The sequence below is a fragment of the Boleophthalmus pectinirostris genome, unplaced genomic scaffold, assembly GCF_026225935.1.
Source record: "Boleophthalmus pectinirostris isolate CB_2022bp ecotype Guang Dong unplaced genomic scaffold, ASM2622593v1 HiC_scaffold_2, whole genome shotgun sequence".
Taxonomy (NCBI): Eukaryota; Metazoa; Chordata; class Actinopteri; order Gobiiformes; family Gobiidae; genus Boleophthalmus; species Boleophthalmus pectinirostris.
The window spans coordinates 2770015-2891910 of NW_026571152.1; the positions used below are offsets into that span (position 1 = coordinate 2770015).

Sequence of the window (121896 nt, forward strand, 5' to 3'; positions counted from 1 at the left end):
TGGTACAAAATGCAAACTTCTTCCCCAAAATATAAAATATATTGTATAAAGTCCTACTGCTGTCTTGAGTTGACTGTTTTAACTGGATTTGTCAGACAGTTTATAGACAGATATAGATGTCTGTCCTGGTTAAGTGGACAGGACATGTACACTTCTTTCAATCAGTGTTTTGACTGTGTGGTCTTTGGTCAGTGTGAAGAGGTGAACCTTTTCACAAAAACTCTCTCACACTGTGAGGTTTTCCCTCGATTATCACACTATAGCTCTGTGTAACGCTGTGACTAATTCTGACTAACTGTGACTAACTGTGATGATGTTCTGCTCATCTATTTTTAACTGAAGGAACTCCCTCAAAGCCGGACACACAATGCACCTCATTCAAACACTGTAAGTAGTTTGAGTATCAGATGCCTTAAATACAAGCATTATAATTAATATTTTGTTAACTAAGCCAAAAAAATTTCCGAAGTACAATGGCTGTTACTTTAAAACAATAACACTAAAAGTACAAGTAGTGATCTGAGATCATAAGTTGAGGTGTGTGTGTGTGTGTGTGTGTGTGTGTGTGTGTGTGTGTGTGTGTGTGTGTGTGTGTGCGTGCGTGCGTGTGTGTGTGTGTGTGTGTGCAGTGTTGGGGAGTAACAGATTACATGTACCAGCTTTACATAATCAGAGTACAAATTATGAGTAACTGTATTCAGTTACAGTTACTGTTTCAGTGAGTGGTAATTGGATTACAGTTACTTTGTTGAAATAAATGGATTACATAGAGGCATTTTCCTGTTTTCACATTTGGGCAATATCCCTTTTTGTTTGTCACTTTGTATTTAAAGAAGAGAGGGACGAGCATGTGGTGAGTGTGGTACACGGGGCGAACGCCGTCCACCCACTTCTTCCAACGTGAGATAAATAAATACGTAAGATAAATATGGTCCCGGTCAAGCAGAAGTAAACAGCAAGGCCAAAAATTCAAGTTAATTCATCTGATATAAAAATGTATTGAACAGATACATATGTACTCTAGTTTATGAAACTGTTGACCTTTTTTCTGTACCATTTTTGGTTCTAAAGTTCCATATGTTTTAAACAGACCATGTATGAAACATGGAACAAAAATTATTTCCCAAATTTCAAAGACCTGAAAATCATGTAAATAAATGGATGTATTTCATCATATCTTGTGTTATTCCATCTTTGAACTGTTGATGAAGGGACATGATTTATCAAAAAAAAAGTATTTAAAATGATAAAAATTTGCTTGGAAGGACTGACATATTTTATAGAAATAGTTTCCTTTCATTTTGAAGTAATATTAAAGTATTCAGAAGAAAAAAACGACAAATTATGCAAAAATTCTACTTCTACTTTCTTGCACAATTTTCCCTCCGTTACTTTTCCCTCTGTTACCATGACCTTTTTTAATAAAAAATCTCATGATTCAAAAAGTAAGAGGTTTTTCAACCTAATCTTGTACCATATGGTAGAAAACTATATGAAGCAAATATTCAAACCAGTTTGTTAAGGATATGGAAGTGAGAACCAAGAGTTATCACTGTTTGGATTTATTGACCAAAAAGTGCTGCATATTTCATTCCCTCCGTTACCGACATGAGTTTTTTTAATTTTTTGTCAACAACTTGAAAGAATATCACAGGTTTAACTTGACCCTGTTGGAGTGTAACTCTTTCCTACATTCTGATACTTTACTTATTTCAATAGTCCCTCTAGTTTCTGAATAAGACACATTTGAATGTCAAAAATCTGGCCCTGTTTCTGTGAATGTATATATACTGGGTCAAGGGACAGACTCGTGTAAGCTTATAGGCGATCAGGGACAGTGATTTGACCCAGAGCTCTGTATTAGAATTGTATTGGATAGGGAATACATTTTTGTGATTTCAACTGATCGATATAGTCTTCACTCCCTGGAAATAGAAAAGTTTAATGCCATATTGTGACAAAGACAAAGACAAAGATTCGTGTTTACAATCTTTTTCTCTTCCAACCTACTTCTCTGCACTGTTATTTTTCCTTCCTTCCTTTCCATAACCTTGCGCACTTTGGGAGCAGATGTTTGTGGTATAACAAGGTGTGAAGAGTCAGTCTGCAACCCCATCTCAAAAGCGACTCAACCCTTTGACCTTTGACCTGTTTCGACCTGTGTGCACCAAGTTCTCTGGTACACCTGCAAAGTTTAGAGACTATGGAGCGGTCTGGTGTCTGGGATGATCAGATGAATTCATTTAAAGTAAAGTTCACATTGGCTTTGTCTCTCTCTGCAATAAAAGTGATCAAATCTAGCCTATTATAATCTCTCAGAGCAGCGGTCCACAACCTTTTGTGCATCACGAACCAGTTTAACGTCAGACAATATTTTCACGGAGCGGCCTTTAAGGTGTGGCTGATAAATACAAATAAAATGATACAACCAATACAAAAAACGGGGTATTTTGGAAATATAATAACAAATGTTTCCAAAGACGTCAGTTTTTTACTCATTTTGCAACTTGTGGGAGTCAAGAGTGAGTCATGGATGGATGGAACGGAGAGAATTCGGTCATTTTTTAGTTTTTTTTGTTTTTAGTTTTATTTATTTAAAAGGGACAATGCGTATTCATATTTCAAAATAAAATATTGTTCACACTCAGATAATAAATGAAATGGGGGTTGTGGATCTCTGCATTAGATGATGTTGTTTAATTTAATGAAGATCCATAAAGACTTGAAGCAAAGTTCTCCACAGTGCAGTCCTTAACAAACAGATGCACACTCAAAGCATTTGACCTCAAGAAACTACTCACTAGGGCTGTGCAAAAATATCAAAATATCAATATATCGTATTGTTTAATGCGATGATACAGTATCGATATCTTGGGCTGCTGTATTGATATATCACCAAGAGTATTTTTGGTGTATTTTATAGGCGCGTTTCAGCTGACGTCATTGTTATTAAAAGCCCGTGTTGCATGCTGGGAAATATTTTGGTCGGAGGCAAGAAACACGGTAGCGTCAAACACAGTGCGTAACCTCGCGTATTTCTCCCTGATAATGCTGCTGCATTATCGGATGCACAAATAGAAGCACAGAAGAAGGAAAATGTCTTTTTCGTATTCCGAGTGAAAAGAACCGCTAACGGTGAATTAAACGACTTTCAAACATCCGCAGAGCAAACGTAGAAGATCCTAACAAACCGTGGACTCCAACAAGTTCAACAACACCTCGAGACTCTTGGAGGTTTTCATCTTTTCTGCTGTGAATGGCCCAGGAGTTTCCACCAAGTCATTGTGGATATCGCCCAAGTGAATATTTGTCCAGGTAGTTGGAGATTCCGACCAGAAATGTGGTTTGGTCCACCTTTTGTCGGGGTTGAAAAGGGTGATTTGTCGTCCGTCGATGCTTATGACCAATTTCTGGTCAAATGGTCTTGGGTCCTCTGCCGTTAGAGTGGATAAATAACCGGGATCAATACCCTTTACGTGCTTTCTCGCTCCGTCCGTCATGTTGAATTAGTGTTTCTTGCCGCCGACCAAAATAATTCCCAGCATGCAACGCCCGCTTTTGTCAACAATGAAACTCGCCTATAACACATTTTGCGTTTTCATTTTGCTGACGTACTGTATGTTTGACGATTGAAACAACAATTACAGTTTTCACAGTTTTTATTCTTTACTACTTTAGCGCTGAACTTATATTTATATGTATAGTTTTGTGAGTGGCCGTTGCAGAGGGGGGTGCATGTTTTGATTTTTGGAAGCAGGCGTAGGGGTGTTGGGGGCGGGGTGTTACACAGAGCAGATGGCGTGTTTTGGGCCTGTGTTTTTGGGGATGTCCTGGGGGAATAGTGGAGGCCTGGAGCATTCCTTTAGACACACACTCTGATCAGTGAGTTATGGAGCTCTGGACCATCTGCACCCACAGGACCACAGCTGACCACGGACAGACCCTCACCAGAGCATTGTTCAAATCAAAGCTCCAACCGTGGGGGCTCAGCTGATGTCTCAAGCATGACTACACGTCCAGGAACGGATCGAATCTGTTTATCTCCAGTGTTGGGAGGGTTCCTTTTAAAATGTATTCCCCTACAGATTACAGATTACAGATTACATACCCCAGAATGTAGTTTGTAATGGAATCCATTAAGTTACTAAAGGTGAGTAACGTAATCTGAATACTTTGGATTACTTGGTTTGCTGTAGAGCTAAAAGAAAATAAAAAGCCCAGACTTTACTAAACCAAATTAAAAAATATTATTGATAGAAGAGGAAGAGACACGTCCACGCAGCATGATTTAGTCCTGTTAAATCCTGTTAGATCCTGTTTTAGTCCTGGTTTAGTCCTGATTTAGATCTAGTTTAGATCTAGTTTAGTCCTGATTTTAGACCTGGTTTAGATCTAGTTTAGATCTAGTTTAGTCCTGGTTTAGACCTGGTTTAGACCTGGTTTTAGACCTGTTTTAGACCTGTTTTAGATCTAGTTTAGACCTGGTTTAGACCTGGTTTAGATCTAGTTTAGACCTGGTTTAGACCTGGTTTAGAACTAGTTCAGACCAGGTTTAGTTTCCTGCAATGAGTGGAATTAAAGGGGGGGATTTAGCCCAAAATGTGAAAACAGGAAAATCCCGCCATGTAATCCATTTATTTCAACAAAGTAACTGTAATCCAATTACCACTCACTGAAACAGTAACTGTAACTGAATACAGTTACTCATAATTTGTACTCTGATTACGTAACTCCAGTACATGTAATCTGTTACTCCCCAACACTGTTTATCTACATCTCTTTCACACATCACACCACATTCCAAATGATTACGCGTTGTGTTTAAGTGTCATAAAGGTCAAATGTTTTGTTTTCCAGTGAAATTCATGGATGGTTTTGTGCGTCAGGCTTTTTGGGTCAGTGAAATCAACCTCAAACTCTAACCCCAGACTAAGTCCAATTAAAGGAAAAGCTACTCAAGAAGGACGTTCCACATTATTACCATTTTCAAGCAATATGGGAAAGAAAAAGGATCTCTCTAGTGCTGAAAAGTGTGAAATAGTTGAAGCTTGGACAAGGTATGAAAACCTTAGATACTTCAAGAAAACCTAAGCATGATAGTACGAGTACAAGTAAATGGATACAAGTAGCTTTTGCTGGGGTGTGTCTTATCATTTTGGTCTTAAACTGTTTGTATTAACCCACTCTCCATGATCCTGGTGTTTTTATTTCACTATCTTATACTTAAATAAATTCCTACTCCTAATAGACCTTTTTCACAATGGCCAGAAGTGCTGCGATGTCGGGTAAACTTAACTCCCAGTTCATGGTTTTCTGTGGCTAAATACCTGTGGAAATGTCCCGTGTATTTTCCACCAGCTTCATAAATCTGTCCCATCACCAAATCTTTAACTAACAAGGTAAATATTCTAACATGAAGGATTTATTCACAACTAATAAGAGAAAAAAGACGAAAACTTAAAGTGGGGCGCCAGTGGGAATAACTGTCGTTGTGTCCTTAGGCAAGACACTTTACCCACATTGCTTAGTATGAAGGTGGTGTGTGCGTGAGTGATGGTGGTGGTTGGAGGGACCAAAATAAAGACTTACTTACTTAGTTAAAGAAGAATAATGACCCCGCATTAGTGACACACTGAACAAAACTAAAATTATGATCATGAATGTGAATATAACAGAATTAACTTGTTCACTTAGACTGAATTTAGAATCAAAATTAAAACTCGATTTCATGATGTCAATATTAGCATTATAGAGAGATTTGTGCAGTTGACTAGATATGTTCACAGATTACATGTCTCACATTTAAAGTGTACAAATCTCTCTGTTTACCCTAATATCTACATCATATCACCCATATGGAAAAAAAAATGGAAAAAAAAAATAAGAATTTACCAATGTCTTTGTAGTAAATCTTTATATAAGGTTTATATGTGTCATGTGTGGTTTACTCCTGAAAGTGTCCCCCCTTTTACATTTTTGTTATACAATCAGAGTCTGAAGGGGGATTTGAACCCAGGTCGACCATGTGAAAGTCCAGTGACTCACCAATTGAACTAACTGACCACTGATCTCAGAGGGAACAACAGATATTGAGGACAATTACAAGTACCTTGGTATTTGTAACTGATATGACGTCTTGTCAGTTGAGGCATGTGAAAAAAACAGAAGTGTATAGCTGCTTTTTGGAATATTACAAGTCAATATAGAACTTTGTAATAATTAGGATTTTGCAGTAAAAATATTTTTACAGCCTGATGTTTGTTCACTGTGAGATCAGTGGAAGAGTGTGTGTCTTATGTTTTTTAAGGTTTTAATGCGATATTTGCATTACTGTGTTTACCCCCATGCTGCCCAACACACACACACACACACACACACACACACACACACACACACACACACACACACACACACACACACACACACACACACACACACACACACACACACACACACACACACACACACACACACACACACACACACACACACACAGACACCCACGCACCCCTACACACAAACACACACACAGAGACACACACACACACGCACACACGCACACACACACACACACACACGACACACACACACACACACACACACACACTCAAACACACACTGTGATCATTTTCTTTCTCACTCTCACACACAACACAGTAATCAAGTTTAAGGAAACAAACATCATTTCACTTGTTTTTCTATGAAATAAATGACCTTTGTCCAACACTTGTGAGGAGATTGTGTGTGGGATTAGTGTCATATTCAGCTCTTGCAGGTTACAAAGTTTTATATGTTTCATGCTGCACATATTTACCAAAGATCTTGTAAGTGTTTTCACTGTCAAATACAAATCTTTTAGGATTCACATGAAACATGTTAAAATGGTGTATGATTTATCTCTACCTTTTCCATATGGGCATCATCATTTGGTTTTGACTAAACAGTTTTGTTCAGGAGTTCACTAATGTGTTGTTGTTGTTGTTGTTGTTGTTGTTTTCCTTTAAGCTTTTGTCTTTCTTACCTTGATAGTTGTGGATCAATTGTTTAGGTTAGAATGTTTAACCGTTGTGGATCTTCGTGGTTGAAGATTTAGTGATGGGGCAAATTTATGAAGCTGCTGGAAAATACACAAGACATTTACACACACATTTTCCCACAGAAAAGCATTAACCTGTGACATTTACCCTACACTGCGGCACTTCCAGCCATTGTGAAAAAGGTCTATATGGACCTGGCTCCAAATTTGCTCCTGTAACTGCTGTCCTCATGACGTCACACTCACTTAGTCCACGTATTTTTATAAATATCGTGTCTGCAAAGACAAAGCTTTGTCCAAATCAAATCTGTCTGTTTATAGTTTATGTAATATTTATTTTCTATTTTATTTCTATTTTATTTTGACTTGTACATTTACATTTATATAATTATGTTGTATTTGACATCTGTCTCTTGCTCTTTTTATTGTGATGTGTGAGCTCCTGTGTCCAGATGATTTCCCTTGTGGATTAATAAAATTCGTCTAAGTCTAATTTCCTTATTTGCTTCTTGTTACATACACAAATATTCCAGTTTGAAGTGATCTAAAAAGGAACAGAAGCATTAAATAGTATATTCTGTAGTAATATAGTCAAATGTTTCTCCTCCTGCCTCCCTCATCCCTCCGTTTCCCTCTCCTCCTCCTCCTCTTCTCACTTTCTCTTGGAGCTTGTACATCTGTTGTGCTTCTACACTTCTGGCGCGGTGACTATGGCAGGACGCCACGTTACTTTTGCCAGGTTTTCCCTCGGTCTCATCATTCACGCCTTTGTTTTCATTCACGTTTTTCTTTACTGCACTCTGCCAACCCTGACGTGCGCTTGACCCGCTCCGTATCTGCTGTTAATGTGCAGATGTAGCTTTGTGTTCAGTCCTGGCTAAAGTTCGTCTGATGGTTTTGCATTAAACTTGTAGCTTCTCTCTCTCTGTCTCTTCTTAAACCCTGGAATAAATGAATGAATGAAAGGAAGATGCTACTGTGGCCGTAGCAGACTGCAGCTGCGAGCTCTGCCCTGCGCTGAGACGATCTGCTCAGGACATTTCATTGGAGCTGTAAGTGTGTTTGGGAAAGACAGTCGTCCTCGAGCAGTAACCAGACTCCTGTGTTTTTGTGCACTGCGGATATTACATTGCGGTTATCACTTTTCAGACATTTGTCACGAGGATGAATAGACAGTTGTAGGTCAAGAATTTAACTTTTTTTTTTTTTACATTTTGTATTCGTTGAGGCTCCTGGGGCCTCTGAGTGAGGTACTGTAGCTCAAGGATACTTTTACACATAGTCGGGTTTGTTGAGAAACAAATATTTCCCTCCCTCTGTTTTTCAAAATAACATTGTGCACACAGCATTGTTTTTTTTTTAAAAAAGTCATCATCCTGTACAAATCCTGTAGCATTTATTTCAGTTTCAGTTTTCATTACAGTTGTAAGTATTACTCACAAATACCTTAAAAAAACGTGCATTAGTAAGCGGCCTCGCCTTGCTGACCTCTGAGCCTCATTTGTCATCAGTCTGATCCACCAGCTGTGTGCAAATGAAACACATGAAAAGTGTTTGCACCAGAAGAAACGCCACTGCTGCTCTAAAGACTCCATCATCATCAAAGCAAATGAAACATTGGTGGCCCTTTTGGTTCGTTTTCAGAGGCGAATTTGCTGTTTGTGTGTAAAAGATGGGTACAAACAAAGGGAAATGTCTCCAGATCTTGAGCTAGATTTATTTAAGTAATTTATCCTCCACGTACATCTCTCAGTTTATCACTGACTCACAGGAGCTATAGTAACACCATCATCTTCTCTTGGCACATCATTGGCACTATTATCCAGACTGTGGCGTGTTTCTGTCTAACTGGTGCCTACTGGTCTTCGTAGTCTCACCACACTTGCTTTATAAACCTCCTCCTTTGGAAGCACAGTGAAGGGGCCCTGCGTGTCTGTAATACTGACGGTAAATAAACTTCTCCTGCTTAAGACGTCCAGTTGGTCTACAGGCTTTCACTTCCACTCTTTCTTGGACAACCTGAAGACTTTTACAACCGTCTTGGTGAGAACCATCGTACTTGGAGGATATGATTTGGTTTGGTTGAGGTTTGGTTGATCCTTGATCATTGCATCATGAGTAGGAGGGTGTAAAAAAAACCCAGTCATCCAAGAAGAATCCCTGGTAAAAGGAGAAATTCAATTTGTCAACTGGACAAAAGTTATTTTGGTGGAAAATATTTGGCAGATATAAGGAAGTGTCCCTCGGCATTTTGAGCAGAACTGAAGAAGCAGCTTGGATGAGCTGCAACACGTATTTGACCAAAAATAACTTTTGTCCAGTTGACAAATTGAATTTCTCCTTTTAGCAGGGATTCTACTTGGATGACTGTTTTTTTTTACACCCTCCTATTCATGATGCAATGATCAAGGACCAACCAAACCTCAAATGAGAGGTGATTATTTAGATGTCTTATTTTTCACAGTCTGTACAGTCATAACAGTGGCAGAGTGGTTAGCCTCTCTTCATGTACTCTGCATGTCCTCTGTGTGTGTCTGTGTGTCTCCAGGTTTCAGCCCTGCAACCGTCTCTTTGTCCCTGTGAGTTTCAGAGCCTGCAGTCGAGTCTGTAAACACTGTTCCACTTTTCTCCTCATTACATTTCATTTGACATGTTTCAGGCTTTTCCTGAGAAAAGAAATGTGACACGGCACAAGATGATATCTACAGTGTCATTGTTCTTGTCCAGTTTATTCAAGTAACATCATATTTGCTTTCAATAAAATTAAAGATTATTTGTACCTTATACAAAACACTTTGTATAAGTCAAACTTGAATAATCTTTAGTCTGTATATAAATTGCTTTGAAATGTCTTCCTTGTTGCGTCTCTTATTGCTCCATAGAACTACAGTGGAAATAATGTCATCGACTTTTAGCCCTAGTTCATGATCATCCATGGGGTTGGAGTCTATGTTTTGTTTTGTTTTGTTTTGTAGTGCTGCAAAATGACTGAAAAAACTACGTGTGTCTAAGTGTTAAATTCACGGTGTTGGTGTTGTTGTGAGTAAAGTGAAGAAAATACAGAGATGTTTCAACATAGTCAAGAGTTATTTCTACTCTGACAGTGTTGTAGAGTAAAATAAGTTGTTGATCCACGGTGTTGAAGTAAACATTTACAAAGTGTGTGTTTTAAATGTTACACTACATCAGTGTTAGGTTTTTGTAACGTTTCCAGTGAGAGATCTACAGACAGCAGCTGTTTCACCTGCAGCTGGACGGCGCTGGGAGTGGGGCACATGGAAGAGAACTGAGGTATAACTTATCAAATGTCTTGGTAGTGTGATTGTGTGATGTGCATTTTAATATTTGAATATAAGTTATTAAACTATTAATACATTTGTGGGACCCAGAAATATATGGGTCCCCAAACTTTTTCTGGGGACCCATATTTTAAAAGTCACAAAACTTCTAGACATTATTTGTAAATCACAAAATAAAAGGTGGATTTGAATATTATTGAACATTAATTTTATTGTTGACTGAGTGATCGTGTCTCTGAACTATTAGTATTACTCAAGTTTTAAACAATGAAAAACAGTCACTGAAGCAACAATAAAAGGATCCAGAAGTCGCTTGTTTAGACATTAAATGTAGAACATTTCTGTTTCTTTTCAACATTCAACTGAACCAGCAATACTGGAGAAAAATAGTCAATACAATAATTACAAAAAGATTAGAAATGATACAAAACATGTCTTAACATTTCAACCTACATGCAGATCGTGACAAGTTGACCCAAAAAAATAAAATAAAATAAAAAATCTCTTGTGTCCCACCTGAGGGGCACAACACACTTTTCTGGGAAACAATGACCTAGACTACTGACACTATTTAAGGAAGAAAGAGTATATAGTATATAGTATTGAAGAGTATAACATGAAGAACTACACTATTTCTTCTTCATAAAGTGTTAAAACATATCAATACAGTGTTAGTAGTGTTAATAGAGAGCAAATGTGGGCTTGTTTTTTATCACTGTGAAGCACTTTGCGTTACATTTTTGAATGAAAAGCACTTTATAAAATATAGTTTGATTGATTGATTAGTTTTTCACTGTACACTAGTGTCAAAAAAATAAATCAAACCTTAGTCAGTGTCAAATTCAACTCTGAGGAGTGTGGTTACGTCACTTTACCAGTGTTGAGCCTTCTACACTTTGGAAAGTGTAGTTTTAACTCATTCTAGTGTGGACCCCATATGACATTAGCCTGATTCACCAGCCAGTTTTACTTTTTGGAAACCGTCTGACCTCGCAGCATTAGGATTCTTTCACTCGACGGTCGCGGGTACTTTTTTTATTTAACCAATCGCTGCTGCTTGGTCGTGACATATGTAATGCCTCACTAATGGGGATAACTGGTATATTAAGCTTTTCCCAAATCCCGTAGGAAGAAGGACAATAACGTCTTTCCCCTTGATGAAATTCACCAAACATTCTCTTTGTTCCAACTTTAAATCCTCGATCTTGGGAATCGTTGTCAACACAGAATATATGACTCTTCTCTGTTTGGCTGGTGCCCGAACTCACACTTTTTTGCGAAACATCTAGAGTATTCTGGTTCCTGATCTAGTCACTGGAGACAAATGAAACTGAGTGGAGGCATTAGGTAGCTCCAGCCTGGTAAATGTGTTAAAATGAACAATATATGAGTTGGATTGACACTCATGAATTTGCTGTGTACTACGACGAGATGAGACCTGAACAGTGATGTACTTGATTTAGATAACGATCCTCAAAAAGCCAGAGTTTTCTTCATCATTTTATACATTTGATCTTATAGGCGAGTTTCAGCTGACGTCATTGTTATTAAAAGCCCGAGTTGCATGCTGGGAAATATTTTGGTCAGAGGCAAGAAACAGGATAGCAGTCAAACACAGTGCGTAACCTCGCGTATTTCTCCCCGATAATGGTAAATTCCTGCTGCATTGCTGCGGAAGAAGGAAAATGTCTTTTTCGTATTCTGAGTGAAAAGAACCGCTAACGGTGAATTAAACGACTTTCAAACATCCGCAGAGCAAACGTAGAAGATCCTAACAAACCGTGGACTCCAACAAGTTCAACAACACATCGAGACTCTAGGAGGTTTTCATCTTTTCTTTTTTTATTTTTTTTTATTTGCAAACTACATAGATTACAACAAATAGGAACCAAACAAGATACAAGATACAAGACAGATATTACAACTGAACATTACATACAAATAGGGACAAAGATGACAGGGGTTGGTGACAGTGTGAACCTTATGTGTGTGTCTGTGTGTGTGTGTGTGTGTGTATTTGCGTGCGTGTGTGTATGTGCGTGTGTATGTGCGTGTGTGTGTGTGTGTGTATGTGTGTGTGTATGTGTGTGTGTATGTGTGTGTGTGTGTGCGTGTGTGTATGTGTGTGCATATGCGCGTGAGTGCGCGCACGTGTGTGTGTGTGCATATGCATGCGTGTGTGTGTGTGTGTGTGTGTGCCTATGCGCATGTGTGTGCGTGGGTGTAGGTGTGTGTGTGCCGGGGGGGATAGACCGGCTATGCGAATGATTTACTGTTGACCTGTATTATTGCTATTTAATTTGAGTATTGAAAATTTGTTAAGTGTGTGTTGGCGTTTCATCTTTTCTGCTGTGAATGGCCCAGGAGTTTCCACCAAGTCATTGTGGATATCACCAAAGTGAATATTTGTCCAGGTAGTTGGCGATTCTGACCATAAATTTGGTTTGGTCGAGGCTCTGTAGGGGTTGAAAAGGGTGATTTGTCGTCCGTCGATGCTTATGACCAATTTCTGGTCAAATGGTCTTGGGTCCTCTGCCGTTAGAGTGGATAAATAACCGGGATCAATACCCTTTACGTGCTTTCTCGCTCCGTCTGTCATGTTGAATTAGTGTTTCTTGCTGCCGACCAAAATAATTCCCAGCATGCAACGCGCGCTTTTGTCAACAATGAAACTCACCTATTACTGGTGTTTTATTGTGAGTGGATCTTGTCAAATCTAACCTTCATTGTCCCTCCAAACTAACCACCATGACTTCATATGGACTGCAAAAGCCTATTCAATTTACATTAACAGTTACAGTTTCCAGTGTGGGCTGCAGCAGGCGTCTATAGACTGGACCCGTGCCACGCTGTGAACCACAAAAACCTGCCCGGACCTCCTTTTTAAACCCCCTCCCTCCCTCCATCTCCCTCCCTCCCGCGTCGGCCTCACCTGCCTCAGCTTTGCCCCCAAAAACACACTCCTCTATACATCCACATGCGCCCGTCCTGCTGGGTAATTGCGCCCGCCGCCTTTGCCCATGTCCCGCGTGAAGGCTAAAAGATGTTGCTAATCCGCCCCATAGAATCGGCCGGGTCAGACAGCTCAATGCAAGCCAATGGGAGCGCTGCCACAAATTAGGCACACACCCACAAAGGCCCAGCGGCATTCTGGGTATTGTTCAGCGCGGCGGACAGGAGTCTAAAGCCGCAGACTAAATGCGAATGGGCGGATAGAAAAGAAAGGTGGAGATTAATAGTGGCTTTTTGACCTGGGAGTAGAGTTATAAATCTATATAAGGTACAATGTGCTGCACCCACAGAGGGGGCGCCGAAACTTTAAATCAAGGCTGGGTCACTGGACACATTACTTTAGTTAACAAAAGTCAGGCTTAAGTAGCTGAAGAATATGCATAGGTTTAAGTTTCCACACAATTAGTGATCGCATGTGTAAAATTGCTTTTGTGTTTTAATGTAAATGGTTTAACAGACAGTCTGGTGTGTTAAAGGCAATTTGTGAGTCCGGACAAGCGTTTTATTAAGAAAATGTACGGCCGCACGATGACATACAGTTACAACGCTGCAGTTTACTCATGTTTGAAGAGAAAATGTAGGATTTCAAAGAGTGAAGCTGTGTCTTAAAGATAAATGTTTGTACAAAATATTAAATTGTCTTTGGGTCTGGTCAAGTGGTAACGGAGGGAAACGGGCAGATTTTTGACATTCAAATGTCTCTTATTCAGAAACTAGAGGAACTATTGAAATAAGTAAAGTATCAGAATGTAGGAAAGAGTTACACTCCAACAGGGTCAAGTTAAACCTGTGATATTCTTTCAAGTTGTTGACAAAAAAAATTTAAAAACTCATGTCGGTAACGGAGGGAATGAAATATGCAGCACTTTTTGGGCAATAAATCCAAACAGTGATAACTCTTGGTTCTCACTTCCATATCCTTAACAAACTGGTTTGAATATTTGCTTCATATATATATATATATATATACATATATATATATATATATATATATATATATATATATATATATATATATATATATATATATATATATATATATATATATATATATATATTTTTTAATATATATATATATTATATATATATATTTCTACCATATGGTACAAGATTAGGTTGAAAAACCTCTTACTTTTTGAGTCATGAGATTTTTTATGAAGAAAGGTCATGGTAACGGAGGGAAAAGTAGAAGGTGCATGATTTTACATAATTTGTCAACTTTTTTCTTCAGAATAATATTATTTCAAAATGAAAGGAAACTATTTCTATAAAATATGTCAGTCCTTCCAAGCAAATTTTTATCATTTTAAATAGTTTTTTTTTTTTTTTTTAAATCCTGTACCTTCATCAACAGTTCAAAGATGGAATAACACAAGATATGATGAAATACATCCATTTATTGACATGATTTGCAGGTCTTTGAAATTTGGGAAATAATTTTTGTTCCATGTTTCATACATGGTCTGTTTAAAACATATGGAACTTTAGAACCAAAAATGGTCCAGAAAATTTAGTCATGTTCAGATGACTTGAATTAAGAAAGTTTGAGTACATTTCACTTGTAAATTTAACGAGTAAAATGATCTGCCAATGGAATAAGACTTTTTGTACTTTAAATATGAAAATACATCTTGTTACACTTAAAAAAAGAAAAAAAAAACTTTTTTTGCACTTAAAATAATCTAATAATCTAATGTTGCTTGAATTAAGAAAAACACTTTTACTTGAATCGACTCAAAGTCAAATCTTCTTAATTTCAGTCATTTTAACTTATTTAGATGTAGTTTTTTCCAGTGTAAAGTGAATATTTTTTATTTAAATTGTGTAATAACTATGTTTCTCAAGCCAATTATCCAAAATGATATGTTTATTCAATACTTCCTTATGTGAAATGACATTTTTCAGCAGGAAAATGACATGCTTCAGTTTGAACAAAATCATATGGACTTACTTCAGCTTCAGGATGTGAATGTTGTGATGTATTGTGGCTTTTTTAAAATTAAGAATGGGAGATTTTCAGTTTACAAAAACGGTGCCTGTAAATCTTGGGTGAGGCTGAGGGTTTTGCACATAAACGTTCACGTGTTTCTATTTGGTCTGAATCATAAAATAAAACATATTCAGTGTGTAGAACAATCAAATCAAACAATAAGTAAGTGACTGCTGAAGATTATTGTGCCTCGTCTTATCTCCAACCCCAGCACATTAACGAACATTCATCTCAAAATGAATATGACGTTAAAACAACATTTTACTACATCATAATAAAAAAATCTACAATCATTATAATTATAACAAAAATCTCTTTACTGTCGTTAGTCTTTCAAATATTGTTCCATGACTATTCTCTTAAAAGTTATTTTGAATAATTGAGTGCTGCCATTAGGCCAGTTAATAAGCAGCAATAATGTGTCCTACCACAATTATGCAGATGACACTCAGATCTACGTCTCTGTGGCAGCAGGAGACTATGGACCAGTGGAGTCACTTGGTCACTGCATCCAACAGATCAGTGTGTGGATGCAAAACAACTTTCTCCAGCTAAACTCTGACAAGACTGAAGTCATAGTGTTTGGTCCACAGAAACAAAGGGACAGTGTCAGTAGTCACCTCCAGTCTCTCTCTCTCTAAAACCTTCAAATCAGGCAAGAAATCTCGGGGTAATAATGGACTCAGACTTGAACTTTAACAGCCACATCAAATCAATAACATCTGCAGCCTTTTACCATCTAAAAACAGAGCAAAAATCAAAGGTTTACTGTCTAAATCAGACTTGGAGAAACTTATCCATGCGTTTGTCTCCAGTAGGTTAGACTACAGGTGTCAAACATATGGCCCGGGGGCCAGATCCGGCCCTCCAAGACCTTTAATCTGGCCCTCGGCTGATTTTCTACTAAAATATTTTAATTATATTTTCTATTAAAATATTGATCATTTTGTGTGGTGTTTATCACAGCAGCGTCTCCAGTGTCTCTGTACGTGGCCCCTCCCACCAGAGCAGCACAAATGAAGACTTGTCTCTTTCCAAACGCTCTTAAAGGACGATCGTTTTGACTGTTGACCGTGACACCCTCATCAGAAATCAATGAAAAATGTCCAACATGAGAAAAGTGGAGCCGAGTGCAGGATTTTACAAGAAAAAATTTTACATACAAGTTCATGTTCAAACATTGTGTTGAAATTGTATTTTTCTTAAAGTTTCAGGTTGTTCATAATATTATAATATTTTGTAAAAGAAAGAGTTCATCAATTAAAAATTATTTCTGTAATAGATTTGTGTTTCTCTGCACAAATATTTGAACTTATTGTTATTTTTGGGGTTTATATGTCATGAGTTTTCTGATCCGGCCCCTTTGGGATCAAAATAGGTTGGATACGACCCCTGGACCAAAATGACTTTGACACCCCTGGGTTAGATACTGTAATGTTCTGCTCACTGGTCTCTCCAAACGAGCTGTGAGACGCTGCAGAACATCCAGAACATCCAGAACATCCAGAACGCTGCAGCTCGGGTCCTGACTCCAACTAGGAAGTACGAGCACATGCGTCCTGTGCTCAGGTCTCTGCACTGGCTCCTGTGGCTCAGAGACTTTAAAGCAGCTCTGCTTGTACAAGTGTCTCCATGGCCGAGCACCAAAGTCCATCTGTGACATGTTAGTGTCATATGAACCATCTCGCACTCTGAGGAGCTCAGGGACCGGCCTCCTGCTGGTGCCCAGAGTCACGACTAAACAAGGGGAGTCAGAGTTTCAGGTTCATGCAGCTAAAACCTGGAACAGTCTGAACATGTGAGACAGACTCTTCTGTGACGCTGTTTAAATCCACACTCAAAACATTTCTGTTTAACTGTGCATATGACTGAAACTCTCTTTTTTAATTTTAAACTTCATGATTATTTATGTTTTGATTTGTTTTTATTATGATTTTAATGTATTTCTTATTCTGTAAAGCACTTTGAATTACTTTGTGTACGAATTGTGCTATACAAATAAACTTGCCTTGAATTGAAAAAGAGAAGTCACTGGTTTTAGTTCATTGCAGTTCCATAATTGAACTCGTTTGCTTGATGAACAGTGTCCCTCCGAGTCCCTTTTTGAGCAAATTTTTCACTTGTGCGACTGTTTTTGGGATCGGGCTGAGTTTTGGCTTAATCGTGTGTAGTGTTTCCTGTAGTAAACATGGGGTAAAGAGAACCGAAGAATGCCTCGCGACCAGCTCCCGATCGGTAACTGTATGTCTCAAGAAAATCAAACCTGAGGGTGAGGGTTTCGCTCTGTTGATGTATTTCCACGAGCTGTAAACTTTTAAACCCTGTGATTTGGTCGTGCAATTTGAGCTGGGGCTGAGTGAAACGATCAAAAGTGTACGTCCAGGATTAATGTGGCTTGTTAAACATACATGTAGGCTGCGTTCAGACTGCAGCCTTAAGTGACCCAAATCCGATTTTTTGGCTTCTATGTGACCTGTATCTGATCTTTTAATGACAGTCTGAACGACACAGATCTGATTTTTTTCAAATGCAACCCAGAACACTTGGATATGTGCTCCTGAAACCGATACATATCTGATCTTTTGACATGTGACTTCAGTGTGAACGGACAAAGTGCATTCATCCACCTACACGTTATCAACAAGACACAAACGTCACTATTCTGCACTGAAGTAGGGGAAAATTGTTAATGTCACTTAAGCGAAGCACATCACCACTCACCACTCTTGGCTACGTCTCCACATCCACACATTCCTTTCAACGGACTGTCCCACAAAACACAATGGCCAAAAACCTTAAATCAATCTCCTCCTTAAAACAAGTAAGTTGTTCATGTTGTGGCTCCGGTACGAGAGGAACTTTAAAATCTCCAGGTGCTCGATGCTGGTACTCTAAGAGTTTGGAGCTTGGTTTGTGTATTGTCCTGAGATTTGAGCTGTTTCTCAGTCCTCTGTGTTAAATTTTGTTCAGTCTTTTTGACATTTAAACTACCACATTTGATTCTCTGATTATTTAATCCAAATTGTTTAAAACCAAAAGAAATTCAGACAGGATATGGTTATACATCTTTGCAAAGAAAAATAAAAGTGTGGACTCCCAAGCAAGTGAACGGGCAGAGGAATTTAACACAGAAGTGAAGGAATATAGTGAAGGTATCAAATCCCCATATGTCGATTGCAAGGTTGGAGTACCACAAGGCTCCATACTTGGACCTATTTTATTTTCATTATACATTAATGATCTGCCGAATGTTTGTACAGATCTTAATATTGTGTTGTATGCTGATGATTCCGTCATTTTTACCAAAGCAAAATCTGTCATAGAAGCTTCAGAGAGATGAACATCAGCAATCACCTGTCTAGAAACGTGTCTGACCAAGTCCAGTCTCTTACTGACACTAAAAAAACTGTTTTCATGCTTTTTTCGAAACGTCCATCAAAGTCTTGTTTAAATGTGTAGCTGAGGGGTGAGGGACTCCAGTTTGTAGATGAATTTAAGTATCTTGGTGTTACCTTGGACTCCACTTTAACTTTTAAAAAACATGTAAAAAACATATCAAAAATTCTTAATTTTAATATTCACAATTTTAGGCAAATTAGAGCATCATTGCCAGAAAATGCAGCTAAAATGTTTCTCCACAGCAGGATTCTCTCTCATATTGAACACTGCATTACTAACTGTTCACTGACAAACATGACAACCTTAAAAATAATAGAATCTTTTTTTTAAAAAGCGTTAAAGATATTTGATACTAAATCTTTATCGTTTCATCACTGTCTCATACTACAGAAGTATAATATCTTAAGTTTTGGAAATTTTCAAAAATTTAAACTCGCCTGCTCAGTCTACAAAGTCTTAAATGGACTTGCTCCACCAGCTCTGGGTGAGTTCATTAAGCCCAAGTCCAGCACTAGTGGTCGGGGAACAAGAGATTCTACCAGAGGCGACTGTGCAATACCCTGTAGATCAGGAGTGTCAAACTCATTTTGGTCCAGGAGTCGTATCCAACCTATTTTGATCCCAAAGGGGCCGGATCAGAAAACTCATGACATATAAACCCCAAAAATAACAATGAATTCAAATATTTGTGCAGAGAAACACAAATCTATTACAGAAATCTTTTTTAATTGATGAACTCTTTCTTTTATAAAATATTATAATATTATGAACAACCTGAAACTTTAAGACAAATACAATTTCAACACAATGTTTTAACATGAACTTGTATGTAAATAGGAATAAGTCAATTTTTTCTTGTAAAATCCTGCACTCAGCTCCACTTTTCTCATGTTGGACATTTTTCTGATGAGGGTGTCACGGTCAACAGTCAAAACGATCGTCCTTTAAGAGCGTTTGGAAAGAGACAAGTCTTCATTTGTGCTGCTCTGGTGGGAGGGGCCACGTACAGAGACGCTGCTGTGATTAACACTACAGAAAATTAACAATATTTTAATAGAAAATATAATTTAAATATTTTAGTAGAAAATCAGCCGAGGGTCAGATTAAAGGTTTTGGAGGGCCGGATCTGGCCCCCGGGCCGTATGTTTGACATCTGTGCTGTAGATGAACAACTTTCAGTCAACAGGTGTGATCAGTCAAGGAACAGAAATCTGGAACAACATCCAGCTGCTATAAGAGACTCCACCACATTCAGTTCATTTAAAACTAATCTGAAACAATGGGAAACCAGATGTGTAACCACTAATGTTCTGCTCCTGTGTAAATGTCATACTTGTGTGTTTGTCTATTGTGACGCATTTTATGTTCTTATGTTTTATGTTTTATGTCTCTATCTCTCTGACCTGCCAGGGACTACAGATGAAAAGTCGCCTTTGGGCTAATTCTGGCATATTTACAAGTATATGTTCATGAATATGCATTGTCCCTTTTAAATAAATAAAACTAAAACTAAAAAAAAGAATATATCAAACATGAATTTAATATGTAATAATTTTTCCTATCTTTTTGGCAGTATATCTTCGTAGTGAACTGCTGATGTTACTTATAGACAATATTTCCATCCATATTTGCGAAGAGTTTGTGAAGCAGTAAACGTGACCTTGCTCAAATCCAGACAAAATCCCGCTGAACCCGACTTTGCTGAACCTCCTCGATGCTCCTCACATCTCCTGCGCCGTGCTGATGAATGAGCTCTTTTGTCGGGGCCTGTCTTCTCCGAGGCCTGCGGAGCCAAAGGGAGGCGTCTCCAGCATTAGTCCAAGTCAGTGCACTCAAAGCGAGGTACCCAGCCCTGAAGACTCCCTCCTCCAGCCACACCCACACTTTTATCAGGCGACATGATGGAAAGCAGCAGCAAGAAAAGACCAAGTTTTACCAATACACTGCAAAAAAAGAAATATCGCAAAGAGTATAAAAGGTTTAAAGTGTAGAGTTTCAACCTGATTATTTATATTTTGTGCATTTTGAAAGGTTTAGGTCAGATTGTTATATATATTTTTTCTAATTTCAAGAAGAATTTATTCAAGTCAACTAATATAAAACAGAAAATTCAAATTATACTGCACAGACAAGTAAATAACTTAAATAACCAAGTCCACATTTTTAAACAAGATAACTGAATAAAACTTATAGGTGCTGTGTAACTTCTGGAGGGTCTGCTGCGTCCTTGTCTCCATGGAAATGTCCTGGGAATATTCCACAATCTGCTATTTCATATGAGATTCCATAGAGACAAAGAAGGTTTCACCACAAGAAGAGAAGTTTACAGGATCAGTAGGTGGAGAGGCGAGCTAAATGAGAGAATGCACAAGAATGTTTTCCATGTTTTTTTCCCCCCCTTTTTTTAGTTCTTAAACAGCCATATTTGATTACATTTAAAATATTTAATGCCATACTGTGGAACATCTCCTCGAAGACAAGTAAGAACTGTTACACAGTGAACCTTTAACTAAAGTTAAAACTCTCAGTAATCTTTACACTGAATTACAGTTCTAAATATTTGAATAGTTTTATTATTTAGCATCGGTCAAAATATTTGATGGTTTTAATTATATACAACAAGCTGTATTATTATTATTATTATTATTATTATTATTATTATTATTATTATTATTATTATTATTATTATTATTATAAAGTGAGAGTGAGTTTTGCAGTGTTGAAGATGGTCCGAGGGGCTGGGCAGATAAATGTTGGACAGCAGCCGTTGGACGTCTCGGGTGTGAAGGGCTTTGACGGGGAACAGGTTTTGTGAATGGTGTGAAAGAGCGCGGGACAATGGGACAGGACTGGCGCTGGGCTGCAGTTAGATCTCATTCCTCTTTCTGTGTCAATGTCTCCTCCTCTCCGCTCGCCTCACAATCGCCTCAACAATACTACAAGCCCGTCCTGCAGGGATACATATGGACCAGGGCTGTAAAGCCGTCAGGCAGAGCAGCCAGAGCTGCTGCCTGGGAGGTATACAGTACATGACACTGTTAAAGGTGCACTGCGGAACTTCTCTATGCCCCCTCGTCACCTCAACGATGTTACGAGCTTAGTCCTAAAAGAATACATGTGAGCCCAGGGCTGTTAAACCGTCACTGGTCAGTACTGGTCGCTGCAGCGGGAGGCACACAGTCTCTGAAGGTGTGTGTGGGATTGTAGAAAATACAACTGAACATATTAAATTCTCTTCACTGGACTTTAACTTCACATTTAAATTTGATGTTTTATCCAGCTACTTTCTAAACTGTGGGGCTGTGGAGAGGTGACTCCAGACACAGTCACAGCGTAGCCTTTGTTTCCCAAGGTACTTGCACTTGCAAGATTGATAAACTTCATTAATTAATTTATTTTATTTATTTAGTTTTCAGTGGGACAATGTACATTAAGAAACATTACAATACTGTAAATGTACCTGAATTAGTCAAAAGTCCAGGGCCGTTTTTTGGTCCTAGTCTGTCGCTGCACCTGTCAGATGGTAATAGGTTCACTAAAAGTTTATGAATTCATGTAAAAGTCATTTTGTTAAAATACAAGTACAACTCACATTCAAATACACAGTTATATATTTACATGATCAGAAAAAAAAAACATAATATATGGATACAAAATCAATTAGCCACAATTAGCCACCTTTAAAAGCCTGGAATAACAGGGCGGAGCTGCAGTGAGGAGAGGCTGTGAAGAAGAACACAGTTTTCCTCAGAAGGACAGTGCAGTCCCCTTTGGACATGCTTCTGGTGCAGTCCTTCTGGTGGTGCTTCAGTTGAGTCTGTCAGACTGGACAGTGATAAAGGAGGACAGAGGAGATGCACATTTGATACACTAGACAAATATGATGCAGTTTCACAAAGTTTTTCAGTGCGCAGTGCCAGTGGGAGGGTCTAACAGGGGTCTAAATTGATTGTCTAATGATTCCAAAGGTTTTCTGGAGGACTGGAGAGTGTTAAACCAAGTACTGAGACATCATGTGATGTTATGTGTAAGGATCATTAAGTGAAGGGACATTTTAGCCACTTGGAATGAGGCAGTTTCTTATAAATCTGAAATTTGATACGTTTTCTTACTCTGACATTGTATTTGTCAGCTTGTTTGCCACAACCTCTGAGTTTTTCCATGGCAAACAAGCTGACAAATACGACTAAGCCAAGTTCACAATGATGCGATGACTAAGCCAAGTTATGACTTTATATTTGTTCACTTGTTTCCTTTTCAAACACAAACACAATGTCAGAAGTCTTTTGGTGTATTTGTTGGAGCGTGCACTAGTTAAAGTGAATTACTCACAACTTAATAAATAAATAAACTAATTCATTCTCTGTGAAAGAGTTTTTTTTAATCATTAGTCACTAAAATTGTGTGAAAAGGTAAATACAGCTTTATCCTGAAGTGTTTGGGTGACAATGAGTGATGAAAATAAACAAAAGCACTGCAATGGTATTTGAGTTCTTAAACTATGCAAACATTTTCTATAGCATTAAGCGACATTTTTACTCATCTGGGGGAGGGGTTATTTATAGATTGGCTCTCAATGACTCGACCTCTGACCTCTGGGCTTTGGAGGCCACATCGCTCTGGGCAGTGGGACCATGTGACTGAAGCTTTAATACTGAAAACAAGCTCTGTGTTAGTCACATGTACAAGCTCCAAAATATATTTATACACAACAATATGGAAGTGAATTGACACAGACACTATTTTGAGTTAGCTTATAGCTCATATAAGTGGAATTTATACTTCTGCTGTGTCTTTATGCCTGCACCAGACTGTTTCAGATTCAGATTCAGAATTCTCGTAGCGCATGTGTCGTTATTCCAGGCCTCTCTCTCCTCTCCCAAAGCAGGTTCAGCACTTTTGACAGATGTGCCCAGACTTCACCGTGGCCAATGTCATTTTAACCACAAAATAATCCCCATTCAAAGTCAAGACAGTGCACTTTTTAAGAAACCATCTCCTCTCTCCGCCCGTCACGTTCGGGAACACGGTTGTGGATGTCCCTTTTCTTCGGCACCGCGTTAAATCTAATCTGCTTGATGCGTGTGGAGAGCGAAGCAAAGCGTGTAAGGATGGAGAGGGACAAAGGGGAGGGGCGCGGAGACAGAGAAAGACGGAAAGGAAAGAAAGAAAATGAAGAAATTGAGATAGGAGAGAAACAAAACGAGGGAGGATATCGCTTAGATAATCAGATAGATTGTTGTAAAGTGAGAGACGGTGGTGAGAAAGGAGATGGTACGATAAAAGGAGAGAGGAGGGAGAGAAAGAGAGATAGACAGACCCCCCATCCCCCTTCCTCCTACCCCCGGCCTGTAGCAGAGAGGAAAAGAAAGAGCCGGGCCGAGATGCTCCACAGCCACGGAGAAAAGACTGCGCGAAAAGAAGATATTTGAAAAGCCACGAGTCCGCTGTCACGCCGCCTCCTGTGTGGACGAGGCGAGCTCTTTGTTACCCACGAGCATGAATACTGAGTGGATGTAAAGGGGGAAAAACTCAAGGAAGAAAGAGAGGCGAAAGAAAGACAAAATATTCGTGCGTAAAAAAGCGTAAAAGCGAAAAAGATCCCAAGACGAAAACGTGGCCTGTTCGCTTTCTTTTCAGTGTTTCCTTCACGTTTTGAAACCACATTTTAATCCAAACTTTGCTTTCCTTTTTTTTAGATAAAGAGATAGACTGAATGAATAGACATACACTATTGAAAAACAACAGGAAAAGACGAAACACTGAAAAGCCTACATCTAAGAGAAAGCGCTTTTGTTTTTGTAAGTGCCACTTGCAGGACTTTCTATTTACAATACTTCTTTTGCTAATCTTCTTTTAAACCCATACGATTACTTCCACGTCTTCCTTTAAAAGCATTATTCTTGTCACGTTGCGCGGTTGCTTTGCGTGGGCTTAAAACCATCCACTCGCGAGGTTTATACTGTACTTTGAATGCGGTTTCATTTCACAAACAAACGCGCGCAGATCCTATAGTACACAAGGGGGGCTAATCCTCCTCCCCTCCGGATACAATCACCTTTATGCAAACACGTGGGCCCCTGTCTGAGCACTCATCTGAAGAGAGGAGAGGGGGGCGCGCACAGGTGTCCAAGCCCTCCCCAAAACGCTCTCACGCACACACACACACAGAGCCAGGGGACTAATGATACACGCTGTTAAAAGGGCTGGAGGTGGAGAACGCATCAGAATAATTAGCACTCTGAAATACAAAACAGTGCATCAATTCGTTGCATATGTGCTCCTTTATTTCAAAGTATTGGTTTACGCAAAGTCACTGGAGTGGCGTGCGTAAATTGGCTCTTGTTGGATAGAAACAAAGATGCGTAAAAGTGTGAAGTTTAGAGGTTGAATATATGTTTTTAAACCAAGATCTCTACTTTATTTTTCATTTCAAACCAGTATTAGTTTACACAAAGTCATTGGAGTGGCGTGCGTAAATTGGCTCTTGTTGGATTGAAACAACATCGCGTGAAAGTATGAAGTTTAAAGATTAAATATAAGTTTTTAAACCAAAAACACTTCCTCATCTTTCATTTCAAAAGAGTATTGGTTTACACAAAGTCATTGGAGTGGCGTGCGTAAATTTGTTCTTGTTGGATTGAAACAACGATGCGTAAAAGTTTGAAGTTCAGAGGTTGAATATATGTTTTTAAACCAAAAACACTTCCTTATCTTTCATTTCAAATGAGTATCGACTTACACAAAGTCATTGGAGTGGCGTGCGTAAATTTGCTCTTGATGGATTGAAACAGAGATGAGTAAAAGTATGAAGTTTAGAGGTTAAACATATGTTTTTAAACCAAGAACAACGAGTATTTTTTTTTCCATAAAGTCATTGGAGTGGCGTGCGTAAATTGGCTCTTGATGGACTGAAACAAAGATGCGTAAAAGCATGAAGTTTAGAGGTTAAATATATGTTTTTAAACTAAGAACAACGAGTACTGGTTTCCAAAAAGTCATTAGAGTGGCGTGCATAAATTGTCTCTTGTTGGACTGAAACAAAGATGCGTAAAAATATGAAATTTAGAGGTTAAACACATGTTTTTAAACCAAGATCACTTCCTTATTTTTCATTTCAAACCAGTATTGGTTTCCATAAAGTCTTTAGAGTGGTGTGCGTAAATTGGTTCTTGTTGGATTGAAACAAAGATGCGTAAAAGTGTGATGTTTAGAGATTAAATATGTGTTTTTAAACCAAGAACACTTCCTCATCTTACATTTCAAACTTCTACAATTTGCTAATTTATTTTAAAACTGCACACAATGATGAGTGTACGTGTATGGATGTTATTTCACTTTTACGCACAAGGTTTTGGCCCGTATCTTGGCCCGTATTTGTTTACACTTTTCCTCTGACGCCTGCGTAAGTCTGATCGCAAGCCACCATTTGTCACGCTGAAGTTTTTTTCTTGTGGATGGAGGGGGTAAAGAGGGTCAGGGAGCTTTAACTCGGTGACAAAGCCTCATTTGCAGGTCAATGCGATGGCACACTCGCCTCTTCTCTCCATCCAGCTCCGCCTTTGTTCGCTGTCGCCTGCGCTGATGCCAGATGGTCATGGAAAATGCTAATTCCCTTTGGCTTATTTTTGCGGAGTTTTTCTATAATTGCAGTCTTCTTTGCGCACTGTCTCGTTACTGCTCTGTTTAGTACAACTGAAAGGCTTTTGTTCCTCTCTATCAATCTCTGTCAAATTGAGAAGCTATTTTTAGTGCAGTATAAAAATAAAACAACCACAACAAAACATAATTAGTCTTATATAGATTCTAGAATATGTTGGTGTTTTTCAGATTGTAATTTTTTGTCATGGTTCTAACTGGGGGCAAGAATTTAAAAGATAAATTCATAAATGTTGAACTTAATCGTATTTAGTTGGTGACTAGACCCTACAGAACTCACTATTACTACAAAAATCTGCATTTTGCCACTATTTATTTTAGCTACCCCCAATTTGTAATAAATATTTTCACCTATAGAATGCTGTGATGTTATTCAAAACCAAGCAATTTTGTTTACTATCGAATACAGTTAAATAAAGTACTAGAAATACTACTAATAATAACTATAATTGTTGTACCTGCGTATAACTTGGTGCGTAAAAGCTTTCCTTGACTGACTACAAACATGGGCCTAATCCAGTATTGATTTCTCTGCATAGGTTCACCAATCCATATTTAATGCTCCACATTATTATGATGGATTGATATTAGGCCGTGGGAGTTAAGAGAGGTCACATGGGGGCTATAGAAGGCCCAAGGGTGTCCCGGCAGCTGGCTTTATAATCGTATTCTTTTGTATGGAGCTTGTTAATCAGCGCTGTATGTTCGCTGTCACTTCTTTCCTTTATGACCCTTTCAATGTACAGCAGACCCGAATTAAGATGTAATTGTCATATACATTTTCTGTGGGGCCCTGAGAGAAACGACTCTGTTATTTAAATGTGCGTAAAATGTTCAAAAATGTCATTGTGGATCTAACTGGCGCTGCGCTTCAGACATTGACCTATGACCTCCACTGCACGGACTGTATTTTAGAACACAAAGTAGAGTTAAAGTTGTGTTTATTGGGACACAGTTTAAACAGCGACGCAGACAAATAAAAGAATATGACCCTTTAACTCGAGGCGGACTAGAATGTGTCCAGTCCAGACAGACACGGACTTCATTAAAGTAACTCATGCGCAGCTGTTGTCTTTAACATGTAAACTATTGAGATTTTAAAAGTCCTCTCAAAGGCCTCTTGGCTCCCCCTGGGCATATGGGCGTTAATTAGCTGGATATAGCCATAGATTAATTATAATATTTTTTTCAGCCATTGGTTTCAATAGAGCAGCCAGACAAAGTGGCTTTTGTTCTGTGATGCGGGACATTCTGCGGCTGACTGAATGGGTCTTGGCCATGTCTACATGGATTTGCCATATGGCAACAAAAAGGAAAGAATGGAGCCGCACAGAGCTTTGTGCTCGGACTCAGAGCTTATGGCTGCGCAGATCTGCCAAAGTCATCGCGCCGTCAAGAGTCTCATTTATGAAAACAGAAGAGCAGATAGCTTCATCAGAGCACGCACAGATATGTACAGAATATGACAGTCTGTGGGTTTGTGGAGAGGAGCGCGCGGACGAGGCCTGTGTTTTCAGCCTTCTTTCAATTAAGAGTAAACTTGCAAGTCTGACCCGCTGAATGGTTTGTTTCAATAGAGCTGGACAATTACAAAGACACGTAGTTTTCTTTTTGCGGCTCTGGCAGGTGGCCTCCACGCCCGGTGTATCGAGGCCGGGGTAAACACTGTGTGAGTGGGTCTTTAGAGGGGCTCGAGTGCGGGAGGATGGGGGTGTCTTCGGGGGACAAAGCGGGATCCAAAGGCAGCTGCTGCTTCTTTAAAGAGGCGAAAGGCCCTTTAAATCCGCCCGTGTCCCGCAGCTGCTCAGCTGCGTAAAGGCCTCAGGACGCACAGAGGTACCTGTGCCGCGGGCAGACGGACACCTGTCTGATCCGATCACTGCGCACTGGGCCTTTTATTTGGCTAAAGCTTAAGGCGTGTTTGTGTGTGTTTTGCTGAAGTAAAGGTTATGTTTGACCTTGTGCCCCACAACCAGTGTTCAAGAAAAGAAATGAGTTTACTTGAGTAAATATGCAGATATGAGAAAGTAGTTTCAAATTCACACCAGAAATATACATTTGTTAAAGTGAAAAAATATTTTATTTTCACCATTTGCAAAGTCACGGAACGGCTCAGAACACAAAGAAACTATCTTCAAGTGTCAACTATGAAGCTACATGATTGCAAAACATCACGACAAACGAATAAAACAATAAAATTATGCCCTTTGGCTAAAACAAGGCATCAACAAAGATACATAAATAAATTATAAGTTAGAATAGTTTAAAAATATACATTTACAGATTACCAGAGAAGAATAAACATTATTGTCTCTATAAAGCTGTACACTTTTGGCCAGTGTAGACATTTAGAAGTCATAGGATTGCACAGATGTTAAACATTTAACACTGTCGAGTGGCTGAATGCTACATTTGTACTGGATAGAGTCCTCTCACATCAGGGTGGTTTCACAAGAGTCTTAGACTTAGGCTTAATATTATACTCACAAAACATTTTCCATGAACAAGCTTAAATTAGAAATGCGGCAAACATGGTCTCACATCCGCGTTGCCTCTAGCACCGACTTTGAGCCAGTCTTTGTTGTTGTGAACTGGTCAAATCACATTTCAGGCGAGTATAAAACAAAATTCAGTCCAAAATGTTGCTATTTTAGTGAAACCGGTCCCTCCCATGTCCCCGGCCCTGAGTCCAGCTCGATGCGCGCTGCGCTGCGGAGCCCTTCACCAGAGAAAGCAGTCACGGCTCGGCCTGCTCATCCACACACACACCGCTCTCCAGAAGTCCCGTCTCCACCGTTTAACAGGAAGAAGAGTGCTCCTTGAGGTCCAAATGCTCAGACAGTAGTGCAAAATCACCTGCGGAAGAGAGAAAAGCCGTGAGTCTCCAGCGCCAGAGCCGCACTTTCTTTGTGTGAAAAAGACGCGTCAGCTCCGGGGAAGCAGGAGCCAGAGCAGCAGGCGTCGCCCACTTTACACAAGCCTGTTCCCGCCACTTCGTGACGCACACTCCCCTCCCCCAACTACTGTTACTCAATACACCCATGGTCTTACTACAGCTACTACTATCTCCACCGCTGCGTTTCTCCGGCGCTGCGGCTCCCCACCCCCTCCACAAATAAACTGGCCCTGGCTTTAGCCTCACGTAACCAAAAAGAGTTTCTGAACAGACACGTGAACATATGAAACACAAGAGACTAGAGTCACTTGAAATCTCTCATTTAAGCTTAACATTGTACATATGAATAAAAGTCAGCGTTTACCTTCAGCGGATCCTTTTCCTCGGGGTCTGCTCCAGCGGGATGGGGGACTTTGTGGACTGGTGGCAGGAGCTCACATCAGCAGCTTTTCTCTCCACGACCTTCTTGCGTTTTACGAAGAAGTCTGGGGAAAAAAAGATGAAGGCGTTTAACTCTAAGGAAGGTGAAATAAAGGCTTTAACTGACAGCAGTTGTAGAGGAGTTGAGGTGGAGATGGAGCGCGTCTTACCGGTGATGTGAGTGTTGTCAGAGGGGACGGTCCTCTTGCGTTTGACGCCGGGGACGAGTCTGTGCGCCTGCTTCCCTGAGTTCAGCTTGTCTTTACGGTTCTCCTGGTTCACTTCGGTGGGACATGGAGCGCTGCTTTCAGGAGCGGACAGACGCTCCATCACGCTCAGGCGCGGAGTGTCAGGCACCAGCGGCTCTTCCACTGGTCTCCTCTTCACGGGCGTAGACGGGACGTGCGTCCTGCCGCTGTGGACAGAGTCCTGATAAAATGCCGGTGTCTCATCCACAGACACCTCTTCCCACTCGTAGAGCCCGTCCAGCGGGGAGTTCACCTCGAAGTTAAAGTTCCAGCGCTCCTGGTCCCGCTCGGAGATCTCCCGGAGCTTGTCCTTCATCTCCCGGTGCAGCTCGTCGTGGTCCACGGGGCCGAAGAGGTTTCGGCAGACGCGCTTCTGCAGAGGGAGGGTCCGCCGGTCCATCAGCCGCTCCAAGGCGCTGCTCAACAGCTGCACGTTCGACATGTCCAAATATGTCCAAACAACAACAGAGGATAGAGTCCGAGTATTCCTGAGATCAGGTGGTCGCTGTTCTACTGCGTAAGTCCGTGCGCTTTTGCTCTCACACTTGGTTTAAATGTACCTTTCGTCAGCTCTCCGGGGCATATAAACCCCTCCGCTCTGCAGACAGCAGCCTCCTGATTGGCTGTTCCATGTCCGTCCCTTCGCCACAGAAATCACTGCCCCCTCCTCGCGCTTTCCCCGCCCCCCTCTGCTCCGTTTGGCTTTGTGCCACAGCAGAGCGCAGCGTTTTGATTTTGGATGTGGATTGGAGTAAGTGGAGTTTCCACAAGTCACGTGGTCATCTGCGCTCACGCTGTCGGTGAGTCACTCAGGTTTACAGACACGTCTTTACGCACGCTACTGTGCGTGAGTGGAATATGCTGAGTCCGCACTAATTCAGGCAGTTATTTAAGCCAAAATGTGCCTCAGAATAGATGCACAAATCCACACGCGCTGCGTGTTCACACAACCCAAACACAACCCAAACACGACCCAAACACAACCCAAACACAACCCAAACACAACCCAAACACAACCCAAACACAACCCAAACACAACCCAAACACAACTGAAACACAACCACAGCACAGCCCAAACACCAGGGTGCTCTGCCCCGCTGTTGGACCACAGTAAAGTGCACTGCTACAGGCCTAAAGTCATCTCCTTTCCCCAGTTTAGTAACTTCTTTATTAGGCCTTTTCACTTATCCAGTAATAGAGCCGATCTCTTGTGTTTACAGTGTTTACAGTGTTTACAGTGTTCTCTGAAACTCTCTCATCGGATCTGGTCAGTGCGGCTTTGATATTGAAGATTTTCTGTGTCAGACAAACGGAGACCAAGTATAGATGGAAAATGTTTGTATAGCACAGATAGAAAAGGACATGGATGCAGAGCGCCCCCTAGCGGATACAGAGCTACAATACAAAACAGCAAACAGCAACCGGTCAGATCAAGACAGAAAGGTCCCTTCAACAACAGATACTGGAAAAAAATCTATCAGAACTAGTATAACACTTCATATAAAAAGAATCACTGCATAAGTATTTTGTTGTGGTGCTATTGAAACTGGCATTGGGACTTAAAGGCCCAGACTGCACTGGTTACTCATCTATGTTCTAATTAGATTAGATTAGATTAGATTTAGATTTATTTATTGTCATTGTATGAAATACAACGAAACTTCAACAGAGCAGATCTGTAGCAGTAAAAAAAAAAAAAAAAAAAAAAAAAAAAAAAAATGTTTACTCATGTTTCTGTCACACACGTTTAACACACAACCCCTGTACATTTATTTGTTCTAACAAACAGAAAACACTTCTTTTTTAAACTCCACACACTTTCACTAGAATTATTTGGATGATTTCAGCCCTTTTAAACGCAGCTGTCATCTTGGAAACTGTAGCTTCATGACATCACAAGGTGGAACAGAGCATTTTGAGCTTTGCAGATGTAAATTCACGAATAATGCAGGATTATGCAAACGTGTGAGTGAAACAAAACACCACTCCAGGTGTGTTTGAATGATTTAACATTCTTAACATGAGTTAAATCTCACAAGAGTCACTTTTGCTTAATATAGAACCTTTAAGATTTAAGTTTAAATAGAAGTTTAAGCATTTACTTTAAAATGAATGATACTTTTATAACCTCTTCTATGTCAGAACATGTGCCTGATGTGTTTCCAGTTTGTCAGGTGAGTGACAGGTGAAAGCTCCATCACCTTGTGTATGAGGCCCTGTCCTGCAGCAGAGGCGCTGGATGCTAATGTAAAGTACATATACACAGTGTTGTGAGTATTTCCAAGTACTCAGCCTCAGGACAAAAGTGTCAGAGACAAATGCCTAACCTGTGTTTGTGACTGTTGGGCACAACTCCACTTAAAACAAGAAAAACAACAACTTTTTGCACTTAAAATAAGAAACAAAAATCTAATGTTGCTTGAATTAATAAAAACACTTTTATTCCATTGATCAGTAATTTGACTTGTCAAGTTGAATCGACTCAAATAAAGTCAAATGTTCTTAATTCAAGTCATTTTAACTTACATAGATATTGTTTTTTTTCCAGTGTAGAGCCTGTTGTGATTTTAGTGGTTATAAAAACTTTTCTTCTGATTTGCAGTAATCCCAACTGTAATATTTAAATAATTTTGGCATATATTCAAAATAAATGTGCAAATCATTCAATAAATGTGTAAATCATTCAAGCTGCATGAAAAAAAGAAACTTTTGGGTGTGGGTGTGCGTTAATTTCTCCAATAAAAATAAACAGGAGAATAAAGTTTATATTGAAATAGAACTGCCCATGTATTTCCACAGTCAAATAAACAGAGAATTCCTGCAGGGACGTGCCTGTTGTGCTGCTTCATGAAGTACAATGGCGCCCTCTAGTGGATAATAGTGAGTAGGCAGTGATGTGACATTACTGTGGCTCCATGTTGTGGACTAGAGCTGTGGCCTGAACGGCTCTTGTCTCATGCAGATATTGCTCTGGTTTAAATGTTCCAGCATTCCATTATGTTTTTATTGCTAAGGAAAGGCTCACCTCTGCACAGATCTGACCTGTAACTTAGCCTGATGCTATCATTATGTTTTCTGTGACTATAAGAGGACACGTCTAATGCCACACTCTGGAACTCTGTGAGCAAAGGAACAACTATTTTAGACCTGAGCACATTTAGTGATGTGAAGTAGTCTAAATGATAAATATTCTCTTATGTTGAACACAACAGTGAACATTCAGTCAAACGTAACCGTGTTCCTCGAGTTTTGGCGCCTGTTTTGGTGTTGTGGCTCTAATTAACGCAGGAATTACACTTTGGTTTTAGCGCAGTCTTCTGATGGCTCTTTCCTCTGCTCTGTAGATCTGTCATGTCCTCACTAAAGGGAGGTGTGTGTGGAGGTGTGTGTGTGCTCACCTCTGCAGATGTGTACTCCTCCCCCCTCTGCTCCTCACCTCACGTCCTCTGGAGAGGCTGAGCTACAGAGATAAAAAAGAACACACAGCAAAAGAAAAGTTCAGTTTAGTCCAGTCAAGTTTTCGAGTGATGATGTTCTGCCTCGTCTAGTGGATTCTTTAGTCTACAGTCGTCTGCAGTACTTTTCCAAAGGCTCCAAGAGCAGAACTAATGCATCCTGTACTCAGCAGTAACCCGCTGTTATAGCCACAGCTGCCCTGGGGCAGACTGATAGAAGTAAGTCTGCTAATCTGCACCACCAATCACACACCACAGTCTGGGTTATGTGGGTGTCTTGCCCAAAGACACAACACCAGTTTGCATTAAAGTCATTGCTGTCAGTGGCAGCAGAAGTGTCCCAGTGACTCCAAGAAGAATCTAAAAACCAGAGGGAGCAGCTCAGCCCTGTCAGAAGAGACAGAGACAAGAGACAAGAGGACCTGAGCACAGTTTAAAGGAGACATAACAACAACAGACATGTTAATTCAGAGAACACACATGTAGAAATACTTCCAGACTGTTCAAGAATAAAACAACTAAGTTTCATTATAATTGTAGCCAAACTTAAAACCATCTCATGTTGGCTGTAGTTTCTGTCTGTATCACTCTTGAAACACTTGTGGAGCTTTTATGGATCAGATGACACGCTCTGTTGCTCCCGCAGTGAGGCCCCAAGCCCCTGGAGACTTCAAACAGCTTGGATCAGGTGAAGAGGGGGAGGGGCCCTCATGGAAGTCAACCTGTTTAAAGCTCATACAGTGACACTGAATGTAAATATAACAGTGTATTTGTAATGACAAATGTATATATATATGTGTGTGTGTGTGTGTGTGTGTGTGTGTGGGGGGGGGGGGGGGGGGGTATGAATATATAGATATATGGACTCTGAGTCAGAGACATGATGATCAAGCACCATCTGTTTGACTAAAAAAAAATACAAATTAAAATGCTTTAAAGTATTTTAAACATTTTAAACTTGATATGTTTGTGGTGCAGGGTGCATCTTATGGAGATGCTTTTGCTTTGTCTGAAATGTTACACAGTATCACATTAACTAATCAATCTCTAATTTATTCAAAGACAACCATTTCTTATTTCTTTTTCCAGCTGCTTGTCTCCATGGAAATTTACAATTTTCACACCATAATATAGGCCCAACATTATTATTGATTTGGTTCATTTATGAGACGGGGACAGTGCACAGTCTACATGAAGTTTAACTGGAGAGGAGCACGTGTCAGGCTGTAGCACTGGAGCTCACATCCACCTGTCGTCCCTGGTGCATGTTTTTTATTTTATTTCCCAGTTAAAAGGGACAAGAGACTGACCATCCACCAGAAAAAAGTTACTTATAGCACATTTAATTCATATGACATGGTACTCCAGCCTAACCCAGATGCCAACTAAACTTAGATTGAAACTACTGTCAGGAGAAATAACTAGACTCAGCTGTTTTGTATAATCACTTCTGTATTTCAAGTCATGTGAAGATCAGGGCTCTGCTCACAGATACATGACTCAGACTCACAGATACATGTCCAGAGAACGTTAAAAGTTCAAAAAAGTTTATTGTCAAGTCTTCATACGACAAACATATAAAGAACTGAAATTGTGTTTCTCAGTCCCATGTGTATCACTGAACAATAATAAATAAATAAATAAATGATATTCAATTTATCTAATAGCAAATGACCTGAACAGGGATGTGCTGAGTCATGACTCGTCACACTGATCAGACCAACAAGATGCTCCAGTGATGGGAGTAAGACACAACACTTCTGAAAAATGCTCGTCGCTGTCTGATGCAAAGTGCTAAGGCTGGTCTGTGCACCAACAAAGAGTCACTAGTCTAAAGTCTAAACCAGTGGTGCTCAATACATCGATCTCGATCTACCAGTCGATCGCCAAGGTCGTGTGGGTAGATCTCCGTGTCTCGTCTCGGACTCGTGTTTGGACTCGGTCTTGTCTCTCACTCGAGGTCTGACACTCAACAAATGTGATCATATTTCATTCCGGCCGCTGCTGTTGGTAATAAACTTGTAGCGGGTGCAGGAGCGTGTGGGGCGTCTCAGTGCAGCCTGTGCGCTCATTTGAAACCCGCGGAGACTCTACGGCGCATCACAAACACACACGCTCCCTATGCACGGCTCGTCTGCGACAGCGTGTGCCCTCGTGTACCAGCGTGCATCACAGGGCAGGTTCAACTTCCTAAACATCCTACCTGTCCATCTGCCTCACGTCAGCACGCCGCCCCTCGCCTTTTCACGCTCTCGCTCCTTCCTGCGTACAGGGAACACAAGCCCCTCCCACAGTGCGGCTGATTAGAAGAGCAAGACCAAACGTGAAGCAAAAACCAGTCTAAATTTGTGTTCCAGTGTTGGCACAAAGCAGGTCTACAGCATAGAGCGGATCTACAGAACAGACCTACTGCCACATTTGGCTGAAGTTTGTCTAACAAAAGTGACAAATGCATCTGTATTTGTCACGATGTGAGTTTGGTTTGGTAAATGTGCAGAGGCTGGTAAATATCACTGCAAAACCAGAAAAGAATGTAACTCCAGTTTGGAACTTTAAAAAACAGGTTTAAAAATCTTCCTTCACTTTTTTCACAGTTTTGTGTAAAGTGCCAGAGGAAGTTCTCTTAAAGAAGGGCTTCTCAAACTGTGGGTGAGGGTCCAAAAAAGGGCCACAGAGTGTTTCAGTGCAGTTTGTTTGGCTTTGTATTAGGTAGATCATTTTCCTTTGGTCATTTTGTAAGTAGCTCCCATGCTGAAAAAGTGTGAGCACCTCTGATATTCTCTGTTCTGGCCCCAAATGTCCAGTTCTCTGACTTGTTTTGTGTGATTTTATTTCTTTTGCTGGTTGTCCTGATTCCTGCTGTGAGAGTTGTGGTCCACAAACCTCACCTGCAGCTGCCTCCCGCTGTTCAAGGAGAGAGTTTGCACCTGTTTGGGGCACTCGTCTTTGTGCTCAGTCTGTCATTTTGTACGTGTGTCTCTTTCGTGTCAGTCACTTTGTTTGTTCTAATATGTGTCTGACGACTTTGTGTGTATTTGTTGAGACACTCGGTTAGTTTAGTTCAGTTCTGTTTTGTGCCTTTTTGTTTTGTCACTCAGTTCTGTTTGTAGTTTATGTGATTTTACTTTGGGAAACTTGTGATTTAGTTTTGTTGTGTGTTGTTTCTTTTTGGCACAAAACTGGATATATATGTTAATCCTGGGATTTTGTTTCTTAGTTTATTTTCTGTACATATGTGAGCATGTTTTGTTAATTTACCCTTTTACATTCCTGTTAATTAAACATTACTTAATTTATTCAATTTTTCACCTTGTTTTTTAGTGACATTTTGTGTGACGTTGAGTCTCTGCACGAGAATATCAGCACAGACTCCTTGTACAGTTTTGGCTTTCTAATATTTGAATGAGATATCTGCACTTTATTTCTGTTTCAAGTGTATTTTTATCTAAGCAGAAACTAATGAACAAGAAAGGAAATGGCTGTTTTCCTCAAAATGACTAGTCTTCAAGTGGTCATGTATATCACTGAAAACCCACAAACAAAATCTGACTTAGAATAGTCTTAGAATAGTCTAGACTCGACTTCCTGTGAAAGCTCAGGTCTTTCAGTGTGTGCAGCAAGTTCCTGGAGATTTTCTCCCAGTCTGTGGTTCCAACACCCTGGACTTGTCTGTGTTCTGCTGGAGGAGCAGCTCCAGGAAAAGGGACATTGGGCAGATCCACAAACTGATCCATAAAGCTGCTCATGTGATCGACTGTGAACTGGAGACATTTGTCACAGTGAGAGACACGAGGACACTGGACAAACTGCTCAACATCATAGATACTCCTGCTCCCCCACTGCACCAGACTATAGAGAGACACATAATACTCCCTATAACTGTACTACAACTCACCCTTATGGAACAGATAATACTCCCTACAACTGTACAACAACTCATCCTTATGGAACAGATAATACTCCCTACAACTGTACAACAACTCACCCTTATGGAACAGATAATACTCCCTACAACTGTACAACAACTCACCCTTATGGAAGGCAAGGCAAGTTTATTTGTACAGCACAATTCGTACACAAAGTAATTCAAAGTGCTTTACAGAATAAGAAATACATTAAAATCATAATAAAAACAAATCAAAACATAAATAATCATGAAGATTAAAATTTAAAAAGAGAGACATAAATTGGAGAGAAGAGTGCAGAATGAAAACCTTTCAGTTATATGCACAGTCAAACAGAAATGTTTTGAGTGTGGATTTAAACAGCGTCACAGAAGAGTCTGTCTCACATGTTCACACTGTTCCAGGTTTTAGCTGCATGAACCTGAAACTCTGACTCCCCTTGTTTAGTCGTGACTCTGGGCACCAGCAGGAGGCCGGTCCCTGAGGTCCTCAGAGTGTGAGATGGTTCATATGACACTAACATGTCACAGATGGACTTTGGTGCTCGGCCATGGAGACACTTGTACAAGCAGAGCTGCTTTAAAGTCTCTGAGCCACAGGAGCCAGTGCAGAGACCTGAGCACAGCTGCAGCGTTCTGGATGTTCTGCAGCGTCTCACAGCTCGTTTGGAGAGACCAGTGAGCAGACCATTACAGTATCTAATCTACTGGAGACAAATGCATGGATAAGTTTCTCCAAGTCTGATTTAGACAGTAAACCTTTGATTTTTGCTCTGTTTTTTAGATGGTAAAAGGCTGCAGATGTTATTGATTTGATGTGGCTGTTAAAGTTCAAGTCTGAGTCCATTATTACCCCTAGATTTCTTGCCTGATTTGAAGGTTTTAGAGAGAGAGACTGGAGGTGACTACTGACACTGTCCCTTTGTTTCTGTGGACCAAAGACTATGACTTCAGTCTTGTCAGAGTTTAGCTGGAGAAAGTTGTTTTGCATCCACACACTGATCTGTTGGATGCAGTGACCAAGTGACTCCACTGGTCCATAGTCTCCTGCTGCCAGAGAGACGTAGATCTGAGTGTCATCTGCATAATTGTGGTAGGACACATTATTGCTGCTTATTAACTGGCAGCATGTAGAGATTGAACAACAGGGGGCCCAGGATTGACCCCTGAGGCACCCCACAGGTCAGGGCCATGTGATCTGAGACACAGTTTCCAATTTCAACAAAATACTTCCTGTCTTCTAGATAGGACTTGAACCAGTTTAGTACAGTACCAGAGATGCCCACCCAGTCCTCTAGTCTCTGTAAGAGGATCCCATGATCGACAGTGTCAAAAGCAGCACTCAGATCTAACAGGATCAAGACTGAGACTTTGCCTGCATCAGTGTTCAGGCGGATGTCATTTGTCACCTTGATAAGAGCAGTCTCAGTGCTGTGGAGGCTCTAAAACCTGACTGGAAAACATCAGAGTTGTTCATTTGGAGAAAGTTCGTAAGCTGTTGGTAAACAGCTTTTTCAAGGACTTTGCCAAAAAACGGCAGATTTGAGATGGGTCGGAAATTGTTCAGTACTGTGGCATCAAGACTGCTCTTCTTTATGAGAGGCTTAATGACAGCAGTTTTCAATGCGTTTGGGAATGTTCCAGATTGAAGTGACATGTTCACTATGTGAGTGAGTGGTGAAAGTAAACTGTTGAGGATGGACTTTAGAAATCTAGTGGGTAACATGTCCAGGCAGCAAGTAGATGAACTCAGACTGGTAACGATCTCTAAAACAGTTTTGTCAGTTACAGGTGCAAAGTGATTCAGCTCTAAGGCTACGTTCAGACTGCAGGGCTTAATGCTCAATTCCGATTTTTTTGTGAAATCCGATGTTTTTGCGAGGTCGTTCACATTTCCAATTAAATGCGACTTGTCTGTGACTTCAGTGTGAACGGTAAACGGCCCGAAAGTGTCCCGCATGCGCACTGGAGACACGATGACGTCAACCCCATGCATCAACCGCAGCGAGCGTGCTCTGTGTTTACGGAAGTTGTCCAAATATGGTCGCGAGCATTGAGCACCTGGCGATTTTACAGTTCCGGTTTCCGCCTGCTTCAGCGCAGAATAGTGACGTTTGTCGCTTGTTAATGACGTGTAGGTCGGATGGATGCACTTTGGCCGTTCAGACTGAAGTCGCATGTCAAAAGATCGGATATGTATCGGATTCAGGACCACATATCCAAGTGGCCTGGGTCGCATTTGAAAAATTCGGATCTGTGCCGTTCAGACTGTCATTAAAAGATTGGATACAGGTCACATAGAAGCCAAACAATCGGATTTGGGTCACTTCAGGCTGCAGTCTAAGTGTCTCTGTGGCTGCATGCTTGTTATTTGTGTTGTGGAATTGATGGCATTTTTGATGCCCTGAACTTTGTCATTAAAGAAAACTGCAAACTCATTACATTTAGATGTGGAAATTAGTTCTTGTGGCAGTGGAGCTGGAGGGTTTGTTAATCTGTTCACTGTTGCAAACAGGACACGAGAGTTGTTACTGCAATTACCAATAATGTCCGAAAAATACTTCTCTCTTGTTTTACTCAAAGTGTAGTTGTACATATGCATTGTTCCTCTGTAAATCTCATAATGAACCTGGAGGTTTGACTTGCGCCATTTCCGCTCAGCCTTCCGGCACTCCCTTTTCTGTGCTCTGACTGAGTCATCATTCCTCCACGGAGCTTTTTGCCTATCTTTAACCATTTTAACCTTTATCGGGGCGATGGCATCCAGAACATTCAAAACACTCAAAGTCACAGAGTTCAACACATCATCAACATTAGAACATGAGGCAATTTCAAAATGTATCATTTCCATGAACAGTGCACCTGTGTTATCATTTATGTGTCTTCTTCGAACAACTGTAGGAGCAGCCGGTGGTTTGGGAATAACAGACAGGTTAAAGAAGACACAGAAATGATCAGACAGAGCAACATCAACCACATTGACATTTGAAATATTTGTAATGAGCAGGTCCAGAGTGTGACCTCTGTTGTGAGTGGGCTCACTGACATGCTGAGTCAGACCAAAAGTTTCAAGGACAACACTAAGCTCTTTGGCATTTTTGTCACACACATTATCCACATGTACATTCAAATCACCTGTAATGACTAAACCATCAAAGTCTGTGCATACAACTGAAAGCATCTCAGTAAAATCATCAATAAAACTTTGACAGTGCTGAGGAGGTTTGTATATGACTATGTAGAGTCTGGACGGTGATTGTTTGAGCTCCATTTTGAAGGAAACATACTCAAATGATGAAAACACCCCAAATGACAACCTGTGTGTAACCAAATGATCTCTAAAAAATGCACACACTCCTCCACCCTTTTTATTTGCTCATGTTTCAGATTCAAATTTGAAGTTGGGAGGGGTTGATTCCACTAGCACTGCATGACCTGTGTTTTTGTCAAGCCATGTTTCAGTTAAAAACATAAAGTCAAGATTAAAAGAAGAAATTAAATCATGAATTAGAAATGATTTGTTACATAAAGATCTGACATTGAGCACAGCAAGTTTCTGATTAGTTTCAGTTGGACTGGGTGTTATCTTCTTACAGGGAACGTGAACTAAATTTCTCTGATTAGACAGTCTAACTGTCCTTTTAATCTGTCTACGTGTTGTAACTGGAGATATAGCTCCATCGCAGGGCCCCAGCCTGATATTACCTTTATCATGACTGTATGTCCTGGGACAGCAGAGGCCCTGTGCGTCCAGCTCTTGGTGATAACAGCTCTGGGGAAAGGCGGGGGAGGGCGAGCAGGGGAGAGTTTGGGTAAGTGACCAGGTGAGGGACCAGGTGAGGGACCAGGTGAGGGCCGAGGAGGTGGAGTAGGAGGAGGTTTGGTGAAAGATTAGAGGGGAGAGCTGAGAGAGTCTCTGGTGGTGAAACAGGCACAGTTTTGTTTGGGGGAGAGTTCAACATAGTTGATGTCAGAACCCTTGACCGTGCTATATTAGGTGTGAGAGGAACCATCTTCATTCCCGATCTGATGAGGCTTTCTAGATGGTTGGGCAGTGCCATGGGTGAAGGTGGGGAGGAGAAGGAGAGTGAAGAGTCCGTTGAAGGGGTAGATGTAGCAATGGGGACTCCAGGCTGGTCTGTGGGCAGCGGAGGTGATGGGTGTGCTGGTGGCGCTGGGGGAGGTGGTGGTGGTGTAGCTAACTCATTCTCTGGGGGAGGTGGTGCTGCTGACTTATTCTCTGAGGGAGGGGAAGGTGGTGATGCTGACTTGTTCTCTGGGGGAGGGGGAGGTGGTTCTGCTAACTTGTTCTCTGGGGGAGGGGGAGGTGGTTCTGCTGACTTGTTCTCTGGGGGAGGTGGTTCTGCTGACTTGTTCTCTGGGGGAGGTGGTTCTGCTGACTTGTTCTCTGGGGGAGGGGGAGGTGGTTCTGCTGACTTGTTCTCTGGGGGAGCGGGAGGTGGTGATGCTGCTGAATTGTTGTCTGGGGGAGGGGGAAGTGGTTGTGGTTGTGGCAGTGGTGGTGCTGTCAATGGTGCTGACTCGGCTGGTTCTCTGTTTGTTGCAGTAGGGATGCTTCTCCCATTTCTCTTTTCTCTCACTGGATGCACAGGACCCTGTCCAGGCCGGTGCCTCAGAGCGTGGAGGAGGTTTTCCGTCAACACTCTCACTCCACCTCTGCTTAGGTGTGGGCCATTTCCCTCAAACAGGTCCTTCCGTTTCCAAGATCAAAGTTCTCAATGTAGTGCAATCCTCTGGGCCGCACACACGTTCAGCAGCCACGTGTTCAGCTGAAACAGTCGAGTAAATTTGTTCCTGTTCCTTAGGTCTATGTTGGGAAGAGGTCCACTGATAAATGTCTTAACCTCCACTTTATTAAGCTCCTCGAATAATTTAGTGAAATCCCTTTTCAAGACTTCACTCTGTTCCATTCTGATGTCCACTGCACCCACGTGCACAATCAGCTGTTTAACCCCTTGGTGTGTTGACAAAACTTTTGGCAGGAGTTTTGTTATCTCAGTAACAGTGTAGGTCGGGTAGCAGCATGTTAGGATTTTTCTGTGACTCACACCACTGATGCCCCGTCTCCTAGCAGCAACGTATCTCTGACCTTGACGTTTGGCACAGATTCCCGGTAGCCTGCACTCTTTTGCCAACTTTATTGTTCTTGTTTTGTGATGACAGTACATTATCCGTTTGTACATTAACATCAGTCTGTGACAGTGGTGAAAATCTGTTTGTTAGCTTTATTGTGGGTGATATAATGATATTAGCATTGTCTTTTATCACTCGCTGCGCTGGCTTAGCATTTTGGTCTGTACCAAGTTTTGGAAAAGACACAGTATCACTCAGGTTTAAGTTGAAAGAATTTCCACCCTCTTCTCTGGAAGTAACTGTAAGTTGCTCACCACTGGAAGTCACTGGTAGCGTCTGATGAAGTCCTTTTTCAGTTTCTAAAGCAAATATCCGTGCTTGCAGCTCATAAATTTCTTGTTGATAGTTCCGACAGCGCTCACAGATAGAATTCCCTTGGTTTCTTCTCCCCGACATGTTGGCTCATCAGATGATTTGTTAAAAAATGTAAAAATGTTTAAAAGTATTAATTTACTTAAAAGGAAATCAAAAATAGATACATTATCAAAAATAGACACATTATCCGTTGTTTGAGGAGGTAAACTGATTAAAAAGCGAAAACAGCAGGAGCAAGCAAGGATAGCGTCCGCACTCTTCAGAAGCAGGAAGAATATAATATAATATAATAATATGGAACAGATAATACTCCCTACAACTTTACAACAACTCATCCACTGCACTAGACTATAGAGTAGACATGTCAGACTCAGGCCCGAGGCCCAAATTTGGCCCGCGATAAAACTATATTTGGCCCACGAGAACTAGAATTAGAGCTGTCTGCTGGCTACAGATAGACTATAGAGACATTACTCATTTAAAATTGTTGTTATTATTTTATATTTTTCTTGTTCTGGATTCAATGTTTAAGCAAAAGTTTTATTACACATTTATTTTAATAAGAAAATATTTAACATTACATATCTCGAATGTATAGAGGAAAAATGCAGATGTTGATTTTTTTATATATATATATATATTTAGTTTAGCCCACGACTTAGTCACAGTTTTTAATTTTGGCCTTTGTGAATTTGAGTTTGACTCCCGTGATACAGAGGGACAGATAATACTACCTACAACTGTACAACAACTCACCCTTATGTAACAGATAATACTCCCTACAACTGTACAACAACTCACCTTTATGTAACAGATAATACTCCCTACAACTGTACAACAACTCACCTTTATGTAACGGATAATACTCCCTACAACTGTACAACAACTTACCATTATGTAACAGATAATACTCCCTACAACTGTACAACAACTCACCATTATGTAACAGATAATACTCCCTACAACTGTACAACAACTCACCATTATGGAACAGATAATACTCCTGCTCACCCAGATAACCCTATGTCCTGTCAGTCATCACCTGTGATTTATTTTTATGTATTTTTTATGTACATTTATATAATTATGTTTTATTTGATATGTTTCTCTTGCTCTTTTTTTGCTCCTTATTTACATTTTATTATTACCATCTGTATTTTTTTCTCTTTGTTATTGTATTTTATTGTGATGTGTGAGCTCCTGTGTCCAAATCGTTTCCTTTGTGGATCAAAAAGGTTTGTCTAAGTCTAAGTCTTGATCTAAAAGAACTGTTCGTTTGTGTTGAAAATGACATTATTATTATTGTATAGATTATAAGTAAATCTCTAAACCACTTAATGTTGTTTCTGCTCCATTTTCTCGTAATAGATCCACAACGTGTTTCTCTTTCATGTGTGTTTATGTGAGTAAAACGCGATGATGCGCTCTGTGAATCTGTCTTTCACATCTGCATTTCAAAACAGGTCTATTTTCTTAAGGATACCGCAGCTTTAGATTAAAAAGGTTTATTATTTGAGAGCTCTGTTATGTCAACACTGTTCAAAGGCCCTGGCAATTCATTCACCTCGAGGAAACGGCTTTTGTTTTTCAATGGAAATGCTTCGGCCTGTATCTAGTAACGATTCAGCTCCCGTCTAGACACTCGACCTGCAGGCTTGGCCCAACACGCTCGCTCTCAGTCACCATGACGACAACAAAAGCTTTGCCATAAGGGCCGCGGTCAGGTAAACGGCCTCACCTGCTGTGCGCTCCGCAGAGAAAATCATTCTTCAATACACATGCAAGAAAACGGCAAGCTTTTCACGGACAATTAGTGACTCCCCCACTGAAACACACGGGATTTTTATGGAGTGAAACCACAACAGTATAACAGCCAGTGTTGGGAGGGTTCCTTTTAAAATGTATTCCCCTACAGATTACAGATTACATACCCCAGAATGTAGTTTGTAACGTAATCCATTAAATTACTAAAGGTGAGTAATGTAATCTGAATACTTTGGATTACTTGGTTTGCTGTAGAGAAGCAAAGACTTGGATATTGTAAAATAAGATTTTTTTTTCTTTTTGCTAAAAGAAAATGAAAAGCCCAGACTTTACTTAACCAAATTAAAAATATTATTGATAGAAGAGGAGGAGGCACATCCACACAGCATTATTTAGTCCTGTTAAATCCTGTTAGATCCTATTTTAGACCTGGCTTAGTCCTGGTTTAGTCCTGGTTTAGACCTGGTTTAGACCTGGTTTAGATCTAGTTTAGATCTAGTTTAGTCCTGGTTTAGCCCTGGTTTAGATCTAGTTTAGTCCTGGTTTAGACCTGGTTTAGACCTGGTTTAGATCTAGTTTAGACCTGATTTTAGACCTGTTTTAGCCCTGGTTTAGACCTGGTTTAGATCTAGTTTAGTCCTGGTTTAGATCTAGTTTAGATCTAGTTTAGTCCTGGTTTAGATCTGATTTTAGACCTGGTTTAGATCTAGTTTAGATCTAGTTTAGACCTGGTTTTAGTCTTAGTTTAGTCCTGGTTTAGTCCTGGTTTAGTCCTGGTTTAGACCTGGTTTTAGACCTGTTTTAGATCTAGTTTAGACCTGGGGGTGGAATGAGTGGAATTACAAGGAAAAAAAAAAGGAAAAAAAAGCTGATAACACTGATAACAGCAAGCACTCCAGTCCTGCAGGTGTTTTACTGAACTTAACTGAGTCATCATGCAAAAGTAATCCTGAATGTTCCATGTGTATTCCTCATGCTGCTGCATCTTTTTCAAAAAAACACACAATGAAAACGTTGGAAATTTGTCGGACAAGAGGGCGTCAAGACCACTTACCACACACTTACTGAAAATACACTGCAATATGGCTTTAATAAACAGGCAGATGACAAAATCTAGAGGTTGAATACAAAGAATACTACAGCATATCAGTGTGATCTAAGGACATTCATTACAAAACTTGAATACACGTTAAAGTACAGTTGCTTTTTCACTGACATTGGTGACTTATGGTAGCCTGATTCATCAGACAGTTTCACTTTGTGGAAACCATCTGACCTCGCAGCGTTAGGATTCGTTCGCTTGACGATAGGCGGGTACTTTTTTATTTAACATGTCGCTTCTATTTGGTATGTAATACACCAAATCCTGTAGGAAGAAGGACAATAACGTCTTTCCCCTTGATAAAATTCACCAAATATTCTCTTTGTTCCGGCTTTAAATCCTCGATCTCAGGAATCGTCGCCAACACATAATGTCTGTCTTCTTCTGCATCCATCACGACGCTTTGTTTACTGTTGTGCTGTAACACAAAAGGGACACAGACAGACGCCATGAGTTTGACATCATGGCTTCACAGCTCACAGCTGATTGGCCGGTGTGCAGTCTTCCTGCAACTTCCTGGGTTCTTGCAAACCGTCGTGTGTATTCCAGCTCCTGACCTAGTCGCTGGAGAGAAATATAATTGAGCGGAGGTACTAGGTGGCGCCAGCCTGGCTACGACTTATGTAGAATCTGGGAACATAAGTAAGTAAGTAACTATATATTTATATAGCGCTTTTCAGAGACATATGTCACAAAGACGCTTTACAGAGCATTTATAGTTTCATTATTCTTTTTCTCCACACCCAGTGATGGTAAACTAGTACTGTAGCCACAGCTGCCTTGGGGCATACTGACTGAAGCGCAGCTGCCATGCAAATCGGTGCCATCGGTCCCTCCGACCACCACCATCACTCACACACACACACCACTTTCATACTAGGCAATGTGGGTGAAGTGTCTTGCCTAATGACACAACAACTGCTGCCCCAGTGTAGCACCTGATTTTCCCAGTGGTCTCCCATCCAAGTACTGACCAGGCCCGACCTTGTTTAGCTTCTGAGATCTGACAGGATCAGACTTTGTCAAGCCGGTGTGGCCACATACACTTAACACAACTACACTTATCTATTAATGCAGGGAATGTCTGTCTGTGTGTGTCATCTGACCAATCTCAAATGTGGAGGGTGTCGTCCTAATGAGATGGGTGTGTTCAGCGCCAATTTTGTTGTTAGTTGTTAGAGCATAAAATGCCAAAGATCTGGTAATGTTCTGGAATGAATGAACTGAATGATTATTTTGATAAGGATGATGATTTTCAGCTGCTGAGAGAATTGGGTGTTAAGAGACAGAATTTTTATGATGCTCCGAACATTATAAAAACATTCTCTTTGTATGTTTAATTTTATAAACTATAACATGAAAGAGACGACAGGTGGAAATTAACACTGGCTATAACCTGGCTGTGGTATATTGAACTTACAGGGCCACTGTAAGTAAAACATCTCTCCTGTTAAGGTTCATGTAGATTGTGCACTGTCCCTGTCTCATGAAATAAATAAACTAAACTAAACTAAATGCTAAACTCAATTCTGTTAATATTACCGTATTTTCCACACCACAGGGCGCACTTAAAAGCCTTTAATTTCATCCAAAAACTACAAAGCCGCACCATTTGCAGCATTATGGCTCCCATAGTCAGGAGCATCAGGAGTAATACAGACTGTGATTCCTTTTATATCAAAATGCACCTGTCAAGAGACACGCTCACAACGCCCACTTTAAACTCAAGGCTGTTATAAAGTGAAAGTGCGAGCTGCATGGGAGCAGTGGATGAGAGAAGATGGACACACATTCACCAAGACAGAGAGAGACAGCACCGAGCGACTTACACCACGATCTGCCAACGGATCGTGGACGCCTGGACTAAGGATCAGTATCAACTGTGGTCCGAGCTTTCACCAAGACCAGAATCATCACTGAACTGAACTCCAGGGAACAGTAACCACACTGACTCGGATAATGACGAGAGGGATGCGGGAGTGCTGGACGCCGGAATCACCCAACTGTTTGAACAATTATGAGTTATTGAGTGTGTACACATGCACATCAGTATCCCGGTTATGATCAGGTTTTTTGAGTATCCTGGTTTCTTCATGGTGCATGTATACGCAGTACCCCAGTTTCAGTATTCCGGTTACGGCAGTATCCTGGTTATTAGAAACCGGGTTACTGTAGCTGGTTTATTCCAATAGTAACCGGGATACTGGTGGCATGTAAATGCAGTATCCCGGTTACTGCAACATAAAGTTGAGTGCGCATGTGTCCAAAAGACACTTTCCAGTCTTTTCACCACAACAGTAGCGACATAAATAAAGTGACCAACATAAATAAAGTGACCATACATGAGTGAAATGACTGTAAAATTAAGAGCTGCGCTAAACCTGCACACGTACAATATGTACTCGTATGACCTGCACTCGTGTGATCGCTGAAAAGCTAAAACATGAACTGTCTCCTACGAGATATGCACAGAACAGACTCACCATCATCAGCACCTCTTCTGTCACTTAAAGAACACACATAATCCACAGAGTCGTGTCTTTTAGTCCAAAAGAAGCTGATCACATCAGCGGCACAAGGAGCAGTTGTTTTTATCACCGCTAACAGTTTATGCTAATTAGCCAAGTGGTCTTAAGTTTTGTTTCTGTAAAACATGAACAAAGCTGAATTATCTGATCAAACGGGCTGATGTGGCTTATAGTGGTTATGGTTTATATGTTGTAAAGTTGAGTTTATTTATGAAGAAGATTTAATGTGGGATTTAATTGTGGGATATCTCGTAGCTCCTCCTGCTTAAACCTCCCGAGCTTCCTCTGCTAAAGGAGCTTACGGTTTGCATTTTTCTTGGTTTATTTAATTGATTTAAGTTAATTTTTGCACTTGCGCATTTGTAAGATTATGTCAAGAAACCAGGATATTCCATTTGATCATGTGCACGTGGATATGAGTGTCCCAGTTTCTCAGTGCGCATGTAAACACAGTAACCCGAATACTGACAGAACCGGGATATGGATCATAACCGGGATACTGATGTGCATGTGTACACACTCAGTGTGAATATTCTAACAATTTAGCGTCTCACACAGTATTTTTTTACGTGTTACAATTGAACAAAGTTGAGAGTTATTGTGAACGTGTTAAATAAAGTTTGACTGAATTATCTAACTGTTGTGTTTTGTTTAATGCACCTTATAGTCCGGTGTGGTTTATATGTGAAAAAGTTTGAAAATAGACAATTCAATGACAGTGCACCTTATAATCCAGAGCGGAAAATACTGTAATTGTATTTCTTTATAAAAAGCAGTAAATCTTATTGTTTTGATGAGCTGCTCAGACTGGGAAAAGTTTATGTTATGATTAAGCAATGAAAAAGTGAGTCTGTCTTACAAAGAATGTCACTTAAAAACACCTCTAAAATAAAAGCAATACAACATTAGTCCATGCATGAAGTAAAATGATGAACTATGTTAATTTTGTAATTCCAGATGAGCTTAACCGGGCTGGTCAGTCAACCAAAGGGCAGTATGTGACCTGGAAGCTGGACAGAGCCCAGGTCTGGATTGGACGGTACAACGTGCAAAGAGACCGAACTGACCTGTGCTCCAACGAAGAGGCAATGATCACCTCCCACTATAGTTTGTGTATAAAAGTCATTGTATAGGCGTAAACAAGGAGTCTCAGCGTGTCGGCACAGACTCCTTGAACAAGTATGACTTTCTAATATTTGAATAAATTACCTGGACTTTATTTCTGTTTCAAGTGTATTTTTTATCTGAGCAGAAATTAAAAAACACGAGAGGAAAAGGTTAAAGAAAATAGTCTATTTTTGTCAAATTTTCACAGATTTGATTTCATTTTAAACAAAGACAGAACAGACCATTTGCATTGTCTTCAACCTAATGTGTGTTTTACAATGCTTCTGTTTTGGTCATTGTCATGCTCACACTGTCAAGCACTGTCCTGTAAAAACATTTTTAATGGGCTCTCCTTGGAATTTTAGAGAAATAAACTGAATTGTATTAAATTATTCACTGAACAAGCACTAATTGTGTTATAGTCTTGACCAAAAACCTGAGGATGGCTCCCCTGGGTGCTGTAACACTGTTGTCAACGTGCAGCAATTTTATTATTTTGTACGATCTGCAGAACAATAAAAGCTCATTAATGAATAGAAAACACTTGAATTACTACACAGCACAATGATTACAGCTATGATTTCAGAATAATGAGGCTACTGGTGGCTTTCAGATTCTAGAATGCAGACGTGTGAACACTCGAGACAGACTTGAGTCACTATTTTCAGGACTTGAGACTTGACTTGATGAAATACACTAAGATTGGGGACTCGACTTAGACTTGAAGGTCATTGTTTTGGGACTTGACTCAGACTTGAGGCTTGTGACTTGAGAAGATTCGATGCTTCTTTTAAAAAAATATATGTTTTTAAAAAATACTTTTCTCTTTACAGTTGATAAATGTGGTTATTAATTTTACAGAAACAAACTGGAACATCCTACTTCTGTTTGGTACTTTGGATGGAACTGAAGTACTGTGATGTGGTATCCTCAAATGTACTACAGTAATATACAGTACAATACTGTAATTTACATTAATATACAGAAGGAACTACTGTGACAGATAGCCAGGGAACCCAAGAGCAGACACAGGTCAAAAGAGAATCAATAGATATTTATTACAGAGATGCTCCCAGGAATTTTACAGATCAGAACAGGATGGAGCAGGACTCTGGAGCAGATCAGAGTAGGAGAATGGAACAGGTCAGAGTAGGAGGCTGGAGCAGGTCGGAGTAGGAGAACGGAGCAGGTCAGAGTAGGAGGCTGGAGCAGGTCGGAGTAGGAGGCTGGAGCAGGTCGGAGCGGAGGGTCGGAGTAGGAGGCTGGAGCAGGTCGGAGTAGGAGGCTGGAGCAGGTGGCTGGAGCACGGAGATCTGAGGCAGATGGACAAATGGTAAGTATACAAGTTACAGGTAGGTTACACAAACGTAGATGGAACGTAGCACTGACTGAAGGAGTATTACGATCTGGCAGTACTGAGCTGGCTTGAGTCACTTTGTAACCCTGTTGATTGCAGAGTGGGCTCAGCTGAGGACGGCTCCAGCACCTGTCTCCACTCCTGAAACACAAAAGAGGAGGGGAAGGAGGTGGTCACTCAGGGAGTGGCAGATGAGGTCAGAGGTGCTAGAGGGACTTTGACAACTACATAGAACCTGATACTTCAGGGCAAATAACTTATGCAAAATTATTAGCAAAATTAGTGCAAAATTATTTAGTACTTTTAAATCTGAATTCTTTCTGTTCTGACCATCATGATTCACTCTAAGGCTGCGTTCAGACTGCAGCCTGAAGTGACTCAAATCCGATTTTTTGGCCTCTATGTTCCTGTATCTGATCTTTTAATGACAGTCTGAACCACACAGATCAGATTTTTTCAAATGTGACCCAGGACACTTCGAAATGTGCTCCTGAAACGATACATATCTGATCTTTTGACATGTGACTTCAGTGTGAACGGCCAAAGTGCATTCATCCACCTACACGTTATCAACAAGACACAAACGTCACTATTCTGCACTGAAGTAGGTAAAAATTGTTAATGAACTCCATGTCACTGAAGTGAAGCACATCACCACTCACCACTCTTGGCTCCGTCTCCACATCCACACGTTCCTTTCAACGGACGTCGCTGCCGCTGTCCCACAAAACACCACGGCCAAAAACCTCATCCTTCTACTTCTCAATCTCCTCCTTAAAACAAGTAAGTTGTTCATGTTCTGGCTCCGGTACGAGAGGAACTTTAAAATCTCCAGGTGCTCAATGCTGCGTCCATGTTTGGACAACTTCTGTAAACACAGAGACGCTCACTGCAGTTGACGTCATCGTGTCTCCAGTGCACATGTGGGACACTTTCGGGCCATTTAACGTTCACACAGGGGATCACATACAAGTCACATTTAATTGGAAATGTTAAAGACTTTGCAAAAACATCGGATTTCACAAAAAAATCGGAGTTGAGCTTTAAGCCCTGCTGTCTGAAAGTAGCCTAAGATCTCGTCAAGACATTTAAAAAACAAAAGATAACATCTCTACAACTCTTATATAAATACTTCTAATAAATATACCATGACTTTTTATGTACAATTTAGTTTAAATTCATATAAATGACAAAAACCTATACTTGGTACTTTGGTTTAAAGACTTGAAATGACTTGAAGCTCAAAGCAGACGACTTGGACTTGACTTGGACTTATGGACCAGTGACTCAGGACACGACTTGGACTTACCTTCTTTGACTTGGGGCTCACTTGACTCAGACTTGAGGTCAAAGACTTGAGAGTTACTTGAGACTTGCAAAACAACGACTTGGTCCCATCTGTAGAATCATGACATAACCAAAAAGTTTATTCACAAATCTTTAATGTAATATTTTCTATCGGTGACTAAACCCTTTAACTTGCTGTGTTACAAAAAAACTACATTTTAACTGTATTTACTTTAGCAGCCCCCATCTGTATTAAATATTATTGGCCTATAGGAATGTCATCTGAAACCCAGACATAATTCAATTTAAAAGGCTATAAATAGATAGACTTATTTATATTAGTATTTGTTATTCTTTTCTTATTGCCTTAATTAGCCTCCTATCTGATTCTGATGGTGCAGTGGAAAAATGAGCGTGTTTACTATGAACTCTTGGCTCTGTTTGTTTGTGCAGTCCTGACGGTGACCTCTGCTTCAGGAGAACCGGAAATGAGAACACTAAGTCTCTTCAAATCAAAGCGTGGAAAAAAGCATTCCTAAATCCACTCTTAAGTGATGTTGTGTCTTCTTGCTTCATGTGGTTAAATGCGAGTTAATCCTGGTTTAATGATTAGAGACAGATCCATGAACTGAGCGCGCAGCAATTAAACTCAGGAGCACGTAGCGGGAAGCAGGTTTCAAAATAAAGCTCCTATTTTATGTGGATATATATATATATATATATTTTTTTTAGTCATACAAGAAATCCTGTTTTGGATCTAGTTTATTACAAATGGGTCTGGTGGGAGATAGAATAATGGATGATAAGAAAAAGTTGTATTTGCAAAATGTGAATATTATGTATGATATGCTCACTGATCTGAAGGTTGGCGGTTCGATTCCAGCTCTTGAAAAGCGTCTTTGTGACATATGTCTCTGAAAAGTGCTATATAAATAAAGAATTACTTACGGGCGGCAGTAGCTCAGTTGGTAGAGCATTCACCCACTGATCTGGAGGTTGGCAGTTCAATTCCATCTCTCAACATAAACATCACAGGTTGAGTGGTCAGATCCACTGACCCACAGGTTGACTGGTGTGATTCCAGCTCCCACAGATGAATGCTGTTGTTGTGTCCTTGGGCAAGACACTTAACTCACCTTGCCCACAGTGTCTGCGTACACTGGTGTGTGAATGGGTGAGTGGTTCCTTGTTGTAAAGTGCTTTGAGTGCCTTGAAGGTGGAAAAGTGCTATAGAAAAATGTGACCATTTATCATGACATGCTCTAGTTATAGAATAATACAACGATTACAGTTTTTCTCCATTGGTTTGGCTCATTTCTTGAAACAGAAATGACATTCTCAAAACAACATGGACAAATCTCCAAACCATCTTACAGTCGTTAGAAATTGTAAATGTCTTAGTGCATGTGTCAAGTGTCTCCGTCCATCTTTGCCAGTGTTGGGAAGGTGACTTTTAAAATATTTCCCCTACAGATTACAGATTACACACCACAAAATGTAGTTTGTAATGTAATCCATTAATTTACTAAAGGTGAGTAATGTAATCTGAATACTTTGGATTACTTGATTTGCTGTAGAGCAGCAAAGACGAGGATATCGTAACATAAGATTTATTTATTTTTTTGCTAAAAGAAAATAAAAAGCCCAGATTTTACTCAACCAAATTAAAAATATTATTGATAGAAGATGAGGAGACAGATCTAGTTTAGACCTGGTTTTAGTCCTAGATTAGTCCTGTTTTAGTTCTGGTTTAGTCCTGGTTTAGACCTGGTTTAGTCCTGGTTTAGACCTGGTTTTAGATCTAGTTTAGACCTGGTTTAATTTCCAGCAATGAGTGGAATTAAAGAAAAAAAGAAAGGGGGGGTGAAAACAGGAAAATACCGCGGTGTAATCCATTTATTTCAACAAAGTAACTGTAATCCAATTACCACTCACTGAAACAGTAACTGTAACTGAATACAGTTACTCATAATTTGTACTCTGATTACGTAACTCCAGTATATGTAATCTGTTACTGATCTTTGTACATGGTTCTGTACAAGTCGCCTACAGTTTGCACAATGATCCACGTTTAGCACATTTCCCAAATAAATCGATCTTGCTGATTTAAACTGATGAGTTGATTCTCAGTCTGATGGTTTTTCTCTCCAAAAACATGTCAGCATCATTTCACTGTCTGAGTCATCATCTGCACAAGATGTTCAAGTGTCAAAATTAGTCAAGAACATGACACCATATAACATTATATATGTTTTTTTGTTTTTGTTTTTTTGGAACATTTGATAAATTCATGACAGTAATTGTCAGTCAGGTGAAATTAGAACTTCCTGTCACACTATGTGATCATGTGGGACAGTGTGATTTTCCATCGTGGCCCGCTCATCATCGTAATGTTTTGCAGAACTATCAGACTGTTTGGTCAAATGATCTTATAGTTTTAAGAATGTGATCTTATAGTGTTAAGAATGAAAAACAAACAAATAATAATAATAATAATAATAATAATAATAATAATAATAATAATAATGATTAAAAAAAAAAAAAAAAAACAGTAAAAGTTTATAAACAGAGAATAAGTACTGCGTGTGTATGTGGTATTTTATAGGAATGTTTTAGCTCATTTTACATGTTCATCGTCATCAATATTGTCATCCCCATAACCGAAAAGAGAGAAATATTAAGTTTTGCCTGTTACTCGGAAGGACGACTGCTGAATGAGGGAGACATTTGATGTTTTTGGGGGAAGATTTAGTATTACTAAGACATAATATTGAATACATACATCATTATTACTGCATTTTGTTTGTTTGTGCTCTGTATTTTATGTAAACAAACTGACAGACAACAGACAGAAAAACAAACAAATAAACAAACAGAAACAGTCAGAAAAACAAACAAATCAACAGAAACAGACAGAAAAACAGAAAAATAAATAAACAAACAAATGGACAGAGAGAGACAGACAACAGACAGAAAAACAAGCAAATAAACAAACAAAAAGACAATCAAACTAACGAAAAAACAAGAAATACAGAGCAGTGGGTGAAAACAGGAGCCTGGTTAAAGCTAACTAAAGTTGATTTTACATAACATATTCCCTCTGCAAACCGAATCCTCCACTTCGGTTTTATTTTGAAGAAAACTAACCGGATGTAGTTGTTTGGCGTTTCTAAACTTGCCAGGAGCTGTGCCATGTGATGTGCGCTTCAGTCTGGGGATGTTTGTTTGTTGTTGCCAAAGCTGAACACTAAATTGGACCAAATTTTAGATGTTTTCTGACTATTTTGAAGCAGATATCATGCTTTTGCGTAGATAAATCGCGTTACGGAGTTTGCACGCTTTCGGAGTGCTGCCTTAATCCTTTCAGTTCATCTGGTGAGTCAGGTTAGCTTTAGATTTTAACACCTAACCCGCAAATCTGACGCTAATTTGCATTATTTGTAAAGAAATACTGGCTTAGATTAGTGCGGATACTGACTTGGCGTTTTGTCTCTGTTAATTGATTACAGCCTTGTTAGCAGCACAAGGTCGGGTGGGAGAAAATCGGCTGCTACAAATAGCTAACGCATTTAGCCAAGCTGTGCCAGAGCGCCGAACCAATCTGTACCCCCGCAGTCAATTGAGCACCCCTTTGTGAAAATTAAAGAAGATATACCTGTTCAAAAGACTAATTTTGTTAACTGTGGATGTTTTGGGTAGCTTTACTTAAAAATAATAACACTTGTAGCTTGCACGGTTTCAGTTTAATAACTTTACGCGTGATGGTTTCCCTTTTTTTGGCTTACAGATTTATTTTTAGTTAATTTCTTAAAACTGTGACTATAAAGTAATTAAATCAGCTTTAAGAAAACACTATCACGATATTAATCACTGCTGAGGGAATTGTAGCTTCTAACAAAGAGTTAAAAGAAGCAACTCTGTGCGTAAAAATGTTGCAATATCGTTGAGTGATGACATTTGTGGTTACAACTTTACTTTACTTGGCAGATATCAGCAATAATGGCATGATAATGATTACAACTGAGTGTGAAATGAGAAAAGCCCTTGGTACTGCTTAGGTAAATGTGTCTTGTGTCGTTGTGCGCATTTTGGTTTGGCTGCGTAGGCGATACCTGGGAGGAATTTGCGTATTGGACGAGCCGGAGCGTTAATTCTTTCTTGGATAGGGAAAGAAAGCACCTCCTGTCTAACTAGAAAATCGGGTTACGTGTTTTTTTTTTTTGATTGTTCATGATAATGTCTGAACCTTATAGGATGTTGACAGCGCTGGGGTGGGGCTGAGTCGAATGACACACGGAGGAGCGCATGCGAGGAGAAAACCGGAGTCTTTGTCATCATAGCAGCAGCAGCGGCGGCGGCGGCAGCAGCAGCAGCAGCAGCAGCGTGGCGCACAGACATGACCAAGACCGAAGCCAAGAAGGGAACCGCCGGGAGTTCGTCGTCTGTCGTGAGCGGGAAAGGCTCCGTGTCGGCCGGAGAGCTGGTCAACAACGGGGCGGTGGTGGAGCAGAGCCACACGGAGCCGGTCAGACCCAAGGTGATGAAGCAGGCGTCCAAGGAAAGCCTGTACCGGAGGAATACGGAGAGTGAGGTGTATGATGATGGCACAAACACGTTTTTCTGGTGAGTATTTTGTCATTCAATTTTACACAAACAAAACCTGTGCTCTTTCGTTGAAGTGGTCAAGGTTAAACGCAGGTTACGTCCACCTAGAGTCACTGTCCGTAGCTGAAACATGCACTGTGACATTTTTGTAGTCGAGGGTCCATCACCTGCTTGTTTCCTTGGAGATGATATTATTGCTTGGCCTGGCTGGAATGTAGCACAATATGACATTTTCTTTTCTGTCTCCATTAAGACTGTGTAAAAATCTATAAATATTTATATATCGTTTAATTGATCGTTTAATATGATTATATGGTATCAGCAGTGTTGGGAAGGTTACTTTTAAAATGTAATCCCCTACAGATTACAGATTACATACCCCAAAATGTAGTTTGTAACGTAATCCATTAAATTACTTAAAGTGAGTAACGTAATCTGATTACTTTGGATTACTTGATATTGTCATGTTTTTTTAAATGACATGAATGTAGCAACCACATCCTGAAAATTCTTGTTTGTTGTCTTCAAATTGTCTGAGCCCAAGTCTCCATGAATAAGCAACTGTTTGCTGTAGAGAAACAAAGACCACGAGATCTTAATATAAGAGGTTTTGTCTGTTAAAAGACAGAAACAAGATCAGCCTTTCCTTAATATTAAAAAAAATATTATTGATAGAGAAATTATTTTTTATATGAGATCACCTTAAATTATGTCAACCTACTGTTAGGTGTCATGTTGTTTAGACTTGGTTTAGTCCTGATTTTTAGACCTGGTTTAGTCCTGATTTTAGACCTGGTTTAGACCAGGTCTAGACCAGGTCTTTAGTTCTGGTTTAGTCGTGGTTTAGTCCTAGTTTAAACCTGGTTCAGTCCTGGTTTAGTCCTGGATTAGTTCTGGTTTAGTCCTGGTGTTAGTTCTGGTTTAGAGGCGCACAGGGGGAAGTGCGGTTTACGCGAGAAAACACAGTCCACACGCGGCGCACGAGACGGCGGTGTCCGCGCAGTAACTACGGAAGGAGACGTGGTCCGCGGGTTCTCAGGTTGATGACGATGATGAAGGTGTGTGTTTGTGTGTGTTGGTGTGTGTTTGTGTTTGTGTTTGTGTGTGTTTGTGTGCACGTCCACTCATGTGGCAGGTCATTATAGGACAGTAGTGCAGATATTATGAGTCTATGCAGGTTGTTTTCACCAGTGCCAGTAGCTCCGGTTTCACATTTAAGTTGTAGGCGATTTTATATTAGTTTTTTTTATATATATCTCACATCGGGAGAAAAATTTCCAAGACACAAATGCGTTTTTACCAATGCACTGCTGCTTCCACTGTGTGACTGACACCGCCAACTTTAACATGACGTTTACATCGCTCTTATTGCGCGCGTTCTGTTTGGGTTTCCAGCAATGAGTGAAATTACCGAAATAAAAAAATAAATAAATGGGATGTAGCACAAAATGTGAAAACAGGAAAATACCGCCTTGTAATCCACTTATTTCAGCAAAGTAACTGTAATCCAATTACCACTCATTGAAACAGTAACTGTAACGGAATACAGTTACTCATAATTTGTACTCTGATTACGTAACGGCGGTACATGTAATCTGTTACTCCCCAACACTGGGTATCAGTATCATGGGCTGCTGTTTCGATATATTGCCAAGAGTATTTTTTGGTATATTTTACTATCCCACGGTCATGGAAATGCTGGAAAAGTGATGGAATTTTGTAAATTCCATGAAAGCTTTGGAAATGTCATAGAATTTTAGTATCTCTTTCACGCAACTACAGTGTTCTGTTAAGTTCTCATTAGGCTATTATGCTATTCTGATTATTTCTGAACGTTTGTGCCTTTTGTTTAAAAGAGATGACAGTAAATGCCCTGACAGGATTTTGAATGTTCAGAAAGTATAATACCATATAGGGATGTAACAGTAATCGAAATATTGTGATATCGTATCGTCAGATTTCTCACAATAATATCGTGGGTCGTCACAATATATTGAATCTCAAGTCTCGTTGCTTAAATTCATTATTTTGGTGCAGGAACAGCTAAAAAATAGTGAGAACTACATAGACCATGATCCTTTGCTCTGTCTCAGTCCAATCTACATGCTGAAATAACTGTTTTGATGAACTTTAAAATCGTAGGTTTTTGGATTTTTGAATGATGAGAAAAAAGTAGCATACTCTCAATTCTGTATTATTATTTTTTGCCTCCACAAAATATGGCAATAAATATCGTATAGTGAGTATCGTATCAAGAGCTTTGGATATCGATACATCCCTAATGCCATATCATAAAGTGAATGGAAAGAGTTAACGTTTCATATTTAGCCATAAAAATCTGATCAATTCTACACGTGTAGGAGCCGTAAAGTTATGGAAAATTCTCTTTAGGTCATGAAAAAGTCATGGAAAAGTTTTGAAATTTTGTCAATAAAAAAGAGTTGGAACCCTGTACGAAGGAAACTCGTTTATGTGACACATTTGATATTTTCACTTTTTTTTGGTGATTAAAATGTTTGTGTTTCATATGAACTTTGCACAAGAAGTGGTTTAACAAAGACTTTTAGTATCGCAGCCATGATTTAGCCTTTATTTTTTATTAAACCGTATTGAAATACATCATGTTGAACCGAAAGCTCACTGTAACAAGATAAGTATCGTATCGTGGCCTTATTTATCAAGGTATGTATCGTATCGGCAACTTCTTAACGATACCCAGCCCTATAAAGGAGTTTCCTTTTGCAAAACAAGCAACAAAACTGTAGCTGTAACAAAATAATTTAGTAAAATACACCAAAAAATACTCTTGGTGATATATTGATACAGCAGCGCATGATATCGACACTGTATCATCTCAAACGATTCTATAAATCGATATTTCAATATTTTTGCACACCCCTAATGAATACGTCCTTTCAGCAGATGCATTTCAAGGTGCTGAGTGCTTGTTGTCGTATAAATAAATGATGTTGTTACTAGAGTGCGCTAAAACAGTGAAATCTTATTCTCTGAAATGCGTTCGGTGTCTCCCACTGACCCACTCTTTCACTCGCGGGTGTCAGAACGAGCTGCTGTCATGTTTCAGGTATGAAGATGAGCTCGTTGTGTCCGCTGTGGTTACCAAGTCACAGTCTCTGCCATTTCAAACACGCTAAAGCCTTTTGGGATTTTGCAACACGGAAAAAACGAATACAGTAGTGTTTTTAGTATATGATGACTTTTAACTTTTTTAGCAAGATTGGAAGTATTGTGAGATGATATTTCACAAAGTTAGACACAGATCTGTACATGTAAACATCCATTAAATTATTTAAGGTGGGCAACGTAATCTGAATACTTTGGATTACTTGATATTGTCATGCTTTTTAAAACTACATGAATGTACCAACCACATCCTGAAAATTCTTGTTTGTTCTCTTCAAATTGTCTGTTGAGCCCAAGTCTCCACAAACAGGCAACTGTTTACTGTAGAGAAGCAAAAACGAGGAAATCTTAACATAAGATGTTAAAAGACAATAACAAGTCTTTCCTTAACTATATTAAAAATATTATTGATAGAGAAATGATTTTTATATGAGATCACTGCTCCCTTCAATTATGTTGCTGGTTTTAGTCCTAGTTTAGTCCTAGTTTAGTCCTGGTTTTAGTTCTAGTTTAGTCCTGGGTTTAGTCCTGGGTTTAGTCCTGGTTTTAGTCCTGGTTTAGCTCAAAATGTGAAAACGGGATTTATTTCAGCAAAGTAACTGTAATCCAATTACCACTCATTGAAACAGTAACTGTAACTGAATACAGTTACTCATAATTTGTACTCTGATTACGTAACGCCAGTACATGTAATCTGTTACTCCCCTGCACTGATAAAGAATAACATAAAGGGAATAGGCTAAGGCAGGCAGGTCTTATCTGTGCAAATACTGAATCAGCTAAACACGAATGGCAAATGGCAAAGTGGCAAATATTCATTTTGAAGAGCGTGCATAGACAAAATGATATGCACATGAGTGGGCTACACTGACAAAAATCTCACTGTTTTTTACATCTGTGCTCCTAATAACAATAATTCAACTGAAATGTACTAAAACATGACTTTAAATGTATTTATTGAGTTGTATGTATCAGACAAATGTGGCAAGACTCAACTAAAATGTCTAATCTTACTTTACACTTTTACTTCTTCTTGCAGTATTTAAGTTTTTACAGTTTTCAAATTTTGGATATCTTCAGAACAGCATTCACATTAGACCCCAGGAAAGTAGAAAGAATAAACAAGATTGTTTGGTAAAGGTTTTAGCTCTGGTACAAGTGGACTGGATTAGCCCCACAGAATCACACCACAGGAGATGTCATCTCATTGGCCCACAGAGCGTCATGCAGGAGAGCGGCTGGACTTAGACCCTCCCGGCCTCGTTCATTTCTATAGGGAGCAGCTGATAGTGAAGAACGACTTTAGCCCCTTAATGGTCCGATGAAACGCACAAACACGTGTTAAGTTTGTCCAGCCTGTAACCGTACTATTTGTAAATGCCCTGATTGGTTGATATTGACGCAGAGATCGGTTTATAAAGGTGAACTGCCTAACATTTCTGATGATACGACCTGTTGTCTATAAGGAGATTTTATTGACTGGAATGAACCCTCTTGCTAGAAAAGTGAGATTGTGTGTTTTGTTTTGTGTGTGTATTTACTACAAAAAAACCTAAAATAAAAATGTAGATAAACTCTCATTTATTAAACCAAAAGCATAATCATTGTTGTATTTTCATAATTTTCACACTCCTTTTTTGTCAATATATAAAAACAACAATAATACACTTTATTTGTTGATATTCTCAATCATAATTCACCCTTTGTGTAAAAAATTTATTCTAAATCTAAATGTATGAAATAAATCCTGCAGTTAAACTAGTCTGCTCAATGAATAAATAATTGTCTTAAAATAATCGTTATTTTTAGCCCTTGTAATTATCCTTCCTGCCTCTAATCACATGAAATGTGGTGGTTTCTTGGCTCCCCACATCCAAAGCCACAGGCTGCATCAGACCAGCCCCCCACCCCCCACCAGCTCAGTGACTCTGCTGAGTTACCGAGCTGTTTTTAGACGCTTAACGCTCTTTTAGTCAAGATGCTAATATTAAGAGAGGCATATGTCATGGACAGTTAAAAACAACAGGCTCAGCTGAATTTAGGTGTCACCATTAAAACCAGGTCAAGTACAGAGATTTGAGTAAGAACATGTGAAAATAATTAGCTTTTTAAAAAAAATATTCTACTGGTAAAATTTGAAAATACAGGAGAGTGGATTTGATCAATGAGGCTTGATTTTATTCCACAAAAATGTTAGAAAATTCTGCTGTGTAATGGGGCCATTTTGAGGGTTACAGTTGTCATTTTGAAGTGCCACTTCATTTGGCATTTGGTATTTTTTGCAGCTGAACTTAATTTGCTCATATAATGCAGCTGCTCTCAAACGTTTCACACAGAGTACCACTAAAGAAAAGATTTAGATTTTTCCAGTACCACCAGATTTAAATCAAGTATATAACAGGAAATGTGGACAAAAATATTGATAAAATGAACTCGGACACAGACATGTTTGGTATAATGCATTCTATTGAAGACGGTATGACCCTTTGTGCGTGCAGGCGAGCCCACACAATCACCGTGCTCTTCATCCTGACCTGTGCTCTCGTCTATGTGACTCTGCTGGAAGAGACGCCCCAGGACACCACTTACAACACCAAAAGGTCAGTCTGAGGAAACAAAAGGAGAAGAGCACATTATCATATCATCAGAGTCATCTATTCTACATTTACTGAATATTCATCAGTTTGACTCTGAGGTACAGAAGTGGGCTTGACAACACTGCCAGAGAGATCATAATAATAATATTAAGTATAACCAATTGTCCATTTTTTCAGCTACTATAGCTACTGTAACCACATCTGCCCTGGGCCAGACTAACAGAAGTGAGACTGCTAGTTTGTGCCATCTCACCACCACCATTGACTGTATTTTAGGGACTATAAGTAGCTCTGGAGTATAAGTCGCACCAGCAAAAAATGTGTAAAGAAATGAAATGTGTAAGAAAAAAAACAGATTTATGTTGCACTTTTTGGGTAAATTTATTTGATAAAATCAGAGACCAGGAGCAGACATTTCATCTTGAAGTTGTAGTAATAACAATAGAAGAGAGAACAACAGACTGTTAACGTCACATATGAACAGTTCTTCAGATAAACTATAACATAAATAAAAGAACAGAACAAGTTTAACAAACTCTCCATCTCACTCCAAATCACTAAATCCATTCAATTCTTCATCCTCGGTGTCACTTCTGAACAACTCGGCCTCGACCTCCGGAGGTAAACAGAGCGCCGCTTCCTCTTCCGTGTCGCTGTCGTCAGACTCGGCATCAGTTCCAGCTGGAATTATTCCGGCCTTTCTGAATCCCGACAGGATGTTTTCAGTCATCTTTATAAGTTTGTTTAAATGTTACATTTTCAGTGGTACAGAAGTAATGGTGCAATCAAAAGACAGGACAGAGGCTCTTTCTGCAGGAGACATGTGCAGTAGAGTGAAGTGACAGTGGTGCAGGAGGAACAGGAGCAGCAGATACTCACAGACTAGAGCCTCTCACGGCTTCACTGTGAACATTTTAATATATACCGTATTTTCCGGGCTATAGGTCGCGCTCTTAAGCCTCTAACTGCATCAAAAAACTATTGGGCACCCCACAATCCAGAGGGCCCTATACACGAATCCTCTCGGGTGTTCCAGCACGACTACAAAGCCGCACCACCCGCAGAACACGCAAACACACATGGAGCAGACAGTGACCGCGCAGCGAAAAACACCCACAGCCACACTCATCACTCCACGCCGACAAGGAACGGAACGGAGGAACGAACCGAAAAAGCGAGTTCAATGTGCCACTTCTAGACACAACTGAACAACTGAGTCACTGCGAACACACCGACAATCCTTTGGTCCCAGACACACCCTCCCTACACGCCACAACTGAACAAAGCCCAGAGTCACCATGAACGCCACAAACAAACAAAACCACTCACCCATCACACTGTTGGGTTTCGTTTTAAGTCCAGTGTGGTTTATTTGTGAAAAAAGTTCGAAAATAGACCATTTAATGACAGTGCGCCTTATAATGCAGAGTGCATCGCACCGGACTACAAGTCGCAGGAAACACCCAAACCATGAAAAAAAGTGCCACTTATCGGCCGAAAATTATGGTACTCGCACCATGTTTATACTAGGCACAAAGAACACTCAGAACACAAGGGCAGCATGGAGCAGAGTCACTGCTGCTCCTCTGTGGCTCCTGGTATTCCCAGTGGTCTCTCAACCAAGAGCTAATCACGCCCAACTCTGCTCAGCTTCAGGTCGGGCATTCAGCTGATGATTAGACGGACTAAATCACGCACCCTATGTATATATATATATATTTTAACATTCACAAGACATCCTATATTTTTATCTAACACATTTCTGGCTTCACCCATAGCCTCATTCAGTCCATTGTTCTTATTGAATGTACTGGATCTAAAAATAGCCCCCTCCATTCACACCTCCACACTCTCCAGGTATTACCCTTTTGAGAGCTGTCTCCAAGAAGGTCAAATATCTGTTCAATTGAGCGGGAATGTAAATGATCTTCAGAAATGTTTTGGAAATATTTTGGTTTGGAATGTTGCAGTGCAGGTCAGACGTCTGGTATTTTCTCAAGACACAGAATTAGGAAAAGTCTTAAAATAATAGAAATATAAAATTTAGTAAAGCCAAGGCACTGAAAATAATTAATTGCAGTGTGTTTGTGTTTGTTTCTATATCTATTGTTAAAACTTACCACATTTTAGTTACTAGAATTTTATATCGATACTTAAATACTTTAAAGTAATTAAAACTAAATACTACTGCTGTTGATACTGATTGGTTGTATTCATAGGATAGAAGTGTATATCTATGGTAAAAAAAAAAAAATGCATTTGAACTAAACTGAGATGTTTTGATGTGGTTTATGGTTCAGATCTCAGTCATTTCAGTGCCCACATCAATCAGAAACTGGCACAAAGTCTCCTCTCGCCAGCACAGATGAACTAGAGTGTAATTATTTTTACATGCATTGCTTTTCCTTCTGACTTACTGTATGTGTGTGCTTTTTCAGAGGGATCGTCGCTAGTATCCTGGTGTTTCTTTGTTTTGGAGTCACACAAGCCAAAGATGGACCCTTCACCAGACCACATCCAGGTATTTAAAGATCACTGTTATTTCCTACCACCAGCTACTTTTTATCTAGAGAAGAGCATACAGAGTCCAGAAAATAAGTAATTTCTGTTAGGGATGGGCATGATTAATCGATTAATCGATAATTGATCATTAAGAATTTCATCGATTACGTTAATTTTAATCGACAAACCGAATGTAGGTTGCTGTGTGTAGCGTGACCAAACAGGGGTCCGTACATGTGTCTCTCTGCACTCAGAAGGAGCGAGCAAACAAGCATGCAACGTACCGAAGCACAAATGTGTATTTAACGATGATTTGTACAAGAAATTCCACGATTTCCGTTGCTTTCGGGACAAGTGTGAGTCCATGTGCACAGTGTATAAAGCAGCACATATGTTTCAGTGTCCAGTGGAAAAAGTTTTTCCAGGTGAGAGTCGCTCAATGTGGATGACAAGTCCCCACCTCCCTCCCACCGTACGGTGTCCTGGTTTTAACAAACACAAATATGGTCACACTAACCTGTATTCACCTGAGTCATGTCTTTTAATCTGACAGAAATTGAACCACATCAGCGACACAAGAGCTGGAGTTTTATCTTCACTTAGTTTATGCAAATTAGCAATGTGGTTTTAAGTTTTGTTTCTGTGAGAGTTGAACAAAACTGAATTAAACACATTATAATGTCAAACGGGCTGATGTGGCTCTAGAGTGGTTACGGTTTATGTCATAAAGTTGAATTTATTTATGCAGATTAGTAGTGCAGATAGTAATAATAATGATGATCATTTTAAGATAAAAACGTTAATGATTAATCGATAATCGATCGTTAATTCTTCCGACGATCGATTAAGAAAATTTCATCGAATGCTCATCCCTAATTTCTGTATTATTGAGTGCACCTGAATAAAAGCCATTCATTCATATATACAGTCTACAGTTTGGCAACACAGCGGATACACACAGTCTGAGTGCAGAAGACACCGCCGTCTGTGTGGTTCCACGTGGATGTAAGGTGAACATGAAGCTGCCACACTAGCTCACGATATTGTCAGAGCACTCAAATAGTTTATCGCCATGTGTTCAAATAAGTTATGATGCTAAATGAACATTAGTGAAGGGGATACGTCTTACCCGTCCACATAAATGACTAGAAGAAACATCTCAAACTTGAGTAGCCGAACATACACTCATACCTGATCCGTACACCTAACCCCGCCCCCGAGACTCATGATGTGATACAGACAGGACAGACTTTCTGCAGGAGACATGCGCAGCAGTGCGCGGGGACAGGCGGAAGATGCTGTTTGATTGTATTTTGAACAGTTATTTTGCGCTTCATACACACACCCTCCTCATGGAAAACACGAAGAAATGCAGATGATGCAGCTTTTAAGTTAACGGCGATTGATGTGGCTGTGGAAGAAGGAAACAGCTGCTCAGTGAGTCGATGGTGAGATTTTGGCGACGGCAGTGTGACGAACTGACTCAACACAAAAAGACGACAAAAGCTTTCAGAGGAGATAAAAGCAGACGGCCCGAGCTTGAAAACGTTCTTGAAGACATGGACACCTGCGGCTTATTCAGGTGCGGCCTATACATCGTAATTTCTGGACTATTGAGCGTACCTGAATATACGCCGCATCAACAAAATTTTAACAAAAATTTTAAAATTGTACATATACAGGCCGCACCTGAATATAAGCCGCAGGTGTCCACGTCTTCAAAAACGTTTTCAAGTTCAGCAAGTTCAGGTCGTCTGCTTTTATCTCCTCTGAAAGCTTTTGTCGTCTTTTTGTGTTGAGTCAGTTCGTCACACTGCCGTCGCCAAAATCTCACCATCGACTCACTGAGCAGCTGTTTCCTTCTTCCACAGCCACAATCGCTTTTAACTTAAAAGCTGCCTCATTTGCATTTCTTATTGTGTTTTCCATGATTAGGTTGTGTGTATGAAGCTCAAAATAACTGTTCAAAACACAATCAAATGAGCATCTTCCTTGGCGCATCGCCCAGTCTCTCCCCACGCTCTACTGCACATGTCTCCTGCAGAAAGAGCCGCTGTTCTGTCTGTATCATGTCAGTGTCTTGGATGATTTCAGCAGATTTCAGACTCTCCCGAGGGGCAGTGCTAGTTGTGTCGATCAGGTATGAGTGGATGTCCGACTACTGAAGTTTCAGACGTTTCCATAGACTGTATATATGAATGGACAGTGTGTCAAACAAAGAATCCGTCCATATATTTGCCGCATTGTTTAAGCCACAGGGTTCAAAGTGTGAGAAAAAAGTAGCGTCTTATAGTCTGGAAATTACAGTAGTAAAAATAGCCCGTCTTTGCTTTGATCACTGCCTTTAAGATATAAAAAAGCTCTTCAGTTCGATTTACTTTGCTACATCTTGTTTCATATATTAGTATTAGAGGTCTTCAGTTTGTAGAAAGTGGTAACATAAAGATATAACATTGAACGAGAAGGTGTGTCTAAACTTTTGACCTGCAGCCTGCATTTGCACTGTAAATGTACATGTATATTTTGGTGTGTTGTTTCCATTTGTAGATACTCAGGTGTCGTGCTATTGTTTCTTTTTAATATATGGGCAGGAGTGTAGACCAGAATACATTATAAGGATCAATACAACAATGGCCAATGTCTGAGTGCTGCTGATCAATACAGCACAAATGCAGTTTGATGTGAGAGAGTGAACAGAGCTGAAGTAGAGTCTAAGGAGAGTTTTACCGGCACAGGTCCCTGATTATTATGGAAACAAATACTCCACCTCAAAGCTAAACATATACGATGTGAAGCTGCTGCAGGATTTTGGAAAATAATCTCGATTTCTCTGGCGACTGTTTGCAGTGAGATTAGATTTGCAAGTGTATGTTTTTCAAGTGAGAGTTCAGATTGCTTTTGCCAGTTTAATATTGTCAACATAAAGCTTTAGTCATTTGTGGACTAAAGGCCACCACATACTACAGGAGAATTTGCTCGATTTTGTCTGCGATTTGCTTTTGACAGAGTTCGAGGAAGTGTTACCCGACTTTTTGTCTTTGGCCCCATCCACACGAGTACATATTGTCGTTTTTGTTTTGGATGATCTGGTGCCGCCAGCTTTTCCTCTGAGTTCAGATGTGATCCGGCACTGTGTGGACACATGAAAACACTGATACTCTGATGTAGGTCTATGCGCCGTGAAGTAATTCACCGACAAAACGTATAATCTCTGAAAAGTTTAACATGAACCATCTCCAACGTGATAGAAGCACAGAACAGACTCGCCATTAGCAGAACACCCCTCTGTCACAGAAAGAACACTCATATTCCACTGAGTGTTGTGTCCTTTAGTCCGACAGAAGATGAACCGCAACAGTGCACAAGGAGTGAGCTGTTTTTTGAGCGCTTCGTTTGTGCAAATGAGCCATGCGGTTTTTAGTTTCACTTCTGTAAAACGTAAACAAATATGCTCAAAGCTGTGTGGATAGGGAAGACTTGCGGACACAGAAACGACATGTCTGGACGCAAATCGTTTCTGATACGGTGATACAGTGATACGTTTCAGTGTAAATTTAGTCTTTGTGTGTGATTTTGAAGCCGCTGTGCTCCGTGTGTGCGTGCGCATGTGCATGTGCGTGCGCATGTGCGTGTGTGCATGCATGTGTGTGTGTGTGGTGTCAGTGACTCTGAGCTGCACTGTTACATTGTACCCACCAAACATCAGCAACGCTACGGAAACAGACGATAAAACCGTGTCAGGAGAGTCAGGAGTGAAGGACACAGAGGCACAAGATACAAACTCGGGATATTGTGAAAATAATGAGACTTTATTCCTCACCTCTTGTAAATTTGCAGCATCTCATCCACATTATCCATAGAAATTGTCCTCTACAAATAATGACATCTAGTCCATAAAACAGCGCTACTAAAGGCGAGATAGTTCCTCAAGTGGGTCTGTTTATGTTTACATCCACGCAGCGCACGGATCGAGGTGAAGCTGCAGATTAGTGATAGTGACTCTGTTCCTGTGAACTTTATCCCCATTGCTTTAAAAATCCTGTATCTGAAGTTTTGCTCCACCTTTCACAGATAATAATAACACAGTTTTGACTTGTATCTAAACTAGAAGTGCAGAGCTCTGATCTTTTAAACACTTAAGGGTCTCAGAGCAAGTCGTTTTACCCCACACAGGAAACAGCAGACGTGATCTTGCTCACGACTTTATATCCTGTGGCCCACAAACATATCCCACTGCAGTCTTTGCGATTGGACATTTTAAGTCTCATAAGATTCTCCTGCGCTTTTTGTCGCTGTTTAAAAATAGTTTTAAGACCCTGTTGTTTAAAATCCTGTAGTGCATGGTGGCCTTTACTCACAGTGGGAAGAGTCACCAAAATGTTTACCTCATTATAGTGAAATACATCAAAATTTTAAATGTCAAATTTTTGGTGTCATTGATTTATTTATTATATATTAGGTGATGATGTAATTGTTGTGAGAGATTATTTTGGGTGCCTCACAGTCCTCAGTCTAAACTGAGTATTGTGTGTAGGTGTGGGCGATATCTCGATATTTAAAAAATATCTAGATTTTATTTATTTATTTTTTTTTTACTCGATATGGATTCTGACATATTGTATATATCAATACAATGCTTATATTTAATTCTGATTTCACCCCCGCGTGCGCCCACCTCCCTGATTTTGCTGCTTGAGTTTCTTTCACTCCTCACTGTCTCTGTGAACGCCGAAAGTTGGTGCCAGTGAAAAACTTCAAGCAACACAAACCTTTTCCACCATTTACAGACAAAACCATCAGCAGCACATCCTCTGTCACAGAGGGAACACTCATATTCCACAGAGTCGTGTCCTTTAGTCCGACAGAAGCTGAATGCATCAGCGGCACAAGGAGTGAGCTGTTTATGCAAATGAGTCATGTGGTTTTAAGTTTCGTTTCTGTAAAACGTAAACACATGTGCACAAAACTGCATTAAACACATTATAATGTCAAGTTTAGTAAAGCAAAGTTTATTTATGTAGAAGATTTTGATTAATAATCTGTTGCAGTGTAACTTGTACAACAGTGTTTGGAAATGTTCGGTTTGATATGCGCAGTGGATTGTGGGAAACCTCAGAGCTCCTTACTGCTGGATAGGAACATGGATAATAAGGAACCTCCCAAGCTTCTTCTGTTAAAGGAGCTCATGGTTATGGTTATGGATAACAGAGTTAATGCAAAGATGAGTTTGAGTTGAGTTGTTTTATTTATGAATGAAGAGAAGGCAATATGTATTATTTCTTTTATTTTACAGTTGAATTATTATTTATGTAATCAGGGATTTTTGTAATCTTAAATGTGTCAGAAGGACTTTGTTCCTACATGAACTGTCTACCTGTCTTTCACTTCAATAAAAAAAGACCTTGTGGTATTTGGCATATTTGTTTTTGCAGTTTTCAGTTTTGGGGGTTTATTTTTTCTGTACAAATATCGAGATATATATTGTATATCAAGATATATTTTTTGCTCCATATCGCCCAGCCCTAATTGTGTGTGTAAATCCAACAGCTTCTTTAATTCTTGCTGACAACGATATTGGGGGGGAGAAAAAAAAAAAAATCTAATTACAGTTTTTCTGACAGACATTGTGATTAGGTTTGGAATTTATGTTTCAACAAAAGGAGTCTGTTTAAAGTTCACATGACAGACTAATACAAGAATCACATTTTAGGACGTGTTTGTACAGATCTAAACTACGGGGTTTTACGCAGAATAAGACCTAATATTTGTCGTTGTTTGTGGATGAAATTATAGTCATTTGCGATTTGCTGATTGTGTCCGATTTTGAATAGACTGACTAAACCCACAGGCCCAGCACAATCTATTTTCCACATGTCAGGTGCTTGTCTTTCGTCTCTATGGCAGAATTTGTGTTTGTGGTTACGGTCATGAAACCAACATCTCTCTGGGGACAAGGGAAGGAAGGAGGAGGTAGGAGAGAGGAGAGAGGTGCAGCCTAGGACACTTGATTTGATGCATGAAGTGGACTGGCGAGGTTTAGCTGCGACATGCCGCTTGGGTTTGGTCTTTGTTGAGCTCAAACTGTGAGGTTTGTGTTAGGACTAAAGGGGGTTGTTTAGGTTGGTAGTTGAATTGCGTCACAGCCCAACCTGTAAAACCCGAACAGCGGCTTTAGCATTGCTTCATTTGTTGATGTTGGCGGTGGTTTCATGGGAGCAGATCCATAGAGGATTAAGGTGTGGAGACGAACACAAGCTTTACCTGATGGTGCTTCTCAAACCGAGTGAAAAACACTGACAACATTCATAACATATTCTGATGCCTGGTGAGGCCTGAGAGCCGTTTAGAAAAGTTGGCACAAAGTTGTCCCAACGCAAATAAGTCAATGTAGCTCAAAGAAACAGTCTTTCACAGAATTTTACCGTGACGATTTCAATTTAAAGCTAATCATTTAAAAGGACTGTGCCTGACTTTTTACTGTGTGAAAAATGTGAAAAACGGAAAACAGATTCTCACTAATACTTTTACTGTCCTGGAGCAAATACAGCTCCAGGACAGTAAACTTCAAATGGTTTTAATAATGATTTTATCTGATCTTTATCTTGCAAATTACAGCATTACTGCAAAAATGTGTAGACTATATTTGTGGACATGAGTATGTTGTCTTGAGAAGTAGGCCTGAACATGTGCTAGAGATTTTTTATTTATTTATTTTTTTTAAGGTACACTGTGTAAGTTTTATAGCGAGGATCCACCACTTGCTTGTGTCTGTGATGTAGAGCTGCTCAATTATGGAAAAAAATCATTTTCACGATTATTTTGGTCAATATTGAAACCACGATTATTCAAACGATTATTTTTTGGTTACACAGTGCAATTATTCAGCATTTCTCTTTCAACAAAACCCACTTTGTTATAGATAATTTACGCAAAACATTCAAATTGAAAATAAATATAGACAACAAAATAATAAATAAACTGGTAGAAAAACATAAATGTGTCCAAAATAAACTCTATATCCAGCTGTACTACAATCTCTATATTTAAAACTAAAAATAAATATACTTATTTACCGTATTTTCCGGGCTATTAGGCGCTCTGCATTATAAGGCGCACTGTCATTAAATGGTCTATTTTTGAACTATTTTGACGGCACCGGACTATAAAAGAAACCCAACAGTGTGATGGGTGAGTGGTTTTGTTTGTTTGTTCGTTCACGGTGACTCTGGGCTTTGTTCAGTTGTGGCGTGTAGGGAGGGTGCTGTCTGGGACCAACGGATTGTCGGCGTGTTCGCAGTGACTCAGTTGTTCAGTCGTGTCTAGAAGTGGTACGTTGCACTCACTTTTGCGGTTCGTTCCTCTGTTCCGTTCCTCGTCAGTGTGGAGTGATGAGTGTGTCTGTGGGTGTGTTTGGCTGTGCGGTCCCTGTCTGCTCCATGTGTGTTTGTGTGTTCTGCGGGTGGTGTGGCTTTGTAGTTTACTGAAGTCGTGCTGGGACACCTGAGTGGATTTGTGTATAGGGCGCTCTGGATTATGGGGCGCGTGACCGTTTTTTGGTGGGGTTGGAGCGCGTCTAATAGCCCAGAAAATAGAGTATAGTAAAAAAAAATCCCAAAATAAACTTTGTAAAGCTTTATCATTTCAACTTGATTAAATGAGTTTGAAGATCATTTGACACACAAATTGAAAACCATGATCAAAATTCATTTAATTGCACAGGTTTATTGTGATGACGTCGTTGCTTTGACTGGAATATTCCACAGTGTGCAATTAAACATATCCATCATGCATTCATTCTATTCAAGTTGTTGGGGGGGTTTTTTGCTCAAAAATACCTTGAAAAACCTGCATTCTTACTGTGGGCGTGGTCTCCACTCCATAGATCTGGCCTGTAACTTCGCTTGGTGGTGTCACGTGTTTGTTTTTATGTAAACTGACAATGTGTCTGATATTGTGTGTGCATATTATGGCACATTCCAGGCAAAGCAATGACATCTCCATGGAGATGAGGACTCAGCGGCCACCAGAAAAGTTACACAATGTGTCTTTAGGTACAAAAAAGTGTCAAAACTCTGCACACTGAAACGCATCAAGAAGCATTAAGTTTAAGTAACATTGAAGCGTCATGGTTGAACTAACACAAGAAAGTTAGATGCGTAGTTGAGGTCTAAACAACAGGACGAGCAGCTTTTCTAGAACACATTAGAAGACAGGAACTTGATGACATGTTTTCAGCCTTATCAAAGAGTGTATAAAATGTTGAAATGTTTGTAAGTTTTAGCTTGACAGTAGCTGAGAGTCACTTGTTCTTTACGGTATGTTTTTAAATACAACTCTTTGTGAGCTAATGTTTTAATGTGACACGCATCGACTAAAATGAAGTGTGTACGTGAGCATTGACCACAGTGCCATTTTGTGGTTGAGGCTGTTGCAGGGAAACAGAGGGCAGTTCAGTGACTGTGCCTGGATCATGAGGTGTGCTAAATCCGGTTAGAGATGCACTTTAGGGGTCATATTTTTGCTCTGTTCTTGTGTAACTCGTTTAAAGGCCCAGATGAGGCTATTTTCTGGTCTCTATTATATTGTGTCCTCGTCAAAAACATACAGAGTTGTGTTTTGTTTCATTCACACGTTTAACACACAAATCCTGCACATTTAGGCTGAGTTCTTCTCTCAAACTGAAAATCTGTGTTCCATGGAGTTTAAAAACACAATACACCTTCACTAGAATCATACGGATGATTTCAGACGTGGAATTGACAAATCAAACTAAAGGTAAAAGGAGCTGTTAACTTGAAAACTACTGCTTCGTGACATCACAGTTTTGAACGGAGCATTTTGAGCTTTGGAGTTGTAGACAGACTAATAATAAAGAATTGTGAATATGGATGTGAATGAAACAAAACACAAACCATGGTGTGTGTTTTTTGATGAGGTAACAACATTATAACATGACTTAAAGCTCACAAGAGTCAATTTTGTTTAATATTGGACCTTTAAAACTGATTATATGAAATGATTGACTGTTTTTTGTTTGTTTACAGCGTACTGGAGATTCTGGCTGTGCGTCAGTGTGGTCTACGAGCTCTTCCTCATCTTCATCCTCTTTCAGGTGAGTGCGTTGTCACACAAAAGCAGAATATAATCTCAGTCTGCCTGGTCACCTGCTTGTTTCCATGGAGATGTTTTTTTGGCCTGGAATTTTATTAAAGTTTATTGCATTAAACTTGATCTAAGTAGATTTTATTGCTCAAAAAATATGTGAGTGGGCTCCTCCTCCACAGATCTGACCTGTAACTTGGCTTGGTGGTGCCACGTGAGAGCTGCTTTGGCAATAAACTGTATGAGGGCAAAATAGAACTTGGAAAAATGGCAAAAAATCTTGAGCAATCACAGTTTTCAATTAGATTTAATAGTTTGTTTATTTAAAACAACCAAATATTTTAAATAAAATAAATGTTTTAATGTAATGAACATAAACAATAGTCTTGTAATCATTCCCAAAACAGTTGATTTGTCTCCTCCAAAGTCCGAACTCTGCTTCACTCCACACGTTTTTACTGGCGCAGAGTTGGTTTTCGTCCTTTAAGCCAGTAGTTTGTTCTCGATTTCATTCAAATTCAACTTGCAGACCTAGACAGCAAAACAAATTTTACTCTGCTACATAAAAATTGAGTACAGCCTTTTTTAAATCAATTGTATTTTAAATGTTTTTACTGTGTTTTTTTATAATAGACTGTTCATGATGGTCGTATTTTCATGAAATACATCGACCCTAAACTCGGGGTCCCCCTCCCGGAGCGAGACTATGGAGGCAACTGTCTGATGTATGACCCTGACAACGCCACAGACCCCTTCCACAACATCTGGGTGAGACATTTCTTCACTGTAACCACTTTTTATGGTCATCATTTAATGACAAAAATCTAAGGCTACGTTCAGACTGCAGGGCTTAACGCTCAATTCAGATTTTTTGTGAAATCCAATGTTTTTGCGAGGTCGTTCACATTTCCAATTAAATGCGACTTGTATGTGACTCCAGTGTGAACATTAAACGGCCCGAAAGTGTCCTACATGAGCACTGGAGACACGATGACGTCAACCGCAGCGAGCGTGCTCTGTGTTTACGGAAGTTGTCCGAACATGGACGCGAGCATTGAGCACCTGGAGATTTTAAAGTTCCTCTCGTACCGGAGCCAGAACATGAACAACTTACTTGTTTTAAGGAGGAGACTGAGAAGGAGAAGGACGGTTTTTGGCCGTGGTGTTTTGTGGGACAGTCTGTTGAAAGGAACGTGTGGATGTGGAGACGGAGCCAAGAGTGGTGAGTGGTGATGTGCTTCACTTCAGTGACACGGAGTTCATTAACAATTTCCGCCTACTTCAGTGCAGAATAGTGACGTTTGTGTCTTGTTGATAACGTGTAGGTTGGATTCATGCGCTTTGTCCGTTCACACTGAAGTTGCATGTCAAAAGATCAGATATGTATCAGTTTCAGGAGCACATATCCAAGTGTCCTGGGTCACATTTGAAAAAATCGGATCTGTGTCATTAAAAGATCAGATACAGTCACATAGGGGCCAAAAAATCGGATTTGGGTCACTTCAGGCTGCAGTCTGAACGCAGCCTAAGTGTTTGCTTAGTTTTGCTTCTATGTACATTTCACCTCCTTTTGTTAGTCCACCTCATTTTGATCTTCTGTAGCGCCATAGTTTTGACCTGGTGTAGACCTGGTTTAGATTTGGTTGTATTTGGAAAGTAGGTTGTCAAAAATCTGTTCCAAAAAATGTATTTGAAAAGGTACTGATAGTGACACTGATTACTTAACTACTTTGAACTACTACTGTTTCTCCTCAATATTGTCAGTATGGTCTTGATCCATAATATAACTATTTAGAACAGATTTTTTTTTTTTCCAAATTTTTTGTCATATTTATGTAATTTTCCTCAGCATATATATGTACTATACAAAATTTGTAGTTCTCTCTGTTCAGTAATAAAACTGAAACAGAAATTGTTTTTATTATAATGGCCATATTTTTTGCAGGTTCTTACATCTAGATAACATCAGTAGGTGCTGTCCTAATAAACATGGATTTTTCCTTTAGTACTTCAGAGAAAAATGAATTTAAGGATGATCTTGAAAATATCTGAATCCCGTAAACAGTCTGACAAATGCACAGTTAAACAGTGTTTTTAAAATTGTACATTTGTGACTGTTTGGGCAAGACAGATATGAGTCCATGTCTCTTGTCTTGTTCCTTCCTTTAAGCAGCTCTTTCCTGTTGATACTCACACAAACATGTCACAGGAAATGTATCATGGTGTGTTTCAGGACAAGATGGATGGATTTGTGCCAGCTCACTTCTTGGGATGGTACATCAAGGTAACTACCACGACTATGACTACTACAACTATTACTGTATTACCAGTGCTACTACGTTTGTAAAATGTACAATATAGTGAATTTAAAATGTTAATCATGATTACCGTATTTTTCAGACTATAAGTTGCACTTTTTTTCATGGTTTGGGTGTTTCCTGCGACTTATACTCTGGTGCGACTTACTTATTAAAATTTTCAGTCTGACAGCCATGTGAGGCTCTAGGCTTGTGTGTCAGTATCTAGTACTACTTTTACTCCTGTACCACTGTCACTTCACACTCTACTGCGCCTGCCTCCTGTAGAAATAGCCACTGTCTCACTGCAAATAGTGAAATATGCAGCCAAAAACGGTCATCGAGCAGTAGAGTGGAGTGAGCGAGAAACTTGTGAGGTACTGGCGGAAAGCGGGAATGGAGAACACAGCTTCATGGTAACCAGGCGGCTGCAACTTTCCTGGAAGTCACTGGATGAATAAAGCCTCAACTTCAAGGACAATCAAAACCAACCTGTTGGGATTCAGAAACGCAGAAATAATTCTAACTGGAACTGATGCTGAGTCTGACGACAGCGACACACAAGAGGAAGCGGCGCTCTGTTTACCTCTATGGTTTACCTCTGGAGATCGCAGAAGTGACACAGAGGATGAGAATTCAATGGATTTAGTGATTTGGAGTGAGATTGTAAGTTTGGTAAACTTATGTTCTGTTGTTTATGCTATAATGATCTGAATAACTGTTAATATGTTACGTTAACATATTAACGCCTATTCAGTCTGTTGTTCTCTCTACTATTGTTTTTACTAGAACTTGCCTTTCAAGATGAAATGTTGGTTCCTGGCCTCTGATTTTGTCAAATACATTTCTTTCAAAAAGCGTGACTTATATATGTTTTTTTTCTTCTTCATTGCGCATTTTTTGGCTGATGCAACTTATACTCCGTAGTGACTTATAGTCTGGAAAATACGGTAATAGACTATCTTGACTACTATACAGACTCCAAAACACATGTCAAAGAGTTTATTACAAAAACATCGGCATACACTTTATTAATTTATATTCTCTATCACAGGTTTTCAGTTACCACAATTCAACCTTTATTTTAAAATGTATTGATAAAGTTTCAGTGTACAACAGAAATAACTGTTTAACTAATCAACTAATTGGGGAAAAAAAAAGCCTAGTTGACTCCTGAAACAACTGTGTGGCCATAGTCTGATTTCGCTCTCCCTCTTTCCTGTTTCCCTCCTCAGACACTGATGATCCGTGATTGGTGGATGTGTATGATCATCAGTGTTATGTTTGAGTTTCTGGAGTACAGCCTCGAGCACCAGCTGCCCAACTTCTCTGAGTGCTGGTGGGACCACGTACGTGCAACAGCTTTTTTATACTATGATGTCATTATTTCAGCACCTTTCAAGCAACCTTTGCACTAGTTTTGAAAGGAGAAAAACAAACAGAAAATCCACACGTGTTGAACCTCTTTATTTAACATTATTTAACTTGAGGGGTTTCCAGATGATGATGATGATGATGATGATTGTTAAACTAGTGTTACTGAAAGTACCCATTTGAACTCTTATAACATAAATGATACATGTATTTCAGTTTGGACAAAATAAATGAACAATTTTATTTTGTGTTGAAATCATAGACTGTATAAACAAATGGACATAGGTAACACACTACCTGTGGTGTTCCAAATAAGAAGTGCACATGTGGCTCTTCTGGCTCCCATTGATTTACGCTGGAATGTTACGGCTCCTTTCTCTGTAACTGCTGCTGTGAGCTTCTGTAATTTGGTCTTAAAATGTTTGTATTAACTCGCTCTACATGATCCTGTTTTTTTTTTTTTTTTCCTGCTATTTTGTCAGTCAAAAAAATCCTATTCATAATAGGCTCCAAATTCCCACCTGTAAAACGCAATTTATGGTCGTTGCGATGTCTGCCTCTCCTTGAACTGCAGAGCATCTGCGTCAACCAACATGCACCTCAGATATTTCGTATCTACACGTTGAAGCGACTCAGACAGCAGGGTGAAACGACGTAGACCCTAAGAGCTATGATTGGTCCTCTCTACATCTGCTCTACATACATTTCCTGTTCTCGCTTTCCGCGTTATTTTGTGGCGATGAATTACTTTGATGCAGATTAATAAATCAAAGGTGATTGGCAGCAGTGCGCGCTGAGTCGACGCAGAACTATAAAACAGCCTTAACCGTTAGCATCACAAGCTTCATTTGAGCGGCGCTGAACTCTGTGGGTGACGTCATATTCGCTTAGTCCACTTTTTCATACAGTCTGTGGTTGAAATGATATCTGTAATTGTAACTGATCTAACTCCCCTAACCTTGTGCTCCAGTGGATCATGGACGTCCTGGTGTGTAACGGTTTGGGGATCTACTGCGGGATGAAGACTCTGGCCTGGCTCTCCATGAAGCCCTATCAGTGGCAGGGACTCTGGAACATTCACTCTTATAAGTATGATTTATTCTATTTTATTTAGTTAATTGTTAGGGATTGAGTCATTGAGTCTTTTTGCAATAATTACAACCTAATTACAACCCCAGAGTATTGATCAGGTTGATAATTATGGCTTTTTTAAATGTGTTATTTCATTGCTCTTCCCTAATTCGCTGATAATTTATTCCCTAAAATAAACATGTCCTCATATAATCCAAGGAAGGCAATTGCATCACGGTGTTTGTTTCTACATGTGTTGTCGTTTTCTTTTTCAGGGGTAAAATAAAGCGTATTGCGTTCCAGTTCACTCCCTACAGCTGGGTCAAATTTGAGTGGAAACCTGCCTCTAACCTGCGGCGCTGGCTCGCTGTCCTCGGCATCATCTTCATGGTAAGAACAGACAGTCGGGGAGAAAACACTGAAAAAATAAAGTAGTAGTTAATTTTATGAGGGGGTGAGGGTGTTTTGAGTTTAATGTGGAACAAACCAAGCAAAGAAAGGACATCTCCAAGGAGACGATGCTGACCCTCCACCTGAAAGTTACATAGTGCACCTTTAAAGGTCCTATATTACACAAAACTGACTCTTGAGAGCTTTAAGTCATGTTAGAATTTTGTTAGCTCAGAAACAGACCTTGAGTTTTGTTGTTTCATTCACACTTGTTTGAGTACCTCTTTATAGGCGAGTTTCAGCTGACGTCATTGTTATTAAAAGACCGCGTTGCATGCTGGGAAATATTTTGATTGGAGGCAAGAAACAGGATAGCGGTCAAACACAGTACGTAACCTCGCCTATTTATCCCCGATAATGGTAAATTCCTGCTGCATTATCGGATGCACAAATAGAAGCACGGAAGAAGGAAAATGTCGTTTTCATATTCCAAGTGAAAAGAACCGCTAACGGTGAATTAAACGACTTTCAAACATTCCCAGAGCAAACGTAGAAGATCCTAACAAACCGTGGACTCCAAGTTCAACAACACATTGAGACTCTTGGAGGTTTTCATCTTTTCTGCTGTGAATGGCCCAGGAGTTTCCACCAAGTCATTGTGGATATCGCCAATGTGAATATTTGTCCAGGTAGTTGGAGATTCTGACCAGAAATTCGGTTTGGTCCACCTTTTGTCGGGGTTGAAAAGGGTGATTTGGCTCCATCGATGCTTATGACCAATTTCTGGTCAAATGGTCTTGGGTCCTCTGCCGTTAGAGTGGATAAATAACCGGGATCAATACCCTTTACGTGCTTTCTCGCTCCGTCCGTCATGTTGAATTAGTGTTTCTTGCTGCCGACCAAAATAATTCCCAGCATGCAACGCACGCTTTTGTCAACAATGAAACTCACCTATTAGTCTGCATATCTCAAGTCCTAGCCCACCTTGTGATGTCATGAAGCTGTTGTTTTCAAGTTAACTGCTCCTTTCACCTTTTATTTAGTAGAGGAGTATTGGAAATTCTACGACTCAATTCATTCAGATGATTCTAGAAGGTGTATGGAGTTTAAAAACACAGTGGAGCACTTCCCAGTGTTTTCTGTTTGAGAAGAACTGTGGGTTAAACATGTGTGAATGAAACAAAACACAACTGTAGGAAACAACAACATAACAAATTGAAAAAAAGCATAATAAGGGCCCTTTTATTTTTTTGTCACTTAATTTTTATTCAATAACAATACAGTTTATACAATGCACAGTCAGCAAGGAATTTAACATACATTTAAGTGGAAAAAATACATATGTAATACATATATATATATATGCACACACACATATATATATATACACACCCATATATACATACGTACACACTAGGGATGGGCATTCGATGAAATTTTCTTAATCGATCGTCGGAAGAATTAACGATCGATTATTGATTAATCATTAAAGTTTTTATATTAAAATGATCATCATTATTATTACTATCTGCACTACTAATCTGCATAAATAAATTCAACTTTACGACATATAAACCGTAACCACTCTAGAGCCACATCAGCCGTTTGACATTATAATGTGTTTAATTCAGTTTTGTGCAACTCTCCCAGAAACAAAACTTAAAACCACATCGATAATTTGCATAAACTCAGCGAAGATAAAACTACAGCTCTTGTGTCGCTGATGCGGTTCAATTTCTGTTGGATTAAAAGACATGACTCAGTGGAATACAGGTTAGTGTGACCAGATTTGCGTTTGTCAAAACCAGGACAGCGTACGGGGGGAGGGAGGTGGGGATTCGTCATTGACATTGCGTGACTCTCACCTGGTAAAACTTTTTCCCTCTGTACTCCAAAACATATGTGCTGCTTTATACACTGTGCACATGGACTCACACTTGTCCTGAACGCAACAGAAAGCCTGGAATTTTTTGTACACGTCATTGTTAAATACACATTTGTGCTTCGGTACATTGCAGACTGACTGTGCAGAGAGACACATGTACAGACCTGTTTGGTCACGCTACGCACAGCAACCTGCATTCGGTTTGTCGATTAAAATTAATGTAATCAATGAAATTCTTAATGATCAATTATCGATTAATCAATTAATCATGCCCATCCCTAATACACACATCACTCATACATGTTACCCTGGAGTGTTTTGTTTTATAGGTACATAGCTGGAGCAGCGCTAACTATTAACTAAACTTCACTGCAATATTTAGACCATTTAGCCCATCTTGAATAATAAACATCAGCGTGAAGCCGTTGTCAGACGTTCCATTTTATGAGTTTCTTCAATTATTTTTAACCAGTCTTCTAACACAGGTGGATCTGATTGAAGCCATTTAGGCAATTTGTAATTGCCTTTTTTGCACAGGAACAGGGGATTTTGAATAAATATCTGACATTATTAGGTAGATCAGGTATATCCTCCATGTATAGTGTTTAGTGTTGTATATGTTGTTTAGTGTTGTTTAATGTATAGTGTTGTAAATCAGGCATATCACCCATGTATAGTGTTAACATTTTCAGTTATAGTGAAACCAGTTATTTGTCCAATTTTTGATCCAACATGTGTCCAAAATGTATTCAGTTTCACACAAGACTAAAATATGTGAGAGTGGTGAGCCTCATTATCTCCACAAGCCTCCAACATGCAGAGCTGTTCGGGTTCCAACTCATTTGTTGGAGTTATAAAAAAAAACAAATTATGATTTTCCAACTAAATTCTCACCAATAATCTGTGACCTTTTTAAAAGACAATTGACAAAAAAATGTGGATTTAAAAAAAATAAAAAGTTAATTTGTAAATTAACAATCCATTCACTTATGTGCAATACTTGGACATCACCAACCTTGACATTTACTGATACATTTACTCACATGTTTAAGCACATTTGATATTTGCAATTACCAAATCACTAAGGCTGCTATTTTTGAACTACCATCATTTCCTCCACAACCCACAAAATATCCTGTCTGATTCAGCATAAAAACATCTAACTCTGTAGTCAAGATCTATACAAACATGTTCTGAAATGATTACTAACAGGGATGTAACGATATCCAAATCTTATTATCATGCATGCATCTCACGGTACGATATTTATTTTGGAGAGGCTGATAGAATTGTAGATAGGACACTTAATTTTTTTTGCTTTTAAAATACATTGACAAGATTTTGGTGTGAATTATTTCAGTCAAATCCCAAGAATTCAAGTCAAAAACATATTTCTTCATGTTGTCTGCACTGAAATGAATCATGGGATATGTAGTTTCTGATGTTCATAAGCTGTTGCTTCTATAAAACAAGGTATTTAAGCAACCAAAATTTGTAATTTGATATATTGTGACAGTCCATGATATTATTGTGAGACTTTTGACGATATCACAATATTTCAGTTACTGTTACATCCCTAATTACTTAATCGTAATGGCGATGCTTGTCATAAAAATCACAGTTCGATATTTTTCCCAGTGCATTCAGCCGTACATGTAACAGGACTGTAATTCTGTCATCGCCCACACATCACCTCTCTGGGATTAGCTCTTAATGGTGTAATCCTCTTAACCTGCTGCTGGAGGTAAACTGATTTTGTTTTGGAAAGTCTGTTCATGTAACAAAACCATTACTAAAGCCACCACAGTCCACAACTTCATGAAGGAACACCATGACGTTCTCCAGCTCTAAAACTGCATAACACACACTGTTGTTGTGTAATGATTACTTACCCCCCTCTGTGTCCTCTCTTGTGTTTGTGCAGTTCCTGTTGGCAGAGTTGAACACGTTTTACCTGAAGTTTGTTCTGTGGATGCCTCCGGAGCATTACCTGGTGCTGCTCAGGCTCGTGTTCTTTGTCAATGTGGGGGGAGTGGCCATGAGGGAGATCTATGACTTCATGGACCACCCGTGAGTTTGTATTTACACACTGCTGCAACTATAGACTCAAATCTGATATATAAAAGTATGGATGGACAGTACATCAACAAAATATCAGTATTGATGTATACCATGCCAGTCGAAGAGTTCAGTATGTCTGCCAGTTAGGATGTTCAACCTTCTATGCATGTTGTAAATATAGACTCGGTTACATCATTACATAAACGTAAGAACTATAATGATTGACATTTTACATTTATATTTTACTAAGGAAGTGAAAAGTGCATTTCAGGACACCACTGCAATATTAGTGCATTTCAATTAAAGCTAATGAACAAATTAACAAAATAGGCAACATTAAAATTGTATGGTCTACAGCAGGGGTGTCAAACTCATTTTGGTCCGGGGGCCATATCCAACCTACTTTGATCCCAAAGGAGCCAGAGATCATGTCATATAAACCCCAAAAATAGCAATAATTTCAAATATTTGTGCAGAGAAACACAAATCTATTGCAGAAATCTTTTTTAATTGATGAACTCTTTCTTTTACAAAATATTATAATATTATGAACAACCTGAAACTTTAAGAAAAATGCAATTTCAACACAATGTTTTAACATGAACTTGTATGTAAATAGGAATAAGTAAATTTTTCTTGGAAAATCCTGCACTCGGCTCCACTTTTCTCATTTGTGACATTTTTCTGATGAGGGTCACGGTCAACAGTCAAAACGATCGTCCTTTAAGAGCGTTTGGAAAGAGACAAGTCTTCATTTGTGCTGCTCTGGTGGGAGGGGCCACGTACAGAGACGCTGGAGACGCTGCTGTGATAAACACCACAGAAAATTTACATGATTTTAATAGAAAATATAATTCAAATATTTTAGTAGAAAATCAGCCGAGGTCCAGATTAAAGGTCTTGGAGGGCCGGATCCAGCCCCCGGGCCATATGTTTGACACTCCTGGTCTACAGTAATAATTAGTCTCCCCTAAAAACTATTAAATATACAGAGACGTACATCTTTATAAGCACATGAACTCTTCAGTCACTCCTAAAACTCCAGCTAACTCACTCCATACATTTTCTCCATTTTATTTTTTCTGTTGTCCATTAACTCCTTATAATAATAAAATAATTACTCACTAATAAAGCATTTGATCATCATCTGCTTATTTACTAAACAACTTAAGGAGCACAGGCGTACATGTTAAAGGTCTTGTTTTTCTCTCCTCTTCTCAGTAAGTTCCACAAGAAGTTGGGTCAGCAGGCGTGGATCGTAGCGGCCATCACAGTCACAGAGTTCCTGATCGTGGTGAAGTACGACCCCCACACCCTGATGCTCCCCATCCCCCTGTCCATCATCCACTGCTGGATCCTGGGCTTCTGCCTCATCGTTTCCTGGACACTCTGGCGATTCTTCATACGGTGAGAACAGACACAGTGTAGGAACCTTTTTCAATTCCTAGTACTTCTTTTTTTAACCTCTCCCCTCTCGATGTATACTACCAGTCAAAAGTTTTAGAACACCACCACCTTTTTTTTTTGTACTGTTTAACCAAAACATATTCTAAATTTTTGATTGATGTGTGTGGCAGATAGAACAGCCGAACACACTCGTGGCTCGTTCTTTTTACAACAGAAATCAAATATCGTTCAGAAAGTTCTTCTCAAGTCTGTTGCAGAAGTTTCCATAAATGTGTGGCACTTGTAGGTTGCTTCACTCTTCTGTCCAGTTCATCCCAAACCAGCTCCATGGAGTTTAAGTCTGGACACTGTGCTGCTGCTGCACACTCCAGGTTTTCTAACTTTACCATCTTGTTCTGTTCTCCTGAGGTCGTTTTGGCAGAGCTTGGACTTTTGTTTTGTATCTTTTATCTTTTTTTAACCTCTGTCTGTTCAGTTCTTAACTTTGTACCATTTCAAGCTGTTCATTGGACTTGCACGAGTTGAATCGCAATAAATAACTGGAAAAATTTGGGTGTTCTAAAACTTTTTAACATTGGCGTACGTCACACTTTTTAGCTCCTAACTCTGGGGCTGTGTACTTTCCAGTTAGACATTTTGGTAAAACATTTCTTAATTAAATAACTAATCGTTCCATTCTGAATAAGTGTACATAACTGTTCAGTTGTTCAAGGGTTTTGTGAATCAGTTTTATAGTTTATACACACTGCTCAGTAGAAGTACTAAATTAAATATTTACCTAAGACTCACTTTCAATCCTGTTGTCTCTGTGTGAACACGAGGAAACACTGGCTGGTTCCTCAGACTTGGTACTGTTATGTGTGGAAATGCTGATTGAGGAAGGACACATATCATGCTTTTATAATCATGAATTTCTTTTAAACAACTGTAACTGTGGTTAATATTTATCAGTTTTATGTCAGTCAAGTGTCAGTTTGTGAAAGAAAGTTGAAAAAATGAATTCTCAGGAAGTAGTGCCAAGTTCTAAAAATGAAGCATCAAAAGTCCATCCAAAATGCAGCGACAATTTACACAAGGAAAACATTTCATATTTTCATATTGTATATTGTTTAACTATTTGGCCTTTTTCGCTAAATGAGTAAAGTTCTTTCTCTTCTGTTGCTGTAATGCTCAGTGTATCTTTCCTGTGTGAGAGGAGGAGAGGGGATTTGAGGGTTTGTTGTTCAGATGGAGCACTTATTACATTTGTAAAGTGAACAAAACCACATCTGTGTAGCAAGCCTCTGTCACATGAACAGCTCAGAGGCTCCACATTTTCACGGATTAAGAACAAAACTGTCTTTGTTTATCCAAATAAGGAAATTAAATGATTTCAGTTCCTTCTGCCTGGTGCAGTAGCATTGGCCAAGACTTGAACAAGCAACAAAAACATCTAGATGATCTTAAGCTTGAGTAACACATAGAGAGCATGTACTTTATAGATACTTTATAGATACATTATAGATTATATGTATGGGTATTATAGATATACAGCTCTGGACAAAAAAATAAGAGACCACTACAAAACTATCAGTTTCTCTGATTTTACTACTTATAGGTATGTTTGAGTAAAATCATTTTATAAACTACTGACAACATTTCTCCCAAATTCCAAATAAAATAATTGTAATTTAGAGCATTTATTTGCAGAAAATTACAAATGGTCAAAATAACAAACAGCTTTTATGCATCTTGGCATGTTTTCCACCAAGATGAACATGACTTTACTCCAGTCCTCGATGGTCCAATCCTTATGGTTTTTTGCAGACCTCAGCCTGGCTCTTCTTTGCTTCTCATTGATGAAAGCGTTTTTTCTAGCTTTACACGACTTGAGCCCTGCCCCTAGGAGCCTGTTTTGAACTGTTCTTGCTGTGCACTTCACCATTTCAGACAAAAAATAGAGTGGTCTCTTATTTTTTTCAGAGCTATAGATGTACATGCCAATCTAATCATAAAGCAAAATTAGCTCTACACTTTAGGTTGCAAGATGCTTCAAAAGAAACCAGAAAAAAAAAATTACATGGCCTAAATCTAAACCAGGGGTCATCAAACTAAGGTCTGCGGGCCGACTCCAGTCCCTCCACGCCCCTTTGACCGGCCCCCCACCCCCTCTGCCCCCAACACTTGAACTGGTCCATGAGGCAATCCTCAGAAGTTGTCATGGTCTATTTTTTAAAATGATTTTTTGGCTAATAATAACACGTCTGCATCCTGTATTTAGATTTTTTTCAATTAAAATATTTATATGAAGTATTTATATTTAAATAATTATAAGACGTGTTTACATTTGCCGCCAAATTTTCGTCACAGATCAAACAGTGACAGTCAATGCATGTGCAGAGTTCTGTAGTGCAGTTAAGGACAGCAAAATGTCAAGTGTTAAAGTACAAAAACTATACAGAGAGTACTGAGTTCTCAGAGAACATTGGACAACTGATTATTCTTTTGTTCAGTGTAAAGAGCGTGCAGTTTGTCTGATATGTAAAGAAAGTGTGGGGAGTTTTAAAGAATATAATCTGCATCGTCAGGATCACACAGTTCTGTTAGATGGCCAACCCTGGCCCCCATCACTTCAGGAGCGAATGTGGCCCCCAGAGAAAAAAGTTTGGTGACCCCTGATCTAAACAATAAATATTAAATTAGTGACACTGAGGCATGGTCTGTTCGGAGAGTAAGTAAAAGGTCCTCAGTTTGCTGGTCGAGGTACTGGTAACCCAGCTTCATCTGTAAGACTGGGATAGTTTAGGAATTGGAGAAAAAATTGATGCCAAATATCGGCTAAACTGATACAAATATCTGAGAAAAACCATTTGATATCACCAAGAGTGATTTAGGAAATGATGTCATTCATCTCTTTTGTACAAAGTTTTACAGTCCTCCTCTCTTGTCTCCGCAGCGACATCACCCTTCGATACAAAGAGACGCGTAAACGTAAACAGGAAGCGCCACCGCCACTCGGCAACGGCTCCACCCCCACGGGACGCAGCAAACTCAACGGCAGCTCGGACACTGGGGTCAGGCAAAGAAAGTCCTGAAAACCAGTCCTCAGACCGGGCCCGAGACCAGATCTGGGGCTGAACCGGGACTGAACCAGGACCAAAGGGACTATGGCTAAACTCATAGTGACGTGTATGACAGTAACGATGGATGTATGGACACTAAATGCACAGTGGACGACAACTGAGACTGCAAAGAGATGAGTAGAAGATCAGCCAAAACATTATGACAATATATGGAAATTAGTGTTCAGAAGATATTGATTTTTGGTCTGGTGATGCTGAACACAGGCAAAGCAAGAACCAGAAAAGTAACATAATAATGGGTTTGCCTTTTGGAGAGAGAGTCGTAATATTTTGGCTGATCTGCGCAGTTCTCAGTAGCGCCACAGCAAATTACCTCATAGTCTTTTAAATATGCTTTGTGGGTTAAAGGTAATTATTTGGTTAAGCTAAAACTGAACAAGAACATATGCACATTTCCACATTTTTACTTTCTCTAGGCTCCATAGACAATGTTTTATTTTTGCACAACCAGAACTGTGAAATTTAAATCAGAAATTTACCAAAAGATTTAAAGGCTAGAAGGGAATTTGGATCTTAATGCGGAAATTAAATGGAATTGAACAGTTATATAGTAGTTCTGGTGGATGGTTGTGTAATTTGAACGGTTTGTGTTTCATGAATGCACTGAATATGGTCCCTAAACTTGAAAAATGGGTCTTTGCAACGACACTATATATATATATAAAAAAAAAAAACAACATACTAAAAATATACTTGTTAATGTATATCTAAACTGAAGTACAGATGAGAAGATGAGGGGCTGAGATCATTTTGATAAGTTACGATTGACTGATCTGATTTAGGTTATTTTCAGTTACGACCTGAGCTAGACCAGGACCAAAACTAGGCCTGTAATGACTTGCCAGATCTCATTTCATTTTAGAATATTTCTTTCAACGCAGTGGTTTTCCTACTTGCTGTTTGAGAACCCACAGCACGTTGGACTTGTGTAAAAAAACAAAAAAAACTAAACAAATTTAAACAAAAATGCGAAAGGTTGTAACATATTGTAGGTTTTCAAATCGTGAGTATAGATCTATGTAAAATAAATGGGGTATCTAGTTTGGGTGGTTATTGGTTAAAGTTTTTCCTTCATATTTAAGACTGATTTAGTACCCAAGAAATAGGATATACAGTTTTCTGAAGAAATGTGCAACAATTAGACAATCATAAAATGCAGAGAGCTATTACTAAGATGTTATTAATCAGTTGTTTTCTTTTATTTGCAGCTGAGCCAAAAGCTTTGCCTATTTTTGCTTAAAAGCCATAATTCCGGAGAGGTCTAGACCCGAACAACTAAAAATGCCAAACATTTGTTAAAAGTGCACCATGGAACTGGTCTGTCAAAGCTTTTCTTCCATGGTGATGTCATTGCATTGGCTGCGACGTTTCCTAATATGGCATTAAATGAGGCTATTGCGCTTTCATTCAATTTGAGATGTTTCCTTAAAACGCTGTTACTGTGAGCTGCTGCTGCTGCTGCTGCATACGTTTAATGCCATAATGTAACAAACCATTACAGGAAAAGCAATAACATCTATGTGGGAACAATCCATGTATCATTCCTTCATTCTTTTTTCAATAGAAAACCAAAAATAAGAAAATGAAAAAACTACATTTTTTTCATTATTTGTGTCCAAAAACAAAATGAAAAAATGGATAACGATTAGTAGTTGTTGTTTTTTTTTTTTTTTTCATTTTTTTGATTTTGTGTTTAAATAAATAATGGAAAAAACAGATTTCCCATTTATGTGACTTAAACTGTGATGCCGCATATGGACTGAACCAGGACTAAAACGGGACTAAAACGGGACTAAAACGGGACTAAAACGGGACTAAAACGGAACTAAAACGGGACTAAAACGGGACTAAAATGGGACTAAAACAGGACTAAACCAGCTCTAACAAAAGTGAAAAAATACATAGCACACTCAGATGGCCGATGTCCTTTTTTTGCCGAAACGTTATTTTGAAAATAAATAAGCTTTTGGACATCGGCCATCTGAGTGTGTTTTCACACATTTTTTCACTTTTGTCTGGCTGCTCTTTGCATTTGCGTTTTGTTTCTTTTGACTAAACCAGAATAGAACCAGGACTAAACCAGGTCTCAGTCCTGGTCCCGGTTACCTGATCAGCAGACCAGGGCTGAGACTAAGACTGAGACCCAGTTTAAAGCTTTTTTAGACCTGTTTTAGTCCTGGTTAATCCTGGTTCAGTCCGGCATCGTAGTCACGGAAACGGGAAACTGCTGTTATCCGTTTTTTCCGTTATTTAAACACAAAATCGAAAAATGAAAAAAACAAATCGTTATCTGCTTTTTTCATTTTGTATTTAGAGACAAATAATGAAGAAAATAGCTGTTTTTTTCCATTTTCTTATTTATGGTTTTATATTGAAAAACGAATAAAGGAATGAGACACGGATTGGGAACTATCAGAAAAGTTACAGAGTGGACCTTTAAATCCATTTGGACATTTCAAGCTAAGTCGTGTGTCCATGGAGTGATGCAAATGAATTCAATTTTGTTTCAAATGATCATATTAACAGTTAAATTATTTGGAAATTCAGAACGATTTCAATAGATGTTTAGCAGTCTACTTAATATTTAAATGACTGATACATTTGAGCTCATTATGCCATGGATTTGTATGTAAACACAAACTAATAAATACAATGTTCTTGCAATATATTGTAACCTAGACTACTGCCATGTGAAGTTTCAGTATTTTTGTATTATTTAGCTGTATTTTTGCTAATTCATTTGTATATTTTGATCTTTATTAAAAAAAATAAGAGCTGGCATCATGAGAATCTATATAGAAATTAACGTTTATTTCATTCTGATAATCTTGTTTGCAAAAATTTGATTTGCTGTTGTAAAAGTTGAGACAATAGAGTTTTAGTTTTTTGTGAATGGGCTTGTTGTGGTTCATAGATGCAGCACTAGAGGGCAGTCCATGTTTGTTGGTCTTTGGTAAGTCTATGAAAAAAAGCCATGTTGTGTAAATGTAAAAACATGTAGAACAACCAAAACAAAACCTGCTGCTGTATTATACAATTTTATAAAGGTTTTCAATAAAATTATGCAAAAAGTAAGATTTGGGTGTCAGTGGTGCTTCTACAAAAACATAAGCGATGCCAACTTCCTCATTATTAGTGACAGTTTGAAGCCATTTAAGCCCACTGCATACTGTTTTTGTGTCCTCAGGCAAGACACTTTACCCAGTTTTTTGGAGAAAGAAGAAGCAGAAACGGTTGTGAGCACTGCTTTATTGCATAGCCGCTTTATTTTGCTTAAGTATATATATATAAAAAAAACAGGCAAGACTTGCATAGACCAGTTTAAGTTATCACATCTCATCTTGTGCAAAGCATAAAAAAGTCACATGTATTCTTTGGAGTCTTAAGCAGCTGGAGTGGTGAAAAATATGTCAAAATGAAGAGACTTTACTAGAAAAGATTTGGTAAATGTATCAAAATGCATAGTGTAAAGCAGGAGTATTACAATATTAGTTTATGATTGTCATTTAGTTTTGTGAACTTACTGGATTCACATTGGTCTTTGGATATTTAAGGCACAGATTTACACAAAATACAGTTACATGTGCAAATGTTCTCAATGTGCTTTCTATTGCCCTCATGCAAATATGTTATGGTTTATCAATAAAATTAAATTAAAATACAAATCTGTAAAAAAGCAAAATCAGTAACTCAACCAAGTTTGGGTTCACACTGGACAAAAGTGGATTCATATCATTTTGTTTAGTAAAAAAAAAAAAAAAAACATAATACACTAGACTTCCGTGTTTTCTGCACTATAGGGCACACTTAAAAGCCTTTAATTTCATCCAAAAACAACAGAGCGCCTTATATATGAATTTATTGGGGTGTCTTAGTATGACTTTAGTAAACTACAAAGCCGCTCCACTTGCAGCATTACGGCTCCCGTAGTCAGGAGTAATACACAATATCAAAATGCACCTGTCAAGAGACACACTTACAACGCCCACTTTAAACTCAAGGCTGTTATAAAGTGAAAGTGTGAACTGCGTGGGAGCAGTGGATGAGAGAAGGAGAACACACATTCACCAAGACAGAGAGACAGCACCAAGCGACTTACACCACGATCTGCCAACGGATCGTGGACGCCTGGACTAAGGATCAGTATCAACTGTGGTCCGAGCTTTCACCAAGACCAGAATCATCACTGAACTGAACTCCAGGGAACAGTAACCACACTGACTCGGATAATGACAGAGGGATGTGGACGTGCTGGACGCTGTAATCGCCCAACTGTTTGAACTATTATGACTTATTGTGAATACACGAACAATTTAGCGTCTCAGACAATATTTTTTTTAGACGTTACAATTGAACAAAGTTGAGAGTTATTGTGAACGCGTTAAATAAAGTTTGACTGACTTATCTAACTGTTGTGTTTCGTTTAATGCGCCTTATAGTCCGGTGCTGTTTATATATGAAAAAAGTTTGAAAATAGACCATTCAATGACAGTGTGCCTTATAATCCAGAGCACCCTATAGTGCGGAAAAAACGGCATCTAAGCCTAAGTTTGATTCACAGACATTAAAGATTACTTCTAAATAAATAAAATATGCTAAAAAAAAAGACATTTTGAACTTATCTAATCTTTTGCAGCTGTCTTCATACTAGTGTTCATCACAGTCCCTTAAACAGGGATTTTCCTGCTCAGACTTGGCTACAAAAAGTATTACAAACCACACACTTTTTACTCTAGTGTGAACCCATCCTTTAATAAATGTGTTACATTACAGTAGCTGCCCATATTTACTGGGTCCAAAATCTTTGAATAACCTCCACTCATGTTGGCACCTGAGACAAATTAGAACAAAGGTTTGTGAGGGCGAGGAACATACTGGAGTCAATCAATCTCCAAAACCACACATCAAGTAACCTGCAACCCCTCAAATTTACCAAAAGTGCCAACATTCTGGGAAGGGACTGTGGAGGATTATTTCTCTTCTCTCGTCCTACGTCCGCACTAGTTTGAAACCTTGACCTGTATCGAGGATGGCAGGAGGAAACCATGTAAGTTTGAACCTTTTTAAACATCTTAGACAAACTCCACACAGCCACAAAACGTCCAGTCGGCTACACCACAGCGCCAACTGCACCACGGGGTACGTGACGCGGGGAAAGTACACCCCCCAGTGGTTGGTGACGTCAGTATCGGTGGGCAAATGTAAAGTATAGTCGCCCCACTGTTTGGACAGACCGTAGATGGCGCTGACGGCCCTTCCCCGCTCTGACCACCGGATATCACTGTGGGGGTTGCAGTTGTATTCGACCCATTGAGAGGTGAAGTCGCCAAGCTGCGGGACGTCCTGTTCAAACAGAGATGGAGAAATGAGTATTTACTCCTAAATGTTCATTATAATGCTGAAAAGTAAATTATAAAAGGTGTCAAAGTGTTTATATTAGGCCTGGGCTTCACAGAGTCACTCACGATTCAATACAATACATGGGTCATGATACGATAATATCACAATTCTTCAACACATTCTGGTCAGACGCTGGTGAACACTTCCTTATATCTGCAGGGAGGAGCTAACTAACTGAAACTAACACACCTACTTGTTTACAGTTTCTGTTTGTTAGTTAGGCCTATTGACCTGTACAGGGTGTGGGGTCTAATTAGCAGAACAAATCAGGGCCATAACAGGTGCTCCCTCACCTCTGGACCTGACCTGGCTACACCCTTTGTTCTCTTGTTTGTTTTGAATTAGCTTTGAGGATGGAGTTGTAAATAGGAGAAAGATGGTGTCTGACCAGAACTGAAGAATGAGATGGATGAGCTTGGATGAGCTGCGAAACGTCTTCAACCAACTTTTGTCCAGTCGACAAACTGAATTTTCTCCTCGCCATGAATTCTACCTGGACGACTGAGGGATTCTTCTCACAAAGGATTTTGTAATTCGATATATTGTGACAGCCCATGGTATTATTGCAAGACTTTTGACAGTACAATATCACGATATTTCAGTTATTGTTACATCCCTAACTGCACATGATTTTTTTTTTTAAGAATAAAATGTCTTTGTATCACTATCTGCACAAATGTAATATTAAATAAGCCCATTTTGATGATGAAAATATTGAATATGTCAAATGTATTGTATGGACAATTTGCTAAGTTGTAGCACTGTCATAAAATCATTTTGTCAAAAATATCGATATAGCCCAAAATTATGATAAGGATTTAGTATGCTCATATAAAATGATAATGTAATATTTTAGCACACACAAGACGATTTTTATACTAACTTACTAATTACTGTGGTGGTGCTTACATCTTACTCACACTACAGAGGAAGGACATCTGATGTAAAAAGTATAAAACTGGTTTGGTTTAATATAACCAAAGAAAGCCACATTCAAAGCATGTCAGCTATGTATTTCTTTTAGAAGATTTGCTCATTATTTTAGATTTATTTTCCGATTTGACTTGACATCCACATTTTGCTTGTCCCACCCACCTGTGTGTTTTGTGTTGAGAGCCCTGGTGTTTTGGCCAGAGTGGCGCCCTGTACAGCCACATACACCCCGTCCACTCTCTGCACCTCTCTGACCCAGGGCCTCGAGTCTTCACAATCCAAGACCAGGATCAGACGAGAGCAGAAACCTCCATTCTTCTCCCTCCACCAGTCCACCAGCTGCTCCAGGCGCAGAGTGTCTCCACCTGTAACAAACATATCACAAGAAATTATTTGAAAGTTTAATCATTCCATTTTTTATTTACAGTGTGAAATTTGATAACAACTTTTCTCATTTTCCAATTTTGCTTAAATGTGCTGCTTACAGTCACAAGTCAGTTAAACATGTCTGTGTAAATAACTTCATAACTTTCCACCAACAGTTTCTTCAGTGTGCAGCCACATTTGGCTCTGGTCTGTCAGATTAACAATTAACCAAGTAAAAAAAAATTATGAAACGCTCATGAAACAAACACTTTCATGAAATGCAACAAACAAAAGTGAAGTTCTTCTTTCTTCATAAAGTGGAGTCAGATCCTACTGAATAATGATAAGACTCGTGTAGATCATAAGTTTGGGTATTTCTTTCTAAAACAGTCACTCTCCCATAAAGTGACTTAGGCCCTCACCATCACAGTCAAGAATGTGAACACAAACTATTCATGGATTTCAGTTTCCCGTTACATGCAGCATTTTGAGGATTTTTTCCCCATACAAAAGATCTAATATTGTGTTTTACATTGTTAATTACTATGGCAGCACTCCTAATTACTGTTTTGGTAACCCATGGATTGTGTGATAGTGAGTCCATTTTAAGGAGTAGTTTCTTTACCAGACAAAGCCCACTCTCCGGAGCGGTGTGTGTGTCCGCTGTAGTAGATGATGTAGGTATCGTGCCTGGGTCCGTCTGACGTCCTCAGGTCTAAAAAGGAGCGGACTTTGGCCTGCAGGGCCTCCAGAGTCACTCCGCTGGTGGAATAGTCACAGCCAAACGACTCGATGAGGTGATGAGCAAAGAATCTCTGGACACTGCTCAGCATCGCCGTGGAGCGAAGGTTCAATTCCTGCACCGCGTCTGGAGGCAGCAGAGTGGGCTGGCCATCAGGACTGAGGAGAGGCAGGGGAGATGAAGAGAGGGAGGAGAGATGAAGAGAGGGAAGTGGTTTTAAATAATAAATCAACTTTTTTGCTAAGAAACAGAGCACATGCCATTTATAGTATTCTCAACTAGGGCTGGGTATCATTAAGAAGTTGCTGATACGATACATATCTCGACATCGGCCATGATATGATACACACCTCGATACAGTGCACTTTTGATATGATACCATATATTTCAAATCGATTCGATATGGTTCAATAAAAAAGAAAGGCTAAATCATGGCTGTGATACCAAAAGTCTTTGTTAAACTGTTTCCTGTGCAAAGTTAATATAAAAAAATAAATAAAAATCTGATTTTAATCATCAAAACAATGAAAATGTCAAATGTGTTGCATAAACAATTTTCCTTCCTCTGAACAAGCAACAAAACTGTAGCACTGCAACAAAATAATTTTGTCAAATTTACCAAAAAATACTCTTGGCGATATATCGATACAGCAGCCCACGATATTAATACTGTATCATCACATTCAATTATATGATATATAGAAATTTCAGTATTTTTGCACACCCCTATTCTCAACTGTTACTTATCTTTTTTTTTGGGCATTTTAGTTGAAAGCTGATAAATTGCAGCTTTCTGACAAAATACATGTGTGTGCTGCTAACCAGAGATACGATATGCAACCCTTTTAACATTATTATTATTATTATTATTATTATTATTATTATTATTATTATATTTTAAAGAGCAATTATATTGACCATGAGATCACTCAAAATGTCAATATTGTTTCATGCTTACTGCCAGCTTTGGTTAGGCCAGAGACATTCTTTCATCACTTAGTTTACTTAAGGTGTAAGGATGACTTATGTTCTGCTTCTGTCCTTTACAAGCATATTTTTCTTGATTTACTTTAATCTTGAGTTCAAAATGAGCCTGAGTTTGATTCATGTTCAACACATCACAGAAGAGTGGTGTGTCCTGTGTTACCTGCAGTAGTTGGTGGGGATGACCACGGCGTAGCCCACACAGGTCCCTCCGAGGCTGCGGCCCAGTTCAGAAAAGAGTCCATGAAACAGAGACTCCAACGGCAGAACCAGGAGGAACACACTGAGGAACAGACTGCTCGAGCTCTGAGGGAACAAGGAGAAACCGAATGGAACTATGCGCTTCACAGCTTTGGACTCACAAGTGCTGATTTATTATTTTAAAAGTATGCATTATAGACACCACTGCTAAAAAATCGTGTTTTCCCTCATACCCCGTACATGCCCACTGCTCTCTAACCGTAACAGTGATACATGTAGGATTCAGCAGCATAGACATTTTAACACAAATGAAAAAGTATACTGTTCTTATGAATGAATTGTTCCTAGTGATGTGACATTTGCTCTGATGAAAACAGAGCTAATGGAAAACAGAGCAGCAGTCTTGAACACAGTTTTGTAATTGGACCTGTTCATTTTAAGTTGTTTTAGTTGTGTTAGATGAACATTGCATTTTAAATAAACAATTACGACCCACGGTTGTCATTGAATTAAAAGTATATTTTCAGAAGGTGATACTTGATGTGAAAAGTGTTGATGATTATATCTTTAAGTTACTAGTCTGACCTGCCAGCACAGAGCCCCCACAGCGATCGTAGAGCCCAGTGTGAACAGCAGGAGGCGCTCTGAGATGAGGCAGTAGTGTCTCATTCCTTTGGAGGCCATGATCTTGTCTAGTCCACTGAGGCCAGGCCCTTGGGACCAGCTGACCCTCTGACAGTCGCTGAGTTTGGTGTGAAAGCCCCAAACGGTGACCACGAAAACCAGGTGACAGATGCTCCAGAACAGAGAGGCCGCGATGAAGCCGGGGACCAGGAGGTACCACGTGTCCAAGTGCAGGAGCTTCCGAGATGAGAGAGCCAGGAACACCCCTTCCACCTGCACAGAGAAAGGCATACAAGACTTAAAGATGGGCTATTATGGGTGTAACGATATCCAAGTCTCACTACACGACTTCGTCACGGTACGATATTTTATGATATTTTGTGGAGGCCAACAAAAGTGTTAATATGCTACTTTTTCCACTTAAAATGCCTTGACAAGACTCAATCCAAAGAACTGAGACTTAAAAGTGTTTAAAACTGTTATTTCTTCTTGTAGTCTGCACTGAAATGGAGCAAAGGATCATGGTCTATGTAGTTCTCTCTGTCTTTTTTTTAGGTATTGCTGAAACCATAACTCTTAATTTAAGCAAAGAGACACTTGTAATTCAATATATTTTGATAGTCCACGATATTATTGTGAGAACTTTGATGATAAGATTTCACGATATTTCGGCCATTGTTACATCCCTACAGGATATTACACTTTAAACAGTGTTAATAAAAATATAGCATTTTCAAAAGAATCAAAAAAAACAATAAAAGGTAACATGGTGGTCTAAATATACTTGTCAAAAACATCATTTTAAAATGTTTAATAAGTTTTATTTTAATTTTTGGCAATCTCAGTCTTCCCTCCCTTTGCTCTCTGTGCTAAGTCTTCAGAGCACCATCAAAACTTGAACATGAAACCACACGCACAATGAAACCACTGCACATCACATCAGGTTTGTCAAGTTGTTATTTACAGTTGATTGATGTAGGCTTGTTGTTTGAGCATTGGACAGAATCATACAACTACACTGAAGCAGACCTTATAATGGACATTTCTTTGTTGTGATGACCTTTGTGGCGACGTCAGGTCCCATTGGGCACCGCAGTTTTAAAATACGCAAGTCAACGAACTTGTTCCTTTTGTTGAGTCGTTTTAATGTTGCAATTTTAAATGTCTAAATTATAACAATGATTCTTGGGGGTCACAGATTACCGTATTTTCCAGGCTATAGGGCACGCTCTTAAACCTCCAACCACATCAAAAAACGACTGGGCTCCAGAGCACCCTATACACGAATCCACTCGGGTGTCCCAGCACGACTTCAGTAAACTACAAAGCCACACCACCCGCAGCGCACACAAACACACACGGAGCAAACAGCGACCGCACAGCGAAACACACCCACAGACACACTCATCACTCCACATGGACGAGGAATGGAACGGAGGAACGAACCGAAAAAGCGAGTGCAATGTGCCACTTCTAGACACAACTGAACAAAAGAGTCACTGTGATCACGCAGACAATCCGTTGGTCCCAGACAGCACCCTCCCTACACGCCACAACTGAACAAAGCCCAGAGTCACCGTGAACGCCACAAACAAACAAAACCACTCACCCATCACACTGTTGGGTTTCCTTTAAAGTCCAGTGTGGTTTATTTGTGAAAAAACTTTGAAAATAGACCATTTAATGATAGTGCGTCTTATAATCCAGAGCGCCTAATAGCCCGGAAAATATGGTATAACTGTATAGTAGACACAAGCATAAGAAGGGTTCAAATAGGGTTGTCTGCTGGAGATGGAAAAATTAACTCAAACCTGCATGGATGTCTTATAAAACAGAAAGACACACAGTTACAGTTACAGTTACACAGTGCACCTTTCATCTCTCAGTATTCAAATCTAAATATTACCAGCAAGAGAGGCAGCAGCGACAGCCTCCTCCACAGGCCTCTCCAGATCAGAAACGGCTGCCAGCGCTCGGTGACGGAGAGTCCACTGAAGTACAGGTCCAGCAGAGGATCACAGAGCAGCTGAGAGAAGAAACAGGCCAAAGCAAAAGGGTTTATGTCCAAATGTAACGACTTAAAAAAGGCCACTCCGGTGATGAGGGCGAAGGACACGAGGTTTGGGAGGGAGAGGAGGGCTTTCATTCTCAGAGCAACCATGACGGTCCCCAGGGAGATCAGCAGCACCATGACAGAGAGAGACTTTTGGATGAGCAGAGCAGTACTGGCCACAGCGAAGCCAGCCAGCTCCTGACGCTCTGCAGAGGTCAAGAAGGCCGGACGGTACCTGCAAGAAAGAACAGACGACATTGTTATTTCATTCTACTGTTTTTTTCATGCTTATAGTCCTGTCACAATAATTACATTCAATACAATATTCAATCATTTTTGAGGGTCACTTTTACATGTGTATTGTTTCTTAGGACTAGTGGGAAATGTTGCTTTAAAAAAAAAAAAAAAGTTCAGTTGCAATTGAACTGCATAGGGTCAAATAAATATCCACTCACTATAGATATAAAACTACTAATTACTTTCATACTCATACTATTCATTGCAGCTTGTGTTTTTATGTATATTACACATTTACAACAGTTCGGGGGATAATTATCATTATCATCAATGTTAAAGCGTACATCCACTGCACCTCTATTTCTTACCAACACTTAACTTGAATGACAGATCTGACTAAAACTATTAATAAATAATCATTTTACTCTTACTATGTGTGCCATGTTAACATATGAAGTACCAGAAAACAAGAATGTATCATATTAAAGTTAAAACAAAATGCACTGAAATCCTCCAGTCTGAACAACTTTATGTCCAGTAAGTACATTATGGCAAAGGTTATTTGGTCTTTCTCTAGGTCTCCTGATTCCTGAAAACTGTTTCACCAAATCATCAAATATAACCTTTCTATTTAACACACTTCAACGTGGTCCACTGCCTGCTTGTTATTCTTACGGTCCACAGATCTGACCTTCAGCTTAGACTGATATTGTTGCCAATTGTTTGTCTCTATGGAGATTCATCAGAATTATAAGATTAATGCCATACTTTGAAACATTAGGCATTAGGCATTGCATCTTCATGGAAACAAGCATCACAGCACCAAAAGTCACACAGTGTACCTTTAATAAAAAAGCCTTAACATGTATAGGGTGACCAGATTTTCAGAATTAAAAACTGGGACACACACGGTTTGGGATGATTGGTATTAGTATCATAGTACTAGTTTTTATTTATTTAATTTTTTGGTCTTGAGTCTCGTCTCGGACTCAATAGAGTTTGAACTCAGTCTTGTCTTGACTCTAGGTCTGACACTCAATGAGTGCGATCATATTTCATCAGAACTGCTGCTGTTGGCAATAAACTTCTTACTGCAACATGTGGTTGAAGTTTGCCTAACAAAAGTGCACAAATGCATCTGTATTTGTCACGATGTGCATTTGGTAAATGTGCAGAGGTAAATCCCACTGCAAAACCAGTAAGAGAATGTAACTTCAGTTAGAAACTTGAAGAAAACAGGATTAAAAATCCTACCCACTTTCTTCAGTTTTTTTTACCGTTTTTTATGTAAAGTGCCAGTGGAAATTCTCTTAAAGAAGGGATTCTCAAACTGTGGGTCAGGGTCCAAAAAAGACAGAGTGTTTCAGTGCAGTACAGATTGCTTGGCTTATTTTAGGCCTAAATAACCATCAATCAGATAAAACAGAGATTTTTTTTTTTTTTTTAGACATTGCTGTGCCAAAATAACAGTAAAATACAAATAGACGTAGAAAATGACAAAGGTGGTCTCGATTTGGTCTCAATGGGACATGGTATTGGTCATTTTCTCAGTCTTAAGCTTTAAAAGTTTCAATTTTGTCTGGATCTTGACCCTCAGAGGTCTTGGTGTTGTCTCAGTCTCAGGACACTGATCTCAAACTGGTCTTGGTCTTGATTAGTGAGCTCTTAACTACAACACTAGTTGGAATAAATAAAACTGTGAAAAGGGCACGTAACAGTGTCCATTCTGCACTCAGTTGTGGGTCAGTCATAATCTGAGGGAGTGTTTATTGTCTAATGGTCATTTTCAAGCATGGTTTCTATATTTTAGCTACAAATGACAATGCATTCCTCTCTTTACTGTTGGTGAGAATCAAATTGGTCAAAAATAAGAAAACTTGAGACATTTCTTGTGTAAACTGGGACAAATCACTGGTTTTGTATAAATCTACTGGAACAGATATCACAGGTCTCAAAGCTGGGACAGTTCCGGGTAAACATGGCCGTTTGGTCACCCTAATCAGGTAATATAAGTAAAGTAAACATACCTGGTGCGGCCGAACAGCCTCTCCAACAGCGCCCATAGAGTCCGTAGCGCCATACTGACCAGCATCATGTAGTTTGCAGCTAACTCTTTGTCATCAGTCCTCACAGTGACAGGGTTATTGATAAAACAGAGCAGCCCGAGCAAAAATCCAAACCATAAATGCAGCAAACTCAAGCTCACTCTCTCCATGTTGAAAAAATAGTGCAATATACTCGCTATTCCCAAAACGAGCAGCGCCAAAATCAAGATCACAAGTATCGTGGAGCCCTCTGTCTTCTCCCAGCGCACGTACAGACCCAGGAAAAGGGCTATGAGCAGGTTGATCCCGGATAAATAACCCAACCATCGGACCGAGGACCAGACACTAACCTCCCCGTTCACCTCGTCCAGCCGGGTCATGGCGGCGTGCAGACAGTGGCTAACACAGTAGCGCAGAAAACGACACATTTTAGATTGTTTACAAGTCTAAACAGTGTCGAAGAAAGGCACAAATGAAAGCTGAACTCCCGGGAAGGGTATGTGAGGTAATTCCAGCGCGATCAGCACAACCCCAGTTAGTTTGGAGAGGTTTAAGCGGCTCACTTGTTGACCGTGTTTGCATTAGCTCCCGCAGGCTAACCCCGGGCAACGCGAAACAACGCTAAAGTTACATTTTTGACAACGCTTTTCGACTCCTTTCCATCTCGGTTCAATGGAGAATTTGGATATAAATAGTCCTAACTCCGTGTGAGCCGCTGTCAGGGCGGAAAGTGCCTGTGACATCAGTAAACGGCTCCTGATAAAAGTTTGGAGAGAACTGTCAGCGCCATGTTTGCAGCGAGGAGCGTCCGCTACGGCGACTGACGAGGGACAAAGGGCTATGGAAAACAGAAAGATTTGTTTTATTTTTAATTTTGTATTTATTTATTATTTTAATTTTTTATTGTATTGTATTGTATTTAATTGTATTTTCTTATTTTTAACTGTATTTTATGTTATGTTATTTTTATTTTATTGTACGTTATGTTATTTTACCTTACTTCACTTTACTTCATTTATTTATTTATTATTTACAGTGTTGGGAAGGTGACTTTTAAAATGTATTCCCCTACAGATTACAGATTACATACCCCCAAATGTAGTTTGTAACGTAATCCATTAAATTACTTAAAGTGAGTAACGTAATCTGAATACTTTGGATTACTTGGTTTGCTGTAGAGAAGCAAAGACGAGGAAATCTTCACATAAGATGTTTTGTCCAAAAGACAATTAAAAAAAGCCCAGACTTTACTTAACCAAATTATAAATATTATTGATAGAAGAAGAGGAGACATGTCCACACAGCATGATTTAGTCCTGTTAAATCCTGTTTGAGACATAGTTTAGACCTGGTTTTAGTCCTGGTTTAGATCTGGTTTTAGACCTGGTTTAGACCTGGTTTTGAAAACAGGAAAATACCTCTGTGTAATCCATTTATTTCAACCAAGTAACTGTAATCTAATAACCACTCACTTAAACAGTAACTGTAACTGAATACAGTTACTCATAATTTGTACTCTGATTATGTAACTCTGGTACATGTAATCTGTTACTCCCCAACACTGTTTGTTTATTTATTTATTTATTCATTTATTTATTGAGAACCGAAAGCTATATTGTAATAAAACACATCATAAACAACGGGGTATATACATATATATGTAAGTGCAAAGTGTTATATACCATATTATTACATATACCATTACTATTTTACAGGTACTACCACGTTTATTTCTTACAGGAGTCTCCAACATTTATCCTCAGGTGAGCTACTTTTACAAAATGAAAATTCCACAGAGCTATCCATTTTAGTGGTTGCAAGACTTAATGGGGTAGATAAAGCATAAAACTTAAACCATTTTTTTATGAGTGCACAAAGACAGGCACTAAAATGATAGATTTGCAATGATAATAGGCATTTAATTAATCCAATTAGTTATTTGGGACAATATGTGTAATTCAGAAATCCTTTAGAAGGGGTGGAGAGCTATTGGTAGCTTCTGAGCTACAGGTTGGAGACCCCTGATTTATTATTATTGACAATATATCAACTAATTTAGCGTGACCAGGCATCCCTATTTACCCTGGACAGTCCCAGTTTTGAGCTCTGTGTCCCCTGTAGGTTTATACAAAACCAGTGATTTGTCCCAGTTTTATACAAGAAATGTCCCAGTGGTCCCAATTTCTGATCAATGATCCCAACCAACAGTAAAGAGGGAAATGTATTGTCACATGTTTAACAAAAATATAGAAATCATAGTTGAAAATGACCATAAGACAAAAATCTACAGTCCCTCATATTATGACTGACCCACAAGTGAGTCAAGAATGGACATACACTCCATGCCTGGCTACTTCTGCGAGGCTGCCAGTCTGACCAATGGCCCCGCTCCTCTGAGTGACCACCCCTCACTCAATCACTCAAAGTATACCCTGCCATAGGCCCATAACAGCTGGGTCATTCACCACACTGCAAAAACTGGAGGGTTAAAATTTCAGGGTGAAATATTTAATATATAAAAAAAAATATATATATATATATATATATATATATATATATATAAAGTTAAATGGGTTGATATGGTTCATTAAGTCAACTTCCTTTAGTGTTCATTTTTCACCTCCCACCCACCAGTTCAAACTCCTGTGAGAAAAGACCAGTCTGAACCAGTTTTGTACATAATTTCAATCTAAATTAAATAGTATTAAGTAGAAATAAAACATTTCTGTTTATTGTTTAGCTAAATTGTGTTCCGTTTACTCTCAAAACATTAATATAACTTTGGGGTTAAACAGAAATTTTGGTTGTGTTAATTAAAATTTTCAAAAATGTGAAATTAACTCTTGAACAGATTGGACTCAGAAAAACCCTGAGAAAATGTTAAAACTGATTCTGTGAGAGTCAATTTTAACACTCCAGTTTTTGCTGTGTAGAGAAAATTCATAGGTAAAATAAACCACGCGAGACGCTGTTTTGATTACATTCATTTATAAAATAGAGAAAAACAACCATACTAAAAGCTCACATTGTTCTGCGCTGGTGAAAATGACAAAACTTTCATGCAACGGATCAAAGAAACAGTGGAAGACAATGCACCTGGTTATCACTTAAGTCGTTTAACACTTTTTAATGTCCATGAAAACTTCAGCTTCAGTACAGATATATAGAGTGAGTGATATGGTACAATGGCAACAAGTAAATGCTTTGTTAACACCATAGGACAAACCAGCACCAGGGAATTGCCAAGGTTTTCAATGTCATATATCATGTTCTTTTTGAGCAAAGAATAGAGAATATAAAAGAATGGACAATTTGGCAATACTTCTATCCCTTTTCAATTTCTGGAAGTACGTGAATCTTGTATTAACAAATGCTTACAAATGCTGCAATTATTGACAGGCATATGAATTCAAAAGAGTATTATGTTGGCGATTTCGTTAAGCAGCTAAACTTCGATAAACAAACAACATTTTAGTGGCTTTCTCAATCTCAATCAGAGCAATGATTTTCGAACTGTTAATATGCAAGGATATGATGTCTTTACTTGGGAAAACCTTGGAGAAACCCTGAATACTGCAGTTTAAAAAGCTTGATGCCCATGTTTGCGAACTGACAAATGACTAACAAGGCACCTTCGTTTGACCATTTCAACGTAAGAAAATAAATCGGGATCAGTATGTTTAAATGCCATCTTCCTTCATTCACACAAATCTGATTCACACACGGACATTGTTTAAGGTAGTGTTTGAGCTAATATCATTAAACCTTATGCAGCAGTGGTTATCAAACTGTGGTGCAAGTACAGCTGGTGGAAGTTGACCGATCTTGAATAATGGATTTGTTGTAGACCAGTTCTAGACCTGCTTTAGATGTTACCAAATCAGGCAAGGGTCTTGATGGAAGCTGTTGTTGCTGTTTAAGTTCTATCAGATCTTTAGTCATTGCTTTGCCTGGAAAGTTTCACAGGTTAGATTCGTCAAGAGGCAACCCCACTCATGGTAAAAAGATTTTCAAGGTAATAAAACACCTCACTGAATACATGCCAGAGAAAGTACTTGTTGCAATCAGTTTGAGAACCACTACAACTTTTAAATACACTGAATGTCACACCGGGTAAAAATAACTATTGCTAAAATCTACAACGATTTTATTCACAAAAACATTCACTCGAGCAACGTGTTCAGTCACAGAGAGACAGGGGACTGACCAAAAGGAGCACGAGGGGAGACTTGAAAGGAGAGTTAAAACGTGTTGATCAGTTTTGATAACTTTTACAGTGGACCTCCATTGGCACGCTCCCAAACTGGTGCAGTCCTTCATCTAAAACAAGATTTCCTGCCTATTACGCTTCAAAGAAATGTATAAATAAGGTTCAGCTAAATCATTTCTTTTGAGGAGTATCTGTGTACCTTTGCTTTCAACGTGCCCTGTAAAGTGTTGCTTGAATGTTTCCCTGGAGATGTTGTTGCTTTGCCTGAAATGTTCCACAGAATGGCAATAAACTTCTGTATCTCCATGGATACAAGTTACAAATCAGAACTGAGAACAGGTTAGGTCACTCACTCGTCCGCTCTAAGAATGTATGTATTTCATTCTTTGAGCTATAAAAATACCAGATTATGACTAAATGAAAGATAAATTAGTTTAATGCCGTGCTGTGGAAAATTCCAAGAGTCAACATCTCCCCGTAAACCATCCACCAGAAAAGATATAGTGCACTTTTAATTACTAGGAATTGTAAAAACCTAAATTTATACCAATATAATTTTTAAATGTGTAAATCCTACAACTATTTCAAGTTAAACAAGCCCAAAATCTGATTTGAAGAAATGGATACGTGTAATTAAAAACAACAAAATGCTAGAGTTTCAAGAACTGAAAGACAATGATAAACACTGAACTGACACGTAAACTGTTTCACATTAGTAATAAAACCTAGTAAGCTTTTTTCTAATGATATTACTGCTACACTGTTAATCTGACAAAATACACAGCAATCGAGACGCTGCAGTTTAAATGGCACTCCGAATACCAATATTTTTCAGATTAAGTAGAAGAGAGATTTTTGTAAACGAAATACAAGCGTCAAGAACATTTTGTAGTTGAAAGAGTAGGGAAAAAAAAGAAAAAAATTTTAATGTTAAATGGCACGCACTTAAAGTCTGTCTTGGCTTTAAGTTTTGATTTTATGAAAAAAAAAAATCTGTCAGTGAGGGAAAAAAAATGCTATATTTTTGTCATTACACAGCCCTATCCAGTCTAGTACCTAGTAGTAAGAATGGGGGACAAGGTCTCATGGCTCAAGATCAAGATTGCAGTCAACCTGGAGAGTGAGTATGTGGGATTTTTTTTATTTGCCGCCTATCAGCAATCAAAATAGACTAACCTGTTCACATTAGACAGCTGAAGAGTGCCACAAATAATATAGTTATAGATAGCCATGGAACCAAAGTTTGACTGAAGAGAGTGCCTAGGAAATGTTATGAAAAAAAAAAAGTATTTATTCATAACTCTTCTCATTCTCGAGGATCCAGTATTGTTCCTTGCATCGTCAACCATGTGCTAAACAGATAACTAACACTAGAAATACTACACTAACGTGGTCGTATAGTACTGCGTATCAGTGACTTTCTAATCGAGTAGCTGTAGTAGTTGATCAACACCATACAGTTGTGGTCGATTCCAACTTTTTGTGCACAGCCATTTTGTTTACAATCACCAAAAAGATCTATACTGAGCACCCTGCCGCTTTAGCTTATTCTTAGTTAAAAGCTGAGTGTAAGATGGGGCAGACAAATAGGAGCGGGGGGGCTGAGAAATTTTAGGGGCATTCTTCTTTTCCAACTTTTAAAAAACTAGATATTTATCAAAATATATCCATCTGAAGTGTAGGTGCGTTGAATGTATTTGTGTGGTGATGTGTGTGTAGTTTTGATATGAGAAATATGATTGTAAACGTCTTTTTGTGCAAACTGCATCATGGGAGGAGCTGGAGGAGGATGAGGCAGTAGATTTGGCAGCGCAGCAGAGAGGGAGAGATTTGAGGTTTTCACTGGAGCGGGACGGCACGGGTCAGGCCAAGTTGATCGAAAAGTAGTCTAAAATGATTGGTTTATAGTTTGGCTTTTGTGGTAATAAAGCCGTTATTGCACTCAGTCAAATAGACAAAAAATATACACATTTTGTTCTTGTTTTTTGTTCTTGTAGTTCAGAGCTTTACTGTGAAATATGTCATGCAAATGTCAGTATTTAAAAATGCAAATAATACACCCTGTTTAAAATATTTATACTCATTTTAATTGTATTTTTAAAGTTCTAAATCAGGTGATGGGTTACCGGCTCTTGACATGTTTAACCCTTGACAGTGAAGGATGGGTCAAATGCAGTGCACCAAAAATACCTGCAGAAATCCTAAAGTGCATCTTAACCTTTTATTTCATTCATTCATTTCAAGTTTATAGAAAGAAGAGGCGCTGGAAATAAATTAGGGATACAATTTAATCACCCAATCAGTCCTCCATGACTATGTAAAGCAAGTGTTTTTTTTGTAACACTGTATAACCTTGTGTATTATTATTAAGAATTGTTAAATGGTTGAATTGTTTTGTTTAAGGATTTAATTTTTAAATCTCTACAGCTGTTTTCATGTTAAAGCTGTGCAATTAACTGAATTTTGATCGCAATTTTGATTGGTGTGTCAAATCACTCATATAATTGAGTTGAAATAAAGTTTATTTTGGGATATTTTTATATAAATAAGTATATCCATTTTATTTTTTAAATGTAGAGATTGTAGAACAGCTGGATATAGAGTTTATTTTGGATACATTTATACTTTTTTGCCTTATAAGTATATTTTATGTTTTATACTTTGCAAAACTTCTCTAAGGTTCATATTTTCAATTTGAAAGTGTTTGTGTGTGTGTGCTTTCTTTTTAAATAAATGCATTGTGTAACTAAAAAATAATAGTCTGAATAATCGTGATTTCAATATCGGCCAAAATAATTGTGATAATGATTTATTTTCCATAATTGAGCAGCTCTACTTCATGTGCAGTTAAAATTTTGTGATTTCAGTCACTCCTCTTGGATATGTTTGTGGTCTAGATTGAAGCATATTAGTCTATTATGTAACAGTATTTAATGTTTTATTAATAAGTATAATTAACTTCAAAAATAGTTAAAATATGTGTGTAAATTAGTTGGCTACTTTTAGGTGTTACCAAAAACACTATTGGCCCGACCCGTACCGTATCTGTCCATAAAAACCTGCCTGTACTTTCACACACAGATAGCGGCGAGCATCTGGTTTAGCTTTGGAGCAAAATGGGGTCTTCGAATTCGTGAAAGCCGGGCACGGAGCTGCTTTGGCTCTCCCCTGAATCTGAATCGTACGGCGTCTCGGGGAGTTCACTGAATCCCCACGCCACCTGGTCATCCTCAAACTCAGATCGGACGTACACGGGCACATCCCAGCTCTCCTCCTCCTCACTTGTGTTAAAGTCCTGCGGGATGTAAAGCATTTCCGGGTAATTTTGGGAAACTAAATCGCTGGTGGTCGCAAGGGAAACCTTTCTGAATGCTATAAGATGCATGTGCGAATACTTGACATATTTGTAGCGCTTAAAACCTAAAGATTCGACGGCGACGCGCCAACTCCGCATCATGAGCGCGTGTCGGTTTTGGTGCGAGGAGTCGGGTGTGATGATCAGGAGGAGGCCGTGGAGGTCCAGGAGCTCGTGGGCTTTCTTGCAGCAGATCCAGCGCTGGTAGGGGGAGGGGAAATAGGACAGGAGGAGGGAGAAGACGACCACGTTGAACAGCTGAGCGGGGAGGGCGTCGATGGGGCTGTGGAGCTGACGCAGGAAGGCCTCCACCGAGTCCCGGGACAACTGCAACGGAGGCTGTAGCTGGAGGTTCAGGAAGTCACACTTGTGCACAGTCTGGAGACAACACAGAACAACAGATTTATTATTACAACAGCATCAAGTCAGTCATTGATTTATTTAAAAAGGAGTTCTAGGTCACTTTTTGGAGCAATATCTGCCACCTGATGCTCTGCTGGAGATGTAATTGCTCAGGATAGAATGATCTAGAATATGGCTTTAAACCAAATCAAACTGGTATTTAGATGGTTACTTGTGTTTTTATTGCTTAAACATACTTTAAACATGCATTCTCACTTTAAAAAGGACATTCCAGGCAAAGCAATAACATATCCATATATACAAGCAGACAGTGTACCAGAAAAGTTACATATTGCACTTAAAATGGACGTAAAACTCAACTAGCTCCAAAGGGTGGAGGGAATTTAGTTGGAAATGTCTTATACAATTCTTTATTAGTGCTCAAATTACTGCCAAAGCACTATAGGGCGAGCTCATAAGCCTCCAACTCCATCAAAAAACAACTACACGCCCCACAATCCAGAGTGCCCTATACACGAATCCACTCGGGTGTCCCAGCACGACTTTAGTAAACTACAAAGCCGCACCACCCACATCGCACGCAAGCACACGGAGCAGACAGCGACCGCGCAGAGAAACACACCCACAGACACTCTCATCACTCCACACCGACGAGGAACAGAGGAACGAACCAAAAAAGCGAGTGCAATGTGCCACTTCTAGACAAAACTGAACAACTGAGTCACTGTGAACACGCCGACAATCCGTTGGTCCCAGACAGCACCCTCCCTACACGCCACAACTGAACAAAGCCCAGAGTCACTGTGAACGCTCCAAACAAACTCACCCATCCAACTGTTGTGTTTCCTTTAAAGTCCGGAGTGGTTTATTTGTGAAAAAAGTTCGAAAATAGACAATTTAATAACAGTGTGCCTTATAATCCAGAGTGCCCTTTAGTGCGTAAAATACGGTACAACTGTTTGAATATCATTGTTGGAGACAGTGTGGCCACTCAAATGCCAATCACTCTCATATATTTTGGACATGTACAAAGTTAAAATCATTCTGGGACAATGTGTTTGAAAAAACAGATACAATCTTGACTTATGTCGTCCCCAAGGACCCAAAGAGATTTTTGTTGGGCCTTCTGTCTGGAGAGGTGATCGAAAAAGCAGACAGAACCTTTTCGAGATTCTGACATTGGCATCAAAAAAAGCAAAAACAAGAAGCTGGTTTAAAAAGGACCCACCGTCACTGAATCAGTGGCTCGACATTATAGAAGAAATATATTCCATGGAACAACTGACTTTTTTCTACGACTCAAAGGACATTTCTTCATAAATACTGAACAAAATGGTTGAAATATAAACAAAAAGAGACTTGATCCACCCTTCTACATCCTTAATGCAGTAAAACAGCGCACCAAGCTTTGTATTGGTCATATTTAATGGTTTGTTTTATACTACACAAAACTTGGAAAAATGAATAAATAAAATGTATTTTAAAAAATAGACATAAAATTAAATGTATCCTTTAAAGTGTTGTAGCATGTGCTGATTTTCAACACTGGTCCAGGACTGGTAAGGTGCATTTCACACAGTAACTAAAAATACAGCAGTGCCTAATAAATTCATTTAATATCAAAAACTCACATGATTTTATGTGCATGCGAGTGAAAGGCTTTAGTCTGCACTCTTTTAAAGTCAAATCGATCTTAATAAATTATAATGGCCTATAGAACGTTGTGAAATTTAAGTTTCATTTGCTAAACCCAAATTTTTATTGTGATTTATTCTAATTTACTCACACTTTTCAAAAAAAAAAAAAAAAAAAAAAAAAGGAAGTATCTCATTAAAGAGCATGAGTATTTCTAAATCTTCACATGAGTTCTGCTGAAGCTGCACAAAAAAAATTCTGAAAAATTTTCTGTTCCTCTTTCTTCACAGTTAAACCACATCTGATAATCTCATGAGTCAGGGTTGACAGTGAGCTTGCACAAAGGCACCAAGTCAGCTGCTTAACAGGAAATCTCATACTGTTTATTTACGACAGCAGGCTTCGCAAACAACAGGAAATGTCTGCTAGTACAAATACAGCCGTTAAAATGAATTCAACTGTAGTACTTTTGATTTGTTTGGATATTCTCATCAGGTCTAGATTTCTTTCACTTCACAATAAAAGCTGAGAGAGAAGAATGGGTGGAAATACTCCAACGCACCGCGCACAATGGATATGTTAGTGTACCTTTACTAAAAACATATTCAATGTATGTGTCCTTTTATTTTTACAGTATCAAGAAAATAGATGAATAAAACACACCTCGACGGCTGGGACGATGTCGATCCCAACAGTGAGGAACTCGTCAAACTTGAGGAAAGGGTTAAAGCAGCTACCTACATCCAGCAGGCGCATCTTTCCCATTTGAGACGCCCAACTGAAGGAAAAATACAACAAGGTAATAGAATGAATTCAGTCTCAAAACATTCCACCTGTACGTATAAAATTCCGAAAAGCAGTCTAGGGAATATTTGATTTATTCACCATAATCTTTTTTTAAATCTCAAGTATTACCAGTAAAACGTCAACAGGACCAGGCCAGGACAAAACATCTAAATTATTATCATCAATGTATTTATTTAATGTCTTATTTATTTGTGGTAGCAGCTTTTAATTTAGTTGGTTTGCTTCCTAGCAAACACTAATAAATTTAACAATCGGTGTTTTTTTTTTTAAACTTTCTTGAGCACAGTATTTCTATTTAAATACTGCATTAGCATTGGCCAATGTTTTAATCACACAAAAAACTCAATATAAACTAATTCTCTCTCACCTGGGGACAGAGCTGTGACTTGGGGAGTTCGCTGTCACTGAATTCAAACCCAGGGAAGCAGCGGCAGTCTTCTCATCTTTCTCAATCATCTTCTTCATCCCTCCATCCAAAAAGTACTCCTGACACACACTGCAGAAACACACATCAAGAAACATGATTAAATCATTTGTCATCTCAGGACCTTCACTTCACTGTCCTCTATGGCTGCACAGAGATTAAATATAAACCAGGTCAAAACATCAACAATTCTGACCAACCCCCCACCGCACTGAGCACTTTTCAGGACAACACATGACACCGTTGTCATAGTTTGTAATAATTTGCCTAAAAATCAAAGCTTAATAGTCCAATGAGGTTCATTTGGTCTTCTGATAATTGATATGTTTTTTTCACCAACAGCTTAGATTTTTATGTTATGAGTTTGTTTTCATAGCTGAGAGTTTGGACTGCTCACTAACGGTCTTCCTCAGAGTGGTCACGTAATGTTGCTGTGATGTGTCCAGTCAGCTGATTAATACATGTTCAGAGCAACATTACGTGACCACTCTGAGGAAGACCGCTAGTGAGCAGTCAAAAGGATCAGGTATGAAAACAAACTCTTGGTCTTAAAAAAGAACCTAATAACATAAAAATCAAAGCTGTTGATGAAAAAAAAACAACATATCAGTCAATCCCTATTTATTCCCCCATCCATTCCCAGATTGTCTCTAAAGGCTAAAGTCTGAAAACTGCAGCCATTACCTGCGGCACCACTCGATGCGTCCCTCTCCCTCACACTTCCTGGTCCAGTGGTGGTCAGCGAGGTTCTTCATGGCATTGGCATATTCACTGAGCGTCTGCTCGTCCTCACAGTGCTCCCGCCAGATCTTATCAAAGTCGCCCACTAAAAACACAAGAAAGTCATCACTTTACACTACACTATTGATCTGGACAGGTTTATGGTCAATGAACACAGAAAGCCAATGCATTTCCTGTTGATTTTGTGATTTAACCCACCCCTGAATCTGCTTGTTTCCATGGAGATAAATAAGTGTCATATCATACTAAGGAATGGAGACAAGCAGGTGACAGACCCTTCACTAGAAAGATTACAGAGTGTCTTTAAAGAGAATTTGGTTGCAGGTTAAAACCTCTTAACAGTCAACAACCTAATATCCAGTCAATGCCTAATGAACACACACCAGAATTTACTCTTCCTTGACCTATTCCAATTTTTGAAAGAAAGGCAATAAAAACAGAACATAAGTTTTGAAGAACTACTACCGTCTCGCAAACAGTAGTGAAAATAACACGTAGGCAGTTAACCACATATGAACACCTTTGTATCATAATAGACTATAATAAAATAATAAAACCAATCACAGACACCTACTTGTTCACTGTGTTTGCCCGAGCAGAAAAAAAAAAATTTAACAAATTAGCAGACTCATACATCATACAAAATTATCTTCCTCATTTTAAAGTAAAAAAAGTAGTTCCCATTAAAATCCCCGCAGCTTCGCCTCACTGTGGCAGAGTTTACAGTCCGAAGGCAAACTACTTGATAACAACTGTATAATCCCCAGGGCCATAAATGAGGGAAAAAAAAAAAAAACTGGATCAGATTTGCAGAAATGAAAGAACAAAACACACAGTAAACAACCGAAGAGCGTGACCAATGACTCAATTTCAAGCTCAAGACTGATCATGCCTGACTTATTAGCAATCATGAGGAAGAATACACTTTCCAGAGAAAGACTACAAACTGAAACAAACTGAACAACTCAAATATGGCATTTCATTAAACCCTCACGCTCTCCTTGGCGTCACATTGACCCACAGATTTTTTTTTCCTTCCCGGTCTCTTGGGGGCGGGTCAATCAGACCCAAACATTTATTTTCAAATAAATTCTCATCAGGCGAGAAAATCAATTTTTGGGTCTGATTAACCCACCTCAAGAGAGCAAGAAGGAAAAAAATGTCTTTGGGTCAATGTGACCCCGAGGAGAGCGTGAGGGTTTAAGACAATGGTTTCTTTTTCTTTTTTTTTTACCAAATGCCACAAAATTCACAGGAAGGATTTGCCCAGTTAAAAGTCCACTATAAAACTGCATGTCTCTGTGGAAATGTAATTGTGTTTCCACATAATAGCATAATTTTTATTTCTGAAAAAAATACCTTGAAATACTTGCATTCCCATGGTGACAATGGTCACCACTCCACAGATCTGTCAATCATCTTATCATTTTTGCACTGTCTTCTATGACCTCTTTTTTTTTAAAACTTATATCTATATACTATATCTCCATTTTATTTTGACATGTACATATACATTTATATAATTATGCCTTTTTCACACCTGTCTCTTGCTCTTTTTTTGCTACTTTTACTTTTTACTTTTTTACTTTTACTATTTATTATTACCATTTATATTTTTACTTTTGTTATTACATTATATTGTTATGTGTGAGCTCCTCTGTCCAAATAATTTCCCTTATGGATCAATAAAGTTTGTCTAAGTTTAAGTAAGTCTATCTGACCTGTAATTTGGCCTGGTGGGATCAACTCCCCATCTCCATGGAAACAGATGCATTACATAGTGCGCCTTTAAGACTCTAAAGATATTGTGAATGTGATCACTTGTGATTTTCAAATGTAGCTTTTCAAATCAGGATTCAGTTTCAGAGTGCACAATAACACATCCAGGAACGTTACCATCTGAGAGAAGAAGGTACTATTATGAACTGCTAACCTAATACAAGAGTCACATGCATTTCACAACATGTTTGTATAACAGTAAACTACTGGGTTAGCAGGTTTTTCCTAAATGTTGCATTTGATTTTAGCAATTCATTTTTCAGTTTTGTTGTCATTAATTGTGCAGCCCAATTCCACTGGAATTTTCCAAAGACAAGAAATCATCACACAATGACAATGCTCCAGACTTCTGTACATTCCAGTCAGTGTATGGCTAATCCTTTTGTGTCAAGTATCCGTTTTACATCTGACAAACAACGGTACACAAAGAATACAATATTTACTGATACAACAACTCAAAGAAACAAAGGTGATACATACAGCTTATCAAACTTATACAAACTAGAAACTTATCTATTTTATTTTGACTTGTACATTTACATTTATACAATTATGTCTTATTTGATACCTGTACTTATTTAGAATTTATTATTACCATTTATACTTTGCTCTTAGTTTTTATATTTGTATTATAATGTGATATGTGAGCTCCTGTGTCCAAATCATTTCCCTTGTGGATCAATAAAATCTGTCGAAGTCTAAGTCAAACATAGAGGCATAGGATCAATGTTTTGGAGAAACACAATTTGCATCTCCTAATTTTTGGTGTTTATAAATGTCACGTTTAACTTTATTGTAATATAGATAAACAATAAGATTTCACATCAACTATTAAGGTTTGCTGGTTCAGTGGTCCATAACTCTGAAGTTGATATGGGTAATAAAAAGGCTACATTCTTTAAAGATCTGATTAGAAACTAAAACAAACTTGCTGTATAACCTTTCTATATCAAGTCATCTTTCTACACTTTTGTGACTAATATAGGTGTGTTTTAACTTCTGATGAATTACCATAAGATTGTCTGAATACCGTCAGGATATTTCAAATAACTTTACAATCATGAGTTTCAATTTTGTCACTCCAACATCGCCCTCCCTGGATTCCCTTTTTGAAGTATGATTGTTAATAATCAGTTAATTCCGGAAGTGAAAGAAAGCTATACTTGTTTCTATTTACATTATACAATACTCCTGTTCATATCTAAGAAACTGCTCATTGTTTCAAATCAAGTAGATATTAAAAGTAACTGCTAAAAATGTAACAATAAACAGAAGAGAGGAATGGCAAATAAACCCTTCATTTAGTCATAATGTAAGATATAGTATACAAGATAAGGGATCTTGTAAAATCAATATAGAAGGACTTTAAACTCACAAAAAAAGAGTATAAAAGTAAATATAAATGTCACAGGGGAATTCAGTACAGTATTTACAGTATTTTTAGAAGAGGTTTTGGTTCCAGGGTCATACTATTAAATAATGTTACTGTATGTTAGAGCCCGACCGATATGGATTTTGTTGTGGCCGATATGAAACCGATATAATGGGAGCTGGAGCTGCCGATAGCCGATATAATCACCGATATATTTACTGTAAATCTTGAATTGATTAAAAAACTTAAGTTTGGCTCTAGTGGATTCTAAATTGGGTTTATTTAGGCTACATTTATTGTTATTTTGACTCTTGTAGATTAGCCTAATGGCATTTTTGCATCACATTCTAGCTACAAGTGATGGGTATTCCAGTTTTTTTTTGGAGAACCGGCTCTTTTTGACTAAAGCAAAGCGACTCTTGAGATTGTTTTGTTGCAAGCAGAACTGAACTAAACCAGCACTCGAGCCCAAGATTAGATTCATTTCATGCTGAACTGCAGCCAAATATGCACTTTTTTTGTCATTCACACGCAGATTTCTGAAAGTTTCGTTTTCAGCTGCTGCTGTCAAACTACGGGTCTACATGCGGCATGAAGAGAAAGTGATCCTAAGAAAAGAGCTCCCGCTGTTCGCTCTAAGAGCCGCTTCGATCGCGACCGACCCATAACTCCTAGCTAGTGAACTATCGCTATTAGCCTTTAGCAGTAAATGCTGCGCACCGCGGTAGTTAATTATATGCATAAATGTGGATCATTCACACGTCTAATCACAGCTCATTTACATATCAATGCAGGTCCAGTAACAAATATACGGTCAATACAGTCACTTTACAATAGACCAATAGAAAACAGACTGTTTATGTGTGGGAGCTACAGCAGCTAACCGCTAACAAAACCTAAACTAGCTTCAAAGTCGATGTATTTCCAACACTCACCGCTCACACAGGCTCCTCCTCACATCACAAGTCTGCACTAATAAATGTCCTTTTAATCCAGACTCAAACCGATTGTCCGTAAAAAGAAAATAATCTCAATGTTGCGCACGGCTGCGGGTGTAAATAAACACACGCGAGTGAAGTGACGTCACTCTGGTGGTGTGTTCAGGGACAGTACGGACACAGACAAATTACACCGCAGATAAATACTGATGCGGAGCCACATATTAGGATTTATCTGTCTGTAAATTGGATTAAATGAACATAATGTAGAAAGTCTAAGCTTTATAACGAGGTATAACATGCCCACGTGAAATATCGGCCCATATCAGCAAGCATATCGGCCGATAGCCGATATGTCTACAGGTGCCCATATTGGCCGGTAATATCGGCCAGCCGATATATCGGTCGGGCTCTACTGTATGTTATGTTCATTATCTGCACAATATATTGCAAAATTGTCACCGTCACAATATCCGCTGCTGCACTATCCATGGCTTAAAGAAAATGAATAGTGTCTTTTCACATTGTTTTTAAATGTAAAAAAAGAATACATTAAATAATAATAATAATAGTAATAATACAGGGTTATTTTCATCTTGGTTTAGTGGTCCCTGTTCTAACTGTTAACCAAAATCATTTTCCTTTAAAGCAACTAAACCAAATCTAGAAACAATTTCCTGATGAAAAAAGGAGAAATGTCTCAGAAACACTATAGATGACCAATCTTCCAGAGCTTTAGTGGTGGGTGTATATTTACATAGTTACATAGTGTACCTTTATGTGTGCAACCAGCAGAACGAGGAATGTTCTCAGTGTACTCTGCACAATATTACTTGGGTTATTGGGAGTTATTTTTACTTTACAGCATTTGATTATTGACTATTAGACTATTTTTATTTAATACAGTTGGGTTTATATGAAGAACAATATTGTTTTAGGATTTATTATTTATTATCTGTTCATGATTTATCCATTTTGTGCAGCACTTGTGCGTATTATGCTAGAAAAGGGGATTTTTCTAACCCCTTTATTTTGCTGTGAAAAGAAGAAGTTAGGAGCTCTTCAGTATTATTCGTATTCTACTTTTTCTTTTAGTCAAACTTAGATTGGCAGTTAGAAAAGCTGAAAAATAACATTAGTTAAAATAAGTTTATGTTTGAACACAAGTGGCACAAACAAGCATATGATGGTAATAAGATGGTCAATTTCAAGAAGAACTTATTGCTGAGTTTCAGCTGAAATCACAACATTCTGTTGGCCAATATAATTTAATACAGATGGGGACAGCTGAAATTAATGTTGTTCAACCACAGATTTGTGTTGTAATACAGCAGGTCTTGAGTCCAGTCAGTAATAGCTCCATATTTGGGAATTTACCTTTCTGATATTTCATGGCAACGTACAGTGTAATCAATAGGGAAACTGTCACTTTCCTCGCATTTTGGAGTAAAACAGAATCACAATCTAGAATCTGAAAAACAAAATGGAAAGAAATGGAATATGGTGCATGACCAGAGAGACCAGATTTTCAAAATAAAATACTGGGACATCCCTGTTTTGGGTTTGTTGGTACTAATAAAATTGTGAAAGGAGTGCATAATTAAGGAAAACTTCTGCACTCGGCACTAATGTGAGTCACTATAGTCACATTTTCTTAGTGTTCTGGTCATTTTTAAGCAGCTTTTCTATATTTTAACTAAACAAATCACAATTTATGCCTTCTTTACTGTTGGCAGGGATCAAATTGGTCAAAAATAGGGACACCTGGGACATTTCTTGTATAAAAGAGGGGCAAATGACTGGTTTGGGATAAATCTGCTGGGACAGGGGACACAGGCTCAAAAGTGGGACTTAAATAGAGACATCTGCTCACCCTCTGCATGACAAAAGTCTGATTAATCCAATTCAGTGTCAGGAGAAAACGCTAAAGCTTTATGGTTAAAGCAGAGTTAGGCCTCGCTTATTTTGGCAGTAAACAACATCAGTGCAAGAGAAAGAAATCCAGGTTTAGTCGTGTGTTTAGCATGGTTAGCATGTCTATTTAAATCCATTGACTGAGTGTTGGCTAGCGTTCAGCATGTGGCTAAGGCTAAGCCCATGTCGGAGCAGCGGGGACAGAACCAGGGGCCCCAGACCAAAGCAGGAGCCTGTACACCTCTTACCCTCTCTGTATTTCCTACGCAGTTTGCGGTGCACATTTTTCACCACCCCGGACAGCTTCTCCTGCTCCTGCGTGCTGGGCTCCGGCCGCGGGATGGGCACGGAGAAGAGCTCCCGCGGCTCCTGCTCAGGCTCCCCGCTCTCGGCGTTGCTCCTCGGGTCCATCACTCCGCTCCGTAGCCGCCGACAGGAGCAGCTAGAGCGGCTTCCCCTTTTCCAGCTGCTGCCTGTGCAACTGAGCAACCTGCAACTGCAACCCGACCGGCGAACGAACAGAGCGCACAGGCCAACAACGCGCGCGCTGATTGGCCCGCGGGGGCGAACACGTTCTAGAATTGACAGCTCAGTAGCCAATCAGAGCGCAGGAAACGATTTTCAGACACAAAAAGATCAATAATCTAATCCAAATAAATAAAACAATGTGACAGCACAATATCTATATCTAAATAATGAAATAAAGGTAACTTGAAAGAACGAGTATTTTGTTTGGTAATAAGTGTATCTTGTAAAAATGTGTTGTTTGTGTACTTTCATCTGGATACATTAGACCTTTTTCCTCTGATGAGCTTCCTTTACAAAAACAAAAATGCAAGAGAGCTACCACTTTTAGAGGCTGCAAGAAATTATGCAGCTAAGTGATATAATGATACAATGGTAATAGGCATCTAATTAACAAAATTTTAGTTAGTCAGCACGTATAGTGTATAATTCCGAAATCCCTTGGCGAGCTATTTGGAAGGGGGAGGAGAGCTACTAAGAGCTCCGAGCTGCAGTTGGAGAAATTAAAATTACAATCTGCATTTATATTTATATAAAATTCACCTACTACCCTTACTACATTGGTGTATTTAAAAAATAATTAGTAGATTTAGATGCGTATTTTCAACATTGATTGTTTGTATTTAATGGATCTCCATGAGCTATCAGCTGTTCTTCCTATGACTATGTAGCATGTTTTGGATTACATATAACTACAAATAATACATCAGATTTATATAGCGCTTTTATTTGGGACACAAAGACTTAAGATATGTTGCGTAAAATAATGGGGGGAACTTGATACTGGACATGTCTGGACATGTTAAGTTTTGTTATATCTGCAGTTTGAAGTAGTGCGGAGTAAAAAGTAAGTAAGTTGCAGTTTTAGGTGGCTGCCACTAGATGTCACCATCAGCTCGTCCCCACAGTGGAGAGTTTAAAGTCTCGTTTTAAACCCACTTTGATTCTGTGGCTTTTAACACCGCGTGAGTCGTGTGGTCCGCTATGTCTTTTTTGTTTATTTATGTATTAATTTATTTATATTTATTTATTTATTGATTGATTGTTTTAATCTATTTAATTTTTTTTAGTACTGCTTTGATTTTATTATTATTCTTTTATCTATTGATTCTATTAGTTTCTTTAGTTTGGAACATAATTCTGCAGACTTTTAGAGTGAAATGTTTTACACTGCTATGTGAAGCACGTTGGAAACTGTACTGTTTATAAAATATGCTATATACAAATAAAGTTGGATTGGATCAACTTTCAATAACGACGATTATGACGATTACATTGAATAATTACTATTTTATTGATGTGTATTAATCAACACAATTAAAACATTGTATATTTGACAAGCTACAGCAATGGTCCATAGTCTGCTGGCTTTACTTGATATTTACAAGAATGCAAAAATATCTCCCCTTATCCCATAGGGAATACACAGGGTCTTTCAGAAAACATCTGTCATGTGCACAGCTGTAACATAACGTGAAAAAATTGATTATTTCTGTTACACCAGTCTGGTGTTGCCCACGGCTGATTAGCCTTGGTTACAAACACCATTTTAGCTACATAAAACTTTTTAAATTAATTTGATTAGTTTGACATGCCCTCACACAACCACTGAGACTACTTTTGAGAAATAGAATACTGACCACTGCAGATCTGCCAAGACTGAACCAGGACTAAACCAGGACTAAATCAGGACTAAATCACCTCTGATGGATTCTAACCATTGTAAATGAGGAACACAAGCTGCTGTAATCCAGTTATCGAGTCATCACTATTTATAAGAGAGTCATCGGCTGATTCACACTGACACATTAAAATAATTACTAAACTGGGACTACACCCGGAAATAAACCTGGACTATCAGGACTAAATTAGAACTAGAAAATGACAAAAGCACATCTACATCAGGCCTAAACCAGGACCACGTGAACACAGACTAAAATGAAATTGTTCAATATAGTTTTAATATTGTACCTACTTGTTTTTATTTTTCTTCATATTTGAGCTAACTGTTCTTTTTTCCGGTTTGCTTGTCCCCTTGAAAAAAGAGCCAGATTACTGATATCACATACAGGCCAAAGCAGGCTATAAAGTCATAATGGTATGACACTGCCAAAAAAAGAACTACCAATATGGCATAGAGCAATGATTTAAGGATATTTCTGCAGGAAAAATTGATCTTCCACCACAAATCATCATCATTTTCCTCTTTGGGACTTGAATCGAGCAAAACTAAACCGGCACATTGAACTTCTACTGTCTCAATATCTTTTTCTTGCATGTTTATCGGCTGTTCCGTTAAGTTTATTAGTTGTTCCTCATCCAGAGATTCACTGATGGACGGTAGTGATGTTGACAAGCGTTTACTCCTGGTTGAAGGTGCTCTTTTGAACTCTTTATCTCGATTTAGTTCCAGCTTCGTGGCTTTTGACGAACTCTGTTGCCCGTAAACTGCTCTTAGACAATGCATGTACAGTTCCATTTCATCTTCTGAATCGGATTCGGACTCAGAGGGGCTCTCAGTGTCGCTATCTTGATCATATTTTTTGAAATCTTCTGCAAAAGTATCGTTACTGGCATCTTTTGAACAGCAAAGAGAATCTGTTTTGCCTATTTCATTCGGCATATATGGCGTTTCTTCCACTATTTCCACCTGGCTACTTTGAATGCCCTCTTGCACATTGTTCACTGGAGCGGATAACTTACTCCTGACTTTGCGAGGAGGTATTTTAAACCTTTCCTCTTCATTTGATTTCGATTGT

The 121896-nt window shown here is 39.1% G+C and overlaps 4 protein-coding genes and 1 pseudogene across 5 annotated transcripts; 1 reads left to right on the forward strand and 4 right to left on the reverse strand.

Annotated features, from left to right (window-relative positions):
- Positions 1–28448: 28448 nt before the first annotated feature.
- On the reverse strand, positions 28449–30524 carry LOC110164298 (cyclin-dependent kinase inhibitor 1C-like). The gene is made up of 3 exons (XM_020929336.2): positions 29882–30524; positions 29656–29776; positions 28449–29251 (listed from the first exon to the last, which is right to left on the reverse strand). The coding sequence occupies exons 1-2, from the start codon at positions 30399–30401 to the stop codon at positions 29658–29660; spliced, it is 639 nt and encodes a 212-aa protein (XP_020784995.1). The 5' UTR covers positions 30402–30524; the 3' UTR covers positions 28449–29251; positions 29656–29657.
- Positions 30525–46579: 16055 nt separating this feature from the next.
- Positions 46580–46697, reverse strand: LOC129409592 (5S ribosomal RNA; annotated as a pseudogene).
- Positions 46698–55106: 8409 nt separating this feature from the next.
- Positions 55107–88146, forward strand: ptdss2 (phosphatidylserine synthase 2). Its single transcript, XM_020929306.2, has 13 exons — positions 55107–55307; positions 56186–56555; positions 62180–62281; positions 64717–64799; positions 73825–73892; positions 74516–74650; positions 76116–76166; positions 77415–77528; positions 78524–78642; positions 78900–79014; positions 82824–82969; positions 84182–84367; positions 87303–88146. The coding sequence occupies exons 2-13, from the start codon at positions 56329–56331 to the stop codon at positions 87439–87441; spliced, it is 1485 nt and encodes a 494-aa protein (XP_020784965.1). The 5' UTR covers positions 55107–55307; positions 56186–56328; the 3' UTR covers positions 87442–88146.
- A 2575-nt stretch (positions 88147–90721) lies between these two features.
- Positions 90722–101882, reverse strand: tmem168b (transmembrane protein 168b). Its single transcript, XM_020929334.2, has 7 exons — positions 101057–101882; positions 98646–99027; positions 96701–97012; positions 96078–96220; positions 94814–95088; positions 93985–94187; positions 90722–92832 (listed from the first exon to the last, which is right to left on the reverse strand). The coding sequence occupies exons 1-7, from the start codon at positions 101500–101502 to the stop codon at positions 92479–92481; spliced, it is 2115 nt and encodes a 704-aa protein (XP_020784993.1). The 5' UTR covers positions 101503–101882; the 3' UTR covers positions 90722–92478.
- Positions 101883–104045: 2163 nt separating this feature from the next.
- Positions 104046–119127, reverse strand: bmt2 (base methyltransferase of 25S rRNA 2 homolog). Of its 2 annotated transcripts, none has more exons than XM_020929342.2 (5): positions 118861–119127; positions 112553–112694; positions 111812–111940; positions 111301–111415; positions 104046–109017 (listed from the first exon to the last, which is right to left on the reverse strand). In XM_020929342.2, exons 1-5 carry the CDS (start codon positions 119021–119023, stop codon positions 108385–108387), a joined length of 1182 nt encoding a protein of 393 aa, XP_020785001.1. In that variant the 5' UTR covers positions 119024–119127; the 3' UTR covers positions 104046–108384. The 2 variants fall into 2 exon arrangements, with proteins under 2 accessions (XP_020785001.1, XP_020785002.1); XM_020929343.2 differs by lacking the exon at positions 118861–119127 and adding an exon at positions 113184–113381.
- Positions 119128–121896: the final 2769 nt, after the last annotated feature.

Excerpts from the sequence above, each read along its gene's own strand:
- bmt2 (XM_020929342.2), bottom strand. The coding sequence starts at position 119,023 with ATGGACCCGAGGAGCAACGCCGAGAGCGGGGAGCCTGAGCAGGAGCCG. Across the intron at positions 111,941-112,552 it reads CGCATCGAGTGGTGCCGCAG|TGTGTGTCAGGAGTACTTTT; the intron begins GTAATGGCTGCA and ends GTGTTTCTGCAG. Across the intron at positions 111,416-111,811 it reads AGTCACAGCTCTGTCCCCAG|TTGGGCGTCTCAAATGGGAA; the intron begins GTGAGAGAGAAT and ends TTTTTCCTTCAG.
- ptdss2 (XM_020929306.2), top strand. The coding sequence starts at position 56,329 with ATGACCAAGACCGAAGCCAAGAAGGGAACCGCCGGGAGTTCGTCGTCT. Across the intron at positions 62,282-64,716 it reads ACCACTTACAACACCAAAAG|AGGGATCGTCGCTAGTATCC; the intron begins GTCAGTCTGAGG and ends GTGCTTTTTCAG. Across the intron at positions 74,651-76,115 it reads ACCCCTTCCACAACATCTGG|GACAAGATGGATGGATTTGT; the intron begins GTGAGACATTTC and ends GGTGTGTTTCAG.
- tmem168b (XM_020929334.2), bottom strand. The coding sequence starts at position 101,502 with ATGTGTCGTTTTCTGCGCTACTGTGTTAGCCACTGTCTGCACGCCGCC. Across the intron at positions 97,013-98,645 it reads CGCTGCTGCCTCTCTTGCTG|GTGGAAGGGGTGTTCCTGGC; the intron begins GTAATATTTAGA and ends TTCTCTGTGCAG. Across the intron at positions 96,221-96,700 it reads TGGGGGCTCTGTGCTGGCAG|AGCTCGAGCAGTCTGTTCCT; the intron begins GTCAGACTAGTA and ends TTGTTCCCTCAG.
- LOC110164298 (XM_020929336.2), bottom strand. The coding sequence starts at position 30,401 with ATGTCGAACGTGCAGCTGTTGAGCAGCGCCTTGGAGCGGCTGATGGAC. Across the intron at positions 29,777-29,881 it reads TGACAACACTCACATCACCG|ACTTCTTCGTAAAACGCAAG; the intron begins GTAAGACGCGCT and ends TTTTTTCCCCAG.